At 45.8% G+C, this 144,179-nt stretch overlaps 2 protein-coding genes across 4 annotated transcripts; both read right to left on the reverse strand.

Moving 5' to 3' along the window:
• Positions 1-25,142: 25,142 nt before the first annotated feature.
• Positions 25,143-77,214, reverse strand: PGM2L1 (phosphoglucomutase 2 like 1). Of its 2 annotated transcripts, none has more exons than XM_062198250.1 (14): positions 76,829-77,214; positions 53,538-53,705; positions 50,213-50,319; positions 49,104-49,188; positions 47,167-47,250; positions 42,575-42,768; positions 38,435-38,624; positions 38,034-38,131; positions 37,196-37,376; positions 34,568-34,661; positions 34,203-34,332; positions 33,775-33,964; positions 28,864-28,997; positions 25,143-26,928 (listed from the first exon to the last, which is right to left on the reverse strand). In XM_062198250.1, the coding sequence occupies exons 1-14, from the start codon at positions 76,937-76,939 to the stop codon at positions 26,826-26,828; spliced, it is 1,869 nt and encodes a 622-aa protein (XP_062054234.1). In that variant the 5' UTR covers positions 76,940-77,214; the 3' UTR covers positions 25,143-26,825. The 2 variants fall into 2 exon arrangements, with proteins under 2 accessions (XP_062054234.1, XP_062054235.1); XM_062198251.1 differs by lacking the exon at positions 76,829-77,214 and adding an exon at positions 60,456-60,605.
• Positions 77,215-135,043: 57,829 nt separating this feature from the next.
• On the reverse strand, positions 135,044-144,081 carry KCNE3 (potassium voltage-gated channel subfamily E regulatory subunit 3). Of its 2 annotated transcripts, XM_062198252.1 has the most exons (3): positions 144,017-144,081; positions 138,999-139,148; positions 135,044-135,888 (listed from the first exon to the last, which is right to left on the reverse strand). In XM_062198252.1, the coding sequence occupies exon 3, from the start codon at positions 135,847-135,849 to the stop codon at positions 135,532-135,534; it is 318 nt and encodes a 105-aa protein (XP_062054236.1). In that variant the 5' UTR covers positions 135,850-135,888; positions 138,999-139,148; positions 144,017-144,081; the 3' UTR covers positions 135,044-135,531. The 2 variants fall into 2 exon arrangements, with proteins under 2 accessions (XP_062054236.1, XP_062054237.1); XM_062198253.1 differs by lacking the exon at positions 144,017-144,081 and having other exon boundaries at positions 138,999-139,158.
• Positions 144,082-144,179: the final 98 nt, after the last annotated feature.

The raw sequence follows: 144,179 nt of genomic DNA on the forward strand, positions 1-144,179 counted from the left end.
TGGTGTAAGGCTGTACGGAGCCCAGGCGGCGCGGCCCAGACTCTGTCCTTAATCACCATGGGGGTAGAGTGACCATGACGCTGGTGAAGCCTCGGCTTCGAGGCCCCTAATTCGCACCAACGCTTTCCAAGGCCCTTGGCGTTAGGGGAGAAGGGGCCTGGCGGTGTGGCCACAGCGTGTATGCATTTGAAAAATCTGCCCACGAGAGCTAGATTAACCACAGTGAGTTATATCACCCCTTCGCTCTAATTGGCGCCGGCCACACTTCCCCCCTCTCCCTTCCCCTTTCTGGTGGGAATCCCAGAGCGGCCGCGAGCCTGTGGTTTTAGGAGGTTTTCTGCCGGGACACGCCTAGGGGCTGTGGCAGGCAGCATAATGTCCCCCTGGGATGTCCAGGTCCGCAGTCTCCAAACCTGTTCATGGCAAAGGGACTTCCAGGTGTGATTAAGTGAAGGATCTCGACAGTGGGAGCTTGTGCTGGATTTCTTGGTGGCCTCAGTGCCACCAAGAGTCAAGGAGGGGCTGGCATTGTGGCCTAGTGGGCTGGGCCACTCTGCCTTCACCCTGGCATCCCATGTGGGCACCAGAGCCAGTTGAGTCCCGGCTGCTCCACTTCACATCCAGCTTCCTGCTGATGCTCCTGGGAAGGCAGCGGAAGATGGCCCAGGTCCTTGGGCCCCTGCACCCACGTGGGGCACCTGTATGGGGCTCCTGGCTCCTGGCTGAGGTCCTTTCACCTTGGGGAGCCTTGCCCTAATTCTACCTGCCTCAACGCCTACACTGAGTATGCCATCACCATCAACCAGGCCACGTCACCATGATGGCAACATCCCCATGTGCCCAGGTATCCACGGGACCCTTAAGGCCCCAGCTTGGAGAAGCTGAAGAAACTGTAAGTACCTCCATGGACAAGGAGGCCTCCTCCCCTGTGGCCCCAGTAAAAAGGTGGAAAAACAAAATTTTGAGGATTTCCTATCAATCTTCTTGGAGAGGCCTCCACTAGACAAAAGCCACATCTGTGTTTCTTTTCCAGGACAGGCCCTCCTCTAACTGGGGCTGAGGGTCAGGGTGCTGTGATAGAGCCTTAGAAGCACTGTCTCCAGGTTGAACTATGCGGTGCACCTCAAGACTCTTAGGGACCGTCTTGTCTGGCAGAGTCGAAGAGACTATGCTTGGCATGCCCTTACGTCTCTCCAGCCACCCTCCATGAGGTCATGTTTGGTAGCAATCTGGATTTGTTTGGGGAGTGAAACAGCAGGTGGAAGATCTCTCTCTCCTCCTCCTCTCTCTGTAACTCTGCCTTTCAAATAACTTTTTTAAAATATTTTTAAAAAAAGAATATGTGGTCCTTGTCACTCACCATGTTTCCTCATACTTCAGTGTGTATTTCCTGAAAACAAGGATGTCCTCCTAGAAAACCATGGTACAACCATCAAAATTGGGAAGCTAGCATTGATGAAATGCTAACTTCTAGTGTGCATGCCTTATTCCAATTCCATTGATTATACACTTACATACTTTATGAGTCTAGGATCATTGTTGCACTTGGTTGTACTCTGTATAACTCTCTCTCTGTATAGCTGACTTTCAGATAAATCTTTTTAATAAATGAAATAAATAAATAAAATAAATCCCTCAGTCTTCCCTTAGTCTCTGCTATTTTTACAGTTATTTTTTAGAATGTCTCTCAATTTGAGTTTGCCTCATCTTACCACATGAGTAGATGCAACTTTGGCAGAAATATTAGACAAGTAATTCTTTGTTTTTCTCAGTGCATCGTTTCAGGAGGTACACAACGTTGATTTATCCCATGACTGGCAGTGTTACTTGGTCAAGATGATGTGTGCCAGACTTCTTCACCAAAAAGTTAATGAATAAGTGTTTTATATTTATTCATTAATAGGTTATCACTATTTATTGGAATTCTATATAATATAGAGCTTTCTCTTCTGTTTATTTGTACCAGCACATATGAGTTCATCAATTCTGTTGATGGATTGTAATTCATTAGTTTAATTATTTTGATGCTCAAATTGTCCTAGAGTTGGTGAATGGCATCTCCTTCAGCACAGCTATGTGTCCTTTTTGATATGTCCCCCTCAAATCTATATGATCTATGGGAATTTTCTTATTCTGGGCATTTCATGGAAGTGTTTTTTTTTTTTTTTTTTTTTTTATTGCTGCTATCTTTAAATGGAATTGTTAAGTTTATTTTCAGGTTGTTTGTTGCAAGTGAATAATTATATCCTGCTTCCTTTTTTTTTTTTTTAAAAAAGATTTATTTATCTGAAAGTCAGTTACACAGGGAGAGGAAGAGACACACACACAGAGATATAATTATCTTCCATCTACTGGTTTACTCCCTTAAATGGCCACAATGGCCAGGGCTGGGCAAATGGAAAGCCAGGAGCAAGGAGCTTCTTCCAGGTCTCCCACACTTGGGCCACCTTCCACTGCTTTCCCAGGTACGTTAGCAGGGAGCCAGATTGAAGTGGAGCAGCCCAGACATGAACCAGCGCCCATATGGGGTGCTGGCATTGCAGGCAGCGGTTTTACCTTTCTGTTTTCTTGTTTATTAAACCTAACAGGGTTTTTTTTTATGTATTCCTTATGATTTTAAGTATCATAAACATAGCATCTGAAAATAGAGACAGATTACTTCTTCTATTCCAATCTAGACTCTTTTTATTGTTTATTTGGGTTAATTGACTTGCCTAGAATCTCTACTATATGATGAACTGAAGTGGCAAGAGAAAACATCAGGAAAGCTTTAAGATTTCTACCATGAAATATGATGTTAGCTGTAGGATTTAACCTTAACCTTAGTCAAGTTAAGGAAGATCCATTCAGTTCCCAGTTTGTTGAATGTTTTTAATCTAGTCAATCAATTTTCTGTCTCTTGAGAAGATCATGTAGTTTTTGTTCCTTTTTTTTTTTCTTTAGGATTTATTTATGTGTTGAAAGGCAGAAATAGGGAGAGAGAGAAAATCTTCCATTTGCTGGTTTACTCCCCAAATGGCTGCCATGGCTGGAGCTGGGCTGATCTGAAGCCAGGAGCCAGGAGTTTCTTCCAGGTCTCCCACATGGGTGCAGGGGCCCAAGGACTTGGGTCATTCTCTGCTGCTTTCCCAGCATCATCAGCAGGGGGCTGGATTGGAAGTGGAGCATTGGGGACTCCAACTGGTACCCAAATGGGATGCTGGCCTTGCATGCAGAGGCTTAACCTGGTACGCCACAGGGCCAGTCCCTGAACCTTTTTTCTTAATGTATTGTGTTTTTTGATTGATTCTGTATGTTGAACTAACTTTGCATTCTTAAAATAAATCCTACTTGGTCACGGTGTATTATCTTGTCCATATGTTGCTGGACTCAGTTTTCTAGGATTTTTTAAAAAGATTTTATTTATTTATTTGAGAGATAGAGTTACAGACAGTTAGAGGGAGGGACAGAGAAAAAGGTCTTTCTTCTGCTGGTTCATTCCTCAAATAGCCACAACAGCTGGAGCTGTGCTGATCCAGAGCCAGGAACTTCTTCTAGGTTCCCCACGTGGGTGCAGAGGCCCAAGCACTTGGGCCATCTTTTACTGCTTTCCCGGGCCACAGCAGAGAGCTGCATTGGAAGAGGAGCAGCTGGGACTAGAACTGGCGCCCATATGGGATGCAGGCACTGCAAGCTAGGGCTTTAACCTGCTATGCCACAGCACCAGCCCAATTTTCTAGGATTTTTATTAAGGATTTTTTACACCTGTATTCATAAGGGAAGTTGGTTTGCTTCTGGTATCAGGATAATACAAGTCTCATACAATGAGTTGGGCAGTGTACTCTTTTTAAATATTTTCCAAGAGTTTATAAAGGATTGGAGTTAATTCTTCTTTAATGGGGAAACGCACCATTGAAGTCAGTTAAGTTTGGGCTTTTGTTGTGGGAATGTTTTTGACTATTGATTCGATTCCTTTAGCAATTCTTGAGCAAGTCTGCTGGCAATGAATTCTTGTAATTTTCTTTCATCTGAGAACGTCTTTAGTTCGTCCTTTTTCCTGAAGTTTATTTTCACTGGATGTAGAATTCTAGGCTGACAGTTCTTGCCTTCCAGCACTTTAAAAATATTCTGGCTTCCGTGGTTTCTGATGAGAAATGCAGTTACTGGAATCACTGTTCTCCTATAAGTAATGCGTCATTTTTCTCTGGCTGGTCTTGAAACCTTTTCCTTTGTCTTTATTTTTTAGCTGTTTGGTTATGATGTGGACGGGCATGGATTTATTTGAGTCTATCCTGCTTAGGGCTCGCTGACCTTCTTGGTTCTGTAAGTTTGTCTGTGTTGGCAAAATTGGGGAATATTCATACATTATTTTTTCAAAAATTTTTTTCCTCTTCCGGAATTCTGAAGGCATGAATCTGATAGTGTCTCATGGGTCCCCTGAGATTCTGCTCATGTTTTAAAAATATATTTTTCTCTCATTCAGATTAGATCATTACTTTTTTTTTTTTTAAGATTTATTTATTTGAAAAGCAGATATGGAGAGAGAAGGAGAGAGATTAGATCATTCCTATGGATCTGTTTTCAGGTTCACTGGCTCCTCTTTCATCACTATTCTTTTTTTATCATAATTTTATTATTATTATTATTGTAATTAGCCCAATTTTAATATTTCCATTTGGTCTTTTTAAAAAAAATATTGATTTTTATTTATTTGAGCTGCAAAGAGATAGGGAAAAAGAGACAGAGCACGGCCATTTGTTGAGTGACTCCCCCAAATTTGGGAGCCAGAAACTCAGCCCTAGCCTCTCACGTGCCGGACAGGGAGCCACTGACTGGAGCCACCACCTGCTGCCCCTCAGGCTGCACATTAGCAGGAAGGTGGAGTCAGGAGCAGTCAAGACTTGAACCCAGGCACTGTCCTATGGGCTGGGGGTGTCTCAAACAGCAACTTAACCTCTGGGCCGAGCACCTCTCCTTGGTGCCTCTCTATCTTCTATTTCTCTGATATTTTCTACCTCCCATTCACTTCACCAGTGTTTGTATTTATGTGCTGTGGCCATTTACAACACCTTACAACAGCCTTCAACAATCTCAGCATTGGTGGTTTCTTATCATGAACATCTGCTATTTTCATGCTAATTGAGATTATCCCCCCCCACCCAGTTCTTTGAATGCTGGGTAATTTTGGATTCGATGCTAGCCATTTTGAATGTTACAACTGTCTAGATCTTTTTTAAAATTCTGTGGAGAATATTGATTTTTGTTTTGTTTTACTGTGCGTTCAGGGATATGGGTCCTGACCTGCCTTTGCCGATGTGGTCCAGATTCCAGGTCAGTTCCCAAGTCTTGCAGTGCTATTCCTACCTGCCCTGGTGGGCACATCCAGAGGCCAGTGCTGGGTCTGCACAGCGGTCTTTCCTGTACCTTAGTCCCCAAAGTTTATGCTGTGCGGTTTAGCCTCAGATTCGTGCCCACACAGCTCATGATTTTGAGCCTAGGAATTTTGAGGCTGTGCTCCTCAGCGTCCCTCTCTCTGTGATCTGTTTGATATTTTCCAGTTCCCCGAAGCTCTGGCCAGAAACCTAGGCCTTCCGTTATCCCACAGTCTATGCACTTTTCAGGACCGCGCACATCTGGAGCCAAGTGGCAAAAGGACAGAGTGCTCAGATGCCTGCCCCATGCACTCCGACAAGGTTTCCTAGCTGTGCTCCGTGAGCACACAGGGCAGAACATGTCTGTCTCAGCGGCCCCACAGCCAGAACTTCTGCACTGTAATTTTATTTCAACTCACATCAGAGAGCAATTCTTGAAGCCACTGTAAGTAAAAGTAGGATTCCAAATTTAACTCAAACCAAACCAAAATTTAACAAAATTATGCTACAAGTACAAATAATTCTGTTACTTTAGAGTAGGTATTTTCTTCCTTTCTTTTAAGATTTAGTTATTTGAAAGGCAGAGGCAAAGAGAGAGAGAGGTCTTCCATCCATTGGTTCACTCCCCAGTTGGTCACAACGGCCAAAGCTGTGCCGGTCCGAAGCCAGGAGCCAGGAGCTTCCTCTGGTTCTTCCCATGTGGGTACAGGGGCCCAAGGGCTTGGGCCATCTTCTACTGCTTTCCCAGGCCATAGCAAAGAGCTGAATTAGAAGAGGAGCAGCCAGGACTTGAACCAGTGCCCATGTGGGCTGCTGGCACTGCAGTGGCTGCATTACCCACTACACCACAGCACCAGCCCCCTAGCATAGGCATTTTCTAAGCAGAGCTAGGTTTGTGAGAACCCAGATTTGTTTTCTGTTCATTATTTAGCAAGATGGGATGCCATCTTTTTTATTTTTTTAACCTGTATTAATAAGACCATACCTATTTTTGAATGTTCAAAGCTGAATATTAGCTCTGAGGCAGTACGTGCAGTAACATTTACGCGAGGGAATTCTGAATCAGGAATCATGGATGAAAACCAGGCAAACGTGGGAAGGAAATTGAGGTAGAAAGGGAAGCATTGAGGAAGATCAAGATTCCCAAGTAAAGAAGCAGGCAGAAGAGAGAGTCTCCCCCAGAATGCGAGTTCTCGGTTCTCTCGCCCTGCTCCCTCCACTCAGGCGTGGGCTTTTGGTCTTTGCAGTTCATCCTGTCTCCTCCCTCGGAGACATTTTACTTGTCTGCCCACTGGGTTCAAGTGCCGCTACTGTTCAAAACACACCCCGCACTTTCCCTTGGATGCGTTCACTGCAGCCATTCTTTCTTATTTGTGTGGTCGCTGGCGGGCTGCACGCTGGCGGGCTGCACGGAGGCGGGACCGTGTCTGAGCGCCAGGCAACAGGGAGCAGGAAGGGAACAAAGGCAGGAAGGGAACAAAGGCGTAGACGGTGCACTCCCTCACACTGTCGCGTCACCCGGGCTCTTTATCAGGGTCCCTGTGTGCCAGTCCTCTGCTCCGTCTTTTATAACAGTATCCTCCTCCCCTGCCTTACCCCCCCTCACAATAAGGTACTATTCTGCATTTTACCTTCTGTCTACAGTTGAGAGAGCTGAGGCTCACCGAGATTAAGGATCTGTGATAGTGTGCTGCTGTGTTTTGTGGTTTCCACTCCTGGTACCTGACTCCCTAACTGCTTGCCCAAGAGGCCCTCTGCCAAAGCCGGCGGGAAGGAACGCCGCCAGGCCATCAGCCCCTTGCAGTGAAGTCGCCACAGAACCCGAAAAGACAAGGTTCTGAGAATTCCTGGGCAGCTGAACGTGCACAGGTTCCTGGAGGTGGCGCCCTGGGGAGGGCAGGGAAGCTCTCCTCATCTCCCCCCCCCCCCCCCCAGGACAAACCGGGACACAGCAGCGTTTCCCTGAGTTTTGTGAGCTGACAGGACAAATTAAGTGACCCTAAGGCAGGGGTTGTGGGTACCCTAATTTATAGCTGGTGAGTCAGAAGCACAGGACAACTAACCTGGGACTTGCGACAGGCATCTATCTTGGGGTGGGGGTGAGGTGGGAGGGGGTCACCTTGTGGGGTTGAGCCTCCAGGCTGTGGGATCTGATGCTGTCTCCAGGTGGTGGTGTCAGAACTGAACTAGAAGCTGCCCAGCCCGCGTCCACTGAACTGACCTGCTTGCTTGGTGAGTGGAGGAAGCCACACACGCCTGGTGTCGGAAGTGACCAGGGCTGGGAGTGCACAGCGGAGAAAGTTTGAGGGGCCAGCGCTGTGGTATAGCAGGTAAATATGCCGCCTGCAGTGCCGGCATCCCATATGGGCACCAGTTTGAGTTCTGGCTGCTCCACTTCTGATCCAGCTCTGTGCTATGGCCTGAGAAAGCAGTAGACGATGGCCCAAGTCCTTGGGCCCCTGTACCCATGTGGAGACCCAGGAGAAGCTCCTGGCCCAGTTCTGGCTGTTGCAGCCATCTGGGAAGTGAACCAGCGAATGGAAGACTCTCTCTGTAACTCTGCCTTTCAAATGAATAAAATAAATCTTAAAAAAAGAAAGGGTGGGGAGTGGCGCTGTGTCATAGCATGCGAGGCCACTGCCTGCAGTGCCCTGGCTGCTCCTCTTCTGGTCCAGCTCTCTGCTATAGCCTGGGAAAGCAGTAGAAGATGGCCCAAGTCCTTGGGCCCCTGCACCTGCATGGGAGACCCAGAAGAAGCTCCTGGCTCCTGGCTTTGGATTGGCACAGCTCTGGCCGTTGCAGCCATTTGGGGTGTGAATCAGTGGATAGAAGGCCTCTCTCTCTCTCTGCCTCTACACTGCCTCTCTGTAATTCTGCCTTTCAAATAAATAAATAATTTTTTTTTGACAGGCAGAGTGGACAGTGAGAGAGAGACAGAGAGAAAGGTCTTCCTTTTGCCGTTGGTTCACCCTCCAATGGCCGCCGCGGTAGACGCGCTGCGGCCGGCGCACAGCACTGATCCGATGGCAGGAGCCAGGTGCTTCTCCTGGTCTCCCATGGGGTGCAGGGCCCAAGGATTTGGGCCATCCTCCACTGCACTCCCTGGCCACAGCAGAGAGCTGGCCTGGAAGAGGGGCAACTGGGACAGGATCGGTGCCCTGACCGGGACTAGAACCTGGTGTGCCGGCGCCGCAAGGCGGAGGATTAGCCTAGTGAGCCGCGGCGCTGGCCTAAATAAATCTTTTTAAAAAGAGTTTGAGTAGAGTTGTGTTTCCCTTCCAGGGCTTCAGAGGGACACAACTGCGAGATGTGAAGGCTGAAGTTGAACCCAGGCTCTTGGGCTCTCCTCTGAGTGCCCTTTCTACTGCGTCGTTATCTCAGCTTGCCCGTGATTCGTCCTGGGCAGCCTCCCTCCCACCCCCAAGGACGGTTTTGGTGGACTCACTTCTGCTCAGCCCCCTTGGGCTTCTGCTGTGTGTTGGCAAAGGGATCCGTGTGTCCCAGGGTGACTGGCGGTCTGTTTGCGTCAGTACCAGCAGGCTCTTGGGGTTGATTCCTCTGTGTGTCTGACTTGGAACACTTCACTAGGTGACCTTCCGAGTTTCTTCCAGCTTTGACAGCTTTTGCTTCTAGCACTTTAGATTTGGAAGCTGTGTCTTTGCATCCCCATCATCTTTTACAAAGGTTGGACACCACACGACGACATTTGGACTGGGGAGACAGATTTGAGTCCCTTCTTGGCTATTTAGAAACAGTCATTCCTGGGGAAAGATGCTTTAATTTCCTTGACCCTTCGAGTTGTCATCTTGAAGGTGGAGCTGATTACAGTTCCCACCTGGCTCCCAGCAGGTGGCATGGAAGATAAATTAAAGCGTGCTTGTGACAGCTCTGGTGAGGATTCCTAGTTGGAGAGCTGCTGAAGCCCAGGGCGGACGCCAGCAGGCACAGGGGCCATTGTGTCCTTCAGACTAGCAGGTGCTCAGTAGGGAGCTTATTAAAGCACATCACAACAATAACAACACACACCTTTAAAATCCCGGTTCCATTCAAAGTAGGTTGAGCCATTCCAAGGAAACATGCGAGTTTATAGGAGAATCAGCGGCATTTCCATAGTGCCCCCTGGTGGAATGTAGAAGCCAGTGCAAATCCACCATCCAGGTCAGAAGGGTGCTGGTGGCTTAACAAAAAGATGAATTCATTAATGCAGCGTTGGCCGCTCGTATCTGTAGATCAGCCAACTGCAGATCAAAGATATGGAAATATCTGCACCATGCTGAACAGGTATAGACCTCTTGTCTTGTTATCATTCCCTAAACTACAGTACAGCAACTTTTACAGCATTTATACTGTATTAGTGAACTAGAGACGACTTAAAGCGCATGAGAGGAAGTGTGTAGGTTCTAGCATATACAAGAACTACAGCCGCTTTGTGTAAGAAATTTGAGAATTTGTGGACTTTGTTTACCTGCAGGGAATCCTCGAGTCAATTCCTCACGACACCAAGGAACCACTGTTCGTGTCTGTTCCCCACCTGGACTAAGAACTTTTTGTGGAGTTCCTCTTTGTCTCCAGAGCTTAGCATTCATTCATACATGCATTCATTCAACCACATGTGCCAGGAAGGAGGAAGTGCAAGGGACGATGGAGGCCACGATCTGTCTTGAGAGAAGGCCTGACGCAGGGCGGGAGGATGGGAAAAATGAGGCATGAAGTATAAACAAGGGCCTGATGGGGAGACTGGGTCGCATCCTAAGGTCAATGGCAGACGAGTGAACAGCTTGTTGCTGAAGAACAATTTAATTAGATTTTTGTGGTTTTTTAAAAATTTGTTTTTATTTGAGAGGTAGAGTTACAGATAGAGAGAGGGAAAGACAGAGAGAAGGGTCTTCCATCTGATGGTTCACTCCCCAAATGGCCACAACAGCTGGAGCTGGGCTAATCCTAAGCCAGGAGCTTCATCCAGGTCCCCCATGTGGGTACAGGAGCCCAAGCACTTGGGCCATCTTCCACTGCTTTCCCAGGCCATTAGCAGAAAGCTGGATTGGAAGAGGAGCAGCCGGGACTAAAACCGGTGCCCATATGAGATGCCAGTGCTGCAGGTGGAGGCTTAGCCTACTATGCCGTAGTGCCAGCCCTAGGTTTTTGTTTTTTAAAGATCACACTGGGTAATATGGGCAGAGCTGATTAGAGAAGGCAAGACTGGAGGCCAATCAGGAAGCTGCTGCCTGGCCCAGGTGAAAAGGAACGTTAGAGGGCAGACTTTGGGGTGCAGCACGTACAATGCTAGGATACCTGTACCCCATGTCAGATGGCCAATTAGCCCTGGCTACTCTGTGTCCAATCCAGCTTCCTGCTAATGCACCCTGGGTGGCAGCAGATGGTTCAAGTGTTTGGGTCCAGGAGACCTGGATGGAGTTCCTGGCGCCTGGCTTTGGCCTGGCCCAGTCCTAGCTATTGCAGGCATTTATGGAGTGAACCAGCAGTCAGCGCTTGCGCTCTCTCTTGCTCTCGCTCTCACTCTCTCTCTCTCTCTCTCTCCATCTTTGTTGCTCTGCCTTTCAAGTAGCCAAAAATAAACAAAAACCTTTTTTTTTTAAAGAAAAGGAACCCTAGGTCATGCATGTAGAACATAGTGGTAACATTCCACTTCTTTTCCTAGATTGTAGGGAATTTCTGATATGGAAATTGGTATCTGAAAGCAAAAATATTTTATTCCTTATACCTTATATTTATACTTTGCAAATTCCTTCTATAAAATAGTTCATTTGAAAACATGAGTCATAGAAAAATACTGTATATTTTTGATGTATACATGTCATATAAACACAAGAATGCCCGCCAACACCTCTGAGGAGGGAGACTATGAAAGCAGCCATGATCTGCCTTCTTCCCTGAGCCCACACCCTTTGCTGTGTGACTTTGTAGCTCTTCCCCCAGGAAGAGCTGGGATCCAGTCCCTCTTCCTTTGAACCTGTGAGCCCTTACTGCTTTCTTTGGCCAATAAATCACAACAGAAGGGACAAGGTTTTAGTTCCCCACTGAGGCCTCAAAAGGCTTTGCACCTTTGCCCGTTTTGGATCCCTGCCTGGGCACCCATGTGAACAAGCCTGGGCTGGCCAGTGGGCATATGGGAGCTACATGGGGCAGAGCTTGGCCAACCCTGGTGAGGCCATCCTCACCAACCAGCACCCGTCCACCATCAGACAAGCGAACTCAGCCAGCACCAGGAGAACCCCTCAGTCTACCCACCCGTCCATCAAAACTGCCAATCCGCACAACTGTGAGGCCCATAAGTAGTTGCTGTTGTAAGCTACCACGTTTTGGGATAGTTTGAAAAAAAACAAAACAAAAAGTAGACTGATATGGAAATTGGTACCCAAAAGTGAGATGATGCTACCTTGAACAAAACCCTAGAGTTCATGGTGTTGGCTGTGGGGTTGCAGGTGGGTGAAGTCTGGTGGATGGATCAGTGGAGGAGACCACCACTAGACATTGGCGAAATGGAAATGTGATCTACAGTGGCCAAGCAATGGGAGAAACTGTTGCCTCTGGTCACTTAGAAGATGCAGGAGGGCACTTTAAAACCGCTGGGGATGGCGGCCATCTTGCTTCCATCAGAGGAGCCTCCCGGTGCCCAGGAAGAAGGAAGAGGAAAGCAGCATGGGGGCCCAGACCCCTCCACTGCGTCCCTGGTGGCGGCCGTCCTGGGGTGCAGGGGACACATGCCATCCTCTCTCTGCCTTGTTTTGTAAAATGAGGAGAAAACACAAGCTGGTTGTTGGCACAGCCGTGAGAAGACGGTTGTGCCTAGCGAGCGTGTGTTAAGACCTTCCGGAAGCTTTGAAGCTTTGTGAGCCTGCTATTGAGTGACAGCTGACTGTGAGTTAGCACTGCTGGAGGGATATTCCAAGAAGCTTGTGTCACCTTACAAATGTGAAAGGCGACCCGATGATGACAGCTGGGGCTTTGTCCCTACCCTCCTAGCGGTTCACAACTAACCTCAACTTAAACCGGGACAAAAAAAATGGTCCCATGTGTTGAACAGCATCAAGATCAGTGCATGAATAAAGTCAGGTCTTTGTGTTTAAGGAACGCTTAGCACCGTGTCAGGTGCCTTTCAGTATGGTTTGCATCTAATTTAATTAAAAGCTATTTGTTGAATGCCCATGTTATTCCTGGGGCTGTCACCTTCTCATGAAAATAATGTGCAAATTATTTTATTTTCCTATCAAATCAGTAAGAAAACTCTGCAATGGTGATGGTGGGGAACCCTTTTGGTTTGGCTGAGGAGCTGTCTAGGCAGACTGTCGAAAGGGTCAGCTGACTGCTCAGAGAGGTATCTGAGTCACAGAAAGAACTGGCCCATTCAGAAAAAAATTCAAGGGTGGTGTTTGGGGCAGTACTTAAGATGCTGGCATCCCGTGGTTAAGAGTGCCTGGGTTCAAGTCCCTGTTCCACTTCTAATCCAGTTTCTTGCTAACATGTACCCTGGGAGGCAGCAGAGGATGGCTCAAGTGCTTAGGTATCTGTCAGCCACGTGGGAGACCCAGACTGAGTTCCCAGTTCATGGCCTTGGCCTGGCCCAGCTCTGACTATTGTGGACATCTGGGGAGTGAACTAGAGGATGCAAGCTGTCTCTCTTTCTCTCTTTGTCTCTCTGCCTTTCAAAACAATAAATAAATAAAAAGATTGTGAAGAGTAGAAAAGAACTGAGAGAGAGAAGAGAGGGTAGGACTAGGTTTAAAAATGAAACCCTTTTATCTTCAGGCTCTCTAGCCAGCAAAGGAACTTCACAGTCAAATACAGCCTGGAGACTTGGCTTCCAGGGAAAGTATGGCTAGAAAACACTGAACAAAGTCCTCTGAAAGAATCACACAGATGTCCAGGAGAGACCTGGACGAAAAGAACGTCATGGCGTCTTCAGAGCAGGATTCCACAGAAGCCCAGTTCCAAAAGGGCAGTGATAAAGTCGAGAGAACGAGTATGAGTGTGTCGTATGGAGGAAGAAATACACACGCCCAGCCGTGCCAGAGGCCCACAAGATTCTTAAATGATTCGTTCGTGTGAAAGCACCAGCACCCTGGATGAGAAGGGACTGAAATGATTCAAATTGCTACTCAGCTGCCAACACGGGCCACTTCTTCAGTAGTGGCCAAGGAGAGGGACGGACAAGGAAGGATGTTCCGGAGGGTGGACCAGGGAGCCATCCTGGGGAGTGGTGATATCCCCTCCCGCAGGATAAGGGGACCTGGAAGTCGCTCAGCTGAAGTCCAGCACTGCTGTGTGTAAGGACGCTCCGGTTGTTTGATGGACGTGTCTACAGTGGTGGCACTGCCGTGTTCTCATTTAGAGTAGATGTGCGGGCGGGATTATCTTGTATTTGATTTACAAGAACAATGTCCACCAAGTCACAAACCCGACGCAGCTCCAGGACCACTGACGGCCCTGCAAGAGCCTGTGGGGCTCTGGGCTGGTGGGAAGCGTTGTTTCCCACAGGAGGAAGATGAGGAATTACGGTCCGCTCATGCTTGTGGCCGCTGGCGTGAGGCCTGGGTCCCTCGCGGCGGGCCCTCTCCGCAGGCTGGTGTGAAAGGGCAGGCTGCATCCGAGCAGGGGTCTGAGGAAGAGCAGCCAAGGTGGAAGCCACACATTTGGTGACCCAATCTTGCAGGTGGCCGGCGTCACTTCCGCCAGACTGGAACCATGGTGGTGGTGGGGGGCCTTGAGAGCGCTCACACTGCTCCAGGTCGCAGAGCTGTCCATTGGTGGAGGTGGGGATTTGAACCTGTGCTCTTAACTCCTGCAGGGCAAAGGAGAACAAGCATGGCTTTTCTATCCGCTCTGCCATAAAACTCCAAGGTAACTGAACTCGCCTGGCCACGATGGCTGGACCTGGATGGCTGAGGCCGGCCATTAGAGGGGAAGGCAGGGGGAAGTGGCTCAGTGACAGACAACTCCAACTCCGGAAACTACAAAGTGGAGGTCGGGTTCCCAGTGTTCTCCCAGGCCATGCGGTGAGCCCCCACTGAATGGGCGTACCTAACCAAGTGAGTTCCAGAACCGTGAGCCTGCCTAGACTGCCAGCCAGCCTCAGAGGCAGCCATTGTTCCCAGGCGGTGCTGAGCCCAGCGGAGGCTGGACAGCTCAGGATGGCACCAACACACCCAAAAGTCAAGGCCAGCTCCACACCCTGGTTATCACAGGACTCCGGACTCCACTGTCTCACCTCCATCTTCTTGCATCCATAAAGGGGTTTTATATTAGGGAGCAAAACTGGCAGCACCAGGGGCCTCAGCCTGGTGTAGGGGGTGCAGGAGGAAGAGAAGAAAAACCCTGGAGGAAGTCTCGGAGCCACGTCCATGCAGCAGGAGCAAGCTCACGGCAGGTGTTTGGGGATGGGGGTGTCAGGAGGGACAGGGAGAAGCAGCTTCAGTCTGGCTGCTCAGCTTGGGGTTCCTGTGGTATGTCCAGGTAGGGGTGACTCGAAAGCTGCTGGATGCGTGTCCTGATGTCGCCAGCTTTGGAGGGCCTGCTGCGACCTGGGGCTCTTCACTCAGCTGGAAGGTGGGGCATCAGACACACCACTGGCCTGGATCCAAAACCCATGCTCAGTGTCCGCCAGCCCCTGGCTGCTTCCTGCTCTCTCCTGCGTCTGCTATAGCTTTCTTCTTTGCATGGCAAACACCTGCTCGCCCTTCAAGGTTCAACTTGGTCCTAGCTCTTTTTTTTTCTTTAAGATTTGTTTATTGGAAAGGCAGAGTTACAGACAGAGAGAAGGAGAGACAGAAAGGTCTTTCATCCGCTCGTTCACTCCCCAAACGGCCACAACAGCTAGGACTGAGCCAGGCTGAAGCCAGGAGCTTCCGCTGGGTCTCCCACACAGGTGCAGGGGCCCAAGCACTTGGGACATACTCCGCTGCCTTCGCAGGCTCATTAGCAGGGAGCTGAATGGGAAGTGGAACAGCCAGGACTGGAGCTGGCGCCCATAGGAGATGCCAGCCCCACAGGCGGCAGCTTTACCCGCTGTGCCACAGCACCCCCCCAACCCCTGCCAAGTTCTTCTTGAAGCCCTCCCAGCTCCAACATGCTTCCCGTCCTCTGTCGGCACCGTTTTACACTTACCTCTATTATCTCACTTCTGTTGCCTTGTGCTAGTGTCTTCTTAAAGGCGTGGATCACACTCACCAGCTTTTTAATCCACTCTCCTGCTCCCAGTAGCTTGGTAAGAAGAAGGGACGTGCTAGTCAGGAGATGGGAGGCTCAGCCCCAGCTTGGCCACTGGCTTGCTCTGTGACTGCGGGAAAATTGCTTCTCTTTTCTGAGCCTTGGTACTGTGTAGAAGCAGGGAGCGCCTCCATGTGGCTGGAGGACTAAGAAAATCGAGGATTGAATTCACCCAGCCATCCACAGGCTGTTGGAGAAGAAGATAGCTTGGGCTGGCTGGGCAAGTTCTGTCACCCAACTATAAAGAGAATTGTTGGGACCTATGTTGGCTTCCTTCCAGAGCACAGCTGTCTAGATCCTTACCCACCAGGGGCCAGCATGCACACATGGGAACAGTGACCGACTGGAAAAGGCTCCTCTTGCTCAGGGCTGTATTTTTCTTACTCCCTCCCCCACAAGGGAATCCATCCCTGTAGCCCTGCCTGACTCCAGATTTCCTTGCGTTGCCTTAGCCAAAGCCCAACCAGCTGGAATCCGTCCGGCAGTCTCGGGTATTCCCTTTGCATCCCACGGGCACCTCCCTGCTCCTTTTGTTTATTCCCAGCCTTTAAAAACTTAGCTCAAATTCTGCTTCAGTTCAACCTTTTCTTTTTCTCCTCTCCTTCCCTCCCTCTGTCCCTCCCTTCCCTATCTCACTTGTTGTTCTGCTGATTTGCTGAGGGTTCATCATATGCTTTTTGCTGTGTTCTGGGTGCCAGGGGTACCGCACCGAGCCAGGCAACTCCAGCCGTCAGGGAGCCCACAGTCAACTGGGGGAGTCCAGCACACAGATGGCATCACTCTGGTGCAGCAAGTGCTCCAGCGCAGGTGGCAGAGGAGATGTGGAGGCCAGGCCTTGCCCAGCACAGTTGGGGCAACAGGCAGGAAGGATTTTTTGGAAGGGGTGGTGCATGAGTTGAGAGTGAAAGGAGGAGTTGTGGGCAGAGAATTTAGCCCTGTGTTGCAGGCCAAGCCCCCTCTGCCCATGTCTGTAATGCTGCCTGCCATGTCAGGTGGAAATCCCACCTCTCTCCAGCCTGGGCTGCTCCCACCATTTCTAGGGTGTATTCATTTCCAGACCCAGCTTTTGAAAATGTACTTTCTATAGGAGGATCGGGAAGGTGAAGGGGCCCCAAAACTGGGCATCCAAGGAATGGGAGATGAACTGTGCACATTGGGACTGGGGGCCAAAGACTGAGTAGAAAGGAAATAGCTTGGGTGACACTGGGTGCCTGTGTGCAGCTGGAGCCTGGGAGCTGCAGGAGGCAGATTTCGGCAGAAAACAAGGAAAATCTCTGTACTGGCCATTCATTAATAGAAAAGAACCAGCTTGCCTTGGCCAGTTGTCCCTGGCACGGTTCAACCATCTGGCCCACCTGCCAGTCATATCACAGAAATCGGGGGCGGTTGGCTCGGATGACTTTGAAGATTCATTCTAGTGTGGATTCCATAGCCACCCCGCCCCGACCCCTCATTGTCACCCGTGCCTGAAGTTCAGCTGGACAGCATGCCGGTCCCCACGCACAACCAGGCTCCCCCTCCAAGAGCCACAGCCAGCCACTTGGTGGCCACACACTCATGCCGTGTTCTGTGCTGTTTCTTTTATTTATTTTTTTATTTGACAGAGTTAGACAGTGAGAGAGAGAGAGACAGAGAGAAAGGTCTTCCTTCCGTTGGTTCACCCCTCAAATGGCTGCTATGGCTGGCACTGCGCTGATCCGAAGCCAGGAGCCAGGTGCTTCCTCTTGGTCTCCCACGCAGGTGCAGAGCCCAAGCACTTGGGCCATCCTCCACTGCCCTCCCGGGCCACAGCAGAGAGCTGGACTGGAAGAGGAGCAACCGGGACTAGAACCCGGTGCCCATATGGGATGCCGGAGCCGCAGGCGGAGGATTAACCAAATGAACCACGGCGCCAGCCCCCTGTGTGTGTTTCTTCTCCAGCACTCTGTTCTGGCATCATTGTGGACTTGTGGTCTGCTCTGATGGGAAGTTGTGTTCCCTCTCTGCCGCACTCTGCCATGCAGAAGGAAGCTGAGGGGTAGCCAGGAGGCCAGCATGCAGCAAGATCCCAGCCTGCTGGCCTCTCTCAGAGCGTTCTGCATCCAGAGTCACATGGAACAAAGGTGATTTTCCGCGATGCGACGGCAGTAGCATGGGGACTGTGGTTTTTTCCCTCCTTTCTAGCTTCCTGGAGTGCCCCTCATACCTACCTATTTCCAGGTTAATAAATATTTATAAAACAAACGAGGGGCCGACACTGTGGCATAGAAGATAAAGCTGCAGTGCCAGCATCCCATATGGGCACTGGTTCAAGTCCTGGCTGCTCCACTTCCGATCTAGCTCTCTGCTATGGCCTGGGAAAACAGTGGAAGATGGCCCAAGTCCTTGAGCCCATGCACCCACGTGGGAGACCTGGAAGAAGCTCCCGGCTCCTGGCTTCAGATTGGATTGGCGCAGCTCTGGCCATTGCAGCCAATTGGGGAGTAAACCAGCGATGGAAGACCTCTCGCGCGTGCTGCCTCTGCTTCTCTGTAATTCTGCCTTTCAAATAAATAAATCCTTAACAACAAAAACAACAAATGAACAAAACAGAGGGATGAAGGCCTAATATTTAAAGCAAATTATGTGCATGTTGGACCATTTAATGATCAGAACCAGATGTAAAGAGAGGGAACTGGAGCATGGTCACATCAGTAGCAGAAATGAGGAAGTGCCGGTTTAGAGAGGACAGGAAGGAGGGATAACGAATTACAGACTTGTGTTATCCCCTTCTCCAAGAATTTCCACTGTGGAGGCACCAACTCTTCTCCTTTGGAGGTGAGGAGAATCCTATTGTTTTGGACTGGGTCAGCTTCTCCGTCTGTTTCTGTGGGTCTCAAGCCAGGGCTCCTGACCTTAGCTCCACAGTGTTGAAGAGCTGCTCAGGCAGCACAACCCAGTAGTAGGCGAAGTCAACGATGGTTTTGAGATTTCGAACCAGGAAGATGAGGCAGGCACCTGGTGCAGTGGCTAGGATGCCACTTTGGATACCCACATGCCATGTCAGGGTACCTGGTTCGAATCCTGGCTACTCTGCTTCTGATCCAGCTTCCCACTAATGTGTACGTGAAAGGATCAGATCATGGCTCAAGTACTTGAGTCCCTAGTGCCCAGGTGGGGTACCCAGATAGAGTTCTGGGCCTCTGCCTTTGGCCTGGCCCAGCCTTGGCTATTTCAGGTACTTTGGGAGTGAAGCAGTGGATCAAGGATCTCTCTTCTGTCTCCTTTTCACATAAAAATGAAAAACAAAAACCAAAACCAACCAGGAAGGCACAGGGCCACCCAGGAAAGATAAGAAAACACTGAGCTTGAAGAAAATGGCGGCAGCATATGTGCTGTAGACAGAGAAGACCCAGTGGCACGAAGAAGTCTACCGAATATTTTCATCATGTGCAGCCCTGTACATATGCATAGTCAAGAATTCAGTGTTTGGGGCAGCACTGGCCTGCTTAGGATACTGCTCAGGACACCCAGTTCCCACATCAGAGTACCTGCTTCCACACCTGCCTCCGGCTCCTGCTAATGCAGACCCTGGGAGGCAGCGGTGATGGCTCAGGTCACTGGGTCCTGCCACCCACATAAGACCTGAATTGAGTTCCTGGCTTCGGCCGTGTCATGGGCATCTGGGGAGTGAAGCAGTGGATGGGAACTCTCTGTCTCTCAAATAATTAAGATTAAAAAAAAATAAGAGTTTTTCTTCTGCAAGAAAACATGAGCTAGGTTCATGCATTAAATACTTATTGAGTACTATATGGCATACTACACTCATGATGACAGATAATACTAATTAAATTTGTACACTTGTTTATGTGCTATAAAGAAACTGGGTGGGGGGTAAGTTTGGTTCTCACAATACTCAATTTAGAAGGTGATGAAAAGACCCTGTCTTGGGGCCACCCCTGTGGCATAGCGGGAAAAGCCGCCACCTGTGCTGCCAGCATCCCACATGGGCACCAGTTTGTGTCCAAGCTGCTCCACTTCTGATCCAGCTCCCCACTAATGGCCTGGAAAAAGCAGCATAAGATGGACCAAGTGTTTGGGCCCCCACCACTTCAGCCTGGCTCAGCTTGGTCCATTGCAGCCACTTGGGGAGTGAACCAGTGGATGGAAGATCTAACTCTTTTAAATAAGTACGTAAATGTATCTTTTTCCTAAAAAAAAAAAAAAAAAAAAAAAGATGAGACACCCTGTTTTCTGTTTGAGCCTGATCAGAGGGACAGGCAGACACCCTGGACCAGGGCAACAGTCCTAACCACCACATCACAGATCAACAGCCATGACTTTGAGGGATTCTCGAACCTTTAATCCTTCCATCTAATCATGCCAGCTAGTGCTACCATGGGCAGACAAGTTAGGTCAACTGCAAGAGAGAAGTAAAGCAAGATGCAGGGCACCTAATACATTTGGGACTTCTGATGAACCAGTCAGGAATATTTACCAAGTGCTGGGCCAGGAGATGCATTTAGACTTAAAATTGATTCTTGAGTTTGTTGTGCATCTATCTTAAGAATATATTCGGTTTGGACAGTGAACTTCATGAACTACCCAGTATCTAAGATAATAAAAATCACACAGAAACTCATGTCTATGAAGAGACCTGTTTATTACTGATAACACTTCATTTGGCTAAAACCACAAAAAATCCACACACAAATACATAAAGTGCAAATTCTCACAGGCAGTACTTATAATACACCCTGGTAGAGGACGTTGACAGAAACTGTTAAAACAAGGGCACAATTCTGAGCTACTGCTACACACTTAGAAAAATAATTCACTCTTAACTGTATGTCTACCTGGCATATTAAATGATGTATACCACGGGTCCATGCCAGCCTGGACAAGAAGGTCTCACACATACAGATGCAGACGCTTGCTTGAAAGGCTGCTGAGTCGTAATACCAGACACAAACACACCAAATGATACCAGATCTGCTGCGACACACTTGGAAGCAAGGCGCAAACTGGCACCTACACGAGTGATGTTCAGTCTACACAGATATAACTTCTTAGCCTTCCCAGCCAACACCTTGCCTTGAGTGTAAAATACTAGGCGTTATATACAATTTCCATGTAGAAATAGTCTGCTCACTCCAAAGAAACTGAGTGTTAAAGGGTGTACGTGCTTGACACACATCACTTATCAGAAATTTCAGTACTGGGAATCATTTGAAAGCTGAATTAGAAAATCCTTTTTATTGTTTCTTCAACTATTTGCTTCTTTAAAATAAAACCTGCTTAACCCTGTTATCGAGCAACCTATGACAGGTACTGAATTAGGTGGCGTGAATTCGGAAACCAGTAAACCACGATTCCTGCCCCCAGGGAGCTGGCAGCCGGCTGCTCCTTCTCCATCAAGGAGTGGCAATGAGTTATGAAGAAACAGGCCCAGAATCTGAGGCTCAGTGCTAACAGGAGTGTTTTGGGTCAGTGCAAGTTGGCAGTAATACTTCAGAAGCTCAGCTTCTTCAGGGCAGGGAGTATCCTAGACATCTACTTTATATGCCTCACACCAGAGTCTGCGTGTGCCCCTGGGGCTAGGTGGCTGCTGGGTGTGGGGGCACTGGAGGAGAAACGGAGAGGCCACGTGATAAACCTGGTGTTCCATTCTGGCAGCACCAGAGCAAGTCAAGAATAAAGATATCGCTTTTATGTTAGAACACTTTTATCATTTTATGTGTTATGAATTCAAACTTCATTTGCAACCTAAGTGCGAACATAGAATCTTCCTTCCCCCTCCTTCATGCTCCTCTGCCGGTTGTGGGTTCAACCATCACTTGTAACACTCACATCCCACGTCAGAGTGGTTGTGGGTTCAACCATCACTTGTAACACTCACATCCCACGTCAAAGTGCCAACTCTAGTCCTGGCTGCTCTGCTTCCCATTCAGCTGGCTGCTAGCATGCCCGGGAGGGCAGCAGAGGACAGCCCAAGTATGAGGGCCCCGGCACCCACACAGGCTTCAGCCTGGCCCCGTTCTGGCTGTTCCAGCCATGTGGGGAGTGAACCAGCAGACGGAGGAGATACATTCATTCTCTCTCTCCCTCTCTCCCTCTGTCACTCTTTCAAAATAAATAAATCTCTTAAAATTTTGAGAACCAAACTAGGTATGTCATTCTGCCCCTGTCTTGGTCACTTGACTCATTCTGGTTGGTTCTCTTTTTTAGATACATAGTCTAATAAGAGGAAAGATGACACTGAATGCAACAGTATGGTGAATATTTTAAAGTAACCAATATTCGATACCATGTTTCCAACTGGAACGTTAGTCATGCTGTGTACAGTCAGCAAAGAGCCATTCTCTTTGTATTTAGACTTCTTATGATTATGGTGAGATGCTAAGATTTCCTCAAATTCTGTATTTTGGCTATCCAAGGTACAACAAAACCCCAAACTGCTAGATTAATGGACCATCATTTTGGTCAATATGATTCTTTCCTCATAAGTTTCTAGATCAATTTAAGAAATAAAAAAAAGATTTCAGAATTGTAAAAGGCCATAATAAATTAACATAGTAGTATCCAGACAGACCAAAACAAGTTATGAAAGAGACTTAAAATTACTTACCACAAGTCTTATTGTCCATAATAACAAAATAACAGAAAGTCTATAAACAAACACAGTCTACGCATAAGTTTAAAGCATTCTGGATGAACACAGTTAAGATTTGAGGTAATAGGGCCAGAGCTTTTCACAGTACAAAATATGGAAGGGCGCCTAGGAGAAGAGGGAGGTAGACAGAAAAAGGCATAACATTAAATTGATTCAAGAGGAATTTGGATTTTTCAAGCATCAGAAGCATCCATGGAAAACATCTCAAAAAAAAAAAACCAAACACAAACATCAATTAGCAGCAGTTCATAGAACAAGTTCTCCATTAAACTCCAGCTACCATCTCGGTTGCACCAATTCCAGAAGCGATCTCCTTAAGAAAGAGGAGGTCTATTCCTACATGAAGATATCCCCGAGTACCCAATCTCTCAGAACACCTCTCTGCTGAAGTTACTACACCTAAGTAACAATATTTTGTATTTAACACAATAGCCTCAAGTATCAATAATGCCATACATTCTTAAGGATGCACAAAATTGTGTTCAAGTCTCACTAAACTTACCAGGTTAAGTGAAAAATAATACCCAAGCAGGCCTTTAGGCATTATACTCATCCTTCTACTAAAAATATATAAAAATTATTTTGTGAGCTAAATTCTTCTAGATAGAGTGAAACTCAAATGTTACTTTTAGTGCTCTTAACATCATTTTTGTTTCAACTAAAGTTTAAAAAAAGAGTGTTGAAAGGAAGGAATCTTAAAAAGGCCAGTTGGGGTGGGGAGGGGCAGTGCTGTGGCACAGTAGATTAAGCGTCCACCTGCATAGCTGGCATCCCATATGGGCACTGGTTCATGTCCCGGCTGCTCCACTTCCAATCCAGCTCTCTGCTTATGGCCTGGAAAAGCCGCAGAAGATGGCCCAAGTGCTTGGACCCCTGCACCCATGTGGAAAACCAGGAAGAAGCTCCTAGCTCCTGGCTTCGGATTGGCCCAGCTCTGGCCATTGTGGCCATTTGGGGAGTGGATCAGCCGATGGAAGACCTTTCTCTGTCTCTCACTCTCTGTACTCTGCCTCTCAAGTAAATAAATAAATCTTAAAAAAAAAAAAAAAAAAAAAAAAAAAAAAGGCCAGCTAAGGGACAGGCACTTGGCCTAATGGTTGAGCTGCTCATATCCCATATTAGAGTGCCTGGCTTTGATTCCTGGCTCTGACGCCTGACTGCAGCTTCCTGATAATGCACACTTTGGGAGACAGCAGTAATGGCTCAAGTATTGGGTTCCCGCCATCCACAAGGAACCAGGGTTGCTTTCTAGCTCCCAGATGTGGGAGTCTGGGAGTTTGGGGAGTGAATCAGAAGATGGGAGCTCTCTGCCTCTCAAAAAAAAAAAAAAAAAAGTAGCAAAAAGCATTTAAAATTTCTATTCCCTTAGTAATGAAAAATATTTCATATAGAAGATTTAATGGTGATTCCCATCAAAGAAATTCTTCAATCTTAATCTAGACTTTTCATGCACATTTTTCCCCCCAAATCCAATACCCCACGCCTGCCTCGTCCTCACTACAAATGGAGAAGAGCATGGCACAGCATTCCTACTGTGAACCCTTCAATAAACATGTAATTAAGAACTTAAAAATTTAGTTAACTATTACAGCAGCTTTCTCTTCTCCAGAGCTAAATGATCTGAATTCATTGAACTTTTTCTCAGAGGTCTTACTTTCTAATTTCTATTTTATTCTTTTCTGAAATTTCAACTGTCCTTTTTTAAATGTCTACTCTGTCTCCTTCCAGGTTTTCACATATTCTGACACAACATCCTAGCAGGAATTGAACCTGTGGGAGGGGCACTTTTTCTCACCTCCTAGAACCTGGCTTCTTTTTGGTGATCACTACCAAAGGAAAACGGCAGGTTCACTACCTGCACGTAGCTGACTCCCCACCTTTACAGCGGCCGGGCTGCCCTTCATAAGGAACATGTCCTGTGCCATCTTATCAACCTTTCCAGTGTTTGTTCATTTCTACTGTTTATTTCCAATTTATGCTTTGATTTGGTTCCACTAATTCTTCCCTTTTCCCCTAAAGCTTCAGAAAATCCCAGTTTTGACTTGCACGCTCAATGAGAATGTGTTCATTTCCATGACATTGTTCAAAGAGAAAAAGATAAACAATGCAGTGCCCAGGGCTGAGACCCACTGGCCAGCACTGGCTGGCTTGGGCTTTCGCTGAATTTATCCTTTTAAAGGGTGCACCTACTATCAGGTTCTTTTTGTTGTTGTTGTTGTTGACAGGCAGAGTGGACAGTGAGAGTGAGAGAGAGAGAGAGACAGAGAGAAAGGTCTTCTTTTGCCATTGGTTCACCCTCCAATGGCCGCTACCGCCGGCGCACTGCAGCCGGCGCACCGCGCTGATCTGAAGGCAGGAGCCAGGTGCTTCTCCTGGTCTCCCATGCGGGTGCAGGGCCCAAGCACTTGGGCCATCCTCCTCTGCACTCCCGGGCCACAGCAGAGAGCTGGCCTAGAAGAGGGGCAACCGGGACAGAATCCGGTGCCCAGACCGGGACTAGGACCCGGTGTGCCAGCGCCGCAGGCGGAGGATTAGCCTATTGAGCCGCGGCGCCGGCCTCAGGTTCATTTTTAATATTATGCTCAAACTCAGAGCTTGGCTAGAATCAAACATCCCCTCAATCCATGTACTTCAGGAGGCTCTGTAGAACTTTATTAATTTTAACTTTGGACTTTTACATTTTTGAGACAAAAATCCAAACTTTGATAATGTCTCACCTTGATTAAGATGACTAAAATCTTGAACTATGTCAAAGTTATCTGGCTTTAGTGATTGCGGACAGGCTGCACTGGCACTCCAGTTTCATCAGTCACTGAGACACAGGTACTAAAACCAAATATGCTTTTCATACCTACAACATATACCACTTTATAGAATCTATGCCATTTCCTCAATTACAACCTACATTCCTAAAGTAAGTAAAACAAAAAAATATTTTACACTCTTTTAAAATAAAACAAAAAATTCTACTTTTTTCTACAGTGTGAAGCCTTTGAAGACAAACTCCAAGCAGTGGCACTCTACATTCAGCTACTGTGTATTACCTATAGTCATACAAGATCCAGCTAGAAGAAAGTAAGGAGAACAAATTAACAATAGTGGCAATACAATAATCTGAAAGTCATGTTTAGATTATGTAAGCTCAACTGAATGTTAGCTGACAGCTGCAACGTACCAAACCATGATTTACTGAATGTTCTAATCAGTTCAAACTTTGTTGTTATTATTTTTAGGAAAGAAATTCTCTAATACCAGTGCAATCTGCTAGAGGCAATCTGTTTATTAGGATCATACCCAAGATCTTGTCATTGCCACTTTTTAACTAAAGCACATACATGTTCTGCAAAGTATACAGGACAATATAAACCGTAAGGAGGTTCACTAGCCTTTCTCTGAATGTCTTCTCAAGGGACTAGAATCAGCCCGGAGTGATTTTCATGAAAAAAAAAAAAAAAAAGTTTCCCCACTGAAAAAATAAAAATATAAATAATCACCACGTGATCAGAGATTCTACAGAAGCCTGCAAGAGGTTATACTAAACTGGACTTTAGTTTTAAAAGTATAGTTTTAGTGTTTCAGAATACTTAAAATCTGGATGCCTTCTTAGTAAAATTAGCATGACTCCATCAAATAAAGAAATAATTGTACTCACAAAAATGTAATTCAAAAGTTATACTGTCAAATTCAGAGCTTATTTCTCAGTTCAGATTTTTTCTTTAAAGGTTGTAACTGACACAGTTCTAATGTGAAGATTCTTAACCACAGTTACCTTAAGCCCACTTTTAAATGACCTTTATTTACAATCCTAAGATTTTCAAATCAGCAAACCCACTGGATACAGAGGAAGCACCTATATAGTTTGGAAGATTTTCCTTAACTCCTGAAAATTAATTGATACCCAATGCAGAAACTGTTTCAGTTCACACCAGACCCTGAGAAGGCATAGGGACACTCTAAGAGAACAATGCCACTACTGTTCCTTGTTCAGTAAACATGTTAAATATCACAGGAAGTCCACACTGCACCACAGGCACCTGAACCAGCTGCTGAAACACACAACATCTGCTCTAAGCTAGAAATGCTACAGACCCTATTTTAAATACTCTAAGCTGTAAATTAATATCTGTGATATAACAATGATACTTTTCCATTATGATCTTGGAGCAGTTTCTTATTCCTGCCAATATTATGGATTCCCATAACTAACCATATAATTATATAACATTTATCAGATTTTTTTACCATGCTATACACAATTACAAGATATGGAACTAAGCTTAATCACACTTTAATAATAAAACTCACTTTTGTATTATCATGTTTCTATTCAGGAAGAACGACGTGTTACTGTAATACTTTTGATGTAATGACTTTTAAAATACCAAAAAAAAATTTGAATCACTTCTCTCCGGACTATTTCACTTGAAATTTATGCAGTGTGTTTTAGTCAGTTTACTGACTCAGTTTAGTCAGTTAACTAAAAAAAAAGACAGAAAATAAAAGGAAAACGATACTTGGCTGAATGAGCGAGAGAGAAAGCTAACACGAGGTTCAACACAGGGGAGTTCTCAGTTGCTCTGTTCCGTATGCCAGGCAAGGACAGGATGCACAGGTGTGCCCTAGACAGAGCGCCAGGTCAGTCCATTCTTACTGGGTTCAAGAAAATTCTCAATGAGGGCTTCGATGAGTTTCTTCAACTCTTCTTCCAGTAAGGCTGTGTCACTAAGGAGAAAGATTAAGTTTTGAAGTGCTTAATTTAAACAGATTTTAAGGCTATGAAAATAATCTTTGCTTTTTAAAGAGGGCATATACCTGAAGAATGATTAATTGTTAACAAAAGAGAAATTTACTCTGTTAAAACACACACAAACACACACACAATCACAAAGGAAACACCACTATCACAAACTGAAGGTAAACTGTAATAACAGGAGTTCCTTGGCAAATGATAAATGGATGAGTTACAGTAGATCTAAGGAATTCTCCTAGGGGCTGGCATTGTGGTAGCAGGCTGGGCTGCCACCTGCATTGCCAGTATTCCATATGGGTGCTGGTTCAAGTCCTGGCAGCTCCACTTCCAATCCAGCTCCCTGCTAATGCACCTGGGAAGGCAGCAGACCCAAGTGTTTGGATCTCTTCCACTCATGCGGGAGACCTGAATGAAGCTCTTGGCACCTGGCTTTTGCCTGGCCCAGCCCCGGCTGTTGTGGCCATTTGGAGCATGAACCAATAGAAGACTTCTCTCTCTCTGTCTCTCCTCCTCTCTCTGGAACTCTGCCATTCAAATAAATAAATAAATCTTTAAAACAAAACAAAAAAGAATTCTGCTAGATCTTTGAGCATTAATATCAGATGGTAAGATAAATGGTCTCCTGAAGTACTCTGAAGAATATTCATAAAGATTTTATAGGATAACATCTTTCAGGCAGCAGAAGGAGGTATGACTGAAAGAATTTGAGGCTTAAAAAACGCATAAATATGGAGCCAGCGTTGTGACGTGACCAGTAAAGCTGCTGCCTATGACCCTGGCATTCCATACGGGCACTGCTTTGTGTCCCAGCAGCTCTACTTCCAATCCAGCTCCCTACTTATGGCCTGGGAAAAGCAGTGGAAGACGGCCCAAGTGCTTGGGCCTCTGCCACCTACGTGGGAGTCCCTGATGGAGTTTCTGGCTCCTGGCTTTGGCCTGGTCCAGCGCTGGCCATTGCAGCCATTTGAGGAGTGACCCAGCAGAAGGAAGACATCTCTATTTCTGTCTGTACCTCTGACTTTCAAATAAATAAATAAATAAATCTTTTAAAAAACCTACATATATAATTGTAAGTAAACCCTTCAAAGTCATCCCTGAGGAGCTGCTGTTGTCTAAGATCTCTGGGAAAGACTTTTAAACTGCATTCGGGGGGCAGACATTTGGTTCCGTGGCTATGATGCCGCTTGGGACACCCACTTCCCACGCTGGAGTGCCTGGGTTGAATCACGGTTCTGGTTCCTGACTCCAGCTCCCAGCTGATGGAGCCCCTGGGAGGCAGTGGTGATGGCTTAGGTAGTTGGATTTTTGGCACCCACAGGCATCTGGGGAGTGTAGGGGATGATGGGAATGGTTGGTCTCCGTCTGTCTCCCTCTTTGCATCTCAAGTAAGTAAATAAAAATTAAAGAAAAAAATAACCATCTTTCATTTTAAACCAAATATAGCATTGCCCAATTTGGTTGACTTTAAACTCTGTTCTTAATGACTATAGGAGGTATTTAACTTTTCCCTACAGGAAATGAAATCTTAATGCAAAGACGTGGGGAATAAAAATAATGTACCTTTGTTGAAATCTGAAGGAAATACCAAAAAAACTCATCTTCTCCAAAATATAGTGATCAATGAAAACATTATAGGAAATGTTTCTTTTAATAAGTTTAAACAGCCTTGGATATAGTTATTAGAGTCAAATTAATTTACTCACAATTCATATGCTTAAAAAGAAATCAACTGGGATGATTACGTAAAATCATAGCAGATGTGGAAAATGAATATTTGGCAATAAACACAGACTCAGAAAGTCTTCTAACTCCACGGTGTGCGAATGTATATACATACATAGATACAATGTATATATATTATTTCTCAATCAAGATTTTGTGGATATATCTAAGAAAGCAATTCTCACCTTTGGTCAGGGGATGCACACATCTCTGCATAATACTTTATCTTTGGTTCTGTCCCGCTTGTCCGTAGAGTAGCAACGCAGCCATTCTGAAAGGTGAATGTAATCATCTGGCTGCTTTTACTCACAGGCAACACCTAGGCAAAGGGCAACAACAGCTGGATTATACATTCGCTCCTTTTCATTCTCAAGACTATAAAATACATTCCACTTCTATGGGTTATCTAAGGTAGGCAAATTCACAGCAAGCAGAATGGCGGCTGCCAGGGCTGGGGAGTTAATGGGCAGTGTTTCAGTTAGGCAAGATGAAAACGTTCTCGCGATCTATTGCACAACAATATGAATGTACTTAACACTTCTGAATTTACTCATAAAAATAGTTAAGACAGTCAATTTTATATTTTTTACAAGAATTAAACATTTTTTAATTTAAAAGAATTACAAAATACAAAAGAGTTGTGGCCAGTGCTGTGGTATAGCGGGTAAAGCGCTGTCTGCAGTGCTGGCATCCCATCTGGTTTGAGTCCCAGCTGCTCCACTTCTGATCCAGCTCTCTGCAATGGCCTGGAAAAGCAGCAGAAGATGGACCAAGTCCTTGGGCCCCTGAACCCATGCGGGAGACCCATAAGAAGCTCTAGGCTCCTGGCTTCAGATAGGCTCAGCTCCGGCTATTGTGGTCATTTGGAGAGTGAAGTAGCAGATGGAACCCCCCCCCCCCCCCCAAGCCTCTGCCTCTCTGTAACTCTCTGCCTTTCAAATAAATAAATACATCTTTAAAATAAATATAAAAGAAATAGTGTATAGTCCACAAACATTCCATTTCCTGGGCTCCTGTGCCGGTCCAGGCATCGGGTTATCTGTCTTACATAGATCATCTCCAGCTCTCAACACTAATCCTGCAAAGTAAGTACTGCTGCCATTTCATGGACAAGGCTCAGAGAGAGTAAATGACCTGCTTGAGACAATCAACTGAGTGGTAGAAGAAGGACTGGAACCAGGTCTCTCTGCTCCAAAGTCCAAACTGCCTCTGTGTTTGCCAAGTACTTCGCAGTCCATCAAAGGTCTCCAAAGAGAAATCCATGCCTTTCAGAGGATATGCAAAATAATACTCTGGGGTACACAAAAGCTACTTGTGTTTTTAAATGAAAAATTTTTTAAAAAGTGAAGCTTTACTGACACTGAATATATGAGTCAATACTGGGACTGTTCTTAGCCCCCATGTCAGGCTGTTGAGGCTGGGGGTCTTATTTTGGCGTTATTCTGGGGTTGACAGTGGTACACTTCCCCAAGTGTTCCCAGCCCTGGTCCTGTCCCTTGGGACCTCTCTCTTGGTCAGTGGTTCCACACACCACTTGCTTAAGACAGAGACCTTCTCCCTTCTTTTTTAAGATTTATTTTTTTATTTATTTGAAGAGCAGAGTTAGAAAGGTCTTCCATCCTCTGGTTCACTCCCCAAATGGCCAAAATCGCCAGAGCTGAGGTGATCTGAAGCCAGGAGCTTCCTCTGGGTCTGCCACATGGGTGCAGGGGCCCAAGCACTTGGGCCATCCTCTGCTGCATTCCCAGGTGAATTAGCAGGGAGCTAGCTGGATTGGAAGTGGAGCACCTGCGGCTCGAACTGGCACCCATATGGGATTCCAACACTGCAGGCCAGGGCTTTAACCCAGTGCGCCACAGTGCCGACCCCCCTTCTTTTTCACTCACAGACCATCAACAAGTCCTGTCTATTCTGCCCTCTATTTAACTCAACTTTGTCCAAGTCTCTTCATCACCACTGCTATCACACTGAATTCAGGCCTCCAGTGTCCCAGCTGGCCTTCCTGCCTGAAGTTCACCCTTCGTGACCCACTCCCACCCAGGCCTTTCCTCCTCTCACCCCATGCACCAGTTACAGACAACTGCCTGTGGTTCTCCGAAGAGCCTCTGAGGGGCCTCCTCTTCTCCAGACCTTGCACTTCATTTACTCCATTTACTGAAATGCTTTCACTTCCTCCTGTGTCTGGGTAACTTTTTTCTTTTAAAAGATTTATTTATTTCTTTGAAAGTCAGAGTTACACAGAGAGAAGGAGAGACAGAGAGAGGGAGAGGTCTTCCATCAGCTGGTTCACTCCCCAATTGGCTGCAATGGCTGGAGCTGTGCTGATCTGAAGCCAGGAGCCTGTAGCCTCCTCCTGGTCTCCCACGTGAGTGCAGGGGCCCAAGAGCTTTCCCAGGCCATAGCAGAGAGCTAGATCAGAAATTAAGCAGCTGGGACTTGAACCGGCGCCCTTATGGGATGCCAGCACAGCAGGCGGAAGCTTGACCCGCTATCCCACAGCACTGGCCTCCTGGGTAACTTCTAATCACACCTGAGAACTCACTGAGAAAAGCCTTCTGATCTTCCATAAGCTCCCCTCACCCCTGAAATCAGAGTGAGGGGTCCTTCCCTTGCTCTTCCTCAGCACCTGACACACCCCTGGTGCACTTATCATTGCATAAAGTAGTTGCTCTTTGCTTGTCTGCTTCTCTGCGAGCCTCTTGACTGCAGAACAGTGCCCCGAGCCTGCAGCACACAGGGTTCTCATACACAGACAGGACCGGTGTCCGGTGGAAGGCAGAGGGAACTCAGAGGAAGTCTTTGGTAGTTACCATGTAACCATGCAGATAGTAGCACACATGCAACCTGCCTCAGAAAACAGTTGTATCAGAGGAGAACAAACGAGGAAACATCTTGAATAACCAGCATCTTAAACTTTAAAGAGAATTAAGAGGAAAAAAGCATTACACCAAAGAAAGCATAGCAACATTAGAGAAATGAAGAGATTCTGTTCTTTTTAAGTAACTTACAAAGACAGAAACATAGACACAAATACAGTTATACACACATATATAGAATATCAACCGGGAACCCATTTTTGTCAATTGTATCAATACACAGAAGTGGAATATGGGTAGTATTCTATACAAGAAGCTGCAGATATCTCAAAATATAGCATGTCCCTAGAATCTTGAGACAATATAAGAATGCTACAAATGGAAATTTAGGCTAACAGACATCATCATAACAATAACAAAATGAGTACGATTAGTAATCTGTGCCATTTAAATATTCGTTCTTGCGCACCTGGAGTATAGGCAGGAGCTGTGAGAGGTACAAAAGTACATTAGAACTGGCCCAGTCACATACACTGTAACAGTAACATGAAATAGGAAGGAACAAGTGAGAGGAGGAAGTTATACAAGGTAATGGAGTCTCAGGAGAAAGCCATCTGATTATGGCGTCTGGAGGTTGTATGGCGGAGCTAACACTTCCCTTAACTCTTGATGGCTGAGATATGGACCTATTATAGCAGCAAGAAGCAAAGGTAAACTCAGGAAACAGCTTGATCAAAAACACCGAAAGTGAAACCACACACATGCATGTACGAAACTCGAAGTTGTGTTGTTCGGCTGAGGTATAAAGAAGAGGTTAGAAAGGGAAGTTAAAATCAGAAAGATACATGGCTTTGAAAGTGCAGGCTCCTGGACTGTATTTTCAGCATTAGTTAGCATCATCACTGAGTTTTTCTCTCTCCTCTACCTCTTCTCCCTCACCCTGGGGAAGTATAAATTATCTGGGGAATGAGGAGAATAAGATCAACGTCACAGAGACCAGTCAGTGGGCTTAAAGCTGCTCTGGAGAAAACCAATGGGCCTGAAGTTCCACTATTTCACTGCAGTGTGAATGACTACAAATTGTTCACAACTACAACAACAATTAAGAACACCAGGTACGGGGTAGGCACGGGTCAGAGGCCAGTTAAGACATCTGCATCCCAGGTCGGGTGCCTGTGCTTGACTCCTGACTCTTCAAACTGTGCACAACAAAAAAGCTCCCCGCCCCCTTGCTTAACAGCAAGCTTCCCTTAGCTGCCAAATTAGTAACAGCTTCTAACTGTCCTTTGCCTGTCTGTTGCATGGTAACTTGCCAACCCATAATAGTTGTCTTTGCTAAAAGTCTGCTGAACTGCCTTTTTAGGATCTCTGACGAAGGCAGATTTAATTGTTTACACCAAAACTCTAACTGGAGCCCTGTTCAGATCAACCCTGACCACCAGAGCGTCGGCGTAGAGTTCGCTATAATGTTAAATGACACCCTCGGTGACACTTCAGCAGCCATCTTTGAATGTGCAATGTCCGTGGGCAAGACTTGGTGCTGTGTACGCTCAGAGGACTTTCCTCATCCCCTTCCTCACCCCATTTACCCTAACTCTACGACTTCCCAAACCCTTTCTCAGCAGGGAGATGGGTCTGGATTTCGCTGCTTTTATTTATCCTGTCTCCCTTTGTGCCTGCAATAATAAACCTCCTCTTTCTCAGAAGACACATGTGGTGTTTTAGCAACATAGTGTGTGAGCAAGTGGGGAGCCTGTGGCTGGACAGCACCCTGGCTCCCGACTCCAGCGTCTCGCCAGCGCAGACCCTGTGCGGGAGCACGTGACGGCTCACGCTGCTGAGCCCCTGCCACCCAGATGGGAGACCCGGACTGAGTTCCTGGCTCCCCAGTTTTGGCCCAGCCCAGCCTGGCCATTGCAGGCATCAGGGGAGTAAACCAGAGGATTGGAGTTCTTTTTCTCTCTCTCAAACTAAAAAATAAAATAGACAGGAAAAAAAGATTAAAAATAGGTACTTACAGGAGCTCCCAGGTTGGTGAACCCATGCAGTTGTTGGGAAGGTGGTGGCCCTGAAGACGGCATGGAGCTCCAGGCCCCACCCCAGCTCCCAGTGCGGAGCCTTGTGCATCTTTTCCATCTGGCTGTTCCTTACATTGTAATCTTTGTGATATACCAATCAACATTTTGAGCTCCATATGAAATATTTTCTGCCTCTAGGCTTCTTGGTGTCATGAACCATTACTTTTTTCTCATCATTTGGAAAAGAAACATTGGTACTTACTGATTTCTTATTCGGCTGGCTGCTGTCGTATCCAGTGGTAATGTCCCGTACATGCAATATAGCAAATGTCCCACAAAATTTTGGATATTCTTTTGGAGAATCAAAATTGCGAAGCCTTTCAAATATACTTTTGATGGTAGGTGGATCATAACACAAGAAATATGAAGTTTTTGAAATATGATAACCATATCTGTACAAAGATTTAAAGTGCTAAAATCAGATTTCAGATAGTGCTTAGAGAACCATATATTAAATATAAGCATATTATAATATTCTGTGGAAAGTGGCAATTCTTAATTCCGACAGTTGTAACTTAAAAAAAAAAAAAAAAACTGGCGCTTCCACCACAACAAATTTAGAAAGCCAAGGGTAAGACATAAGAATGAAAGACAGAAAAACCCAGCATGTGAAATGACGGCAGAACTTACTTTTCATAAACATTAGTCAGCTGCTGTTTCAATGTGGTGTTCATGGTCTCCAGGTAAGACGCCATCTCAGCGACAACAACGGCGGCACTCACCCCATCTTTATCTAAAACCGAAGTTCCACACAGGAAACCTGGGGACGGCAAAGCGCCTTCAGAAAAGGGGCAGGTCGCATTCAGCAGCTCCCCATGTCCTCTGAAGGACCCTGGGGACAGACAAAACCCACCCAGGCCAAACTTCCTGGGGCTCCTTTCTTTTTCTTGTCAGCTACCCACTGACAAGTTCTCTGAAATTCCTCTTTATAGAATCATCAGATTTTAAAAATTCTCTCAATCAGGTCTCAAACATTTTAATATTTTACTACATACCAATAGACTCTTCAAATGCAAAAAGGACTTCTTTTCCATTGTCCAGGAGGTCTTTTATCCTACTTCCGATCCATTTAAAACCTGGTAATGTTTCCTGAAATGCAGAGGAGGCCACTCTAGTTAAGAGACTCTCGCAAACACAGATGAAAGAAAAACTTATCACTAAACGTACCAATACTCTCATGGTGACCTCCTGGTATAGTCTACACACCAGATTTACACAGTGACCATAAAGCACCACGAACGCCACTGCTGATGACCTATGTTACGGAATATCGCATCAGGTGACTTATACTGAATATAAGCTAGAGTCTGTAAGTGTGATGCATCCAGTCACAACGTAACATAAACATACATAATCATCACCTATCATACTCAGTACTCTAATACGTACTGCACAGCATCATTTTTTAAACGTTCACACTCCTTTGCCGGACAGAGGCTGAGCCGCTCAGCTGCTAAGTTTATTCGCCTGAGATCACGCTGCTTGTGAGAGGAAGGCAGCTTTCGCTCACACTGCCTCTGACTGTCCTCCATGAAGGAGGTTTAGTCTCCTCGGATTATCAAAGACCTTGAATTTTTTGAGTGGTGCCCTTTCAATATTATCACAATCTATGCTTGAACCAAGTGTACCTTTCCATAACACGGTAGCCTAAATAAGACCACCAAGGTAGTTACTAGATCTTTCTTTAGTAATGAGTTTCGGAGATTTTTCACTTGGTAGGTACAGCTCACTTAAAGATGTGCCCTGTTTCACAGTCAACAGAAAGGCTATGTGTAAAACACTCATTCTGGAGTTTAGCATTTGCAAATTTTTAGAATCATTTCTTTTTTCTCTTTTGTATTCATACATTTTTTTTCTTGCCAAAGATATAAAGAAGGAAAACATTAACATTACTGTAGTTCAACATCTTATGCTTGAATAAATACTATCTTCTATTTTAGAAAGTCTTAAGATTGAAAGCTCTATTTCATAAAGACATTTTCTAGGGGCCGGCGCTGTGGCGTAGTGGGTCAAGCCGTCGCCTGCAGTGCTGGCATCCCATATGGGCGCTGGTTTGAGTCCCAGATGCTTCTGATCCAGTTCCCTGCTGTGTGCCTGGGAAAAAAGCAGAAAATGGCCCATTTCTTGGGCCCCTGCACCCACTTGGGAGACCTGGGAGAAGCTCCTGGCTTCTAGCTTCAGATCAGCCCAGCTTTGACTGTTTCAGGTATTTGGGGAGTGAACCAGTGGATGGAAGATCTCTATGTCCCCCCCAACCCCCAACTCTGACTTTCAAATAAATAGTCTTTAAAAAAAAAAAAAAAAGACATTTCCTTCTACTCAGTTAATTGGTGTTAAGACCTGTGGCTTGATTTTTGACTTGAGAGAAAAGCCTAGAAGTGATATTCTCATTACTATTTAGCAAAGATGGTCTAGGAAAAGCAACATAACTGATGTTAGTCAAAGAAGCCTGAAACAAATGGTCAGTCTGACTGCCTGAGGGTCACAAAGGTTAATTATTTGGTGTGAAGGATAATCATTACTTGTTTTGTAGATGTATAATCTTAATTTGCAATTTAGTGGATAAGTCTTAAGACTGTGCCTGAACAAGGAGTTGATGACACCTTTCTAGAGTAGAGCCTGTGTTACTGATGAGGTCACCAGGAACCAGATTTTCCCAGTGGGAAAACCAGATATTACTCTGTGAACTAATAAGTGTTAATGTATTTTTAAAAGAGTGTCTCATCTTAGTCCCAGAAATTCCTAGGTGAAACACCAGATGAGTTTGGCTCAAGGTGTCTAAATTATAAAAAAGATTACACAAAGAGTTAGCAGAATTAGGAAAAAGTATGAGAATTATAAATGAAGTCAGTGAAAGTCAGTTTTGGTGGGGAGATGTCTTTCACATATATCAAGAGGTGTAGAAAAGTAGCACTCGGAGGCCGGCGCCGTGGCTCAACAGGCTAATCCTCCGCCTTGCGGCGCCGGCACACCGGGTTCTAGTCCCGGTCGGGGCACCGATCCTGTCCCGGTTGCCCCTCTTCCAGGCCAGCTCTCTGCTGTGGCCAGGGAGTGCAGTGGAGGATGGCCCAAGTCCTTGGGCCCTGCACCCCATGGGAGACCAGGAGAAGCACCTGGCTCCTGCCATCGGAACAGCGCGGTGTGCCGGCCGCAGCGCGCCTACCGCGGCGGCCATTGGAGGGTGAACCAACGGCAAAAGGAAGACCTTTCTCTCTGTCTCTCTCTCACTGTCCACTCTGCCTGTCAAAAATAAAAAAAAAAAAAAAAAAAAAAAAGAAAAGTAGCACTGGAGCCGGAGTTGTGGGGTAGAGGGTAAAGTTGCTGCCTGCAATGCCAGCATTGCATGTTCATGTCCAGGCTGCTCTACTTCCATCCAGCTCCCTGGTGATGGCCCAGAAAAAGCAGCAGAAGATGACGCAAGTACTTGGACCCCTGCCACCCACGTGGGAGACCTGAATGAAACTCCTGGCTATGTTGGCCATTGTGGCCAGCTGGGGAGTGAACCAGCAGATGGAAGATCTCTTTGTCTCTCCTCCTCTCCCTGTAACTCCTTCAAGTAAATAAATAAATAAAATAAACCATTGAAAAAAGGAAGAAAAGCACACAAATGTTATCCTTCTTACTTCAAAATGAAATCCTTCTTTAAGGGCAATTGCCTTCAAAATTTTAGATGAGACTGTGGTGGCTAACATGTACACATTCTTCACATCAGCATTTCTTGCTGTAGTTTTCTTCCAGCAATCGAACATCCACCACCCAAACAAAGCTGCCAGCTCATTCCCTGTGAAAACTTTCCAATGACCACTGCAGAGAGAGTAAAAATTCACAATCAAGACCTTTCTAACTTATGTAAACTTCTTAACTCTAAGACAGCCAAAGACCCAGAAAATATTATGTGGGGGTTTTTGAGAAAAACATTTACTACTAATTCTTTGCTAATGATTCAGGGATGGCCTTAGGGTGGGAATGGCTGGAATATCTTTTCGAAAATTATTACAATACTGCTTTTATACTTCTTCATGTGATGAAAATTATGATAAATGTTTTAGCTTTTCTATGTAGGAAAATTTGTCACATTATAAGGGCAAAAATACCTAGTAACCCAGAGGACCAAGACTAGAAAATCTAATCACTGATAAAGCAATCTATTGGGATATTTTCCTGTTTTTAAAATATTATTTTCAAACAATATATAAATGTTCACAGTAAAATTGAAATAAAAAATAATGAAGCTAAAACACTATATGTAATATGATCACAATTTCATCAAAACAGATATATCTTTAAATATTTGAGTAAAAAATACAGGAACAAAACGTCCAAATATCAACTTTCCTGGTTATCTTGGGATGGTGGACTTACAGAAGATTCATGCTCTTATATTTTCAATGAGTCTGTAAGACTTGAAATCAATTGCTTTTCAGAGTTCAAGCCTTTGACTAAGTGATAGACTGCACTTACTTCTCCTGGAGCTCTGCCACGGCGAGTCGGTCTGCATCAGGGTCCGTGGCGAGCACTATCCGGGCATTTTCTTTCTCTGCCAGTCTCAGGGAAAGTTCCTGAAACAGTGACCAAAAAGGCTGAAGAACCTAAATTTGAGGCTAATATCTCTAAATGTTGGCCCTATGGTAGGTGAATTTTAGAAGGTATATAGTTTGGCTAAATTTAAAATAAGGAGCCTACAAACAGGGATACGCACCATACGGATTGTAACCTAAACACAGTCTGTGGCTCCCATATAGTTTAAAAGATGCAAATTTCAGTGGTTTCTGCCTTTGTGAGTAATCTTCAAATCACCAATGAGTTCTATCTATTCTGATGGTTATTAATTAATGAGTAATATTTTAAATATTAAAAAATACCAGCACAGATTCTCCTTCCTCAGGATTCGGGCATTTCACAGTAGAAAAGTCTGGATCAGGATCTTTTTGTTCTGGTACTGGAATTGGAGGCTTGAAGCCAAACACTTGGAAAGCCGTCTGTACATAGTCATGTCCGACTCCATGGAAAGATGTGTGCACAAATTTCAAGGTGGTTTTTGAGTTTAATTCCCTGTAAAGTAAAATCACCATTCAATCAGTACCAAAAAGCTTGTCACCTATGACGTAATTTAAAAAAAATGATTACAGCCATCAGCAGAACCTTAAGATATTAAGCAGAAATGATTGAATACTAAAGATTAAAATATTTTAAACTGAACTGTATTGTTCTTTGTGGCTCGACTTCCTGATTTGCTCAGCTCCCCTCCAGGTGCTGTGCTGTTGCCCTAAACAAGCCGCCGTTCAATCTCGTCTGACCAGAACCGTCTTCTGAACCCAGCTTTCTCACCTTCTAGCAGACCTCTGCTTTCTTCACTCCATTCAAGTCCAGCTCAGGTTCCAAGGCACGGAATTTCATTCACTTTCCTATGCATCACTCTGCTTACCCTGACCTTCCAGTACTCCAACTCTAGCTGAATACAAAACGTACATTTTCCAGACATGGACCAAAATAGCTAAATACTGAGAGTGAATCTCATAAAAAGATTCAATAGCTTCATTTTTAATGGAGCCTCAACAGTGTAAAGCAATTCTGTTTTTTTTTTTTTTTTCCAAAAAGATTTATTTGAAAGGCAGAGCAAGCGACAGAGCAAAAGAGAGAGAGAGAGAAAAACAGATATTCTATCTGGTGGTCGACTCTCCAACTGCATACAACAGCCATGTCTGTTTCAGGCTGAAGCAAGGAGCCAGATACTCCACCCAGGGCTCCCATGTGAGTGGCAGGGACCCAAGCACTTGACCCATTATCTGCTGCCTTCCCAGCTGAAATAGTGGGAAACTGGATTGGAGAGTAGTAGGGACTCAAACTGGCACTCTGATAGGAGGCAGATGTCCCAAGGGGTGACCTCACCCACTGCACCAGGACACCTGCCCCAAGCAATCCCTACTTTGTTACCACAAAAGCTCACACTTTTTACTCTCCAAGATATCTTCCCCTGTGACCTTCTTTCTTTCTTCCTCCTTCACCTCAGACACAGAGAGAAGCCATCTGATGGAACTGCCTAACCCTTTCACACCAAATCCACAGCCTTGTAGCATCCACATGTAACTTGTCCTTCTCTCATTCAACAACAGCAAGGAAGTGCTCTCTCTATCCAAGGTCAAGCCCTCTGCTTCTGCCCTGGTTCCATCTCTTCTCACTCAAGAATTTCAGTACTTCAGGTACTACAGGTGTGCACCTGGGCCATCTTCCACTGCCTTCGCAGGTTCACTAGTGGGAAGCTAGATGGGATGGCAGGTAGAGTGGCAGGGACTTGAACCAACATTCTGATATGGGATGACAGTGTTCCAAGAGGCAGCTTAACCCACTGCACCACAACACTAGCCCCAATGCTAAATGTTTTAATTCTCTCTAGTGAATTTTTTTTTATATGCAACTGTCCAATTCTGGTTTCCCGGGAGCCCCCTTCAAATTGGCTCCTATATCCTTTTGCTGTATCACTGATAATTTCTTGTTTTATGGCTTAAGAAAAATGGAGATATTCCAGGCACAGTACATGTTCTGCTCCAGTCCAATAACCACAAATTTCTCTAAAGAATTCTGGTTCCTTTCAGTGGGAAGTGGTATTTAGAAATCACAACCTGGGATTTCTAGGACTCACAAGCCTTTTTAGTAACAGAAGTACTATTTTAGGAAAAAAGTAAACAAATCATTAGTTTATACTAATATCCTAAGTTCATATTTAAAATTATAATTTAGAAATTAATTTTCTTGATTTTTACCTGTACTTCTCTTAAAATCTTAGTTCCTGGTGACGTAACATAATATCCATTTGTTTAATAACAAACACATATGTGAATATGTGAGGGCACTTCAAAAAGTTCATGGAAAAATGGAATTAAATGATTTTAGTACAAAACGATTTTGAAAGCCATTTACAGTTTTTTTTTTCACAATACACATTTTCCATGAATTTTTGATGACCGCATAAGCATAAACTATAAAGCTATAACTATTACTAACAAACTATAACTACTAAGGTTTATTTATTTGAGAGGCAGAGTTGGCGAGAAAGAGAGGGAGGCAGAGGCAGAGAGAGAGAGAGAGAAATCCTCCATGGGCTGATTCACTCCCCAAATGGCCCCAACAGCCAGAGTTGAGCCAGCCAAAGCCAGGAGTCAGGAACTTCATCCAGCTCCCCTACATGGGTGCAGAGGCCCAGGCACTTGGGCCATCCTCCACTGCTTTCCCAGGATCATTAGCAGGGAACTGGATTAGAGGTAGAGCAGCCAGGACTCAAACTGGCACCCATATGGGATGCTGGCATCACAGGTGGTGGCTTTACCCATTATGCCACAGTGCCGGTCCCCCAAATACAATTTGAGATTTCTTTGTGTTTCTTTTGTCTTTGGATGTATTCTACTAGAAGTGTACAAATTACTGTATTGTAAAGTCAGGTGAAATCTCTGATTATAGTTTCAGCTTGAAATACAGTTAAGTTCATTTGTTAATTTATTTTGCTCATATAAATGAACAAAAACAAAAGGATCAAATTATTTATAAATTAACTATAGCAAGCAGCATTTAGCTAGAATTATTATCACTCACTTCTCATTTTGTAAAGAGAAGCAAACAATAATTAGGGCCAGTGTTGTGGCGTAGCAGGTTAAGCCATTGCCTATGCTGGCATCCCATGCTAGCTGCTCTACTTCCTATCCAGTTCCCTGCTAATGTGTCTGGGAAAGCAGTGGAAGATGACCCAAGGACTTGGGACTCTGCCACTCATGTGGAAGACTCAGATGGAGGTCCTAGCCCAGCCCTCAGTGTTGCAGTAATTTGGGGAATAAACCAGCAGATGGAGGCTCGCTCTCTCTCTCTCTCACTCTCTCTGTGTACATGGGTGTCTTCCCCTCTCTCTGTAACTCTGCCTTTAAAATAAATTAATTTTTTTTAAAAAGAGAAACAAACAATTAATAGTTTGATGGGCATACTTTTGAAAATAAAATATACCAGAGGAAAAACGAAATTCTATTTTGTAGGGCAAGGAAAATATGCTCAGCAATCAGAACTCTTTCTAGCAATGATTTTAGCTATTAATGGTAATGGAAAAGTTAAAGAAAAATAAAATCTTGGGGCTGGCGCTGTGGCGCAGTGGGTTAACCCCCTGGCCTGAAGTGCTGGCATCCCATATGGACGCCAGTTCAGGACCTGGCAGCTCCACTTCCGATTCAGCTCTCTGCCATGGCCTGGGAAAGTAGTAGAAGATAGGCCAAGTATTTGGGCCCCTGCACCCACGTGGGAGACCCGGAAGAAACTCCTGGCTCCTGGTTTCAGATTGGCACAGCTCCAGCAGTTGTGGCCAATTGGGGAGTGAACCATCGGATAGAAACCTTTCTCTTTCTCTCTCTGCCTCTCCTCTCTCTGTGTAACTCTTTCAAATAAATAAATAAATCTTTAAAAAAAGAAAAAGAAAATCTTAAAGAAAATTAACATACGGGAATACATATAGTTCAACAGCTTTATAGAAATAAAATTCACAAACCATACAATTCACCCATTTAAAGTGTGCGATTTAATGGTTTTTCTCTATATTCACAGAATTGTTAACCCATTACTATAATCAATTTTAGAACATTCTCATTATTCCCAGAAGAAACTTTGAACCCCAAAACCGACTCCCCCAGTCATCTGAATAGTTCACATAAACAGAACATGGTTCTCTGTGGACTGGCTTCTGTCACTTAGCATATTTTCAAGGTTTATCCATTTTGTAATATCTATCAGTACTTCATCTCTTTCTTCTGCTGAATAATATTCCCCTGTAGGGATATACCACATTTCATTTATATACTCATTGGTTGATGGACATTTGGGTTATTTCCACTTTTCTGGCTATTTTGAATAATAATTACTTAGCTATAATTTTAACATAATTAATAGTTTACTCATTTTTATTCATTTTTTCTTCCCTCACTTGTTAACATTATTCTAAGGTAACACTATCTTATATTCCCATTGGATACCTGTAAAAACAGATCTTTTTCAGATCTTCCATGTATCTCCTGCAAATCTCCTGCAGAGGATCTCTCTTCAGTGGGCTGGTATCCACTAAATTATCATTCCAGGAACCATTCCAGGGTTCCACACATTCTTCTATGCATTTCAGAATTTCTTTATCATGAGGAGATGTGATCTGAGCACCAGTTTCCCAATAAACCTAGATGACAGGGAAATATGTCTAATTATTACAAGTCTTCTCAGATCTTTCCTTACCTATAATAGAGATCCTTGGCTTTGTAAAAAATAAAAAAAAAAAAAATCAACATGGGACTAATTTAATAACAAAAAGTATTGACAGTAACAATTCCATAGGAGTTCTTCAATAAAGTGATCATATATTACTTTGTCTTTCTGAAGTATACTTTAATAACAATAAAAGGCATCATTGTGACAACATTATAACATGTATACAGTGTCCAATCATACTCTCAGCTCTATTAACTACATACTAAAAATAATCTAAGAAACCATGGAATAGTCCAGAAAACTTGATACTACTACACTGAACATTACAAAGGGGTTCTATTTTATAATATAGAAGAAATCATTTTTCCATTATAAGTTAAAGTTGAATTTATGTCACATCAGGAAAGACTGTTAACATGTTAATGACCCATATACACGTCAGAAAATTACCAAAAAGCAAAAAAATTTCACTCTAATAATTCACAAGATCTCCAAGTCTAGAAGGGGCTCTGCTTAGAGAAGGTCTGTGTTGACTTCTGCTATGTATCTGACACAGTTTTCCTCTACTGAGTATCCTGAATGAAGCAAATGAGAATTCTGAACAGGTATTATGTACTAAGCTCTGTGCCAAGCAATGTGGTAAACTGGAGGACCTAAAAATTCTTCTATATGATAAATAACTCAAAATGCTACATAAAATAGAAGAAACATGATCAGAATGTGTAGCTTAATTCACAAGAGGAGAGGGAAAACTCTGGGCAGTAGAAAAAAAAGAGAATTAAAAACTCGAGTGCTAAGTTGTTGGGACTGATCCAGTGGTTATCTGAGGTTTGAAAACTATTTGCCTGGTTTTTGGGTCATAATGCCCATGAGCTAGATAGGGACTTGGAACTGAAACCCCCTAATAACAATGACACCCCAGAAGTAATTCAGTCTCGGTACTTAAGTTCTGCCAATTATACAGATAGATGATGAGGGAACATGTCTTTCTTCTTGAGTTCTAGCTCATTTTTAAAAATTTCAAATATGGAGCCATGCTGTGGCACAGTGAGTAGAAGACCTGCCTGCAGCGCCAGTATCCCATGTGGGTGCCAGTTCAAGACCCAGCTGCTCCACTTCTGATCCAGCACCCTGCTGATGCATGTAAGAGAGTAGCAGAGGAAGGCCCAAGTCCTTGGGCCTCTGCACCCACATGGCAGACCCAGAAGAAGCTCCTGGCTCTTGGCTTTGGATCAGCTAAGCTCTGATCATTGTAGCCATTTGGGGAGTGAACCAGCAGAGGAAGACCTCTCTCTGAGTGTGTCTCAACCTCTCTAACTCCTTCAAATTAATTGAATAAATCTTTTTTTTTTTTATTTCAAATTTGATGTCTGCACTTCAACTATTATAGGATAAGAACTGATAAATTAACACCAAAATTGTTGCCAGTGAGACCCTTGAGGTTCTGGAAGAAATGTAACAAAACTGCTCTGGAGGGAGGCCTGCTCTTTAAGGAGGCAACATCTGAGCAGGCCCTGAAGGATGAAAAGAAGCCCATTGGCAAGATTGGGGGAAGAGCAGTCTAAGCAGAGAAAACAGAATTACCAAGGCTCCAAGGTGGAAAGAGGCCAGTACAGTGGAGGAGCTGGGGAAACAGAGAGGAGCAGCAGCGTGACTGAACACAGCGAGCAAGGAAAGGAAGGAAGAGGCACGCAGGAGATACACTGTGCAGACCGCTCTAACCTAGGGTAGCAAGCTTGGGCTTTAGCTGAAGAATGAGAAGCTACTGAAGAACTTTAAGCAGGGGAGTGATAGTGATAGGATTTGCTTATATTTTAAAAGATTATGTGTTTTCTTTTTGGAGAATGGATTCTAGAGGAGAACAATGCAGGCAGAGGAGAGATCAGCTAAGGATGCTGTGGTTCAAACAGAAAACAATGATGGTTTAGAGTGGTGACAAGGGGAGGTAGGGGCAAAGATAAACATATTTACTATATATTTTAAAGGTTGATTTATTTGCTTGAGAGGCAGAGGCAGGGGGAGACGGAAAGAGGGAGGGTGGGGGGAGAGAGAGAGAGAAAGAGAAAAAGAGAGAGAGAGAGAGAGGCCTTCCATCCACTGGTTCACTCTCCAAGTGGCTGCAATGGCTGGTGCTGCAAGCCAGGAGTCTCTTCTGGGTCTCCCACTCGAGTGCAGGAGCCCAAGGACTTGGGCCATCTTCTGCTTTCCCAGGCCACAGCAGACAGCAGGATTGGAAGTGGAGCAGTGGGGACTCAAATCGGCGCCCATATGGGATGCTGCCACTGCAAGCGGTGGCTTTACTTGCTAAGCCACAATGCCAGCCCCATTTACCATATATTTTAGATTTAGAATTTGTGAAACCTGATGATAGATTTAATGTTAGGGAAAAGAGAGCAATCAAGAATGATTTTTGGTCTCTGGGTGGGTGGGTGGTGGTAATTTATGGGGATGGGAACATGGAGGAGACCACATTTGAGTACACATGTGGCAGGTTGTAGGGGAATCATGACTTCTTTCTCTTAAGTAGGCAATTCGATATAGAAGCCTGGTGCTCAGAGAAGTGATCTGGGTTCCTGGCTCTCCTTGATAGCTGACCTGCAATTCCTTACAATTCTTATTCTTTGGTTTTAAGATCAATCTACTCTGGTCTTTCACATACCTACAGCTTCTCTTCTTCCTCTCTTCACTTACAGTTGATCTCTTTTCTTTTTGCTCTATACTATCTCTGGGTTGCTCATCCAAATAAAGGACTTTCAAACCCTCTTATATGCTCTAATGTGTGTGGCAATCCCAAAATCTCAATCTTTAGCCCAGATTTCTTTCAAGTTACAGAGCTAAATATCCTATTGCCCAACTGCTACCTGGTTGACCAATAAATGCCTCAAATCTAGTATAAGAGTACTTCAGGGGCTGGCGCCACGGCTCACTAGGCTAATCCTCCACCTGTGACGCCAGCACCCCGGGTTCTAGTCCCAGTTGGGGCGCCGGTTCTGTACCAGTTGCTCCTCTTCCAGTCCAGCTCTCTGCTGTGGTCCGGGAAGGCAGTGGAGGATGGCTCAAATGCTTGGGCACCTGCACCCGCATGGGAGACCAGGAGGAAGCACCTGGCTCCTGGCTTCGGATTGGTGCAGCACATTGGCCATAGCAGCCACTTGGGGGGTGAACCAAAGGAAGGAAGACCTTTCTCTCTGTCTCTCTCTAACTCTGCCTGTCAAAAACAAACAAACAAACAAACAAAAAGAGTACTTCAAAAAGCTCAAGGACAATGAAATTAAAAGATTATTTTGGTATAAAACTTTCTGAACCCCATGCATAGGTTTTTATAATGTGTATTTCCATGAATTTTTGAAGAGTCCACATGTGTTTGGGCATTTAGCACAGCAGTTAAGACACTGTGGGACACCACATCCCGTACCAGTATCTGGGTTTGAGTCCAGCTTCCTGCTAATGTACATCCTGCGAAGTAGCAAGTAATGGCTTAAGTACTTGTGTCCCTGTCACCCTTGTGGAAGATCTGGAATGAGTTCCAGGCTCCTGACTTTGGCCTGGCCTAGCTCTAATTGTTGTGGGTATTTGGAGAATAGATGAGTAGATGGAAGATATCTCTATCTGCTTCTGTTTCTCTTCCCTTCTGTCCCTCTGCCTTTCAAATAAATAAATAAATAAATAAAAATTAAAAAGAAAACGGAATCCATCATGGCTGTTCCTCATATCTGTGATTAGTAACTCATCTGGTCAGATCCTAAATCCTAGATTAGTACTAAATCTCCTCTTCTACAGTAAAACAGATCCCAGTATATCTGAAGTCCTCCCACATAAGAAAAACATATACAAGACATGGGCTCATCACCCAGAAGCCCCAAACACTGGTTCAGCCCCATGTTGTGTATCTTCTATTTGCTCCTCCAGAGCCATGGCTTACCCTTTCCCACTGGGCTTTCTGCCACAGAGACTGACATATCAAATGGATCCTGTGGCCAATGGGGAGCACTGGCAGAAGGTTGGGGGTGGGGAGGAGAGTAAGGTCAAAGTACTATTTGTCTGGCTTCCTTCGCACAAATTCCCTTTCATTTTTCATGCTCTAGTACAATACAACTTTATTTCTGAGATGGTAGAGCAGATGTATTTGGGATGGGATGCAGAAATCAATGGCAATTAGCAGTGAAAAGATCAATGAGGAAACTTGTAATTAAACACACTGAGAAGTAGGAAGGGCCATTAGGGATACAGTCTTTGAGGGACAGCCTCAATATTTTTATCATTTTTCTGTCCAATGCCAAGCCCTGTTCTTCAGTGTAGAAAATATACTTACTATAAACTATTTGAATAAATCAGAACTATATGCAGAGGCCAGGAGTTCAAGGTTTACCTTATATCCATTGTCTTCCTTACGGTTGTGAGACGCGGTAATCATCACACCTGCAACTGCTTTCAGTTCCTGGACTGCGTACGGCTGAAAAGACAGCATTGAATTCCACTGTGCACCCTAGCTACTCAAACAGTTTACATGAGAATAACTGTTTAAGTAATAGGAAAAGACATTGTGGTACAAATGGCCAAAAATTTTATCAAGTTTAGGTTCGGGTGAGGTTCATTGCTAAATGATGAAGCCCAGCAACCTTCCTACTTTGAGACTGGCTTTCCTCCTCTGATCTCCTTTAACTTAGTCCAGTAACATTCCTTTTTCTTTTTGTTATTTGACAACATTTAACAAACACCTGCTAAATGCCAGGTACTCAACCAGTCTGCAGTGATGAGTGACAGAGACAATCATAAAATGTTAGAACTGGAAGTAAATTTAGAAACTATCTAACTCATTATATTTTACACTGAGGCCTGTCCAATATTATGCATTCATTAGGTAGAAGATTCAAAGATATGGAACATAGGTCTACTGCCTTCCAATAGGTTGCTTTGTGGCAAAGGGAGCAATTCACTGTCTTCTCTTCCAAAGTTAACGACCACGTTGGATTTCCCCCTTTTCTCTGTAATACTTATTATTTGTCTTATTTATTCTACCTTCAAATCTAGCCCCTTTCTCTTTTTCTCTCTCTATATAGAGATGGCTCTTCCTTATAAATACACACACACACACACACACACAGAGAGAGAGGTAGAGAAATAAAGAGACAGAGAGAAAGATGAGTGAATAAGAGACAATGAGAGAGAACTGTAGGAATATACAGACAAAGAGAGACAGCAGCTAGGTAAATGACCTAATCTATTACCCTGACATGACTCAGAGACTGGCTCGTAACCCAAGTCTGACAAGATTCTGATCACTAGCAAAAGACTTCATATTCAAGGAATTCTAAGAGATATTTTACCACATTGAATGTAACATAGGATAAAATGTTGGAAGCTGATACAAACAGAGATGTGTATACAGTTTGCAGAAAAAAATGTATGCTCATATTGTAAGTTTTATGACAAGAAGAAAGCACCATTCTCTTAATTTTTTTTACAAAGAAATGAAACAATTTATTTTTAAATGTTTCTAATATCTTAAATTACTAAATAAATATTAGTTCTACCATTTTCCCCTTACAGAGAAAGGTCCCTCCACATTTTTAAACAGATTAAGGGTACTTTCAATATTTTGGCAAAAAAGTTTAAAAGTTACAGGATAACTGTAGTTGCTCCCATTGATCATTAAGATCACTTTGCATGGTTTTAGTTTGCACAGAAATTTTTACAGCTCTGTTTCCCATGCACAGCCAGCAGGGTAAAGCACATGTACCCCAGGGCTGCCAGCATTTTCTAATCTCAATTCTAACAACTCCCATAATTCATAAGATACTTAAAGTTTGAAAAATTCCAAACATGGAGCTTGTGAGCCTTTTTTCTTCCTAATTTTACTGCACTGGGGTCCAGGTATATGGCTTGATCAATGGTTCTTTGGCATTTGCCGAAATTTCCTTTGTGACTCTGCTCAACAGTAATGCATAGCCTACCATCACTGAATACAGGGTTCTCTCTCTCACCCCTCCCCCCATCAAGCCTATTAATAGTGTTTTCAAACCTACCCTTAATCACCTTTGTCTGCCTGATAAATCAATTTCTGAAAGAAAAGTGTCAAAATATCCCACTATGACTGGACTTGTCAACCTTTATAGGTCAGATTCTTAGGTAATTTAACAAATGCTTGTTGAATGAAAATAAATTCAAAGCAAAATTTGTTTTCTTCCTTTAGTACCTTATATCATTCAATATAGAACTATATTCATGAAAAAAACTTTAAAAGCTTTAAGTCAACTAGGTTTCAAAGAGCAGCAAATTGTATGATCACTAACACAACATACTTACCACAAAAGGTGTAGGAACATATCTGGAAAAAAGGTACACAGGAACATCTTTAGCCAGTAAGACTGCAGCAGTAAGTTTAGCAAGTCTAAAACAAGAGAGAAATTGCACTTAGTTCCTAGATTATCATACTTTTTAAAAACCAACCTCCCATCATAATAACTGTTCGTACCATAATTATTCTGAATATATAATAGCTTAATGCAATCAATTCTAAAGACTTAATTATTTAATCTTCATGCTCCAATTTTAAAACATTAAGTAAATATAGTTTTTTTTTGTAAGGGGATTAATAATTCACAGAACTGACATTTCAATTTCCTCATTCATCTTTTTCTAAAAAATAATTTTTATTTACTTGAAAGGCAGAGTTAGACAGAAAGAGGGAGAGATAGATAGAGATCTTCCATCTGCTGGTTAACTCCTAAAATGGCTGCAACAGCCAGAGCTGGGCTAGGCTGAAGGCAGCAGCTAGGAGCTTCTGCCAGATCTACCACATGAGTGCAGGGGCCAAAGCACTTGAGCCATTTTCCACTGGTTCCCAGGCACATTTGTAGGGAGCTGGATCAGAAGTGGAGCAGCTGAGAATCAAATGGTGTCACAGGTAGTGGCTTAACCCATTATGCCAGGACACCAGGGCCCACCACTGCCCCCCATTCATCTTTCAATGGCATTTACTAAGATATACAATCAGCAAAAGGCAAGGGTAAAGGAAAGTGAAAGCACTTTGATAAACCCAATATGCATGATTACTCCCTGAAAAAAAGATCATTACATAACGATCTATCAATGAAAACACCCTAAATCTAATCAATTAGGGCACTACTGCAGGAATACAAGGAACACCATTACCTTATGAGAATATTAAAATTATAGGCTATGGTGACATTCTTAATATAGACTCCAAACATTTTAAACTTCTCCTTTCTGTAAAATCTAAAGTTTATCTTTGAAATGTTCTTTCTTCTATTTCATCTTTAAAATATGCACTGGCATATGTTCACATTCCAACTTGATAGTCTCTTGTTTTAGAAATCCTATCACTGGCCCCAAAACTGTTTTACATGTTTTATTCCACACCAACTTAGTCTTTGAAACAATTGACACTGTACCTCTGGCTGCTGCAGCTGCTGGTTACTTGGCCCCGCGTGTCATACCCAACCACAAAGCCTCTCTGCTTGAAATCTGAGAAACACCTCTCAAGGTATGTGTACATCCCCTGAAGTAGATAAACACAAAGATGAGTCTCTGATGAATGCTGCCGTCGCAGATGACTTGAAATCTCTGACTCGGGTGCTTGCTGTGCAGCTCGCTGGCTCCCAGGGGACTGCCTTCTGCCTGCACCCCTATGTTTACTAGCGTGGGAGCAACTCCACTCAATCCACAAATGTGAAACAGCAAACATTTTCTGGATTTCTGGACACATTTAATACTACAGAGAGAGTGATTCAGTAACCATTAAATCCAATCCAATCCAATATTGAAAACATTAGGAACAAAAGAGGGTACATGAAATTTCGTTTAAAAAAATTGAACAAGAGCCAGAAGAAACTGTTTCTTGCTTCAAGGCTCTAGAGAGAAGAATTCTGACCATTTGAGGCCCTTGCTAAATCCTAAGATTGAAGCTAACCAAAGGATCTGACCTATTTATGACACAAACATTCTTAATCAGCGACACAGTTCTTCACTACGATGTTTCTTCAGATGGCTGATCCATCTGTAATTCCTTAGTTTTAAAAATCTCAGAAAAAGGGGCCAGTGCGGTGGTATAGTGGGTAAAGCTGCTGCCTGCAGCAGTTGGCATTCAAGTCCCTGCTGCTCCACTTCCGATCAAGATAACTGCTAATGCACCTGGGAAAGCAGCAGAACTGCTTGAGCCCCTGCCACCCATGTGGGAGACCCAGAAGAAGCTCTTGGTTCTTGGCTTCGGATGGCCCCCACTCTGGCCACTGCAGCCATCTGGGGAGTGAAAGAGCAGATGAAAGATCCGTCTCTATCTCCCCTCCCCCCTTCTCTCAGTAACTCTGCCTTTTGAATAAATTAAATCTTCAAAAAAACTCAGAAAAAAATATTCATAGACTAAATGTGCAGTCAAGAGAGACAAAAAAAACAAAAAATCACAATAACTAAAATCATTTTGGATCTTTTGAATGATTTGCTAATTTTAACTATTTGGTTTTCAAAAATAACACTTCATATTGTTATAGCCCTTTAAAATTATTTTTACAAAAAGATGAGGCATTTAATCTTTACAAACACCCTGAAAACAGAAATGCAAAAACCATTTCTGTTTTGTTCTGTTTCAATGTTTTCAAAAAAGGAGAGAAAGATAAAATAATATTGAAGCTCTTTTTAAAATAAAAAAGATTTATTTATTTGCCAGGCATAGTTGCAGAGAGAAGAGGAGAGACAAAGAGATCTTCCATCTGTTGGTTCTCTCCTCACATGGTACAACGGCCAGGACTGGGCCATCTTGAAGCCAAGAAACCGGAACCCCACCTGTGTCCCATGTGGATGGCAGGGGCCTAAGCACTAGGGCCAAGTTCTGCTGTCTTCCCAGGCATGTTAGCAGGGAGCTGGATCAGAAGCAGAATAGCGAGGATTCCAACCATTGCACATGTAGGATGTGGAAGTTGCATGTGGAGGTCCAATCTGCTGTCCTACAATGCCAGCCCATGAAGCTCCTTGTAATGATTTGCTCAGGGCCATTCATTCAATTAAAATTAAGTTATACTGATTTACGATTACTGAAGTCCTACTATATGGCAAGCACTGCTAAGTAAGTAAATGGAAGCACCAAACATGTCCTCGTGGCTTCCAATAATAGATCTTTCAAGTATACAATTGTTTTTCTCAACCTTTTCCCCCTGAGTGGGAGTGAGGGGGAAAATGTATCTCAAATTGGCTACTTTTACCAACTTATTTTGAATGATACTATCCTAAAACCTCATAGAATCTCACATTATTCTCTGTGGTGAGACTCTAGCTTATCCTCCTAGATCTAAAGTCTGAAAAGGACTAAGGCTTAAGAATTAGATTACATATGGCTCTTCTATTTTTGCACAAAATCCCAACTCTTAAGAAATTTGCATTTCTATAGAAATTGATTCTCAAACATCTCCTTCACCCCTTTTTGTAGAGTCAAGGGATTTTAATTTCAAATGAAAACTTAAGAAATTCAATATATATAAAAAAGACTAAACTCAAGCCTCCCTGGCTGAGGAGCAGCAAGGAGCTGGGGAGGGGTGAGTGGTGAAGGTAACAAGTGTCCTACCCTGTCACTCCTCCCTGTGCATTAGCCCCAGGCTTTAGAGAATTCTCTCAGAACAGTGATTCATTGTTAGGCACTATCGATTAGAATTAGGTCTCCTGAGCAATTTTCTAACCCAGAATTATTTTTAGATTATGCCAAATGCATTACTGACCTCAAACATTTAGTTCATTGAAGCAGTGAAGCCAATTCACTGGCAAGAGAAGCAATTTGTTTCTAGAATAAGTTGCATAAAAATGAAGAGAAACAAATTGTATCATCTACAACTATCTTAAGGAACTTTGATATAGATGAAGCAGATCATGTTTAAGGCAAACACTTTCAATTAAATTTTCCAAATACTCTGGTTAACTCTTACGAATGATCATAATCCAAAATGAATAATCATCTTTTCATCTAAACTTGCTTCTCTGTATTAACAGGATATGTCAATACCCATGCCCTGGTTTCAAATGCAAAGTTAACATTGTCAGGAAGTTGATGATAGCAATCAAAATAACAACTCTTAATTGGGAAATTAATCTGCAAACTTGAATATTCATAAGTAGCTTATAAGATAAATCTTAGGTAAGACCAAAGGTCAGAATTTAGTATACAGTTATTCAGTTATGAGGAGACTTCAAAAAGCTCATGGCAAAATAAAATTAAAAGTTTATTTTGGTAAAAAATTGTTGAAATTCACACATATAATATGTGTTTTTCATGAACATTTTGAAGAGTCCTTATTCACATGGATTTCAAAAATTTTGGTACCAAAACAAACTGATCTTTCTTCCCCATAAATGTAAAAGAAAAAAACATTAGTTGATAGGCAGGAGCCAGGAACTCAACCCAGGTCTCTCACAGCGGTGGCAGGAACCCAATTAGTTGAGCCATCAATGCTGCCTCACGTTATCTGCACTAGCAAGCAATTAGAGTAAGGAGCCAGATCTGGGAACTGAACTCAGGTACCCTGATGTGAGGCTTGGGCATCTTAATCACTAGGATAAATGCCCCTAAACTTCTCTTTTAATTCTGTTTCCCACAAACTTTTTTTAAGTTCCTTCATAATACTTACACGAGACAATCTTCATAAAATTCCATAAAGGTTTTCAAAGGATCTACTTAAATTTATAAAGAAAAAAAAAGTAAGAAAAAGCACACACATAGTACTTCATAATACTTACTTGTGTTGACTGTATTACTGTAAGGTCATTAATGTAGCAAAACCCCGCCCCCATGGCAGAACGAAGTCCTGCAGTCCCAAAAGTCATCCGGTAACAAAGACGATCTCGAAGTTCCTTGTTCATCCCATTCCGTAACAGATTTTCGATCTGCTCTTTTGTTTTGGGATTCTATTAAAAAAAGAAAAAAAGAAAAACAATGAAGTATTAAAATTTAGAAGGGTGAATATGCATACATCACAAGGTTCTACATTCACCATAAATTCTATGGTGTTATTTATTAATAAAAATACCTGACATTTACTAAGTCCCCCAAAAGGGCCCGGCCCTATTGAGAGTGACTCTCTGTTCAATTGTTAGGAATTAATAATTTATCCAAGATTGTACTTTATAAGAATTTGATAAATTAAAGGACTATGAATACAAAACAAACCTCTTAGTCGAAAAATTACAACAAAGCTAGTGAATAAATGCCAGTGAAACATTCTTACCAACTATACTTAACCTTTACAATTCAAATTGATTAAGATCAGTCTTACTACACTTTAAAGTTACAAAAAAACCATTCAATTTATTTACAGCACAAGTTGACATAATAAAACGTCACTGTCAAGTGTGAGCTTAGTTAAAAATGAGAACAAAATTCAATGCGGGGGAGGGGGAGAGGGCTGGCGCTGTGTCCTAGCAGGTAAAACTGCCGCCTGCAGTGCTGGCATCCCATATGGGCGCCGCTTCATGTCCTGGCAGCTCCACTTCCGATCCAGCTCTCTGCTATGGCCTGGGAAAGCAGTAGAAGATGGCCCAAGTCCTCGGGCCCTTGCACCGCGTGGAAGACTGAATAAAGCTTAAATAAATCTTTTTTAATCCAAACATGGCTTTGTGAGGTAAGGTGTACCAACATCTGCATTTTGGGGTTCTACTCATTAGCATGTACTATAACTTCTTGGAAATTTCAAAGCTATCTATGACTTAAAACAGGGCTTCACAAAAGAGTAGCAGGTTTCAAATAGAAATGCCACTGTACAAGAATAAAGTTTAAGTGGAATTTCCCAGTATTTCCTTTTTAGGAGAATCAAGTATTAAGAAAACAATGTGACTTGGGCCCTGCACCCACATGGGAGACCAGGAGGAAGCACCTGGCTCCTGGCTTTGGATTGGCGCAGTGCGCCGGCTGTGGCGGCCATTTTGGGGGTGAACCAACGGAAAAAGGAAGACCTTTCTCTCTGTCTCTCTCTAACTCTGCCTGTCAAAAAAAAAAAAAAAAAAAAAAAAAAAAGAAAGAAAGAAAGAAAAAGAAGAAAAAACAAAGGCCGGCGCCGTGGCTCAACAGGCTAATCCTCCACCTTGCGGTGCAGGCACACTGGGTTCTAGTCCCGGTCAGGGCACCGGATTCTGTCCCTCTTCCAGGCCATCTCTCTGCTGTGGCCAGGGAGTGCAGTGGAGGATGGGCCAAGTGGGCCCTGCACCCCATGGGAGACCAGGAGAAGCACCTGGCTCCCGCCTTGGGATCAGTGCGGTGTGCCGGCCGCAGAGCGCCAGCCGCGGCGGCCATTGGAGGGTGAACCAATGGCAAAGGAAGACCTTTCTCTCTGTCTCTCTCTCTCACTGTCCACTCTGCCTGTCAAAAAAAAAAAAAGAAAAGAAAAAAAAAAAGAAACCAATGCGAAACACATTTCTCTCTTCAAGGTCAGTATAGATTTGGTCTGGTTTTTTTTGTTGTTGTTGTTGTTGTTTTTTTTTTTTTGAAAGGCAGAGTGGATAGTGAGAGAGAGAGACAGAGAGAAAGGTCTTCCTTTGCCGTTGGTTTACCCTCCAATAGCCGCCGCGGCCGGCGCACCGCGCTGATCTGAAGCCAGGAGCCAGGTGCTTATCTTGGTCTCCTATGGGGTGCAGAGCCCAAGGACTTGGCCCATCCTCCACTGCACTCCCGGGCCATAGCAGAGAGCTGGCCTGGAAGAGGGGCAACTGGGACAAAATCCGGCGCCCCGACCAGGGCTAGAACCCAGTGTGCCAGTGCCACAGGCGGAGGATTAGCCTATTGAGCCGTGCACCGGCCTGTACTATTTATATCTTCTATATCTACAGTCTATACTATGATAATGAATTCAAAATGGTAAACTAAAGTGCCTCAAAGATGCTAAATATTATATCCATATTTTCAAAGACAAAACATATTAATATATCTTAAACAAAACAGCTTTCTTGAGTAGTGGAAATGAAAGAAACCAGAAGACTCAAACTAATGAGAAGCCATGGAAATTTTGATTCTTTGAAATTTCAACCTGTTTAAAATTGATGGATGCTAGCATATACATATATATAACTTATACTGAAGGAGTTTATGTTTTATAAATGGCACACACTAATAGATACACAGCCTACGTAAAAATACAAATAGCTACTAAGAAAAAAGTCTTAAAAACAACCATCTGGCTGCTATATTATTCCAGTGCCCAAGAAACCAACAGATTACAGAAAGTAGAGACCTGGAAAGGATTAACATTTAAAAACAGGCATAAAAATGACAGGATTGAATATATTTTTCTTCCATGTGTGGAAGATACTTGGTACTGTCATATGCTGTTAGCAGGATTCTAAATTAGGATGGTTTTTTTAAGAGGGATTTTGCAGCAAGTATCAAATTTTAAATTGGACATGTCTTTTGGCCCATAGGCTTGCTGTCCACAGCAATAGCTTCACATGAACAGAAAGGTTTATTCATACCGAATGTTCACTGCAATGTCCTTACCGAGAGTTTTATTACTTCTACTGTGCAGGCAAAGAAGCTAAGACTTACAGAAGGAGCCCAGCATCACTGAGCTAGTATGGCAGATTGGACAGGATCTGAACACAGGTTGGTCTGACTATACCTGCACCATTTCACTACAAATAAGAGAAATTGTTGTGTCGGTGGGCTAACCTGCTTCGAATAATAATCTAACTCTAGCTACAAAGCAAAACAATTTTCCTTTTTATTAGTTATATAAATAAATGAGTCACCAAATATAAATGCCATGTGGATACCGAGTATACTACTTAATGTTCAACTGCACAGCTGTTAGAGTAGGACCTATAAGTTCCCCAATACAAACACCACAACCTGAATTGGCTGAATTCCAGGCTCATAGAAAGCTTGTAAGGTAGAAAAAATGAGGAGAGAGACTCACAATGTGTTAGACAGATCAAGTAAATGTGTGTGGGAAAAAGAGCTAAATGATTATGATAAGCCTGTGAAATTTACCTTCAACTCAGATTTTTCCACTAGTTAATATTGAGACATTAATCAGATGTTAATGTCAAAAACTTTTAAAAGTATAACAACACTCTTCTATGTAGCCATGATTATTGCATATTTTCAGATGATAAAATTACATTTGTATTTTGTTGCTAAAATCTTTAAATCATTATGGTTTTTTTGGGCTGGCGCTGTGGCATGGTAGGGTAAGCCTCTGCCTGCGACACTGGCACCTCATAAGCACGCCGAAGCTAGGAGCTAGGAACTCCATCCTAGACTGCAACGTGTGGCAGGGGCCCAAGAACTTGGGCCATCTTCTGTTGCCTTCCCAGACCCATTGGCAGGAAATTAGTTCAGAAGCAAAGTAGCTGGAACTTTGAATAGGCACTCCAATACAAGATTCTGACATTGCAAACAGTGGCCCATTCTGCTATGCCAGAATACCAGCCCCTATCTTAGAATCCTAATAATTTTAGTATCTCCAAAATTTTACATAAAGTCCAAAGATATTTTAATGACTACTTCATTTCCTATTCTTTATCAGGAATAAAACTAATTGTTTAGTTTGAAATCAGTATGCTAAATAAAAGAATTAAAGCCATGAATTATTTTCAAATTTTACCTGCATACCAAAAATTTTTCTTTAGGTTCTAATCCTATGGATTCCTGTAACTTTACATGCCAAAATGAAGAAAACAAAGTGTCTTCTTACATGATACTCCTGGAGTTAGATTTTTCCCATATTGGAGAACCATAAGGCACAAATCAAAGAATACATTAAAAAATTGATTCAAAAAACATTTTATAGAAGTGCTTCTTTTAACAAACAACTTTTTAAAATGTTCATAGGAAGAAAACTGCACATTAGACCAAAATCTGCCTGCCATCAAGTGAAAGTATTAGCATTCACTTATTAAGGATCAGCTTAGATTGAGCCAAGCTCTTCTGAACCTATTCTGTTCATAATTAGTAAATACATCATTTATGTATATAGGGGTTTATGAAAATATGTAAAATTTGTAGCCAGGTTTCCCAATGAGGAAACCTATAAATGATTTACTTGTAAATCTTTTCTACTTGTTTGTTAAACCTAATATTTTTATAAGTCTTATACAATTTGTATCTATTCCATTATTTTAGTATTAAACCAAATAGCTTAAAAACAATCTAAAACATGAATTTCACTGCTCAGAATATTAGAACAGATCTAAAAGAACATAATGTATGAGTACATTAACAATTCCCAATCCAAATCCTGTTATACATATAAAGGAAAACAGTATTCAAAATTGACTTTAGTAACTCAGATACATCTAAAACTGCAAAACTATGAATGACATTTTTAAATGTTACTGATAGAAACTTGAGTCAAATGATAAACACCAGTTTTATGTAGCTACAGAGAACAAAATTCTCAAGTATATTTCTAAACAGAAGTTAAAATAGGAAACTGCAATCTGAAAACCTAAGGGAGAACACGGATGGCATTTACCTCTGGGGGGTCAGCCAGCTTCAAGATGCAAGGCCAGAGGCCTAGAGCAGGACAGTGTTTCCAAAGCAGAAACTTCCTTATTAAGTACAAATTAAATTTGTGCTAAAACAGTAATTTTTTCTTTATTTAAAGGATATTTGTGTAATTTTAAATGTAGAAATTGGAATAAAGTTGGACAGATTAAAAAAATGACTATACTTAGCATATAAAGTAAGATTTTCTTGAATAATTGCTTAATGAATCAAAAGTCATATCCAAAAATGAAGATGCTAACTATGCCAAAAATAGAAAATAAGCTTTGATATATCACATATTGTTCTTATTTAAGTACAATACTAGATATGGCAAGACTAGTACAAAAGATAAAGCTAAAAACATTATTTTATCTCAAAACTTAAGCCTAGTATTTAAATATATATATATATTTTTAAATATTTTATTTATTTATTTGAGAGGTAGAGTTACAGACAGTGAGAGGAAGAGACAGAAAGAAAGGTCCTCCCTCTGCTGGTTCACTCCCCAAATGGCCACAACGGCCGGAGCTGCGCTGATCCAAAGCCAGGAGCCAAGAGCTTCTCCCGGGTCTCCCATGTAGGTGAAAGGGCCCAAGGACCTGGGCTATCCTCCACTGCTACCCCAGGCCATAGCAGAGAGCTGGATTGGAAGAGGAGCAGCTAGGACCCAAACCAGCGCCCACATGGGATGTCGGCAGCACAGGCAGAGGATTAACCTATTGCTCCACAGTGCCGGCCCCCAAAAAACCTTTTTCTAACAACCATATACTAAGTTGAACTTAACTATTCAATATACTTTGACAAATCAATCATTTATCCAATAAAATCTATTTGTTTTCAAAAATTTTTAATAATCAAAAGCAACTGTCAAAATAGCTTCTATAAATATAGACCAAATCCAATCAACAGCAACATGAAAAGCAATATGAAAGCTGGTGCATTGGCTCAAAAGTGGAAGTCACATATTGAGAATGGCACAACCACTCCACCAGCCCTGGATTGCCACTGTCCTTTAAATGCTATGAGAGAAATTATCTTTCCTCTGCTATAAGTCACTTCATAGCACACTCTTTTCTTTAGGACTTTAGATTGTTCCTTAATGCATGTGCCTCATGTGAAATAAGGCCAAATCTGACAATCCTAATGTTTTTACTATACACTGTATTCTATCGTCTGTCAGTCTCTCCTGCCTGTCTCAAGCATTACTTTTTTTTTTTTTTTGACAGGCGGAGTGGACAGTGAGAGAGAGAGACAGAGAGAAAGGTCTTCCTTTGCTGTTGGTTCACCCTCCAATGGCCGCTGCGGCCGGCACATCGTGCTGATCTGAAGCCAGGAGCCAGGTGCTTCCTCCTGGTCTCCCATGCGGGTGCAGGGCCCAAGCACTTGGGCCATCCTCCACTGCACTCCCGGGCCACAGCAGAGAACTGGACTGGAAGAGGAGCAATCAGGACAGAACCGGCGCCCCGACCGGAACTAGAACCCAGTGTGCCGGCACCACAGGCGGAGGATTAGTCTATTGAGCCGTGGCACCGGCTGCATTACTTTTTTGTTAAGAGATTTATTTATTTGAAAGGTAGAGTTACAGAAAGGCAGAGGCAGAGAGAGAGGTCTTCCATCCGTTGGTTCACTCCCTAAATGGCTGCAACAGCCACAGATGCGCCTATCTGAAGCCAGGAGCTTCCTCCAGGTCTCCCATGCGGGTGCAGGGGCCCAAGGACTTGGGCCATCTTCTACTGCTTTCCCAGGCCACGGCAGAGAGCTGGATTGGAAGTGGTGCAGCCGGGACTTGAACTGGTGCCCACATGGGATGCAGACACTGAAGGTGGCAGATTTACCCGCTATGCCGCAGCATCGTCCCCCTCCCCCGCCAAGCATTATTCTTGTCATTCATATACTAAAAAAATTTCACCAAAGCCCTTATTTTGCAAATGTTTTGAGGGAGACCACTATATATTATTAGTATGCTATATTATTCTTAAATGTCACTCAACAATATAATATTCATTTTCCATGAACTTTTAAAAGATTTCTGTACTATGTACTAGGCATAGGAAACAAGAGGACACTGTCTCTACTGTTAACAATGCTCAGGATCTAATGAGGTATAAAAATAAGAAAAAGAAAACCACCACACAGAATATGAGAAATATTAAAAGAGAAAGTTTTAAGATAGCACTTACAGGCCGGCGCCTCGGCTCACTAGGTTAATCCTCTGCCTGCGGCACTGGCACCTCGGGTTCTAGTCTTGGTCGGGGTGCCAGATTCTGCCCCGGTTGCTCCTCTTCCAGTCCAGCTCTCTGCTGTGGCCCGGGAAGGCAGTGGAGGATGGCCCAAGTGCTTGGGCCCTGCACCTGCATGGGAGACCAGGAGGAAGCATTTGGCTCCTGGCTTCGGATCAGCACAGTGCGCCTGCTGCATCGCACTGGCCACAGTGGCCACTGGGGGGTGAACCAAAGGAAAAAAAGAAGACCTTTCTCTCTGTCTCTCTCTCTCTCACTGTCCACTCTGCCTGTCAAAAAAAAAAAAAAAAAAAGATAGCACTTACAGTGTACGTACTTAATCCAGAATGAATTGAACACTTGCTATGTTATTTTATTGTTACCTTGCATTTTGTTAAGGAATTACAGCTTCTAAAAATCTTAAAGCATAACATTTAGGGATAGTTTAATAGCACCTACACTTTAAAAATTATATAGTAACTACTTACATAAGAAATGCAATAAATACTTCATTTCTGATGTGTTTTGTAGCACTGAAATAATAAATCTTTTAAAAAATTATTTGAAAGTCGGAGTTACACAGAGAGAGGAGAGGCAGCGACAGAGAGGTCTTCCATCCGATGGTTCACTCCCCAGATGGCTGCAACGGCCAGATCTGTGCCGATCCGAAGCCAGGAGCCTCGAGCCTCTTCCCGGTCTCCCACATGGGTGCAGGGGCCCAAGGACTCGGGCCATCCTCTACTGCTATCCCAGGCCATAGCAGAGAGCTGGACAGGAAGTGGAGCAGCCAGTTCTCGAACCGGCGCCCATATGGGATGCCGGCGCTTCAGGCCAGGGCGTTAACCCACTGCGCCACAGCGCCATCCCCAGCACTGAAATAATTTTAAGAGATTTTTTAAAAAAGATTTATTTATTTATTTGAAAGGCAGAGTTACTTAGAGGCAGAGGCAGAGAGAGAGAGAGAGAGAGAGAGAGAGAGAGAGAGAGAGAGAGAGGTAGATCTTCCATCCGTTGGTTCACTACCTAGATGGCTGCAATGGTGGGAGCTATGCTGATCTGAAGCCAGGAGCCAAGAGTTTCTCCCAGTTCTCCCACGAGGGTGCGGGGGCCCAAGGACTTGGGCCATCTTGTACTGCTTTCCCAGGGCATTGCAGAGAGCTGGATCAGAAGTGGGGCAGCCAGGACCTGAACCGGTGCCCACTTGGGATGCTTGCACTGCGGGTGGAGGCTTTACCTGCTATGCCACAGCACCAGCCCTGATTTTTTTTTTCCCATAGGAATTGTTTAGAAGGGGATCCAAGATGGCTGAACAGAGGGGCCCCCATACTTACCTCTACATTGAGAAGAACCATAACAAAGGAGGGACCATGTTTCCTGGAGACTGACTGAGGGAAACTTCAGCAAAGTGAGGAGAACTCTAAATAAGAGAGCTCTGAAACCCGACAGAGAGAAAGGACCAAAGCACACAGCAGCTCCTACACAGGCTCTCCACTGAAGGACACCATCTTGCCAGGAAGAGGTAAGCAGACCCCACCCCACCACATACCTCTCATCACAGACCAGCAGCCCTAACTAGAGGAGACTCCCACAGGTCTCACTGCTTTAAATTCAGTATAGGAAGCCAACTGGGGTTTGAGCAACTACTCCCCCAAATCCTGGATCTGAGCTGCTGTGGTCTTAGGGGACAGCAAGCAGCCCCATTGTTTCCAGAAGCCCCCAGAGCCACAGCCAGGGTACTTCACAGGATAGAGAGCAGGCCCCTCCACATCCCACAATTGTGGGACTGCTGGGCTTAAGCTGTGGAGCCATGCCCACTCTGCCTGATACAGGGAAACTCTCCTCTGCTTCTTGGGGCTCAGCAAAAGCCGCAGCCAATGCACAAGCCTGGAGGACCAGAGCTGAGAAAGGCCCCTCTGCATCTCTTCACATAGGGTGCTTGGTGGCCAAGGCAGAAGCCCCAAGGTCATCCTTACATGCCCCGTGGTAACTGTAGGCAGTTCCTTCTGTGTCCTGTAGCTCTGGGACCGTAAATCATGCCACCAGTGGGACCTATCTGATTCCTCTGCTTTAGGCTGGTGGCTGCCAGTCCACAATCCCCAGTATAACCGGCACTTGACCTATGAGATCTAGGTAAGGATCATGGCATCCTGTAGTTCTGGGATCGTGACTGTTCAGTAAGTCCTAGGGACACCTGTGCTCCCGCCGTGGGGTATGAGGAGTGCCTTATCTGCCTTCGTCTGCTCCAAGGCTGTCCCTGCTAGTGCACAATTCCCTGCATAACCTGTGAGATGTGAGTAAGGTGGCCTTTGAGTCGTGCAGCTCTAGTCTGGGAGTGTTGGAGCTGCGTTCCAGAGTCACCTGAGTTCTTCCCCTGGAACCTGAGGAGGACCTTGTCTGCATTCCACTACCTCAGACTCATGTCTGCCAGGGCACAATCCCAAGCATAACCTATGCATGAAACGTGAGACCTGAGAAAGTTTCCACTGCGCCCTGCAGCTCTGGGACTGTAAATATTGACTCTCAGGAAGGCTTGTATTGTCCTGTGAGACGTGGGGAAGGCTCCATCTCCATTCCATTGCTGCAGGACCACAGCTGCTAGTGCACAATCAGCATAACCCATGTTTCTCTTATGGGACCAAGAGAAGGTTCCCTTCCGGCCCTGCATCTCTGGGACTGTGATTATCAGTACTGTATTCCTCAGAGACACCGGAACTACCTTGCAGCACTTAGGGAAGACTCTACCTGCATTCTGTGCACCATCTCCAGCATAATATGTATTTGTTCCATGGTACCAGGGCAAGGTCCCCCTCAAATCCCTCCATGCTAGGACAAAAGCTTTTGGTGTTAGAAGTCCAAGCATCACCCACACCCACCCAGAAGGACCCAGGAAGATCCCATCCACATTACACAGTTCCAGGGTCAGAGCTACTGGTGCCACAAACCCCAGCATTTCTCAGGCTTGCCTGGTGGGACAAGGGGCAGCCCTCCTCTGCATCCCACAGAACTGAAAATGTGGCTAGAGTCACCTAGAGTCATCACAAACCCTACTGTGATTTACACCCAACTCCCTGGGGCCTGAAGAAACCCCTTTGGAATCTCACATCCACTTCAAAATCTTTTTACTGCCTCCAAAAACTGCGGCAGACTAGACGACTGTGGCAGAGACACTGCTAACACTGAAGACAGCTCAAGAAATCATTCAGGAGTTATACTTCTGGGCTCACCTAGAACCAAAGCCAAAGCAACTACTCATCTGACAGCCCACATTCAACCTAAAACAAAAAGAAGGCTTCCAATGAAAGCCACTCCATAAACTGCTACAAATACAGATGTCAGCACAGGGACACAGGAAACATGAAGAAGCAAGGAACCATGACATCTTCAAAAGAATACAACAGTTCTCCAGAAATAGATCATGATTTTAAGGCATACATTAAAGGTCTGAGAAAGAATTAAAAAAAAAATGATCCTAAGGAAACTCAACGAGATGTAAGGGAATACAGATAGACAATCAAAGAAATGAGGAAAACAATGCATGAGATGAATGAGAAATTCAACAGATATAGAAAATCATTAAATCATTAAAAACAATTAGAAATTTTGGAACTGAAAACTCCAATGAAATAAAAAAATATAACTGAGAGCTGCAATAATAGACTAGATCAAGAAGAAAGGATTTCTGATCTTGAGGACAAGACTTTGAAATAACTCAGACAAAAATAGAGAAATGTAGCATTGTAGCATTATGGGTAATGCCACTGCCTATGATACAGGCATCTCATGTGGGTGCCAGTTCATGTCCCAACTGCTCCACTTTCAATCCAACTGCCTGCTAACCACCTAGGAAAAGCAGGAAGATGGCCCAAATACTTGGGCCCCTCCACCCACGTGGGAGACCCAAATGGAGCTCCTGGTTTTGGCCTGGCCCGGTCCCAACTGCTGTGGCCATTTGGAGGGTGAAGCAGTGAACGGGAGATTTTTTTGCTCTCTCTGACTCTCTCCCTCTGTCACTCTGCTTTTCAAATAAGTAAATTTTTATGTACTCTTCTCTGAAGGGAAGAGAGAACTTCCACTTTGCTTGTGGCCCTGTCTAAATACTGACAGTTTGTGGACTCAAAAGGCTTCCATATGCTTGGCAGCTCAGTCAAGAGCCTCAGTGATCACCGATGTCATAAATAAGAGTGTCAATTATTAAATCAACAACAGGAGTCACTGTGCACTTAGTTCCCATGTAGGACCTCTGTCCTTAATGAGTTGTACTATGAGAAGTAACTATAAAACTTGCTTTCAACAGTACTTTATACTTTGTGTGTCTGTGTGGGTACAAACTGTTGAAATCTTTACTTAGTATAGAATTGGTCTTCTGTATATAAAGTTAATTAAAAACGAATCTTAATGACAAGTGGGATGAGAGAGGGAGTAGGAGGCAGGATGGGAGTTGGGGTGGGAGGGTGGTATGGTGAGAAGAACCACTACATTCTTAAAGCTGTACCTATGAAATTTGTATCATTTGTGTCACAGCTGTTCCACTACTGATCCAGCTCCCTGCTAATGGCCTGGGAAAAGCAGTAGAAGATGACCCAAGTGTTAGGGCCCCTGCCACCCACATAGGAGACCTAGATGAAGCTCCTGGCCTTGGCCTGGCCCAGCCCTGGCTGTTGTGGCCATCTGGGGAGTGAACCACTGGATGGAAGACCTTTCTCCCTCTGTTTCTCCCTTTCTCTGTAATTCTGCCTTTCAAATACATATGTAAGTCTTTTTTTTAAAAAATGATATACATAGACTGAAAATAAAGGGTTAGAGAAAGATAAACCATACAAATGGAAACCAAAGATGAGCTGGAATAGCTATATTCATACCCGATAAAACATACTTTTAAATTTAAAAAATGTAAAAAGAGGCAAAGAAGGACATTATATATTGATAAAAGGATTGATTCAGAAATAAGATACACAAATCATAAATATTTCTGCACCCAAAACAAGAATACCCAAATATATAAAGCAAATATTAGCCAGGGACTCCAATACAATAATAGTGGGGGACTTCAACACCCCACTGTCCTCAGTGGAAAGATTATCCAGACAGAAAAATCAACACAGATCGGTTAGCCTTGAACCATACCATAGAGCAAATGAACTTAATAGACATTTATAGATCATTTCATCCAAAAGATATAATATACAAATTCTCATTAGCACATGGAATATTTTCTAGCATAGACCACATATTAGGGCAAAGATCAAGTCTCAGTAAATTTTTAAAAATTAAAATCATAACATGCATCTTCTCAGACCATAAAGGAATAAAGCTAGAAATCAACAAGAATTACAGAAAACTTAAAAATACATGGAAATTGAATAACATGCTCCTGAATGATCAATAGATCATGGAAGAAATCTAAAAAGAAATACAAAATATCTCTTGAAACAAATGAAAACACAACATATCAAAATCTGTGGGATACAGCACAGGGAAGTTTATGGTAATAGGGGCACACATTTAAAGATAGATTTCAAATAAATAACCTAATGATGCATCTGAAGGATGCAGAATGGCAAGAACAAACCACACCCAACATTCACAGGAGGCAAGAAATGAGGCTCATAGACAAAAATCTAAAAATAAATAAACCAAAAAGCCCACAAAAAATCCACAAAATGAAAAAAGTTTTTTTTTAAAAAAAAGATAAGCAAGCTATAACCTCAGCAAATCTAATATAGGTAAAGAGAAAAAATGGAAATAAATAAAATTAGAGATGAAAAAGGAGACATTTCAACTGATACCACAGAAATACAAAGGATAAGAAACTACCATGAACAACTATATGTAAACAAACTGGAAAACCTCAGAGATGGGTAAATTCCTGGATACATATAACCTACCACCATTAAATCAAGAAGAAATAGGAAACCTAAACACACCAGCACCAAGTAGTGCTATTGAAGCATAATTAAGATCTCCCATCAAAGAAATCCAGTACCAGATGGCTTTACAAATGAATTCTACAAAATATCTAAAGAGGAATCAACTCTAAAATTTATCAAACTATTCCAAAATATTGGAAAGGATACAAATCTGCAAAACTCTTTATGAGGCCAGCAATACTCTGATACCTAAACCAAACAAAAACACAAAAAGAAAACTACAGACCAATATCCTTGATGAACATAGATTCAAACACTCTCAACAAAACATGAAAGCATCTGGCACCATGTCTGGCACACAATGACTCAACAAACTCTAGTATTCCTTCCCTTATTCTTACCTACCATAGAACTACAGTACACATGCAATATACTTAAGTTAAAAAAGCAATCACCCACATGGGAGACCAGGAGAAGCACCTGGCTCCTGGCTTCGGATCAGTGTGGTGCGCCGGCAGGGTGAAACAATGGAGAAGGAAGACCTTTCTCTCTGTCTCTCTCTCACTGTCCACTCTGCCTGTCCCCCCAAAAAAAGCAATCTCTTTGAGCTTCCCGCGTATCTCCTGCTCTGTTTAATTTTGTACTCTATTTCCTTTTAAATTTCCTGCCTCCCTATCTGTTATCTATTCTTATCCTCATTAACCACCAGCTCAAAATCTGTAAGAACTGGGGCCAGTGTTCTGGCAAAGAGAGAAAAGCCACAGCCTTCAATGCCAGCATCCCATATGGGCTCTAGTTCAAGTCTCACCTGCTCCACTTCTGATCCAGCTCCCTGCTAATGGCCTGGGCAAAGCAGTGGAAGATGGTCCAAGTGTCTGGGCCCCTGCCACTCATGTGGGAGACCTGGATGAAGCTCCTGGCTCTTGCCTGGATATTGTAGCCACCTGGGGAGTTAACCAGAGGATAGAAGACCTCGATCTTTCTCCCTCTCTCCCTCCCTATAACTTTCAAAATAAATAAGTTTAAAAAAATATTCTACAAGAACCTCTGACATAAAGTCTTCCTGAGTTTGAACTCCAAACATGCTTAACAGCCTGAGTCACGGGTATGGTTGGGGTAATGGTTAAGATGCTGCTTAGGGGGGCACCGTTGTGCCACAGTGGGTTAAGCCATCACTTCAGACACTGTCATCTCATATCAGGGTGCCAGTTGGAATCCCAGCTGCTCTGTTGCCAACCCGGCTTCCTGCTAATGCACCTGGGGAAGCAATGATGCCTCAAGTGTTTGTGTAGCTGTCACCCACCTGGGAGACCCAAATGGACTGCCTGGCTCCTGGCTTCAGCCTGGCCCAGCCTTGGTTGTTGTGCCCATTTGAACCACAGACCAGTGGATGGAAGATCTCTCTCTCTTACTCTGTCATTCTTTCAAATAAATAAGGAAAAAAAAAAAAAAAAAAAAAAGGATGCTGCTTGGGACACCTGCATCCTGTATCAGAGAGCATGGGTTTCAGTTCCGGCTCCACTTTTGATTCCAGCTTTCTGCTAATGTGCGCTGTGGGATACAAGCGATGGCACAAGTACCTGAGTTCCTGCCACTTACATGGGAGACCCAGACTGTGTTCCCAGTTCCTAGTTTTGGCCTAGCCAAAGGTACTTGGAGAAGAGAGCCAGTGGGTAGAAATTCTCTTTCTCTCTTTGCCTTTCAAGTAAATAAAAAATATATTTTTAACAGAGGGTAGGCATTTGGTACAGTGGTTAAGACACCACTTGAAACGTCCTCATCCCATATTGAAGTGTCTGAGTTTGAGCCCAGACTTTGCCTCTAATTATAGCTTCCTGCTTGCATACTTTGTGAAGCGCAATAAGTGGCTCAAATACTTGGGTTCCTGCCACCCACGTGAGAGAGACCCAGATTTTGTGTTCTGGACTCCTGGCTTCAGTCTGGCTCACCCCTAGCTGTTGAGGGCATTTGGAAATGAATCAGTGGGTGGAATATCTCTTTGTTGTTGTCTCTCTGTCTCTCAAATAAAACGAATAAAATCAAAAGTCAGTGTTAATCATTTAAATGTCTTTGTATTTAAATTTTTTAGTTATGAATTACAAATTATATTAATATATTTTCCTTTTAAAAGTATAAAGCCGGGGCCAGTGCTGAGGCGCAGAGGGTTAACGCCCTGGCCTGAGGCACCAGCATCCCATATGGGTGCTGGTTCAAGACCCGGCTGCTCCACTTCCAATCCGGCTCTCTGCTGTGGCCTGGGAGGGCAATGGAAGGTGGCCCCAGGTCCCTGGGCCCCTGCACCCGTGTGGGAGACCCGGAAGAAGCTCCTAACTTCCGATCAGCGTGGCTCTGGCCATTTTAGCCAATTGGAAAGTGAACCACCAGATGGAAGACTCTCTCTTTCTCTCTCTGCCTCTCCTCTCTCTGTGTAACTCTGATTTTCAAATAAATACATCTTTTTAAAAAAAATAAATAAAAGTATAAAGCCACAGACATCTATTAGCCTCATTCCCAGGCCCCTCCCTTAGGTGAACCACTTACCGTTTGTAATACATCCTTCCAGACCTTCACCTACACATCTATATACTTTTTAAGTGCAGTTTTTCTTCATTTATCTTTTTCACATACAGCATCAACTTACACATGATGTTCTATAACTTGCTTATTTCACTTAGTATATCTTATACAGAGAGACAGATTCACGTAATTCTGCTTACATGAGATATTTAGTCAAACTGACAGAATCAAAGAACAGAGTGGTAGTTGCTGGAGCTGGGGGAGAGGGAGAGGTGGGGAGTTGCTAGCCATCAGGCATGACATTTCAGTTACACAAGACAAGTAAGTTCTAGAGATCTGTTGTACAACCATGCACCGACAGCTAGCAACAGTGCACTGTGCACTTCAACATTTAAGGCTAAGTCTCATGGTAAATGTTCTTACTGTAATAAAATAAAAATTTTACAGTCCACGTATAGACTTACATATGTGTGTATCTGTCTGTACCTTAGCAGTCAGACTTGTGCTATTCTTTTCACTGCAGTGCTCCATTTAATTTACCCACTCCCCTACTGCTGGGCACTCGGGGTTTTCTTTTCTTTTTCCCTATTTTTTACTTACATAAGTAACAAAATATTTCAGAGAGAAAATGACATGAGAAAATTTGAATCAGAACACTTACTTACATGAAAGAGGGTTTTTTTGTTTGTTTGTTTTTTTAAAAAAACAAGGTAGTTTCTGATTAGCTGAAAGCGAAAATGCCTTTGTACAGGACACAGTATTTCTCATTTGCAATGCTACAGTCTGGTCACTCTTTCTGGCATTACACATGGCCATTCCCATGTTGTCTGGCAGGACACAGAGCTCGTTCCATCACTTGGTGTAGAAGATCCCAGGCAGGACTGGCAGCGATGCTGCTCACTGTTACCCTGACTGTTCTTCACCAGCACAGTTCATTTTCTCCACTGACTCCCAACACCAGAGGGCAGCAGCCTCGGCACGAAGCGGCGGTAAGGCAGACAGCAATCCATTAGTGAAAAATACTCCTTTAGTAATAACTGCACTAATTTACTAATCAATCTTTTGGGGGGCGGAGGACATTTTTAAAAACCAGGGTAGAATGTAAATAAGGTGAAAATAAAGAAGTCATCCATGCTGTCTCTCCAAAAGCACAGACAAAAGAAACCTGACTTACATTCTCTACAGAGAGACGATGAAAATGTGAGCTAATGGAATTAAAACATTTACATTCCTTTGTTAGTTCACAGGTAAAATCTGGAAGAATCAGATGATGATAAACTCCTATTAGAGTCTCCACTTTCTGATTTTTAAATTAAGAGAAAAAGAAAAAATAATTTTAGGATGATGATATATGCAAACAGGATTTTTAATGGCCTTGAAACAAACTTATAGAAACTAAATCAAAATATTTCATGAAAGAAAAAAATAGGGCCAAGAAGGCCCCAAATCACAAGCAGAAGTAGCCAGTCAACCTATTTTGAAAACTGTCAGGTGGGAAAGGAAGCGTTCTGAAATATGAGCCCTGGGGCAGGTGTGTGTATGGCTGCTAAGACATGGCTTGAGACACTCACATTCTGTACCACGATGCCTGGGTTCAGGTGCCAGCTCTGTCCCCAGTTCTAGCCTCCTGCTAATGTGCAGCAGGTGACAGCACAAGTAGTTGGCTCTTTGTCACCCACATGAAAGGCCTGGATTGTTCCAGGTTCCTAGCTTTAGCCTGGCTCAGCCTTGGCCATTGTGGACATCTAGGGAGTAAACCAGTAGATAGGAGTGAGTTCTGTCAGTATGTTTCCTCTCCCCATTTGCCTCTCAAAATTTTTTTTTTTCAAAATAGTAAATTTAGGGGGAAAAAAGCACAACAAGCCAGAACTTGAAATATGTTGATAACATCTACATTTTGTCCTACAATCAAAATTAAAATCTTGTCTACAACATGGATGAACCAGGAGGACGTTTTGCTGAGAGAAATAAGTCACAAAAAGACAAATATTGTATCATTCTACTGACATGAAGTGGTCAAATTCATAGAGACAGAAAGTAGGATGATGCCAGAGACTGGCAGAGGAAGAAATCCAGAGATGTTTAATGGACAGAACTTCAGCTCAGCAAGATGGAAAAGTTCTGGAGATTCGTGGCACAATGAGAATGCACTTAAAAACACCTATGATCCCCACATTTAAAAATGGGCAAAATGCTAACTTTTATATTAGGTGCTTTTTACTACAATTAAAAAAAAATTCTACCTTGTGTTTTAGCTTTTGGTTAATCCTCAAAATAAAAAATAAAGTAAGTACTAGGTTAAGGTCATCTAAATATTGTTCACTGTAGACCTCAGTAGTGGGAAGATAAAATTTCCTTCTCTTTAGGCCTACTTTGTTTAACCTAGGGGTGTTGAAATCAAATGGATTTTTCTCCTTAAGCTCCATCAACTAATTGTTCAAAATCATGCACATTTTCGTTTGCTTCATTTTTGGACAACTCACTCAGTCCCCTTCCTCTCTCCCTCCCTTGTTTATTCAGCTCTCTTACTTGTTTACTTCCCTTTCCCCTTCCTTCCATGGGTATATGCTTTTTTTTTTTTTATGCTGTTACCAGAAATAACATACCATCATCACTAACAACTTCTAGCTTTTTATTATTAGTAACAAAGATCTTGAATTCTATTTCAAGATTTTTTTAAAGATTTATTTTATTTATTTAAAAAGCGACAGAAAGAGATTGACTATCTGCTGGTTCATGCCCTCAATTGATGCAATAGCAAAGCATGGGCCATGCTAAGGTTACCTTCCACTGCTTTCCCAAGCATGTTAGCTAGAAGCTGGATCAGAAGCAGAGCAGTCCAGACTCAAACTGGCACTATAATGTGGGATGTCAGTGTAGCAAGTGGTGGCTTAAACAGCTGTGCCACAGCACTGGCCCTTCAAGACATACTTCTTAAAGCCCAACTTGGATCTACTGTACTGTTGTGACCAAGGATATTTTTAAAAAGATTTATTTTATTTATTTGAAAGGCAGCATTACAGAGACAGGTAGAGACAGAGAGTGGTCTTCCATCTGCTGGCTCACTCCCGCATCAGCCAGAGCTGGGCCGATCTGAAGCCAGGAGCCAGGAGCTTCCTCTGGGTCTGCCACGTGGATGCAGGGGCCCAAGGACCTGGGCCATCTTCTACTGCTTTCCCAATCCACTAGCAGAGAGCTGGATGGGAAGTGCAGCACCCTGGACTCAAACTGACACCCATATGGGATGCCGACACTGCAGACCGGGGCCTTAACCCACTAAGCCACAGCACCGGCTTCACCAAGGAATTTTTTTATATTGAATTCTTAGTATAGTTATGACCTGTCAATTTCCCTCATATTTCCCATTTCCTTGTGCTATTTCTCAACTTTTTTATATTTTCAATTGCATTTGGCAGAGGCAAGATACACTTTTTAATATCCCAGAGCTCATTCTTGTTTTCTGTTCATAACATCTTTTTTCTTTAGGCATCTTTATTTATTTGATGGAATAACTGCATTTCTAAATTTAGTCTCAAATTTTTAAGTTTTTCATTCCAAATTTCTTTTTTTTTTATAAAGATTTATTTATTTGAAAGGCAGAGTTACAGAGAAGCAGAGGCAGAGAGAGGGAGAGAGAGAGAGATCTTCCATCTGCTGGTTCACTCCCTAAATGGCTGCAACGGCTGGAGCTGGGCTGATCCCAAGCCAGGAGCCAGGAGCTTCCTCCAGGTCTTCCACGAGGGAGCAGGGGCCCAAGGACTTGGGCTATCTTCTACAGATTTCCCAGGCCATAGCAGAGAACTGGATTGGAAGTGGAGCAGCCAGGTCTCAAACCAGTGCCCATATGGGATGCTGGCACCACAGGTGGTGGCTTTACCCACTACACCACAGCACCAGCCCCAAAATTTATCTTTTTCTGACTCTACTGCTTTATCTTATTCTTCATATTGACTGTGTTCTTCATATAGCCTGATTCTTAATTACTGCTATCCATACATTTTTCTGGGAAGCTAGTATGGATTTTCTCTGGTTTTGTGTATATAGAAAAAAATCCAAACAGTAAATTTTTTTGGACACAGGAAGAATATTGTTGCCAAGGAAACCAAAGCAACTGTTGAGTAGCAAATCCAGCTCTTTAAAAAAAAATCCATGGCATTTTATTCTGCAGAATAATATAACCTATTCCAGCTTTTCAAAAGCCAATAAAATGGCTTTAATGAGTTCTGGGAAGCTTGGTTTATGGTGCCACTAGTATTTATTAAAAGCTTGGTTTATAGATCTTTTACAGCGTTGAGATGGGACTAAAAGTCAGACAACCTAAGGTCTAGTCCCAGTTCACCATTTGAAAGCTGAACATCACCGAGCGAGTCATTTCCTTTTCTGAGCCTAAGTTTCTTTATTCACAGAGTTGCTAGAAATGTAAAATAAAACTGAAAACATCTTACAAAGGCTAAAACACTACACAAATAAATTCAAGTAATAAGTGTTAACATGTTCCAAAATTAGTAAAATCATATGTACTCTGTATTCTTCATTGCTTAAGTATGAAATTAAGTGAAGTATTAGAAAAATGTGAACAAAATATTATATAGACTAGTATAAAATTGGGTGAAAAGGTGGCATATTGGAGAGCCAGTTCAAGTTCTGGCTGCTCCACTTCTGGAGCAATGCCTCTTCTTGGCAATGCCTCTGGGAAAGCAGTGGAAGCCCAGGTACCTGGGCTCCTGCTACCCACCTTGGAGACCTGGATGGATTTTCTGGCTCCTGGCTGTTGTGGTCATTTAGGACATAAACAAGTCTCTCTGTCTTTTAACTATATAGATGTTTGAAAATCTTTGGCTTAAACTGAAGTCTTTTATTCCCACTATCAGGCTTTTCACTTTACATTCCACTCTTTCTCAACTCAGACCTCCATTCTGAGACCAAAGTACTCTACATGCTATTTCTTAACATGCAGTGGCCAATACTTGCCTCTACATTGTTGTCAAAACATAGGAAGTTCAACACTGTTGCTGCTTCAGCTGGCTCAGCAGCTCTGCCCCTTGTTCCAGCCCCACTCTTCACTTACCCACCCAGACTGTCAGTGTTTAATATCCTGGGTATAATGTTTTGTTTCAACCAGTTAAAATCTAGTGGATCAGAAATACAGCATAGTTGTCATGTTAACTTTGACATAACACATGAATGCACTGAAAGAAGAACTAGGAAGTGAGAGCCTTAGCCCTAGTGCACAAAAGGCAGGGGCACTGTAGCAGCCGTCTGTACACTGCCCGGAGCAGGGACACCCTGATCCATGGACTTGCTCCCAAGAGCACTTTAAACATAAATCAAGAATTTCTCTTGGGGTCAGCGCTGCAGCGTAGTGGGTAAAGCCACTACCTGTGGCACTGGCATCCCATGTGGGCACCAGTTTGATTCCAGGCTGCTCCACTTCTGATCCAGCTGCCTGCTAATCTGTCTGGGAAATCAGCAGATGATAGCCCAGGTCTTTGGGCCTCTGCACCCACACAGGAGACTCAGGTGAAGCTCCTGGCTTCAGCTCGACCCAGCCCTGGCCACTGCGGCCACTTGGGGACTGAGCCAGCAGATGGAGGATCTTTGTCTCTCCCTCTTTCTGTAATTCTGCCTTTCAAATAAAAAAAAAAGAAGAATTTCTCTTCCATTTTCTTTTTTTTTTCTTTATTTTTGACAGACAAAGTGGACAGTGAGAGAGAGAGAGAGAGAGAGAGAGAGAAAGGTCTTCCTTTGCCATTGGTCGCTGCGGCCGACGCGCTGTGGCCGGCACACCACGCTGATCCAAAGCCAGGAGCCAGGTGCTTCTCCTGGTCTCCCATGGGGTGCAGGGCCCAAGGACTTGGGCCATCCTCCACTGCCTTCCCGGGCCATAGCAGAGAGCTGGCCTGGAAGAGGGGCAACCAGGACAGAATCCGGCACCCCGACCGGGACTAGAACCTGGTGTGCCGACGCCACTAGGCGGAGGATTAGCCTGTTGAGCCTCAGCGCCGGCTCTCTTCCACTTTCAATAACAGCTCTCATTCTTTTTATTTGTATCCTATCTTCTCATAAAGTCTTCCGTGACCACCCCCACCCACAGGTCACTCTTACTTTTGAGCTCCTATAAGAACTGACTTCCTAAAAACCATTTAACTGCCATGAAAACTATTCTATTGCTATCTTTGTATGAGGTGCATTTTATAGTTAAAAAAATAATTATCCCAACCTCAGCATAGCACAATTAGTAAATATTAACTCAAGGGTGGGCATTTAATGTTGTGGTTGAGACAGCTTGGGACACCCTCATCCCATTACTGGAGTGCTTGGGTTCAAGTCCCTGTTCTGCTTCTAATTCCAGCTTCCTGCTAATGTGCACCCCGGGAGGCAGCAGGTGCTGGCTCAAGTTCTTGGGTCCCTGTGACCCACATGGAAGACCCAGATTGAGTTCTAGGCGCCTGGCTTTGGCCTGAACCAGCCTCAGCTGTTGTAGGCATCTGGGGAGTAAACCAGCAGGTGGAAGATCTGTCTCTCTGCCTTTCAAATGGAATGAAAATAAATATTAACTCATTCAGCCAGGAGACTCAGTAGGAAAAGTACAGCCCACACTGAGGCCTAAGAAGAGTCTTGTAACTCCAAGTGTGCACCACCGACCAGCAGCATTGATATCACCTGGAAGCTCATCCTCAGGTAGAATCTCTGCCCCCCCCCCCCGCCCCCTTAGTCTCCTGAGCCAGAATCTCCATTTTAAGATCCCCAGTGATCTGCAAGCGTTTGAAGGTTTAAGCACTAGTTTAGACTCCAGAGAAAGAATTCGAATATCCAAGATGCATAGGACATATTTAACAGCATTAAATACCTCGGGGCTTGCTGAGGGGAGGAACCCTTTCTATCTTCTTCCCAAGCCTAGCAGCGCCTAAAACATTACTCCGGGCTCAGTATTTTTGGCTGAATCAATGAATGGACAAAGTGAAATTAAAACTTTTCCAAAAAGCTAATGCTTAGGGAAATGTTTTTGTATATTTTCATACTATGGCATGAACTCCCTAATTCAGTATTACTAACACAATCTCAAATGTGCCATCTTCTCTATTTTAGCAAATATAGTTTATGTAGCTGACAACAGAAAAGCTTGGATTATCTTCCTCCGTTGGAGCCACCAGGGGCCTCCCTCCCAAGTGAGATTGCTGTATTTTAATTCTGGCTTTCATCAATCCATCCCATATGCTTGGACAAGGCTTAATCACCACAACTTGAGGAGGTGGGAAACCAGAGGAGGAATGGGCAAGGCAGAAACAATTCTGGATCAGGAGTATCATAGCAAACGTGGAAAACACCATTCTGTGTTTTTGAACGGGATGCTTCCAGAAAAAAGCTGGGAGGATGGAGAAAGCAGAGGTAAAGAGAACCCGCCTCTCTCAAGAGCAAAAGATGGGATCAGAGAAAACCAGGGAGTGGTACAAGAGACTACCTAGCGACAGAAGGTGGAAACACAGGCGACCCGAGCCGCGGCGGATAGCGGTCAGAGGCGCCCTAAGACAGGTGCCAGACACCACTTTCAGGCTTGCAGAGAAGGAAGTCAAGGCAGAAAGGGGAAAGGAAACAGCTCCGTGAAGGTAGAACTTGCAATAGTGAAGATTAAAAAAAAAAAAATTTTTTTTTTTTTGAGAAAGAGCGATAATGCACTTGGAGAGGGTGACGGGCGAGGGAGGGAGCTTGCAACTGAGTGCCCTGCGAGAGGAAGCGACAGCAGAGAGGTTCCTGCCCAGCCCTGACGACCAGAGGGAGGAGGCCCCCGCATAGGTGGGTGGCAACGCCCGGCTCCGCTGGCCCCAGCCGGGGGGCCCGAGCCGTCCGCTCGCGAGCCTGCGGAGCGCTGGGTGGGCAGCAGAAGGCGCGGACTGGGCGCCGGAGGCCACGCGGGAGGAGGGGGCGGATGCCGCGCGGACAGGTACCCACCTTGTCCCAACGGAGCCACTGCCCGATGGCCGTGTCTAGCTGGGGGTCCCCGGTGTGGTAGGGGGCGTGGAGCAGGTTGGAGTTCAGGTCCCCCTCGGCGTTTTCAGCCATGGCAACCAGACTGGGGTGCGCGGGCCTGAGGGGTCGGAGAAGCCAGCGAGTTGGGGGGCGCCTGGGTGCTGCTCACCAGGGTCTGGCCGCCCCCTCCTCACCGAAGGGCATCGGAGACCAGCAGCAGGGCGTCGGCGCCGGCTCCTGCCGCAGCTTTCGGGAACCGGGAAGGACACAGCCCCCCGCTCGCCAGGGAACCAGGTCCGGGTCTCCCGGCGAACTGACCGTGGCGGTCGCGCGGCGAGAGAACAACAACAGTCCCAGATGTCTGGGTCCTGGCGGCCGCCGCCGCCCTCGCCGCCCTCGGCCCCGCCCCCCGGCCCCGCCGGCCCCGCCCCTGCCCGCCCCTGCCGATTTAAGCTCTCGAGGGCTGAGGCGCGAGCCCGAGAGCGCGCTCCCGACACGCCCGCCGGGGTGGTGAGGGAAGGGTGCACGGCTCTTTATTTTTCAATTTGCTTTTCGCCAGGTTACTTCTCTTTGCTGCCATCCGTACCCACTCCCAGGCGTCTCATTGCCTCAATCTGCCTTCACGGCCCCCACCACAACCCCCGTTAGCGCTACCCTCGGCAGCTTCCCTGGGGCGCGCGCACCCTCCGGCCCCAGTTTCGTCTCCGGGCACGCGCCAGGCGCGCGGCGGGAGCAGAGGCCCGCGGGCTGCCCGCGCACTGCCCCATGGGAGTGGTAGTTCTTTCCTTTCTCCAAGTTCTGCAGAGACGGCGGCCAAGACTACGACTCCCAGCAGCCCCACGCAATTCTTTTCCTCAAAGAAAAAAAGCGCTACCTCGAGGCTGTTCCCTGCGGACACGCCCTGTTCTGGTTAATTGTGCTGGGCTTTGTGGCCCTGGGATTAAATTAAAGGAATGACGAGAGTAAGAGAGCAGCTGGCATCCATTTAGTGCTTTATAGTTTCCGAGTCTCATTCTATGGCTTCAACCATCCTGTGAGGAAGATGGGAATGAGCCGTTCCCATTTTGCACACATGGAGGGAAATGGACTTGTTTCTGAGAGGCGTGTTCCTGAGTGATGGAATTAGGGTTCCCACCTGGTCAGATCTCTGCTGGTGGTTCTCTTTGCTCTGCTGCTACAGTTGGTTAGGAAGTAGGAGAACAAGAAGGCTGTGAGGTTGTTTGAAATATGAAGAAAAATGTATAAGCGTTCTAAGATACAAACACCAACGGCCCTAAGACTGTGGACGAAGAAATTGGGTCTCCCAAATGGAAACAATCTTCCGTTTCTTAGCCTCTTCTGTCTCTTTACCTTTCAAGTTCCCAAGGAGGTCTGAACAGGTGCTACCCACCTGTTCGCGAATTACTTGGTTTGGTCTGGTCTGATGGCTGATTTCGACCAATTATCTTGTAACTCTTTCTCTAGCCAGAGTTACGTAAAGATTCTTGCAAGGAAGGCATAATAACAATTACAGAAGCTTAATGAACGCCTTTAGGGTGCTTTGAGGTTGATAAAAAACAAAATCAGAGAATTGCCATCTTAAAGTGCCATTTATCATAATGAAATCTAAACTACCCAGGTACAAAAGGATGGTGGTGCCAATACCTGAAAAATAAGGGGCCATAGTTGGGAGTTGTAGTTTTCCCTAAGTAATTGTTTTTTATGAACTCAGTAGGTTCTCTAAATCAAATGGCCTGGGGAACAACCGTGTGTCCTGGAGAGAAATTCATCTTCCAGCATCATCACCATTACTGTCCATAACAAGTGGTAAACATTTACTCCATGCCAAGCATTATTCTGTAGCTGACGTTACAAGACTGTATATAGTTGTTTGTTTCAAGAAATAAAAGTCGGTCCGAAGAGAAAGGGTATGTGCAGGAAGAAACAGTCTGTGATAAATATTAAATGCTTGCTTCCAACAACTGTTAATGAATTTAAGTCTGAGATGGTCAATACAAGCATCAATCAGGAGGAAGCTGCACTAGGCTTTGAGGAAAAACAGTGAAGAAGCTGGGAAAAAAAAGAGGACATTCTAAATGCATGTAGATTGGCATTTCTCAAATATCTTTAGGACTTTGTGAAATGTATAATCCTGGACACTTCTCCCAAGAGATTCTGAGTCAGTACATTGAGAGAGGGTACTTACACATTTAAAATATTGATTGAGACATAAATGGCCATAATATTGCAACTCAAAGAGCTATCAGAAGACTGACGTGTTGACATCATCTGGAGGCTTATTAAGACATACTACATGTTAGAACCCACCCCGCTTCTCCTGGATCAGAATCTACATTTTAATAATATCCAATGACTGATATTAAATTTGATAAGCAGTGGTTTTTATAAGACAATTCCTATTCTGTTCAATCCTGAGAAATACTATCAAATCAATAGACCTTGCAAGAGATAGAATCATATAGGGCAAGTATAGAAGATAGGAGAAACATAAGCATTAGTTCAATGCCAGAGTCACCAGCCCTCACTTTTATCAGCAAGATCATAGCAGACATTTATTGGTTACCAGAAATGTTGCCCAAAAGATAAGGCTTATTGCTTTGGCATTGAAGGATACCCAAACAGACTCAGAACTTGTCAAGTACAAGAACAATGTCTAAGTACATTCAGAAGAGAGAGGAATTAGTTTCCTTAGGGGAAGCTCAGAAGCTTTCAATTCTGTTGGGATTTGCTCAGGACATCCTGTAATTTTTTTTTTTTTTTTTTTGACAGGCAGGGTGGATAGTGAGAGAGAGAGACACAGAGAGACAGAGAGAAAGGTCTTCCTTTTTGCCATTGGTTCACCCTCCAATGGCCGCTGCGGCTGGCGCATCTCGCTGATCCGAAGCCAGGAGCGAGGTGCTTCTCCTGGTCTCCCATGCGGGTGCAGGGCCCAAGGACTTGGGTCATCCTCCACTGCCTTCCCGGGCCATAGCAGAGAGCTGGCCTGGAAGAGGGGCAACCGGGATAGAATCTGGCACCCCAACCGGGACTAGAACCCGGTGTGCTGGCACCGCAAGGCGGAGGATTAGCCTGTTAAGCCACAGTGCCGGCCGACATCCTGTAATTTTATTGGCTACATCTAGCAAGTTTAACTATGGTTATGAAAAAGAATATCATTCTTGATCTGTGTGTTTGGGTGTGTGTACTTCAAAAAGTAAACAGAAAAATGAAATTAAAAGAAAGAAATATTTTATTTCTTAACATACACTCTATCCATTTCAAGACACTTTTGTAAGCAAAGATACCAGCCATGTAGTCCATTCCTAAAGGACTGAGAGTCCTAGGAATTTAACTATTTCAGTGCACTCTTTTTTACATTATTAACGGAAGGAAAACAGATCTTTAAAGAGTTTTTTAAAGATAAGGAAACAAAAGAATATACAGAGTCAAGTCAGGATGATGAGACAGATGCCTAATGATTTCCCATCAAAATTCTTGGAAAATTCTCCTTGTTGGATGAGAGGAATGAGCGGGAGCATTGTTATGGTGGAGAAGGATTCTTTGGTGAACTTTCTCTTAGTATTTTTCTGCCAAGCCTTCAGTTAACTTTCTCAAAATACTCTCATAATAAGCAGATTTTATTGTTCTTTGGTCCTCCAAAAAAAAAAAATCAACAAAATCACCCCCCTCCAAACAAAGCCAAAAAAATTGAAACAAAACCCAACAACCTGTTTCGATGATCTTTGCTCTTGATCTTTGTACTTTTGCTTTGACTGGACCACTTTCTCCTCTTGGTAGCCGTTATTTTGTTTGAGCTTGTCTTCAGTGTTATACTGGTAAAGCTACATTTCATCTTCTGTGACATTTCTTTAAAGAAATGCTTCAGGATCATGGTCCCACTTGTTTGAAATTTCCAGTGAAAGCTCTGCTCTTATCTACACTGCTCTGGGCACAACAATTCTGGCACCCATCAAGCAGAAAATTTGCTCCACTTAAATTTTTCACTCAGAATTGTATAAGCTGAACCAATTGGTTTGTCTGTGGTGTTTGTTATTCTTTCTACTGGTATTTGTTTTTTCAACTTGGCATGAACAAGATTTAAATTTTTCTTCTCCAATTAATGCGGGTTGTCTGTCATTGCAAGCCCCATCTTCAACATTGTCTCACCTCTCTCTCTCTCTCTCTCTCTCTCTCTATTTAGTTAGTTGAAAGTAAGAGTTATAAAGAGGGAGAGTTAGGGAGGGAGAGAGAGAGAGAAGGAGGGAGAGAGAGAGAAAGAGAGAGAGTGAGTGAGCGAGCTCGAGGGATCTTCCACCCACTGATTCATTCCCCCAGATAGCTGCAATGGTTGGGGCTGGGCAGTCCAAAGCCAGGAACCAGGAACTCCAAGAGCCTAAGCACCTGGGCTATCTTCTAATGTTTTCCCATGTGCGTTAGCAGGGAGCTTGATCAGAGCAGAACAGCCAGGACTCAAACCAGCACCCATATGAGATGCCAATGCTGCAGGCAGTGGCTTTACCTGCTATGCCATAGCATCAGCCTCATCTCCTATCTTCTTTAAATTTGTAAAATCCAACTTTTTTGGGACATTGTCCCCATAAACTATTTATAAAGCATCAGTGATTTTACTATTCCTCCAGCCATTCTTCACCACAAATTTGATGTTTGCTCTTGCCTCAATCTTAGCAGAATTCATGTTGTTCTAATAGAGCTCTTTTCAAATGATGTCTTCGTCTTCTTAGTGGCTCAAACAAGATCCTGTTTAAACATGTTACAACAAGTTAGTATGAGTTTATTTTGGCAAGAAAATTTAGAAATCCATGCATAGTTTTTTCATAATATGCACTTTCCATGAACTTTTTGGAGACTTCTCATATATGCATGCATGAAATATATTCTATACAATATTGTATCTCATAGAATTATAACATGTGAAATAATAAGAGCATGTATTGTTATTAAATATAGTATTTAATATATAGTATATAATATAGTAAATATAGTATAGTCATACATGGCCTACGACAGGATATATTCTGAGAAATGCATTCTGATATTATGGTTTGGATAATAGATTGGATGTCTGTCCCCCAAAGGCCCATTTGTTGAGGGCTTATGTTGATAGCTTATGGATTAATATTAATGAATTAATGATAGAGGTTTGGTCTAATTATTGTATCTAGGAGGTAAGCTCAATGAGAGGTCTTTAGGTCATTACTACTTGGAAGGTAGTTCACATGAGAGAGTTGCTAATTGAAACGGGCCCCACTGTCTCCTTCTGCTACCTGGCTCCCATGCGAATATTTCTCTACCATCCTCCAGCCTCAGCAACTTCCTGAACCAATTGGAGCGGCCTTATCTTGGACTATGAACCTCCAAATGATAAGGCTAAATAAATCTTCTTTCTTCCTAAAAAGCTCCTTTCAGACACTGTAGTCAAAGCAATGAAAAGGTGAGTAATACAGCCATTATACAAACATCTTAGAGAGGGCTTAGCTTAGCTGAAAGGGCTCCATCACTAGGCAATATAATATTTCCAAAAGTTTAAGAGAAAACCTTCAAGTATATAAGAAATATCCATTTCTTTATTTTTTAAGAAAATCTAATTAAAAGACTCAAGAAATTAAATTTATATCAATACCAGAGGTTTCCCTCTCCAGCTAAGCTTTATGGGATACAGTGGAAAACAGAATCTGTAACTCCATCCATCTAGGTTTCTGTTCACATCTACATTGTTCAGACACATAGTGGTCACAAACACTGGAAGTCTGACAACTCTTTTCCTGCATGCCACTCATAAGCAATCACCAGGAAACAAGGATGAAGTTATGTATGAAGCCCAAGCCTCTGTGTAGGTTTACATTGCCTCCAAAGTCTTGCTGGTTCTTTGACATGCCTCTACCAAGCAGAGCTCAGGGCCTCTCTCTTTCAACACTTCCCTATTTTAAGACTATGATGTTGGAGCCAGCATTGTGGCATAGCAGGTAAAGCAGCCACCTGCAATGCTGGCATCTCATATGGACTCCAGTTCAAGTGCAGGCTGCTCCACTTCTGATCCAGCTCTCCGCCAATGGCCTGGGAAATCAGTGGATGGCACAAGTACTTTGGCCCCTGCCACCCACATTGGGAGATTCGGAAGAAGCTCCTGGCTCCTGGCTTTGGCCTGGCCCAGCCCCAGCCTTTGTGGCCATCTGGGGGGTGTACCAGCAGATAAATGATCTTTCTCTTTCTGTCTCTCCCTCTGTAATCTTGAGAAAATAGATCAGTCTGCTGCATGACTGCTATGGAAAGAGAAATATTTTCTTTTTGCTCACAAAGATACTTGTCAAACTCTTCTGAGCTCTGTGTTAAGAGAGAGAGAGTGAAGAAAGTATTTTGCAAGCAATTTTCTACTTTTAGCCCTATTACATAAAACCTCCTCTGAGACAACGGTATACAACAACAAATAAAGAAGTGGTTATCGTTTTGCTAGGGAGGATGGATGTAACACACACCCTGGGTCCAGGTGCACATTTGCAGCAGTGGTGAAGACACTGCTTGGGATGCCCACAGCCCATATTGAAGTGCCTAGGTTTGAGTCCTGTCTCCCCTTCCAGTTCAAGCTTCCTGCTATTGCACACTCTGGGAGGCAGCAGGTGGTGGCTCAAGTACTTGGATCCCTGCCACCCATGAGATTGAGTTCCAAGCTTCTGGTTTTGGTCTGACCTTGCCTAGGCTGCTGTAGGCATTTGGCAAATGAAGATCTTTCTTCCTCTGTCTATCTGTCTTTCTCAGCCTTTCAGATTAAATAAATAAGGAAATTTGAAAAGAACACACCCAAGATTACAGTCAAGTAAGGCAAAGAACCCAGAATGAACAATGGAAGGAGGTCCTTATTTTTATGTCTGTGGAAGTATTGTGTTGGTTTCTAAGAATGAGTGCTTTATTACATTTTTAACACTTTTAATAAGATATAATTCAAATGCCATACAATTCACTCCCTTAAATTATGCAGCTCAACGGTTTTCTTAAGTTACATGCACAATTTTGCTCAAACATCATCACATCCTTTTTAGAACATTTTCATCACCTCATAAAGAAATAGTGTGTACTTAGCTATCAGCCTATCTCCCCACCCCCAGGCCTAAGCAACGAGAATCTACTTTCTAGCTCTGTTGATTGCCATGTTCTTAACATTTCATCCAAATGTTTTTGTGACTGGCTTCTTACAAAGATATTCACAAAGTTTGTGCAAAATGAATATCATGAAAAAACTATGCAGGGATTTCAAACTTTTTGCACCAAAATAAACTTATCTTTTACTTCTGTTTTCCATAATCTTTTTGAAGTGCCAGCATATTTTTTTTAAAAAAAGTTTATTCATCTATTTGAAAGGCAGAGTTACAGAGAGGCAGAGGCAGAGAGAGAGAGAGAGAGAGAGAGAGAGAGAGAGAGGTCTTCTATCCGCTGGTTCACTCCTCAGATGGCTGCAATGGCCAGGAACTTCTTCTGGGTCTCCCACACAGGTGCAGGGGCCCAAGGACTTGGGTTATTTTGCACTGCTTTCCCAGGCCATAGCATAGAGCTGAACAGGGAGTGGAGCAGCTGGGCCTCGAATCGGTGCCCATATGGGATGCTGGCACTGCAGGTAGCAGCTTTACCTGCTACGCCACAGTGCCAGCCCCTCCTCATAATGTTTTTGCATTTCATCTGTGTTGTAGTGTATATCAGTACTTCATCCCTTGTTCACAGCTGAATAATGTTCCAGCGTGTTGGCATTGCACTTCAGAGTAGTCACCAACACAGAAGCATCATGTCCAGGTTTTTACTTTTGGTTATTATGTTTTCTGTTTCTAGAATTCTTACATTGTTTCAAAAATTTGTTTTAGAACTCTTCCTGGTTCCTATTCTCTGCTAAAATCTTCAAACTTGTCTTTTTAAACAATGTGTAGTCAGCATAGTTGTTCCATATCTAAAATCTTTGTGTCTGTTTGTCTTGTTTATTGTTTTTGCCAGATCCTGCTCATGGACTAGATTCATGGGGAGCCTTGTATGCATGTATTTGGAGGTTATATTTGAAAAGCCATCTGTGGGAATAAATTTAGATTTGCAATGAAAGTTCTTTTCCCTAGAGAGGAGTTTTCAAGTGCCAAGGAGTTCAACTACTTTCCCTGGTGCTCTGGTGACCCTGAGTAAGCTGTGACTTCATGTGAGATTTTTTCCTCCCAGTTTATCCTCACTCTGAATGTGTAGCTCTTTGAGGGATACCAACATATTGTGAGAAAAGTCTCCTGCTAGACTTAGCCTTGTGTAGACCTTTTTTTTTTTTTTTTTTTTTTTTATTTTTATTTTTTGACAGGCAGAGTGGACAGTGAGAGAGAGACAGAGAGAAAGGTCTTCCTTTTGCCGTTGGTTCACCCTCCAATGGCCGCCGCGGTAGGCGCGCTGCGGCCGGCGCACCGCGCTGTTCCGATGGCAGGAGCCAGGTGCTTCTCCTGGTCTCCCATGGGGTGCAGGGCCCAAGGACTTGGGCCATCCTCCACTGCACTCCCTGGCCACAGCAGAGAGCTGGCCTGGAAGAGGGGCAACCGGGACAGGATCGGTGCCCCGACCGGGACTAGAACCCGGTGTGCCGGCGCCGCAAGGCGGAGGATTAGCCTAGTGAGCCGCGGCGCCGGCTTGTGTAGACCTTTTACGTGGTTTTCTGTCTGTTTTATCCATAAGAGTTTTTCAGGATTGGCAAATCCTCTCAAAGCAAAAGCCAGTTTTTGCACAGTTACCTCCCTGAGGTAACATTTTCCCTTCACTTTGGATCCAACGATTTCTTACTGGTTTATCATGTCTCCTCTATTGTTTAACAAAAGGTTAAAAAAATTGTTGAGCCTTCTTGTTTAGTTTTAGCAGGAAATTTAGTACAACTAAACAAGTATTCCATTTGGGCAAAGTACATTCTATTTATTTATTTTTTTAAAAGATTTTATTTATTTATTTGAGAGGTAGAGTTACAGACAGTGAGAGGGAGAGACAGAGAGAAAGGTCTTCCATCTGCTGGTTCACTCCCCAACTGGCCGCAACAGCTGGAGCTGCGCCAATCTGAAGCCAGGAGCCAGAAGCTTCTTCTGGGTCTCCCACTTGGGTGCAGGGGCCCAAGGACTTGGGCCATCTTCTACTGCTTTCCCAGGCCATAGCAGAGAGCTGGATGGGAAGAGGAGCAGCCAGGACTAGAACTGGAGCCCATATGGGATGCTGGCGCTGTATCCTACTGAGCCACAGCACTGCCTCCTGGGCAAAGTATATTTTAAATAATCATCTTTTAACTGTAAAATTGGTCCACTATGGTGTGTGTGTGTTTTGTTTTGTTTTTGACAGGCAGAGTGGACAGTGAGAGAGAGAGACAGAGAGAAAGGGCTTCCTTTGCCGTTGGTGCACCCTCCAATGGCCACCGCGGCCGGCGCGCTGCAGTTGGCGCACAACGCTGATCCAAAGCCAGGAGCCAGGTGCTTCTCCTGGTCTCCCATGCGGGTGCAGGGCCCAAGCACTTGGGCCGTCCTCCACTGCACTCCCAGGCCACAACAGAGAACTGGCCTGGAAGAGGGACAACCAGGACAGAATCCAGCTCCCCAACCGGGACTAGAACCCAGTGTGCCGGCGCCACAAGGCGGAGGATTAGCCTGTTGAGCCATGGCGCCAGCCCACTACGGTGTTTTTATGATGATTCTCATTATGTAGGACTCTTAGCTTATCTTCATTTACCCCTATAATAAGTAGCAATAATAATGAATGCTTTTATGCATGAAGCTGTTTTTGCTTTTTGCCTTATTCTGGTGCACCCAGATTCTTCAGAGTACAATTACTGGGCAATACACTATAAATGTTCAATGTATTTGATTTACAAGGGGAGAACTAATTTCTCATTAATCAAATTGCAAGATTTTAATCTTAGTTCAATCTTTTAAAACCAAGACCAGGGGGTTGGCACTGTGGCACAGTTAGTTAAGCCTCTGCCTATGGTGCCAGCATCCCATGTGAGCACCGGTTCAAGTCCTAGCTGTTCCATTTCCCATCCAGCTCCCTGGTAATGGCCTGGGAAAGCAGTAGATGATGGCCCAAATGCTTGGGCCCCTGCACCCATGTGGGAGACCCAGAAAAAGCTCTGGGCTCCTGACTTCAGGACAACTCTGGCTGTTGCAGCCATCTGGGGAGTGAAACAGTGGATGGAAGACCTCTCTCTCTCTCTCTCTCTCTCTGCCTCTGCCTCTGCCTCTCTGTAACTCTGCCTTTCAAATAAATATATAAATTCTTAAAAAAAAAAAAAAGAAATTATGTTGGAGCTGACACTGTGGTGCAGTGGATTAAGCCATCTCCTGCAGTGTTGGTTGGCATCCTATATGGGCACCAGTTTGAGACCCTGTTGCTCTATTTCTGATCCAGCTCCCTGCTAATGCACATGGAAAAACAGTGGAAAGATGGCCTAAGTCCTTGAGCCCTGATGTGAGAGACCTGGAAGAGTCCCTGGCTCCTGCCTTCAGCCTGGCACAGCCCTGGCTGTTGTGGCCATTTGGGGAGTGAACCAGCAAATGGAAGAATCAATCTCTCTCTCTCTCTGTGTCTCTCTCTCTGTAACTCTGCCTTTCACATAAATCTTTATTTAAAAGTGTTTAAAAGGATTTATTTTAAAAATTATATTAAATCTGTAGATCAGTTAGGAATAACTGACATCTTAAAACTAGTGAGTTTTTCGGCCAGCGCTGCAGCTCACTAGGCTAATCCTCCGCCTGTGGCGCTGGTACCCCGGGGTTCTAGTCCCGGTTGGGGTGCTGGATTCTGTCCCGGTTTCTCCTCTTGCAGTCCAGTTCTCTGCTGTGGCCCGGGAAGGCAGTGGAGGATGGCCCAAGTGCTTGGGCCCTGCACCCGCATGGGAGACCAGGAGGAAGCACCTGGCTCTTGGCTTTGGATTGGCGCAGCACCGGCCATGGTGGCCATTTGGGGAGTGAACCAATGGAAGGAAGACCTTTCTCTCTGTCTCTCTCTCTCACTGTCTAACTGCCTGTCAAAAAACAAAAACAAAAACAAAAACAAAACAAAAAAACTAGTGAGTTTTTCAATCAATGAAAATGGTATATCTATTTATTTTTAAAAGATTTCTCTTAATTTCTCTCAGCAATGTTATGTAGTTTTCAGTGATGAAATTTGCTAAATTTTAAGTATATTCTTAAGTAGTTTGTCTTTTATGCAAATGTAGATGGTTTTATTTTTTAAAGCTTAACTTGTAACTGAACAACACACAGGAGTTATGAAGAAAGGATATGGGATTCTATGCAAAGGAAACAAAATTAAAAGGACATTTGGATGCTAATAGCTCAAAATGACAAATGTCTATTTCTGTTCTCTTCCTTGCTGACATGGAAGAAATATTGCTGAGGTGATTAATAGGAGCAATGAAGAGAATCTGTTCTCTCTGTGAATTCCAGAGTGTACAACTATCCACCTAAGAGGTCTATGTAATAACATTTATTGGACAGTATTAGCATAATAATAGTTCCCTAATAGATGTAGATATTACCACCCAATAATAGAACAATAATATCTTAATAAGTTGTTGCATTAGTTAGAGCTCTTTTGGAGAAGAATAGATTTGGAGAAATTATGCTCCCTGACCTTAAGTCCTCTTATAAAATTGCAGGGATCAAGAGTTTTATGTATTGGGCCGGCACCCTGGCTCACTTGGTTAATCCTCCGTCTGCGGCGCTGGAATCCCATATGGGCGCCGGGTTCTAGTTCTGGTTGCTCCTCTCCCAGTTCAACTCTCTGCTGTGGCCCGGGAGGGCAGTGGAGGATGGCCCAAGTGTTTGGGTCCCTGCACCCACGTGGGAGACCAGAAAGAAGCACCTGGCTCCTGGCTTCGGATCGGCACAGCACCGGCCGTAGCGGCCATTTGGGGAGTGAACCAATGGAAGGAAGACCTTTCTCTCTGTCTCTCTCTCACTGTCTATAACTCTACATGTCAAAAAAAAAAAAAAAAGAGTATTATGTATTACCAGCATGAGGCTAGATGAATGGATCAATGGAATAGACCAAAGAGCTCAGAAGTGGACCTATAACCATTTGATTTTCAACAAAAGCACCCATGCAAGCCACTGAGAAGTGGAAAAATCTCTTCAGCACATGATGTTGGAACAACTGAATACCCATAACAGAAAAAAAAAAATCAGCCTCAATCCCTACCTCATGTCCAAAATTGATAAATTAATCTTAGACATATTGTACACCGAAGGAAAAAGCTACAGCTGTAAAGCTTCTAGAGGAAAACAAAGTAGGGTATCTTTGCAACATGGGAACAGGTAAAGGCTTCTTAGGATAGAGAAAGCATTAATCACAAAAATAAAACTAATAAGTTAGTTGTCAGCAAAATTTAAAACTTCTGCTCATCAAAAGAAAGCCTAAGCTAATGATTCTGAAAAGAAGTGGAGTGTGATATTCCTTATCATTGCTGGTTTTGCCTTCTCCTTGGTGTTCCCAAAAACGTCTGACTCAAGTTTCAATAGCAGCAAGAAGTTCACCTTTCATAAATGAACGGACAATCCCAAACTTTCCCAAAACCTAGTTGTAAAATGTCAGAGTATCTCTTATGACTGCTTTGACTCCATTTAATAAAATGACCCAGGACACTTTGCAGAACTGGTGCTGAAAATTTAATTTGAGTACCAATGGCCAGAAAATGGAGGTTTATCAGAAAAGCCCGAGGTGTGTGTACCCTGAACCAAAGCATGACATCCTAGCAGCACAGAAGGCCGACCTGCAGCCATGTTTGAAGAAATGCAAGTTGGTTATTGAAGAGAATGAAGTTGCGATGTGAGTGAGAGAGAGGAAGAGACTGATTTAGTTGAAGTGACAGCTTCCGCTCAGGAAGCCAGGTTGGCATCTTTGACAAGAATTGCTACAAGAGCTGTTTAGCCCAAGGCTCTGAATTCACGGTCCAGTTCTACTTCCGTTGACGTCTTTTTGCTGCAGGCCTCTGCTGTTGGAGGGTGTCTGGTCTCTGGCAGACTTCTCTCCACAAATGTTTCCACGTGACTCACGGCAGGGCACCTGCCATTCCCAAGAGGATGATTTCTCTAATCCTGTTACCAGGCTGTACTTCCCCTTTCCCATGACTAGAAGATAATATATTATGCCTTGAATATGTAAGAGGAATAAGAAGACTGGGAACAGAGTAATTATAAGGGAGAAGAAGCAACACACTGCAGGAGACCAGAATACACTACCCTAAAATATGCCATTGTAAACAACATTAAAGTATTATTTTGTTCTGAAGGCAATTAAGAAGAAACAGATACAAGAAAAACTCCCTGACTTCTCACTATTTGCCAAAGAACAGGACTTAAATTTACAAAATCAGCTCTTCCCCTCTTTACCAAATGGTGGTGAGGGATAGCTGTGCATTGTCTTAACTGGCCTTCAGTATCTTCCAATGCTTGGAGCACAGACTTCAGTCTTTCGCTATTTACAATACAACTTCACTTTGTTGTAATGAATAGACTTTCATTTTCTGAGCCCTTTCAGGTTTACAGAAAAACCAAGCAGAAAGTACAGTTCCCAAATACTACCTCTCTTGAGTTCCCAGATTCTCCATCTCACATTAGTATGCTACATTTGTTTCGACTGATGAATCAATACGGATACATTATTGTCAACTACAGTCCGTAGTTTATTAAGGTTTATTCTTTGTGTTGGATACTCTGTGGGTTTTCACAAATGTCTAATGACACATCTGCCACATGATATCATGCAGGATACTGTCACTGCCCTAAAATCCCCTGTGTGCCACCTGCTCACCCTCCGTCCTCCCATTCCCTGAAGACCATGGATCTTCTGTCTCCATAGCGTTGGTGTTTCCAGAATGTCCTCTACTTGGAATCATAAAGCATGTAGCCATTTTAAGATTGGATTTCACATAACAAAATGCATTTAGGATTGTTTCCATGTCTTTTCGTGGCTTGATTGGTTATTTCTTTTTAAAGATTTATTTATTTATTTGAAAGGTGGAGTTACAGAGAGTCAGAGGCAGAGAGAGAGACAGACAGAAAGAGAAAGAGAGAGAGGTCTTCCATCCATTGGTTCACTCCCCAGAAGGCCTCAACAGCTGGAGCTGCGCCAATCTGAAGCCAGGAGCCAGGAGCCTCCTCTGGATCTCCCACATGGGCACAGGAGCCTAAGCACTTGGGCCATCGTCTACTGCTTTCCCAGGCCGTAGCAGAGAGCTGGATCAGAAGTAGAGCAGCCGAGACTTGAACCAGCATCCATACGGGATGCCGGCACTGCTTTACCCGCTGTGCCACAGTGCCAGCCCCTGGTTATTTCTTTTCTAAAGTGCTGCAAAATATTCCCTTGACAGGATGTGTTATCATTTAGTCATTCACCTGCTGAAGGATACCTGGGTTGCTTCTAAGTTTTGGAAATTATGAATACAGCTTCTATAAGCAAAAAGAAAGGAAAGAAATGATTCAGTAAGCTACAGATTAAGAGAAAATGTTCTCAGAATTGGTATTCAGAATATATACAGAATTCCTACAACACAATAATAAAACACAAAACCAAACCAAACAGGGGAAATGAGAAGGAAACAACACACACACACACACACACACACGAATTAATGAAAGACATCTAAACTCTCACCATGCCTTTTGATTGCAAGTGACGTAAACTTAATCTAGCTGAAGTATACAACTGAACTTTTGTACAACACTGAGAAAATGCTGAATGTCCTTGAGCTATACGCCTAAAAAATGGTTAAACTGTAAATCTTATATGTGTTTTCAAATATCTATTTTCATATCTAATGCAGATTTTTAAAAATTAAATGTCTTGGTGTACCTGAGAAAAGTGGGAGAGGAGCTAGTTGCAGGCCCCCGAATCCTGGTGGGAAGTCTTTCTCTGTCTTTCAGCTCCACTTCCTCTCACTTAATTTTCACAACAAGACAGTCATGACAGCAGATAGCTCCAAGCAACCCTAACAGGAAGGAGATGATTTCTCTCTCTGCTTCAGTAGATAACAAATTTCAAGGAAAGCCTGGTCCAGCTTGGGTCACGTGTCCACACCCTATGGCCACGGAGGGAGGGTGCTTTGGGGAGTCACTGCCCAAGAATCACAAGTCGATGGTGCAGCAGGAGCAGGCCTCCCAAGGCAAAGCAGAGTGCTGGGTCTGCAAGAAGGAGAGAGGGGTGCTAAACAGACCAGCAAACAAGGTGCCTGAGTTTCTCTGCCTTGACTTTAAATGCATTTTTTACCGTCTGTCAGTCATCTTTCTTGGTTCTTACTGAAACACCCTAATTCTCATTTACTTATTCAACAGCTTTATAATGTGCACCTACTGTGGTGCTACACGTTCTTATAGGCATCAGGGCAGAGTGTAAACAAACCAAAGTAAGGGTTTCTCTCCTTATAAAAAGTGTTTGCCAACTCTGCATTGTACATTTGCAAGCACCACCAGTAAAGAAAAATGTGGAAAAGTCGGCTACATTTGAAACAGGTTAAAAATGGCCTTATACTAGGCCGGCGCCGTGGCTTGACAGGCTAATCCTCCGCCTTGCAGCACCGGCACACCAGGTTCTAGTCCTGGTCGGGGTGCCGGATTCTATCCCGGTTGCCCCTCTTCCAGGCCAGCTCTCTGCTATGGCCCAGGAAGGTAGTGGAGGATGGCCCAAGTGCTTGGGCCCTGCACCTGCATGAGAGACCAGGAGAAGCACCTGGCTCCTGGCTTCAGATCAGCGAGATGCGCCGGCCGCTGCGGCCATTGGAGGGTGAACCAACGGCAAAAAGGAAGACCTTTCTCTCTCTCTCTCTCACTATCCACTCTGCCTGTCAAAAAAAAAAAAAAAAAAAGGCCTTATACTTTAAGTGATATACTAGCGTTCTTTACCTAGAGGCCTTAATATATGTGTCATATTACACTTTGAAAAACATAAAGTGGAGCTGGCGCTGTAGTGTAGCTGGTAAAGCCACCACCCGGGATGCCGGCATCTCATATGGGCACTGGTTTATGTCCCAGCTGCTCCACTTCCAATCTGGCTCCCTGGTAATGGCCTGAAAAGTAGCAGAAGATGGCCCAAGTGTTTGGGCCTCTGCCGCCTAGTTGGGAGATCCAGATGAAGCTTCTGGCTCCTGGCTTCAGCCTGGCCCAGTCCTGGCTGTTGCTGCCACTTGAGGGAGTGAGCCAGCAGACGGAAGATGTCTTTCTTTGTGTCTCTCCCTCTCTCTCTGTAACTCTGACATTCAGATAAACACACACACACACACCACACACACACACACGAAGAAACATATTAATTTCAGTTCTAAACCTTGATTTCCCTAGTTCGTGTTTATAATCTTTTCTGGCTGCTTGATAACTCATTTTGAGAATATGTTGCTTTCTATATGAAAATGTATTGTAGATGTTAAAGTGTTATACCATTCCACCCCATCCCATCCCGTGCCATATCATACTATACTACACTCCTGAGAGGTGCCTTGTTTTCTTGTAGAGAGAGGGAGTGAGGGAGGGAGGGAAAGAGAGAGTTAATTCTGTTTATTCAGGGAAAGAACTGGTAGCCTGTAGTCAATTTGCTAGCCCTAACTTGCTAGCCCTAACAAGATTTCATTTCCTGGATAAATCCAAATCCCCCTCCTATTGTAATATACAGACAGAGCAGTGTAATGTAGACAATGGAAAACTGAATTTGTTGGAGCCAGTTCTTAATGAGAAGCTCTGATTTTATGACAATGTTATGCCTTCAGTCTGATGTATCTTGGAAAGTTTCTAAGATTAGAAGAAAATTACTTAATATAGACTCGAACCAGCAGGGGAAAACTCCACATTATCTGATAAAGTGAAGTCTGAAATGTACAACTTTCCATGTACTTTATTGTTTCAAGAATTCTATGACTTTCTATGGATTTTATTGTTTAAAGAATTCAACAGGGGCTGGTACTGTGGGGTAGTGGGTTAAGCCTCTGTCTGAGGTGCCTGAATCCCAAATGGGGCACCAATTCAAGTCCTGGGTGCTCCTCTTCCTATCCAGCACTCTGCTATGGCCTGGGAAAGCAGTAGAATATGGCTCAAGTCCTTGGGCCCCTGCACCCATGTGGGAGACCTGGAAGAAGCTCCTGGCTTCAGATCAGCTCAGCTCCAGGTGTGTGACCATTTGGGGAGTGAACCAGCAGATGGAAGATCTCTCTCTCTACCTCTCCTTCTCTCTCTGTGTAACTCTACCTCTCAAATAAATAAATGAATCTTTAAAAAAATAAAAAATAAATCATAACTCATAAATTGGAACAAGTTATTACATATGTATATATGTGATTTTAAATTATATTTCTATATTATAATAGGGATATATACATATTTAAATATACATATTGGGCTGGAAAAGACCTGGATTTATTTATTTTTATTTTCACTTTATTTATTTGAAAGGCATAGAGACAGAGAGAGAGATCTCTCATCCACTGATTCACTCCCCAAGTGCCCACCATAGCCAGAGCTGGGTCAGGCCAAGGCTGAGAGCCAGGAACTCCATCCAGGTCTCCCACATAAGTAGCAGGGTCCCAGGTACTTGAGCCATCACTGCTTCCTCCCAGGGTGTGCATTAATAGGAAATTGAAATTGGAAACAGAGCTGGGACTTGAATCCAGTACTGCATCCCAAGCAGCACCTTAACCACTGCACCAAACACCCATCCCGTCTTTGTCTTCTGACCTCGCAGCCCCGTCAGATAGTCCCACTTGGATATTTCATAGGCAAGTGTGGATATTCTGACTCCATTTTGTAAACATTTAATTCATTAATTTTATTTATTTGAAATGGAGGGAGAAAGAGAGTGAGACAGAGATAGATAGATGCTGGCTCACTCCCTATATGCCCACAGCAGCCAAGACTGAGAAAGGCCAAAACCAAGAAGGAGCCTGGGACCCTATCTGGGTTTCCCATTAAGTACCAGGGACCCAAGTACTTGAGCCATCATCTGCTGCCTCCCATGGTGCTCGATAGCAGGAAGCTGGATTGGAAGAGGAGCTGGGACTCAAACCCAATACGGGATGCAGGCATCCCAAGTGGCATCATTTGGCTATGCCAAATGCCTGATCCATTATTTTAATTCTACCATTTTAATGTCTCTATTTCAACTCCGAGGGCATGTTGAGTATTAATAATAATTTCATCAGAATTAGATCAATATTGATGAGCTTTCATAAAGAAAATATTTTATGGAATAAATTCTGTGAAATTGATTAAAGCCATAAAAAATTTTGTATTTCTAGTAATTTTCTCCCATTCTTCCCTCTCATTTCAATTTTTTTTCTAAAAATTTTTTTAAAGATTTTATTTATTTATTTAAGAGGCAGAGCTACAGACAGAGAGGGAGGTCTCCCATCTGCTGGTTCATTCCCCACATGACTGCAATGGTTGGAACGGGGTTGATCTGAAGCCAGGAGCCGTGAGCTTCCTCCGGGTCCCCCATGTGGGTGCAGGGGCCCAGGGACTTGGGCCACCTTCCACTGCTTTCTCAGGCCATAGCAGAGAGCTGGATGGGAAGTGGAGCAGCTGGGACTTGGAATTGGCATCCATATGGGATGCCTGGTGCTGCAGGCTGGGGGTTTAACCCGCTGAGCCACAAGCTGGCCCCTAGAATTATTTTTGAAACAAGTTTCTCTCTTTTAAACGTTTGATTCATTGATCAGTTTTTGCTCACATCATATGGACTGAAATTTCCATAACTTCTACCATTATGTATTATTCCCACAAAAATCCATTTTGCCCCTGGGGTAGATTTTTTAAGTCTATTTTTAAAGATTGATTGATTGATTTGAAAGGCAGAACGACAGAGAGAGAGAGAGAACACGCGTGGGCAAGCAATCTTCCATCTGCTTGTTGATTCCCCAAGTGGCCACGACAGCCACAGCTGGGCCAGGCTGAAGCCAGGAGACAGGAACTCCATCCTGGTCTCCAACAGGGGCAGCAGGAACTGAAGTAACTGAGGCTTCATCTGCTGCTTCCCAGGCACATTATCAGGGAGCCGGATCCGAAGCTGAATAGCCAGGTCTCAAACCAGCTCTCCAATGTGGGGTGTGGGTGTTCCAAGCCGCAGTTTGGCTGCACCATAATGCCTGCAGCAGTTTAATCTTTTTTTTTTTTTAATTGCAAGGAAAAAAAGTAGGAAGGGAGAAAACTGTGAATTAAAAGAAACTTAGGAAACATGTCAACTAAATGCCATTGGTGGATCTTGATTTCTATTTGTTCAAAATAGAATCAAACAAGATTATGAGACAACATGGGAAATTTGAACACTGATGGGAGATTTAATGATATTAATTAGTTACTATTCGTTTTTAGGTTTGATAATGATATCTTGTTACATATTTTTAAAGATTTTTAAAAATTTCTTTTGAGGTGCCAGCACTGTGCTGTAGCAGGTGGAGGAGCTGCTTGCAGTGCCGGCATCCCATATGGGCGCCGATTCAGGTCCCAGCTGATCCACTTTCTATCCAGCTCTCTACTATGGCCTGGGAAAGCAGTAGAATATGGCTCAAGTCCTTGGACCCCTGTACCCATGTGGGAGACCCAGAAGCATTCCTGCCTCCTGGCTTCAGATCAGCTCAGCTCCAGGTGTTGTGGCCATTTGGGGAGTGAACCAGCAGATGGAAGACTTTTCTCTCTGCCTCTCCTTCTCTCTCTGTGTAACTCTGCCTTTCAAATAAATAATCTTTAAAAAAAATTTTCTTCTTTGAAAGGGAGAGACAGAGAGATAAAGGCAACTTCCATCTTCTGGTTCACTTCCCAGATGGCCACAACAATCAGGGCTGGACCAGGCTGAAGCCAGAGCCTGGAATTCCACTGGGGTCTCCCACGTGGGTGGCAGGGGTTCAAGTACTGGGGGCATCTACTGTTGTGTTAGCAGAGTTGGATCAGAAATGGGGCACTCAGGACCTGAACTGGCGCTCTGATATGGGATGCCAGTACTGCCAGCAATGGCTTAATCTGCTGCACCACAACTGTTATTTTTAAGGGCCCTTATCTTTTAGAGAGCCTTGCCGAGGAATTTCCTAGTGAAATAACATGAGGTCTTGGATTTGCTTCAAAATAATCCAGACACAGGAAAAATGAGTGGGAGCATAGATGAAACAAAGGTGGCCCCGAGTTGATATTTGTTGAACCATGTGACAGGAAAATGGGATTTCATTACACTAGTTTCTGTGCTGTTGCTGTCTTGAATTTTTCCACAGTAGAAGTGATATAGATAAGTAAATTTCATGAAGATTTAATTTTCTAAAAACAACACAATTTTATTTACCATGGGCAATTTTAGCCATTGGTCAGTTTTATTCTGATAGTAATTACTTCTATCAGTAATATTTGTTACAAATTGGCTAGAAAATGGATTATTTTAATTTATTTCTTAGCTATATATATATATATATAAAAATTGCGTTGGTGCCGATGCTGTGGCTCAGCAGGTTAAAACCCTGGCCTGAAGCACCAGCATCCCATATGGGCGCTGGTTCAAGTCTCGGCTGCTCCACTTCCGATCTCTGCTATGGTCTGGGAAAGCAGTAGAAGATGGCCCAAGTCCTTGGGCCCCTGCACCCACGTGGGAGACTGGGAAGAAGCTCCTGGCTCCTGGCTTTGGATTGCGCAACTCTGGCCACTGTGGCCATCTGGGGAGTAAACCAGTGGATGGAAGACCTCTCTCTTTGTCTCTACCTCTCTCTGTAACACTGTCTTTCAAAAAAATAAAATAAATCTTAAAAAAAATAAAGTAAAAAGAAATTTGTGAAAAATTTTATTAGGATGTTTCAGTTGCAAGTCACAATATGCCTTAACGCAGTTGGTTACAACTATTAGGGAATTCACTGTTTTCCGTAACAAGTTCTGCACTGGGGCCCTTCAGGCACTGATTCATTCAATGGCTCAGATGGCTCAGGACTCTGCTGCCACCCTCAGCACATCACCCTTGTCCTCATGGCCGCAAGAGGGCTACTTCATCCTCAGCTATCACGTCTGCATCTAATGATGCCCAGGCATTGTGAGAATTATTATTATTAGAATCTAATAATGCCCTCCTCTCCCTCTCCTTCTCCCTCTCTCCCCTCTCTCTCTTCTCTCTTGCCCTCCTCTCCCTCTCTCAACACAGAATCCGTTTGCAGAGGTCCTTAGCAGCTCTCTACGCACATCTAATTGCCCACATCAGACACATGCTTAATTAATCCCTGGCAAAATGAACGAGACCACGAGGGCCTTAAAATAGTCACCATTCCCTCCTGGAGGGCTGAAGCTGGAGAGCCTGGCGCAGGAAGGTGGATCCTACTTGAAAGCCGGGCTCTGCTAGCATGTCATAAGGAAGACGTGTCACAGGGAGCAGCTTCAAGAATTTCTGCTGGACAGGGAGTGACAAGAAAACAGACAAAGGCAGAGAGGAATAGAGCAAAGAGAGAGGCATCTTACGTTCAGTCCTGAGTGCATCTGTGGCATCAGGATGTCCTGGGGAGGGCATGAAAACATCAGCTTCCGCCCACAGGAACCGGGCAGGGGGCGGGGCCGGGGCTGGGAGGCGGAATTAATGAAGCAGTCAGTCAGTTCCTTCTCAGGTCTTACTTTTGAGTGCATGGATGGTTGCAGTAGAGGAAACAATGATTGGGTGTAAATCCCGCTTCTCTCTATTTGCTCATACTCAGAGAAATTGTCTTTGTTTTTTGACAGGCAGAGTGGACAGTGAGAGAGGTAGAGACAGAGAGAAAGGTCTTCCTTTTCCGTTGGTTCACCCTCCAATGGCCACCACACTGATCCGAAGGCAGAAGCCAGGTGTTTATCCTGGTCTCCCATGGGGTGCAGGGCCCAAGCACTTGGGCCATCCTCCACGGCACTCCCTGGCCACAGCAGAGAGCTGGCCTGGAAGAGGGGCAACCGGGACAGAATCCGGCGCCCCAACTGGGACTAGAACCCAGGGGTGCCAGCGCCACAGGCGGAGGATTAGCCTATTGAGCCGCGGCGCCAGCCGAGAAATTGTCTTTATGTTTTATCTCAATCAGGGTAAAGAACAGAACTCTGTGCCTGTTTTTATTTTACAGCATTCTTTATTATCAAGAAATAGAATATTATTTGTCTGAAGGGAGCACATTTCATGAAATCCCTTTGTGAGTCAGTTTGAAGTTTTTTCTCGAAGACTTTTGAAAAGTCTGAGGCAATGAAATCAAGCAAGTAGCCTTAAAGGTTGGCAACAAGCTTCTCTCAAACAGGTTGAGCCAGTTCCTGTTTTTAAACTGAGCGTGCTAAGCCGTTAAACTAACCACAGAGCCTGTAGTTCATTTATTACATGCATTCAAGATCAAAGAAGCGAAGTGCACTCAGCAAGTCACCTGGGGATAGCTCACATTTTCTCTCTAGCCTTGCTGTATAGCTTTTCTCCTTTGTAGCTGGCTTTTGGTTGCCATGACAACTGGAGGGCTCAGGGAGAGAAAACGATTGTTTTGATTGCAGGACTGAGAACGACAGGAAGATTTGGGACAGGTGTGGAAACATGGGGAGGCTGAGCTGATTCTCCCACAGAAACAATGAGGGCTGTGTGGCTGTCTATACTGTGTGTGTCTATACTGAGCTTTTCTTTTTTGAAGATTTACTTATTCGAAAGGCAGAGTTAGAGAGAGGCGGGGGGTGAGAGTGAGAGATCTTCCATCACTATCATTCCCCACATGGCCAAAATGGCTGGGGCTGGACCAGGCTGAAGCCAGGAGCCAAGTGGCAGGGACCCAAGGACTTGGGCCATCTTCTGCTGCCTTCCCATGTGCCTTAGCTGGGAGCTGGACTAGAAGTGGAGTAGTTGGGGCTTGAACTGGCACTCTGCTACCAAATGCCAGGATAGCAAGTGGAGACTTTACCTATAGTGTCACAATGTGGGCCCCTGTGCTGAGCATTTTGGGGTGGGGTGTTTTGTAGAGAAGACAGCCATGCTGGCTTTGACAGGTCCTCTCTGAGAAAGCAGTAGAATTCTCAACTCATGGAACAAGGTGGGTGTTAGGACACATTATCCCCTACTTGAGGGGAGATACTGACAACTGGCAGGCACAGACACCTTGGAAGAGAGCTGTTGAGGCCTAGGTGGGAATTGGCCTTACTTGGTACACACTGTGGACACTGGCCCTCACGTGGGAAGCCTCTCTGAATGGGTCCTTGTGCCCAGTTCTGCCCCCATCAAAGTCACCCTTTGGAACCCAGCTGCTGCAGATAGTTTTAGGATTGATTCTTGTTTCTGTCCATGACAGATGCAGAACCTTCCCTCATTATGTATTCCTTAGTTTTAGAAAGTTTAGGGGCTGGTGTTGTGGCACAGCAGGTAAAGCCACTGCCTATGATCCCAGCATCCCATATGGGCACCCATTTGAGTCCCAGCTGCCCCACTTCCAGTCCAGCTCCCTGCTAAGGCCTGCAAAAGCAACAAAGATGGCCCAAGCACTTGCTTCCCTGCACCCATGTGGGAAACCTGGATGAAGCTCCTGGATTCTGGCTTCCATCTGGCCCAGTCTTGGTCATTGCAGCCATTTGGGGAGTGAACCAGCAGGTGGAAGATCAATGGAGGATCTCTCTCTCTCTCTCTCTCTGCCTTTCAAGTAAATAAATCATCAAAAAAGTTTAGTGATTACATATTAATGATTAATGATGAATTACTTCATTTTCATTTTTACTTGAAAAGGAAAAAGGTCTTTAATCACTGATTTACTCTCCAAATGCTGACAGCAGCTGGGGCTGGGCCAGGCTGAGGTCCAGAGCTGGAACTCCACCCACGTCTCCTATGTGGGTGGAGCCATCATTTGCTGCCTTTCCAGGGTACACATTAGCAGGAAGCTGGGATCGGAAGTGGAGCCAGGACCCCAAGCAGGCACTCCCATATGAGATGCAGGCATCTCAAGTGGCGTATTAACTGCTGCACCAAATGCATGCCCCAAATTTTAATCCTTAAAAAAAACCATTTCTTCCTTTTCATTGTGATGGTACTGATTTCAAGTAAAGATAGAGCAAGGTATTTGATCCCCAAACTATAAACTGGAAAATTGGCTTAAAATCAGTGATGACTCATTTAACCCTCAGGAACTATTTTCTAGTGAATCACTGACTTGAATTATGTCATTCATTTATTCTAAGTCTGTTCTTTTGTGTTATTTCCTCTGCTTCCTTGACCTCATGTTGGTGAAAAGGGAGTTTGTTGATGGGTAAGCCTTGAAAAGTGCATTGATTATACAGTTCTTAGCACCATTTGTAACTGGAGTGTTCTAAGGCTGCCTTTTTGTTATATTGCTTGTTTTCAGCTTTTATATTTTATTCCTGAGCGTTCTGCAATCTCTATTTACTACGCATTTGAATCACAAGTATACACAAAAGAGGTGGCTTTTATGACATGCTAAGACAAGGATGTGTGTTCCAGCTTAATAATAGCCTTGGAGGAAAATATTTTGTCTCAAAAGATTGAATAGGTTCTACTTCAAAGGAGTTTCAGTTAATAAATTTAGGGTGATAAAAAGTCTAAAGAGCAATTCTTTGACCCTATAGTATTTTTTATTTAACTATTAATTAGATGCAGTTTCATTGTGTTTGTGGCCCTGCCTATTAAAGCTTATTTTCACAGTCAAACAAAACAGGATGTACGTGTTCAACTGCCTTTATTGTGGCACATTATTTCTTTTGGCTGCATTATGGCTTATTTAAAATGATTTTATGGGTGACTGTTTAGCCTAGTAGTTAAGACACTGGAAGGGATGCCCATGTTTCATATTGGAGTGCGTGGCTCCAGGTCCAGCCGCTCCATTTCTGAGCTAGCTTTCTGATGTGCATCCTGGGGAGCAGCGGTGCTGGCTCTCAACCACTCTGTGGTTGAGTTCTAGGTTGAGTTTCAGGTTCCTGGCTTCAGCCTGAACCAGCTCTGGCTGTTGTGACCATTTGGGGAGTGAATAGTTGAACAGAAGATATCTCTCTGCTTTTCAGATGAAATGAAATTTTTGAAAAATTATGAGATTGCATATCAAATTATATATTTTGCAGCCACTTTAAAAGTCTAGGCTGCAGGGGGGCGGGGGGACCCTGTGGTACAGAGGGTTAAAGCCATGGCCTGCAGTGGCTGCATCCCATATGAATCCTGGTTCAATTCCTTGTTGCTCACTTCCAATCCAGCTTCCTGCCAAAGCAGGTGTACACTTTGAGCATGTATGCAAGAATTACCTTAGGACAATTGTTCTTAACCTTGGCAGTATATTGGAGACTTTAAAAATACTTGATGCAAGGAGGGCGTTTGGCCTACTAGTTAAAATGCCTGTTAACATTCCCACATTCCATTTTTGGAGTGCTTGGGATTGAAACCCAGGGCTGCAGACTCCAGCTTCCTGCTAATGCAGATCATGCAAGGCAGCAGTGATGGCTCACGTGATTGGATTCCCTCTACCCATGAGAGAGACCTGGAATGAGTTGCCAACTTCTGGCTTTTGCTATGGTCTAGCCCTTGCTGTTGTGGGCATTTGGGGTATAAGCCAGCAGATGGGAATTCTCTGTGCATGTATGTGTGTATCTGTCTCTTGAATTAAAAGAGAAAAAAAAAAATACCTGATTCACCTCCCCAAGAAATTCTAGTTTGGTTGGTCTGAAGTGGGCTCTGGATATCTATGTTAAAAACAAACAACAACAAAAATCAACTCTTTCAGGCTCTTGAGAGCCATTCAGTTGGGTATTTACATAGATGTGGGATTGCCAGGTTATAGGATAGACCTATCTTCTAGCTTTGCTAGCACTGATCAATTGTCTTCTCAAGTAGTTTGTGCAAAATATACCCCAAGAGCAATAGAGCCCAGTCTCCATTTCTCCACATTCTCATCTATACTTCGTGTTTTTACTCTTCGCTGGTTCAGATAAGTGCACAATTATACACCATTTAATTTCTATTTCCCTGATTTTTAATGAAGTTGAGCATCCTTTCATTTATTATTATTTTTATTATTATATTTATTGAAATTTGGGATGTCCTTGGCTATTTTTTACCTCTTGTCCATTTTTAAATAGTCATGTATCTTTTTCTTACTGGTATGAGGGAATTCTGGATACTAAAGCTACAGCCTTGCTGGTTGCAAATATCTTTTTCTCCAATTTATGCCTACTTTGCAGTTTGCAGGCGCCCTTTTTATCTTGCTTTTTTTTTTTAAAGGAATTTATTAATACTTTAGATTCTTAGGGTCATAGAAAATGCATGATAATTACTACAACACAATTCTCATGTTAACGTGATAGTAATACAAACAGAACAGATTCGGTGTAGTGCATAGACACAATTCTAAGCTCTTTTAAAGATTTACATTATTTATTTCAAAGACACAGTGACAGAGAGAGGGAGAGACAGAGAGAGAAGGATATTTTCCATTTGCTGGGCTGGGCCAGGCTGAAGCACAGAGCCAGGAGTTCCATCCTGCTCTCCCACGAGGATGGCAGGGCCCCCAAGCACGTCCACTGCCTTCCCAGGTGCCTTAGCAGGGAGCTGGATTGGAGACAGAGCAACCAGCCCTTGAACCCACACTCCGATACAGGATGCCAGCGACACAACCAGCAGCTCAAGCCTCTGTGCCACAGCGCCAGCCCCAGTCTCTAAGTGCTTTTATCGTACCAAGGCTCTCGCTTGCATGTAACCAGATGCAGCAACATTTCCTTAATGATTTGTGCCCTATGTTTTGTTTAATAACTCCTCCTTTTGAAGTCACAAAGACATTCTCGTATTTTCGTGATAGATTATTACAGTAATGACTGTGATGACTCATACCTTCCCGTATCCACTTAGGTCCTCCCCACGTTGACTCTGGACATTGGGGAGTGGATCCTGTGACTTGCTTTGCCAAATGGACATCAGCAAATGTGATGTTAGGAGAGGCTTCAAAAGTGCTTGTGCTTTGGGACTTGCCTCTCAGAACAGCCGCCTTCCAGGCTCACCTGCTACATATCTAGCAGCTGCTGGTCCAGAGAGTGAAGCCGTCTCAGAGCACCTGGCCCAGCCAAGCCTTCCAGGGACTGCAGCCTCATGAATGACTACAGGTGAGACCACCACACTCACCACCCAGGGAAATGCACTCAAATCACTGACCACAGGACTGCAAGCAAATGAAATGACTAATGTACTACATGAGTTAGTTTATTATATATATTATATATATAATAAATTATACATATGTATACACACACCATATATTTATATAATATGTATCAAATATATACCATAATTTATATATACCATATATATGGCTTATTTATTTGAAAGGTAGGATGAATTTGAAAATGACTTACAATTCAGATTCAAGCATGCACCATAAAGCGTTGTTGAAAGATGTTCATGTTTATTTACCTATTGTCTACAGCTGTTTTCAGGCTACAAAGGCAGAGTCGAGTAGTTGTGATCGAGGCCACATGATCCACAAAGACTAACATTTTACCGTCTGGTTCTTTATAGAAGACCTCTGCCTGGGGCCAGCGCTGTGGTGCAGCGGGTTAGGTTAAGCCGCTGCCTTTGGTGTCAGCATCCCATATGGACTTTGGTTTGAGTCCCAGCTGCTCCACTTCTGATCCAGCACCCTGCTAACGTGCCTGGGAAAGCAGTGGAAGATGGCCCAAGTGCTTGGGCCCTTGCACCCAGGTGGGAGACCCAGAAGAAGCTCCTGGCTCCCGGCTTTGGCCTGGCCTAGCCCTGGCTGTTGCGGCCATATGGGCAACCAGCAGATGGAAAATCTCCCTCTCTTTAACTCTGCTTTTCAAATAAATCTTTAAAAGACAAAACAAAAAAAGCCAACTTTGCCAACCTCTGATCTATGCTAAGCTTAGATGCAGTTAGATGATAATAAACACAGAATTCTTTCAGAGAACACATCCAAGGATTGCCAGATAGGCTAGCCAGGGAATTTAGCCCGATAGAATTTTATATGTGCCTTGAACCATTGGCTACTGGATATTCTCCATTCTTCCTTTCTTCAAATTGGGACTTTTGTTGCAATTGTCCTGCTTCTCCTCTACCACAGTATTCTGGGAGTGTTGGGAGCAGACAACATTTAGCCTTAAGCTGAAGGACCACAAACAGCCACATCCTGACCTAGTCAAGAGGATCACACAACATGCAGAGATCTTTCGCTTCAAGCTAGCTTCTTTCCACGTAAAGTGGACGTGGAAGCAGACATTTGGCCTCGCAGTGGGGCTGCCAGGTGGGGTGCTCAAATCTCATATCAGAATGTCCTGCCCCACGTGTACTGTGGGAGGCAGAAAGTGATGCTCAAGTAGTTTTTGTGGAAGATTATTATAGTAATGGCTCCAGTAAATCATACCTTCCTGTATTCTCCCTCTTATAGGGATCCCTGCCACGTGGCTCCGGATGTGGGTGAATGAGAACCCCACCCAAGTCACATGGGAGACACAGACTGTGTTCCTCTTTCCCGGCTTGGCTTGGCCCAGCCCCAATCATTGCTGGCATTTGGGAAATGAACCAGCAGATGGAAGTGAAGCGCTTTCTCTCTCTCTCTCTTTCTCTCTGTCTTCCTCTTAAACACACACATACACACACACATTTAAGTATACATGGGCAAAGAAGAGTGTGTTTTGCCAATTGATAGCCAGAAAAGTATATTGGCAGAGACTGTTAGTTGCTACACAATATTGATTTTTTTTATATCAGAACTCAATGTTCTGGGCAATAGTTCCTAGTATGAATAATAAATAGTCTAAGCCACCCATGAAATCTTCATCTCTCTTATCTAGCATCTTCTCTGCTAGGGAAGGCTTACGATCTCATCGTGGGCAATAGATCTAAGAAGTCTCTGTGTGTGAATTTAAAAAATGTAAAGATATAAAGAGATGAAGAGATGTAGTGCATTTCATAGGTACAAGTCTAAGAAGATAATCATATTTCCCTTTCTCACCCTCCCTCAATCCCTCCTCCTTCTTTTCTTTTCATTTCCTTTATTTTTTGCAATAACAGACTTCCAACTTAGTTTATAATCACAGGCTTAATGCACCACTAACTGTAATGTTCAACAAGTTAATAGTAGAAAAACCACTGTTCCACAGAAGTATAAACAAGGATTATAAACAGTAATCTAATCGCAAGATGTCAGTCTCATTATTGTACATTTTTGCTGTATGGTATTCTATATTAGCTGCCACATATCAGAGGAAGCATAGGGTATATTCTTTTGGGGACTGGCTTATGTCACTAAGCATAAAGGCATCCAGTTGCATCAATTTTGTTGTAAAAGACAGGGTTTCATTCTTTCTATGGCTAAGTGGTAGCCCATCATTTATATACACCACATTTTCTGTATCCAGCCATCAGTTGATGGACATCTGAGTTGATTCCATATCTTGGCTATTACGAGTTGAGCTGCTATAAATATGGGGTATGGATATTTCATATGCAGATTTCATTTCCTTTGAGTAAATTTCCTGGAGTGCAATGACTGAGACAACATGGTAGATTCATTTTCATATCTCTGAGGAATCTCCATACTGTCTTCCACAATGGCTCTGCTAGTTTACATTCCGGCCAGCACCGCAGCTCAATAGGCTAATCCACCACCTGTGGCGCCAGCACCCCGGGTTCTAGTCCTGGTCGGGGCGCCGGATTCTGTCCCGGTTACCCCTCTTCCAGTCCAGCTCTCTGCTATGGCCCAGGAATGCAGTGGAGGATGGCCCAAGTGCTTGGGCCCTGCACCCCATGGGAGACCAGGAGAAGCACCTGGCTCCTGCCTTCGGATCAGCGAGATACACCGGCCGCAGCGCGCCTACCATGGCGGCCATTGGAGGGTGACCAACGGCAAAAGGAAGACCTTTCTCTCTGTCTCTCTTTCTCTCTCTCCCTGTCCACCCTGCCTGTCAAAAAACAAAAAACAAAACAAAAAAACTAGTTTACATTCCCACAAACAGTGGATTAGAGTACATTTTCCCCACACCCTCGCCAACATTTATTGTTTGTTGATTTCTGTGTGAGAGTCATTCTAACTGGGGTGAGGCAAAACCTCATTGTGGTTTTTATTTGCATTTTCATGATGGCTAGTGATCCTGAGCATGTTTTCATGTGTCTGTTGGTCATTTGAATGTCTTCTTTTGTAAAATGCCTGTTCAAGTCCTTTGCCCATTTCTTAACCCATTTCTTGTTTGTTTCGTGGCTGTTGAGTTTCTTGAGCTCTTTATATATCCTGGATTTGAATCTTTTATGAATTATGTAGTATGCAAATATTTTTTCTCATTCTGTTGGTTGCCTCTTCATCTTTTTCTTTTTAAAATAATTTCTTTTTTCTTTTTAATTTTTTCCCTTTAAAATGTTTATTTTTAAATTTTAATTAGTTTTTCACAGATTCAATGTGCTATATAGATTCAATTCTAAGAATGTAATAATATTCCCTTCCTCTCTGCCTTCCCCTCTTTCCCTCCCACCCTCCTTCCTAAGGAGAAGCCTTTTGAGAAGAAATAATTTGTTTCTTGGTAAAAGGAGATGGATGCTACCAGTGTTACCTCTTAATTTTTCCTCCTTCTTCCAACTGGAGCACAGATGTGATGCCTGGAGCTACAACAGCCAATTTGTGACATTGCAGTGCCAAAAGAACTGCATAAAATAGTGGCTCTGGCCGGCACCGCGGCTCAATAGGCTAATCCTCTGCCTCTGGCGCTGGCAACCGGCTTCTAGTCCCGGTTGGGGCGCCGGATTCTGTCCTGGTTGCTCCTCTTCCATTCCAGCTCTCTGCTGTGGCCTGGGAGTGCAGTGGAGGATGGCCCAGGTCCTTGGGCCCTGCACCCATGTGGGAGACCAGGGGGAAGCACCTGGCTCCTGGCTTTGGATTGGCGCAGTGCTCTGGCTGCAACGCGTCGGCTGTAGCAGCCACTTGGCAGGTAAACCAACGGAAAAAGGAAGACCTTTCTGTCTCTCTCTCTCACTGTCTAGCTCTGCCTGTCAAAAACAAAAACAAAAGCAAAACACACAAAAAACAACAGTGGCTCTGACATTATTGAAGCCACTGAACTAAATCAGGAACCTTCTATTTTGTTGTGTGATGAAAAATACATTCTCAATTTGAGACACTATTTGAAATTTGTTACTTCCATCCACATGTGTTCCTGTTTTAGGACCCAAGGTCAGCTTTCTAAAAATCAACTTGCCTCGTGATCAGTTTGCCAAATGACCAATCACTGAATTGATAAAGCTCACTCATTTACCTCCAAGTTATCTCTTTTGACTTTCAAGGTAAGAAGATGCATGGAAACTGGGGTACAGCATTTCTGTCTGACACGTGGACACAGCTGCAAACCATGGTCTTTATTTTTTGTGGCAATTGTACCTGGCTAAAAGTCAAGAATTCACTGACCATAGAATCAGAGTCAGCAAATTTATTTCATAAAGGAACTGATAGCAAATATTTTCGGCTTTGAGACCTGTATTGTTTCTCCAGAACGATTCCACTCGGCTGTGCTAGTGCAGAAGCCTCAGAGAGTATGTTGGTCAACAGAGGCAGCTGTGTTCCAACAATATTTTATTTACAAAAGCAGGTGGCAGGCCTGATTTGGCCCACGGAGTGTAGTTTGCTAGTCTCCTCCATGGAAGAAAGAAGAAAAAAGTGGATAATGAGGACATATAATGGTCTCTGATGTGGTATCTAATGTGAATTGCTGTAAACTTTATAGTTTAAAGAAAAATTTTTGCTACATTTAGCCAGTTGTGCGAATTGCTCTTTCAGTGAAAGGCCAGTATATAAGTCAGTTGTGATATTGTGAATGATTTACTCTAAAAGTATGTTTTTAAATTGGTTGCCTTTTCTATGTAGAAGAGCTATTGGCTTTTTTTTTTTTTTTTTTTGACAGGCAGAGTGGACAGTGAGAGAGAGAGACAGAGAGAAAGGTCTTCCTTTTTTCTGTTGGTTCACCCCCCAATGGCCGCTGTGGCCGGCGCACCGCGCTGATCCAAAGGCAGGAGCCAGGTGCTTCTCCTGGTCTCCCATGGGGTGCAGGGCCCAAGCACTTGTGCCATCCTCCACTGCACTCCTGGGCCACAGCAGAGAGCTGGACTGGAAGAGGGCAACCGGGACAGAATCCAGTGCCCCATCCGGGACTAGAACCCAGGGTGCTGGCGCCACAGGCGGAGGATTAGCCTATTGAGCCGTGGCGCCAGCGAGCTATTGGCTTTTAAAATTATTTATTTATCTATTTTCATTTTATTTGAAAGGCAGAGAAGCAAAGAGAGAAATCTTCCATCCACTGGTTCTCTTCCCACAAGCCTGCAACAGCTGAAGCCAGGAGCCTGGAACTGCATCCAGGTCTCTCACATGGGTGGAGAGGGACCTGAGTATGGCAGCTGCCTCCCAGAGTGTGCACAGCAGGAAGCTGGATCAGAAGCGGAGAAGCGGGGCCTTGAACCAGACACTCTGACGCAGGCTGCAGGCATCCCACAAGGTGTCTTACCCGCTGCACAAACGCCTGCCCCCTGATTTTTATGTAGCGTTCTGTCCACCAACCTTGCTAAACTCTCCTATTGACCCTAACAGTTTATCTGTAGAATCTTCTGGAGTTCCTACATAAACTTCTATACTATCTGGGATAATATATTTTGTGTCTTCATTCCAAATTCTTGTATCTTATGTTGATTTTTCTTACTCCATTGGCTGAGGCCTATACTATGAACTTAAATTGGAAGTCTCGTCTTTAAGTATTACTTTATAAAAAGATTAGAGCATACATAATGGTCAATACATTTGTTTCATGGAAGGATTCTCACAAATGCATTCCTTTAAATCAATCATGATTTAATCTTCATTTAATTTTAATCTTCATTTGATCCTCCCAGCACATCCTGTGATCACATAAGCATTTTCATTCCTGTTGAACAAAATAGGAAACTGAGACCCAGAGAAACAATGAGATATTCCTAAAGTGACAGTTGTGCCAGAGACTGTTCTCTAAATTCAGATTTGACTTAACATATGCTTTCTCACCTCTAGAGAGTCAGCGCCACCTTGGGACCTTGAATGAAGGGGAGGTGAGAAGACACATCTGGGGTCCTGCACTGTGGCGTAGCAGGTTAAGCCTCAGCCTGCAGCACCAGCATCCCGTATGGATGCCAGTTTGTGTCCTGGCTGCTCTGCTTCTGATCCAGCTCCCTGCTGGAAAGCAGCAGATGACCCAAGTGCTTGGGCCCCTGCCCCCAAATGGGAGACCCAGAAGAAGCTCCTGGATTCTGGCTTCTGGCTTCCACCTGGCCCAGCTCTGGCTGCTGCAGCCATCTGGGGAGTGAACCAGTGGATGGGAGATCTCTCTCTATCTCTCTCTGTAACTATGCCTTTCAAGTAAATATAAAAATAAGTCTTAAAAAAAAACAACAAAGACAGGTCTGGTTGAGTAGGTGTACTTTGTACAAGTAATGCTCCCCCCATGTGCGGGTCTAAAGCTGGTCTTTGGGGAAGGTCCAACTCGTGAGCTCTAGCCCCGTTTGCCAGAAGTCACTACTGTGGTCTAACTTCCATCTGCCTTCCATATCCTTTTCTAAATTATTTTAGCATTCAGAGGAGCAGAAGTAAAAATGGGGGCATGCAAATCTAATCTCAAGGATTTTTGAAGACTGAGCTAAGACTTGAACCCAATTATCTTGACTCAAAGGGAAGTGTGTTTCTGTTATACATGCACCTCCCATTCTTCTCCTGCAATGCTAGATACCATTTTTGACTGTGCTAATTATTTTATATGCATATCTTATTTAGCCTTCACAACTTCTTAAGATCCTAATTATTACCCTTATTATGTAGTTGAAGTTTAGAGAAGATATGTGACTCACTCAGTGTCATAGATCCAATAAATGGAAAAGTTGGGATTTGAACATAGATTATTCTCATTGCAAAAGTCCTGCTGCTGACCATTAGGTTAGACTTAGGAATAGTTGTAGTGATAATGATGTTTTTTTAAATATTTTTTAATATTTTTTTTTCATTTATTAAACTTTTATTTAATGAATATAAATTTCCAAAGTACAGCTTATGGGTTACAATGAGTTCCCCCCTCCCATAACTTCCCTCCCACCCGCATCCCTCCCCTTTCCCACTCCCTCTCCCCTTCCATTCACATCAAGATTCATTTTCAATTCTCTTTATATACAGAAGATTAGTTTAGTATATATTAGGTAAAGATTTCAACAGTTTGCCCCCATATAGCAACACAAAGTGAAAAAAATACTGTTGGAGTACTAGTTATAGCATTAAATAACAGTGTACAGCACATTAAAGACAGAGATCCTACATAATATTTTTTTTAAAAATTAATTAATTTTCTATGCCATTTCCAATTTAACACCAGGTTTTTTTTTTCATTTCCAATTATCTTTATATACAGAAGATCGATTCAGTATATAATTAGCAAAGATCTCATCAGTTTGTACCCACACAGAAACACAAAGTGTAAAAATACTGTTTCAGTACTAGTTATAGTATCACTGCACATTAGACAACACATTAAGGACAGATCCCACATGGGATGTAAGTACACAGTGACTCCTGTTGCTGGCTTAACAATTTGACACTCTTGTTCATGGTGTCAGTAATCTCCCTAGGCTCTAGTCATGAGTTGCCAGGGCTATGGAAGCCTTTAGAGTTCGCTGACTTTGATCTTATTCCGATAGGGTCATAGTCAAAGTGGAAGTTCTCTCCTCCCTTCAGAGAAAGGTACCTCCTTCTTTGATGGCCCCGTTCTTTCCACTGGGATCTCACTCGCAGAGATCTTTCATTTAGGTCTTCTTCTTTTTTTTCTTTTCCACGGTATCTTGGCTTTCCATGCCTACAATACTCTCATGGGCTCTTCAGCCAGATCCGAATGCCTTAAGGGCTGATTCTGAGGCCAGAGTGTTGTTTAGGACATCTGCCATTCTATGAGTCTGCTGTGTATCCTGTTTCCCATGTTGGATCCTTCTCTCCCTTTTTGATTCTATCAGTTAGTATTAGCAGACACTTGTCTTGTTTGTGTGATCCCTTTGACTCTTAGACCTATCAGAGCCATCAACTGTGAACTTAAATTGATCACTTGGACTAGTGAGATGGCATTGGTACATGCCACCTTGAAGGGATTGTATTGGAATGCCCTGGTACATTTCTAACTCCACCATTTGGGGCAAGTCCGATTGAGCATGTCCCGAATTGTACATCTCCTCCCTCTCTTTTTCCATTCTTTTAATATTTATTTTAAGGAATACAAATTTTATAAGTAAACTTTAGGAATATAGTTATTCCTCCCACCACACCCACACCCTCACCCCATCTCCTCCTCCCTCTCCCCTTGCCAGTCCCATTCTCCATTAAGATTTGATAATGATGTTTTAACAGTAATAAAATAATCTATAATCTAATGATAATTACAACAATAGTAAAAATGTAGTTGCCCATTATGATGCCACTACATTGGCCTGAGATACTTTATGATAGCCCCAGGCTTGTATTTATCTTTGTAAGTGAAGAGTCAGTGGAAAACCAGACAAGACCTCTCAATAGCTTGCCCATTCATAGTGATAATCGTGTTCTATAATGAACCCCTCCCTGGAAAACTCGTTGAGGATCAACTCTATAGAGTGTTTGTTGAGGGAAAGGAATCACTTGTGCGTTTATACAGTTGACTGAAGAAGCGAGTCACTGTCACAAGCAGGGCTGGTTCCTTTTCTGGTCTGGATGCGCAGACGCTGGGAAAAAGCTGCTCTTGTTCTGCAGCGGTTGCTGGCTTAGTGTGCTGGGTGTCTCCCACTTTCCCCATCACATCTCCTCTCCACCCTGCTACAGCCCACTCTGGGCCTCGGGCTTCCTTCCACCCTGGCCTCCAGCAGGGTTGGGCTCTGGGGAACACTGGCAGGTGAATGGCAGGAAGAGGAGATGGAGGGTGGAAGGTGATCTGATTCATCTGCTGACATCACTCATGTCAAAGGGCCCTCTCCCCACAGCCCTGCTTAACGGTGGGTTCCAGTCGCTGCTACCTCCCCTCACCCGATCAGCCTTAGAAGTGGTACCTTCACCCCACCAGGCTGTGGGTACCCTGGGCGATTACACAACTCTACATAGTGTTTGAACTCACATCTTTGCTGATAGTGTCTATTAGCCTCTCCCCGGCTGAGCTGTTCTGAAAGGCCTCTCTTTCCTAGCAGACAAGCTGAGGTGGCAGGTGGTCATGTCCCTGCCCCATTGCTGGAAAGGCAAGTGTGTAGTAGAAGAGAAGGAGAAGGCTGGCTCCACGGCTCATTAGGCTAATCCTCCATCTGCGGCGCCGGCACACCGGGTACTAGTCCCGGTCAGGGCGCCAGATTCTGTCCCAGTTGCTCCTCTTCCAGTCCAGCTCTCTGCTGTGGCCCGGGAGGGCAATGGAGGATGGCCCAAGTGCTTGGGCCCTGCACCCGCATGGGAGACCAGGAGAAGCACCTGGCTCCTGGCTTCGGATTGGCGCAGTGCCAGTCATGGCGGCCATTTGGGGGGTGAACCAACAGAAGGAAGACCTTTCTCTCTGTCTCTCTCACTAACTCTGCCTGTCCAAAAAAAGAGAGAGAGAGAAGGAGAGTGTGCGATGGAGCTGAGGGAGTCCTGATGCCAGGGAGGCCCACACTTCGTCCCTGAAGCCCTGGTTTCTGCAGCTCTTCCTTCTATTCTGTGAGCTGCCCCATGGAGTCATTATTCAATGAAAGCATGTGTTTGTTACCGTTGACTGTGTACTCAATGGCGTGCAGGCCAGCGACAGGAGGCCCATTATGTTTGAGGTGGGTTTTCTGTTACTGGTCTTGAAGTGTACTAGGGGAGCTCACGGCTTGTGACACTGTGAAGTCAGATAGAGGTGGCTCTCCCGGCTTGACAGTGCTGTCAGAGGCCCAATTTGTCATCCAGTGCCAGCTGCTTCCTCCTGATGCTGTCTCTCTACAGAGTGGTAAAAAGAAAAAAAAGAAAAAAAAAAAAAAAAAAAAAAAAAGCCTGTTGCGTCTACCCCCAACCTTGCATGTGGCGGGAGACAACTGACTACTTCCAGACACTGTGTCAGAAACGTCAGGCGGTTCTTTCTCAGAAACCCTCAGCAAACCTCTTCTTGCTTCTCATCGGCCCAGAAAAGGTCACAGCCCCACCCTTGAGCCAATGTCTGTGGCCAGGAGGTGCAAGGAGGCTGTCTGGGTAAGCCTGGGCCTCAGCACTGCCCCTGGAGTCAGGGGTGAGGTCGGCTTCTCCAAACACTCCTGGGCTCCACAGCAGGGAGGCAGAGGGGAGGACGGTGGTGCAGGGAGGCAGAGGGGAGAACGGTGGTGCACCATTGGAGAAGGGAGGATGGATTGGGGAAGACACCCACAGGATCGGCTCTACTTGCGTGAGTACAGAAGCCAGCAGTGTACCTCCTGCTTACACTGCTTTAAGTTTCCTTCTTGTCTTGAGTAACCCCTGATTAATGAACGGAGACGACCTTGGCAGCAGCCATCCCTTGCCAGCTGCTAGCCGTGTGACTCTGGCCACGTCCCACAAGCGGTCCAAGCCTTTGCTTCTACTTCCATAAAATGGAGACGAACGCTGTCTGCCTGTCTGATAGGATTTCTGGGAGACTCAAGGCAGATGACAGACCTGAAAACACCTTGTCGCCTTTAAGAGGTTAGGCAAGCGGGAGGGTTCTTCTTCTTCTTCTTCTTCTTCTCTATTTTTACTTCTACTTCATGAGAGCGACTGTGTGAACATCTTTTCCGTGTACAGTAGAGAACTGTTATCTGTAGGCACAGCAGCATTGTTCTTGCCTTACGCTGGAGATCGCGTGGCTCTCTTGAGTGAGCTAATGAAATACTCCCACCTGGCCCGGGAATGCTGGCTCTCTGGCAACCTCCCTGAGCTTGGATCCTCAGAGACTTTCCTCTGAGCCACTGGGAGCCAGAGTTGGATTGGCAAGGAACCAAAATGCCCAGGTCACTGCGGTCATCCCCTCTAGAGGGACTTACTAGGCACGGTCTGCACACAAGTACACACAAGTACAGCCACAAGAAAACAGCGTGAACTATCACAGGGACCAGCTGCCGGGCAGCTGGAGATTAGGCAGGCTGCTATCTTCCAGCCATTGTGCAAGCGCCTATCAAGGTAAGGCCTTTTATGGGCTGACAGTGATAAGGAGGGAAGCCCTGAAGGAAAAGGTCATGCCAGGTTAGGAAGTTAGACAGGGTGAGTAGAGAGGACACCTGGGAATCTCTGAGTTTCCCTTCCCAGCCCCCTGGAGACGAATATTCTGCTTTGAGAAAATGGGAAGTGGGGTCAATTTAATTAAAAAAAAAAAATTTAAAAAAAAAAACCAGCTTTTGGGAATCAGGAAAGAGGGAGATGCAGACCCAGGCGCTTACTCCCTGTGACTACGCCAAGCGTGCTCCAGGGACTCGGCGCCGTCTCAGAGTCTGAAGCTGGGCTGGCGCTCGCAGGGAGAAGCTTCTGCGAAAGCCCCTCCTTCTCTCCCGAGCGCCGGCCCATCCTAGAAGTCACGGAGTGAAGGAGGGGCAGATCTGTCCCATGTATTTTGGTAAAAACTCCCCCGCCTTTGACAGCCGGTGCCTAAGGAGGCATTTTTGAGTCCTCAAGGGCTCTCGCTCTCTGCAGCCAGTGCCCTCTGCTCCAGGGACAGGCAACTGCTTGGTTCCCAAGCCCAGAGCCAGCACACAGGCTTGGGTCCTGTGAGCCTGAATCCAGTTTCCTTTCCCACTGCTGCTTCATGCGCATTGTCAGGGAGTGTTTGGGAAACACGCATTGCCTCCCTTCATGTTTAGGGCACCGTGACAGATAAAGTAAGTGTAATTGTGCCCATGTTTATACATCAGTGAGCAAATATCACAGTCCCCGTGCTCGCTGGGATACTGCACGTGCTAACATTGGAACGATCCACAGAATATTAGCATAGCCCTATTAAAGTCATTAAGCATTCAGTATTAAAAAAAAAAAAAAGATCAAGGTTCTTCTTGCTTTTAGTTTGGTCAGGAACAGAGGACACATTCTCAAAAGGATTTTAAAAAATGAAGGAGCATGTGCTTAGCGCCAATTGAGTGACTGATTAATTAATTGTCTCCTTACATTATTTATTTACTTTCCTGTCCTTTGAAAGGCAGAGAGACAGAGACACACAAAAACAGAGATGTCTCAGCCACTGTTTCACTCCTCAAAAGCCTGCGACAGCCAGGGTAGGCCAAAGCCAAGAGCCCAGAACTCAACCTCAGCCCCCTATGTAGGTGGCAAGGACCAAGTGCTTGAGCCACTGCCTGCTGTCTTCCAGGGCGAGCATCAACAGGAAGATAGGATTGGCGGTGGAGACAGGCTCTCTGATATGAGCATCTTAAACTGTACAAATACCTGCTTCCAAATGAGGGCTCGAAACCAGTGAAGCACGCAAGTAACTTGTTGCTAATAATAGAAGCAGGGGCCAGTGCTGTGGTGCAGTGGGTTACATCTCTGGTCTGAAGCGCCGGCATCCCATATGGGCACTGATTCTATTTCTGGCTGCTCCTCTTCTTATCCAGCTCTCTGCTATAGCCTGGGATAGCAGAAGATGGCCCAAGTCCTTGGGCCCCTGCACCCATGTGGGAGACCCGGAAGAAGCTCCTGGATCTTGGCTTCGGATGCTCAGGCCATTGTGGCCATCTGGGGAGTGAACCATCATATGGAAGACCTCTCTCTCTGTCTCTACCTCTCTCTGTAACTCTTTCTTTCAAATAAAATAAATCTTAAAAAAAAAAAAAGTCCTGTTACAAAAACAAAGGAAAACAAACAAAAAAAGTCCTCTTTAAAAAAAATAACAAAAAGGCCGGCGCCGCAGCTCACTAGGCTAATCCTCTGCCTGTGGCACTGGCACCCCGGGTTCTAGTCCCGGTTGGGGTGCCGGATTCTGTCCCGGTTGCCTCTTTTCAGTCCAGCTCTCTGCCATGGTCCGGGAGGGCAGTGGAGGATGGCCCAAGTGCTTGGGCCTCTGCACCCATGTGGGAGACCAGGAGGAAGCACTTGGCTCCTGGCTTCGGATCGATGCAGCACTCCAGCCGTAGCGGCCATTTGAGGGGTGAACCAACAGAAGGAAGACCTTTCTGTCTGTCTCTCTCTGTCTTTCCCACTGTCTAACTCTGCCTGTCAAAAAAATAATAATAATAAAGAAGCAAATTTTGCAAATGGTTTACCTTTAGAGCAGATTATAAGAACAATAAAGCCAGGGCCTGGTGCTGTGGCATAGCAGGTAAAAATGCCACCTGCAGTGCCAGCATCCCTTACAGGTTCTGGTTCAAGTCCCAGCTGCTCCACTTCTTCTTTTTTTTTTTTTTTTTCTTAGTTTTTTGGTTTTGTTTTTTATAAAGATTTTTATTTATTTATTTGACAGGTAGAGTTACAGACAGTGAGAGAGAGAGACAGAGAGAAAGGTCTTCCTTTTTTCGGTTGGTTCAACCCCCAATGGCCGCTGCGGCCGGCGCACCGCGCTGATCTGAAGCCAGGAGCCAGGTGCCTCCCCCGATCTCCCATGTGGGTGCAGGGACCCATGCACTTGGGCCATCCTCCACTGCCTTCCCAGGCCACAACAGAGTTGGACCGGAAGAAGAGCAACCGGGACTAGAACTGGTGCCCATATGGGATTCCAGTGCTGCAGGCAGAAGATTAACCACGTGAGCCATGGTGCCAGCCCCTGCTCCACTTCTGATTCAGCTCTCTGCTATGGCCTGGGGAAGCAGTGGAGGATGGCCCAAGTCCTTGGGCCCCTGCACCCGCATGGGAGACCCAGAAGAAGCTCCTGACTCCTGGCTTCGGATCAGTACAGCTCTGGCCATTGCAGCCATTTGGGAGTGAACAAGAGGATGGAAGACCTCTCTCTCTCTCTCTTTCTCTCTCTCTCCCTGCTTCAGCCTCTCTATAACTCTGCCTTTCAAATAAAAATAAATAAATCTTAAAAATAAAATGAAAGAACTGCTGAAAACATTTTAAATCATTGCAAAGATACATCCAGATCCAAGAAATCCAAAGGACCCTAATAAATTTGACCAAAAAAGGTTCTGAGACATATTCATTTAAAAAAAAAAAAAAGAATAATAAAGTCTTCTTCACTTGCATTTCAGTATGCCTTCTTGAGTTGGGGAGAAAAGAGCAAAATTATGACACCACCTAGCCAGATCTTATAAATTGTGCCTAATAATAAATGATCTCTTCTTCTTCTTTTGAGAGGCAAGAGTTACAGAGAGAGGGAGAGACAGAGAGAAAGGTCTTCCATCGCTGGTTCACTTCCCCTATGGCCGCAATGGTGAGTTGAGCCGATCCGAAGCCAGGAGCTTCCTCTGGGTCTCCCATGTGGTGCAGGGACCCAAGCACTTGGGCCATCTTCTTCTGCTTTCCCAGGCCACAGCAGAGAGCTGGATGGGAAGTGGAGCAACCAAAATATGAACCAGCACTTGTATGGGATGCTGGCACTGCAGGCAGAGACTTAGCCCACTACGCCACAGTGCCAGCCCCTACAATAAATAATTTCATATAAAGCTAATCTATTAAACTTTTCTCTGTGTGTGGGTATGAGGAAAAGGCTGAGAACAGTTTGTTTATACCCAGAACTTTGGAATATCTTAGTGTAGACACTTATTGAAAGCTGATGGCTTTGGGAATTTTTATAGAGGACATTGCCCCTTGAAGAATAGGATTTAAGCAGACTGAGAGAGATTACGGGGGGTAGGAGGAAGGTTTCACTTCCGGCCCTAGATATGACAAATAACCATGTAACTTAGAATAAGAGAAACTAACGTTGCAAAAACGGTTGCTATATGGCAGGAAGTTTGCTATGTACTTGACATACGTTATCCCATTTAATACTCAGGAGATAAAAAGTAACTTATAAGGAAATTGATGTCAAGACAGAAAACAGTAAATTGCCTGCTATGAGTGGGCATCAATAGGAAGCTGGAATTGGAAGCAGAGACAGAACTTGAACCCCAGGCACTCTGATCTTTGACGTGGGCACCCCAAGCAATGTCTTAACCTCTGTGCCAAACACCCGCCCCCCAAACCAGTGAAGCATGGCAAGTAATTCCCAAATTTGTGTATAAGAAACGTAATCCCGGGGCCAGCGCCGTGGCTCACTTGGTTAATCCTCCACCTGAGGCATTGGCATCCCATATGGGCGCCGGTTCTAGTCCCAGCTGCCCCTCTTCCAGGCCAGCTCTCTGCTGTGGCCCGGGGAAGGCAGTGGAGGATGGCCCAAGTGCTTGGGCCCCTGCACCCGCATGGGAGACCAGGAGGAAGCTCCTAGCTCCTGGCTTCACTCCGGCACAGCGCCGGCCGTGGCAGCCATTTGAGGGGTGAGCCAATGGAAGGAAGACCTTTCTCTCTGTCTCTCTCACTGTCTATAACTCTACCTGTCAAATAAAAGTTTAAAAAAAAAGAAATGTAATCCCAAAATTCTTTTATTAGTGCTACTTGGAGCTGGGTCATTTGGGCAGTGATTGGGTCACAGGGTGCTGCCCCCATGAATAGATTAATCCATTTCTGGATCAATAGGTGTTGTTGAGGTAAGCTGGCTTGCTCTACTCTGCCTCACCACACGACGCCCTCCCTCACGCTATAATGCGACAAGAAGGCCCAGCAGGTGCTCATGCTGTGCTCTTGGACTTCCAGGCTCCAGAACCATGACCTCAGTAAACCCCTGTTCTTTATGAGTTTCCAACTTGTAGGATTCAGATAGAACAACAGGAAATGCACTAGAACATTGCCCAAGGTCAACAGCTAGGAAGGCAGTTAGAGTCAATGTAGCCACAAGTTCTTTTCAGCAACTCTCTGCAAGACCAGCCTCTAAGGAAGCTGGCCCAGCTTCTGCAGGATGAGAACCCGCAGGGAGGGGCCCCCTTCAAGGCAGACACGCGTGTGAGACACCGGTGAGCCTTCTAGCGTAGCTGGCCGTCTAGGTGAGCGCAGCTGCATTCATGAGCTCAGGTGAAACCAGCAGAGGAAGCGCCCAGCCAGGCCACACAATGGTGAGAAATGTGCAATCGCTGCCGTTCTCAGGCACTGTGTGAGGAGAAAGGTGGAGCAATAAACAACCGCAACAGTCCGGCTGTGATGTCCATGTTCCAAAGCTGGTGCTCGTTCCATTACACCTGTTAGCACTTCATCATCCATACCACAGGAGAACTTGACAATGTGTTAGTCTCCTTTGAATTCTTAATAAAATTAGATTCCAGATGCACAGAATTACAAAAGCCCAAGGTGTGTTTGGAAAACAGGAGGCCAGTCTCAGATGGAAGGGCTGCAGAAGAAATGGTACAAAGAAGGGTCTATGGCAGAAGGATTCAGAGTAAAGGCTGGTTTCTTTTTTTTTTTTCCTTTTTAAGAGAGAGAGATCTTCCACCTGCTGGTTCACTCCCCAGATGGCCGCAATGGCCGGTCTGGAGCCAGAAGCTTCTTTTGGGTCTCACACGTGAGTGCAGGGACCCAAGCACTTCTCCCACTGCTTTCTCAGGTACATGAGCAAGGACCTGGATTGAATGTAGAGCAGCTGGGACTTGAACCAGCGCCCATATGGGATGCCAGCACCGCAGGTGGCGTCTTCCCCCACTACACCACAGCGCTGGCCCCAAAAGCGGGTTTTAATCATAGATCCACCATTCGATAGCTCTGTGACTTTGAGCAAGTCCCATAACCTCCCTGTGCCTTGATGCTACCATCTGTTCAAAAGGCACACAAGTAGAACCTACCTCAAAGGCTCCTTGTGAGTGAGGTAACAGGAGTAGAAGCCTGGATCGGGTGCGGACTCAGATGAGCAGCGAATTCCAGACCCCAGCCTGCTGTGGAGGTGCAGGGAGCGTCACAGAAACAGGGTTCACACTGGTGATGATGTCTGCCTGTGACGGAGGGGCTACCAAGCTTTTGTGCACTCCTGTGCCAGCAGCAGCAAAGGCTGATTTTATGGTGGTGGCTGGAGTGGCGAACCCTTTTGGGACAGCAGGTCCTTCCTATTGACGTAATGGGTTCAGCTCTAAAGTGTTTCACATCTTGGTGTCTTTCAGCCACTGCTGTGCGCGCACGCCATCAGGAAGCATTAAGTCTGGGTTCTGGTTACCCACTCGGCTTGCACTGATGCTGCACTGGCCACATGCTCCACTCCACTGGGCCCTGGGAGACGCAGGACTGGTCTCTGTTGCCACAGACGTTACAGCAGATGGGGGAGGCGGGCTGAGGAGGCAGGCAATTGCTGCCGCACAGGATGAGAAGCATGTTGTTGGGGGAGAGTATGCCTGACCCAGTCTGGAAGACAGGCCAAACGGGATGGATCTCAGCTCCTGAGACAGTGCTCCCAGCAGATATCCCAGGGAGAAGTAGGAAATGCTCAGAGCTGTGAGCCAGAGCCGGAGCGCTACACAGTCGTGGCCTTCCCGGGTGGAGGAAGCCAGTCTGCAGGGGGTAGTGGACTTCCAGAGGAGACAGGAAGCTGGGATGGGTGGGGGCCGGGTGGGAAAGAGCACCATCCTCCAGGTGGCCAGCTTGGTCCTTCCTTAGCCGAAGCAATCAACGTGTGCTTTGACTTTCGGTGGGGGGGTGGGGGTGGGGGGTTGTACCTGGCATCCAAAAATGTATGGCCCAGAAATCCTTAGTTTTCCACTGGAGCTGACTACTTCCTGTGTTCAGATATGAACAAAGCTCCCCCTGGCTCAGGGGCACCCCGAGGTGTGGCTCCCCTGGAGCAGCCACTTTCTTCTGCCATGTTCAGGCTTTTCCCAGTTTACCCAGGAGTCCTTCTGAATGCTCCTCACTGTGAGCCTTTGCTGTGCACAGGGCAGGGTTATCCATATTAGGCATCAAGACTATCAGGGTTGGGGCCGGCATTGTTGGCACAGCCAGTTAAGTTGCCGTTTGCAGTGCTGGCTTCCCATATTGAAGCATCAGTTCAAGTCCTGGTTGCTCTGTTTCTGAGCCAGTTCCCTAATAATGCACCTGGGAAAGCAGCAGAAGGTGGCTCAAGTGCTTGGGCCCCTGCGCCCAGGCAGGAGAGCCAAATGCAGTTTCTGGCTCCTGGTTTCAGTCTGGCCCTGCCCCAGCTGTTGAGGCCATTTAGGGAGTGAACCAGCAGGTGCAAGATCTCTTACTCTGTTTCTCCTTTTCAAATAAACCAATATCAAAAACAAAAAAACAAAACAAAACAAAAACAAAAACCAAAGCAGATGACCAGGGTAGAGTGCCTTGCTCAGAGTCACACGGCAAATTAGAGAGCAAAGTCGTGCAGCCGGGATGTGGCTAGTACTCTGTCCACTCGGCCAAGCCCTCTGCTCACCTGGGCCAGAGCACTGCAGTGCCTCAGAACACGCGACTCGTCTGCTCAACGAGTACCACAAGCACCGTTCGAGGGCTCAGGGTGCAGCTGAACAAGACCAAGTCTGTGCCCTCACTCACAAAGCTGATGCTGCAGCCTGTGTCCAGGGCAGTAAGCAACAGGAATAAGGTACGGCAAAGACGACGCAGCCAGGAGGGCGCGAAGCCTGTTCCAAAAAGTGTTGGGCTAGGGTTCTCAGCAGGGCCACTGCCAGTCAGGATGGCACCTTTCTGTGACTCTTGAACAAGCAGGTGCTCTTTCGTCCAAACACTTGACTGCCAGGGGCCAGAAAAGTATCAGGAAGAGATAGCAATGCGGAATATCTATGCCGGGCTCAGCACAGCCTGGATGTGTCAGCGTGTGGCCACACTTCCTGGGGTGGGGAAATAAAGGCAGGCTGCCTTCCCCTGGGTCCCTGGCCTATCCGAGAATCGGATCCCACCACCCAACCTACCTTGATTTATTTAGGCAGCACAGCCCTCAGGCTCCTGGGGCCTCACTGACACCACAACCCCATTTTCCTGCTTCTGCCTGGTTCTCCCTTGGAGCCCGGAGCCCTCTCTCCCTGTGGGTCATTCAATCTCCTTGGGCCTGTTTGGTCTCCTGGGAACCAGGTTAAGTTCTAGTGTTTCTGGGCTGTAGCCCTCAGCTGTGCTTAATTAAAAAAGAGCAACACCTGATCCTGTCTGGGAGGGCCACGCCTGCAAGGGGAAAGTATCTGAAGGCCTGGGCATTTGCAGCCTTTTCGTGATTGGCTGCCAATTATGTCATTCCCTTGTCTGCAGGTGTGTGTGTGTGTTTCTTTTTCTGTGTGTGGGAGACATAAAGCAGAAGGGAGCATGCCACTCAGTTGTTGCTAGAATCCTAAAAGATTAGGACTTGGAAGAAATGCACGGTGAAAATAAACAGCAGACGCAGATTTAGAGGGGAACAGGAGCGGGAGCTGTTGCAAGGGAACACTGGAGGAGGGTCCAGGAAAGAACGAGAACCATTGCATCTTCTTGCTCTACTCACAACAGGGGTCATGCGCAGAGGGGATATATGGGACTCTCAGGTCTTTTCAAAACAGCTGACAGGTGGAGCTGTTTCCCTCCCTCCCCATCACCCGTACCTCTGTATAAAGATAGAACAGAGTCGGATTTCCGTGCCCTGGATGTCTTGATCTTGAAATTAGCTCCACTGAGCGATGTCACTGGCCCCCATCCCCACACCCCATTCTACTGCCCGTCACTGTGCTTGCACGGTTGCTCAGGTTGTGACATTATGCCACGTATATGACTGCTTATTATAGTATGTTGTTTACAGTATTGCTTATTGATTCCTGCTGAGTTCAAGGACATTCTCTACATCTAACTCCCTCTTTCTTGCATGCCTCTCTGCAGGCTCTTCCGAGATAGTTTAAAGAAGCTGTTGACATCCTGTGAGCGTTCAAGGGCAAGGACTTTACAGAGTGCCTGCCTTAGCTTTGCAGATCGCAGCCACGGAGCACAGGCCCAGAGAGGCATTGGGTGACAAAGGTCAGCCAGGGAGTGAGAGGCAGAGCTTGGGTGTCACCGCCAGGGTTCTTTCTGCCCCTGCCACTTTCTTTTCAGCCGAGGCATAGATTGGCCTGAATTTTGGCAGCGTTCTAGAGAGCCTTCAGGCTGCAAGTCCCTCTTTTCCAGTTCCTACCTCTCCCCTCCTTCCTCTTTCTCGAATTTTGAATCTCATCCAGGAGCCACAACAGGTGTTGGGCTTGCTTCTCAGCCATTCCTGAACGCTGGCCGGCAGGATCCGGTGGGTGGGGGGTGGGGCGCGCCCTTGCTCTACCCAGCAGGCTGCCAGACCAGTTTCAATGCTACCAAAAGGCTCCTCCCTCCTTGGAGCGTCCAGTGACGGCGTGGTAAGCCTTTAAAAGTCTGCTCTGAGCTCCCCAGAGGACATAGATGTATGTTTTTTGCAAATTGCCCTGAGCTCCCTAAGGAGATTGACATCGTGTTAAGACATGACGGAGGCTATTAAGACCTGCCAGTTGTTGGCAATAATGGTGATAAAATCCTACCTGGAGCCCTTTGCAGCATCCGCCATGTCTCTGGAGAGGGCAGGGCTGCTGCAGCATCCAGTGCGAGCCCTCTGGCTTGCAGGTACTCCACAGATATTTGTAATAGACGTGCATGGTAGGCCTCGGTGTGAGCGCAGGTTGGGGCTGCATAGTGAATCCACACGGGGTAGGCGCGTGCCCACAGCTGCCACGCCTGCTGGGGGGACTTTAATTAGCTGCTGGCCTTCAGCTACAGCACTTCCAGAATTTCGGAAGCGTTTACCCTCGCCGGCCCTGTCCACCCTCCCCAGCCAGGTCATTCTGTGTCCTCCGCTAGGTGGCCTCTGCCCCCATCTGCCTGGCAGAGACTCTCAGAGCGGCACTCATGTCTGGAGCTCCTGCTGCTGGTCCCCCTGCACCCCTCTGCTTTCCCAGGTGTCAGCCCCGCGTCGCAGGATGGGGCTCGGTCGCTCTCCTCACCCCTGTATTGTTCTCTGGTCTTCCCCCATCTCATTGCCCACACTCCTTACTCCATCTTGGTGTCTGCTTCCTAGAGGACCCAGATGGGGACATCGTGGGTCCAGTTCACCAAATGTGCTTTTTTCATGAGGGCTTTGGGTCGCTCCTGGGAGGGAATCCATCCTCGGGCCAGTGAGGAGTAGGCAGTGTGGGACCCGGGAACAGACTCTTTATTTAAAGTCCAAGCGCAGTGAGTCCCAGTTCCACAGGACGTCATGCAGATTCGCTCCTGGGCTTCAGCGCAGCCCTACCTGAATGCCAGCACTGGCTCACGCTCAGCAGTTTGTGGAGGGGAAATAGGGAGGCGTCGATGAGGCACTGACAAACTGCTTTATTGCAGACTCTGAGTTGACGGGCGTAATACTGACCAGAGCCCATGTAACAAAGCAGAGCAGGATGGTGGGCGAGAGAGGGTATTTTCTCCCTTCCCGACATCGCAGGCGGCGGATTCCATGGACCGGCAACTCCAGGCAGGTCTGGGCCAGCCGGCATCTCCTCGGGACAGCCTGTCGGTCCCCCTCCGGGTCTCCCGGGAATTAAGAGGAGCTAAGTTCTCAGGGAGCCAACGTCCTTCCTTAACAGGTGCAGATGAGTGGTTGCAAAACTCTGTAAATTTGAATCACAGTCTGTCGGCGTTGCGAGGGATTGTAGAGATCACCCAGTCTGCTGGTTTGCACACTGTGTTGCGCAGAGATCCTCAAGGGCCTGGGGAAGAAGCGCTGTGGATGATATCTAACAGGTGGCAGTCACAGAAGGGGGAGATGAATTCATTTGATGCCAGCTGGTATTTGTTGAAAGTAAGGGAATGATCAATGAATCCGTCTAGGTCCAGTGGCCAACAAACGGAGGAGCTGAGACGAGAATCCCGATTTCTCAACTTCTTGTGATGCGGTGACTGTGAGCATATTACCCAGAGCGGAAGGAATTCGGGGGCCATGCTTATGTTTTGTCTCCGTATTCCTCCTCCTGGGACCCAGCCATGTTGGATCTGCCTGTTGGATGCAATGCGGGTGACTTAGTCTGCTTTTCCTGGAATCTGGTTTTCATTATTTTTGGATCCTCGGGCCCACTAGTCAGCCGGGATGGGGATGTTGATGGGAGGAGTGTGTTTGCTTCTAATTTAGAAAAGAGCAACCACGCCCCACAGATCAAAACCCATGAGCATTTCGGTGGCCCTGGGGCAGTGTGTGCAGCACCATTCTGCAGGCGTTCTAAGAGGTATTTAATCCGCTCCTAGAAAGGACTCCATAGCAAACGCTCTGGGGAAATGTTCCATATCGTGTCCCTGTCTTGGGGATCCATGTTGCATTTAGAAACAGCCCTGCAAAAGACGTCTAAACCCTGGCCCAGTGTTTTACAGAGATGTTGATGGAAACGGTTATTTATGGAATGTCTGTCGTTATTGCACACAGCATACTTGGGAGAGGCTGGGAGCAAAGGCAGCCTGGGTGGTGGCCTTGGCTGTGCCACGAACTTGCATTTTTTTTTTCCTCTTTGAACTTTGGTTTCCTCACCTGCAAAAGGAGAGCATCAATGACCCAGACAGAAGAAAGGACGTTAGTCCACTGCACACCTACTGTGTGCTGGGCACTGGACATGCCATCCGGCCTCATGGGCTGAAAAGCTTTATGCTTGGTTCCGCACTCCGATGCAGGGCCGGGTTCATGGGCGCAGCAGCTCAAGCCCCTGCTTGTGACATCTGCATCCCGTGTCAGTGCTGGTTCGAGTCTTGGCTGCTCTGCTTCCCATTCAGCTCCCTGCTAACGTGCCTAGGAGGCAGCAGAGGATGGCCCAAGAGCTTGGGGGCCCCTGCCACCCATGGGGAAACCAAGATGGAGTTCCTAGCTTCCAGCTTCAGCCTGGCACAGTCCTGGCTGTTGTGGCCTTCTGGGAAGTGAACCAGCAGATGGAAGATCTCTCCCTCTCGCTGTAGCTCTGCCTTTCAAATAAATAAATAAACTAACAAATAAATCTTTTTTAAAAATACTCTGTTGTCACCATCTTGAAATTCTTAATGATGCTTGAATGAGTGGTTCCACAACTTCACTTTGTGCTGGCTCTGAAAATTACATAGCTGGCCCCGTGCCCAGTTATCTCCAACCTCTTATCAGTCTACTGAGAGTGTGTGTCTACTATTATTGTGATCCGCTGGGTTAGACAGCATCCTTCAGAGGGACAGAGCAATGGGATAGATACAGATGGAGACAGATACACAAGAAGGGGATGCGTTAGGAGACTAGCTAGGGGATTGGCACTGTGGTGTAGTGGGTAAAGCCACCACCTGCAACACTAGCGTCCCATATGGGTGCTGGTTCAAGTCCTGGCTCCTCCACTTCTGATCTAGCTCCCTGCTAATGCACTTGAGAAAGTAGTGGAGGATGACCCAAGTATGTGGGCCCCTGAACCCACATGGGGAAGTCTGAAGAAGCTCCTGGCTCCTGGATTCAGATGGGCCCAGCTTTAGCCATTGCGGCCATTTGGGGAGTGAACCAGCAGATGGAAGACCTCTCTCTCTCTCTCTCTCTCTCTCTCTCTCTCTCTCTCTGCCTCTGCTTCTCTGTAACTCTGACTTTCAAATAAATGAATAAGTCTTTAATAATAAAGAAATTAGCTGCCATGGTTATGGCAGCTGAGAAGTCCCGTGACAGGTGAACCTCAGGCTGAAGATGCCCGGATGCCCAGAGCAGGGGGCAGTCCAGGGGCAGTCCAGGTCCAAGGGCCTCTGTACCTGCGAAGCTAATGGTAGAACCCTCAGCTACCTGAGAACATGGGGAGGGCGTGGCTGCTGTAATTCCCGAAGTCCCAAAGCTTGGAGTTCTGATGGCCAGGGCAGGAGATGACGTCCAGCTCTTGGGGAAGAATCCAACTTGCCTTCTGCACCTTTTCTCTATAGGCCCCTCGCCAGTCGGATGGTGCCTGCCCTCAGAGATGGTCCCTACCTCATCCATGCTGGCTCACAGGCCAACCTGCTCTGGAAACGCTCCCACAACACACCCCAGATAATGCTTTTCCAGCTTTCCAGGCATTCCTTAACGCAGCCACATTGAACCCTAAGATTCACTGCTACAAATACACAAGTGGACGCCGACATTCAGAGAGGTTAAATAGCTTAAGGTTACGGGGGGGGGGGGGGGGGGGAGGGATAGCAGATCCAGAATTGCCACGTGCCCATCTGGCTCTGAAGCTTTTGTCCTCCCTACTAGACCAGCAGCTGGGACAGTCTACGATTCTAAGATCGTTTTGTTCTTTATTTTTGCTGACAGAGAGAGAGAAAAATTTTAATCCACTGGATCACTGCCCCCAAATGCCCTCAAGAGTGTCTCAGCGTTAGGCCAACACCAACCCATTTCGTTCTTCAAACCAGTGCTTGATCTGCTGCACTGCCGAAATGGCAGACTGTACCAATCCCATTCCCTCTGAACACGTGCCCGGCTAAACGCACCCCAGCAGAGGGCTGGGGAAAGCACAGGACTGGACAGGTTATGCTGCTGCTTCTCTCCATTCCTATGTACGCTCCACTGTTTGGAATTCATGTATCAGAGCTTCAGAACTCCTGAGGAGCAGAGAGAGCAATGGGTGGAACAAACAGGTTTTGGAAAAGCCTTGATTGACGGGAGTAAGTTTAGGATAGGTAATGGCACAGGGGCCCTGGTGCTAGGATATTGGAACAACCTAGGATGCTGGTGTCCTTGGAACAGTAAAAGAGAAGGAAGCAGACATTTCCCCCTCCTAGTGTAGAGTAAGTACTATGCTAGGTGCTCGCCAGCTCAAAGACAAAAGGCTGTAGTGGCTGCAGAGCGGTAGAGCTGTAGTGTGGCGCCATCTAGTGGCTAGTTCTTACTTAAGGACTAAAAACCATCAGCACCACAGTCTTGCTGAAACCACTAACTTCCTCCATCTATGGTCTGTCTTCCCATCCCTCTGCCATGGCCAGGCTCAGCGCTGGGACACAGTTCTCTAGGGAGAGATGGATTCCTGGGAAGCAGGCTGAGCTGGAGAGTTGCCTGCAGAAGGATTTTGGGGGCATGTGCCCGGGAAATACATGAGCAAGAAAGCGAGGGTAGGAGTTGGGCAAAGGAAGGATCTAACCATGAGGTTCAACCAGAGCCTCTGCGATGCTGTGTGGAGTTGAACCACGCTTTGTGTCCCTGCTGCAGACCGGCGGGGTGGGGTGACGCCTCCAGGATACTGCCCAGCACAAGGTTCGAACTCTCATTTTCATTCCCTTTTTCTTACCTGCTCACCAGTTCCTGACTGCCTTGCTCCCAGGAGCCCACGCTCCATCACCGTCCAAACACAACCACACGTGGGCTCTCTGGTTTCATCCAGGCAGATCCTAGTTTCTTAGTTGCACATGAAAAAGGACTATTTTTTTTTTCTACAAAAAGGTTGGCTGAAAACCATGCTTGTGTATGTCTCCTGCTCCTTACCCAGTATCTTGATATTGCCTGGAGAGGCCCGGCCAGACTCCAGGGTGCCAGGAAAAAAAAAAAAGAGCACAAGGCACACTCCCAAGACAGACTTAGCTACACTCAGCAGGCTCCCAGCCCCCACCCCTGAAAACAAGAGCCAGTCAGGGCAGCAGCCCTGTGTGGGGGCAGTGGGGAGAGCCGAGCAAGGGTGACAGCTGTCTATCAGAACGCATTCTCTCCCTCCCTACTGACAGGCGTTTGATGGGAACCGGGCTGTCCAAACGGGCACCTCGTTTGCCAGCTCCCCAGGCACCCAGCGTGGCCATGTTGTCCAAGCCCTCCTCAACGGAGCTGAGCAGGAGAAATAGTGCAGCTTTGGAACGCATCGGTGGCCCTGGGCGCTGGTTCCTTCTCTCTCCTCACTAGTCAGAAGTGCTTCAACCAGAATGACCTGGGAAGCTACAGGTTGAAGGTGACAGTTGCTGTCCTGTTTCCTTGAGTGGCCCAGAGCCACCTTTGCACCACCTAAGCAAATCCTACCACTGCTTCATATCCTGCCTAGGGGTAGGAGCACCCTCCGAAGATTGCCCATGAACACTGCCCATCCTGCTTCTGCTCTTCCAGAGTAGTGTCTGCCCCCTCCCCGCTCCCCTCACTTTCAGGTACTCAACTCATGGGCTCCTGCTTGGTTCTATTTGGTATCTTATTTTAAAAAAAATTTTTTTTTATTTATTAATTTGAAAGGCAGAGTCCCAAAGGTCTTCAATCTGCTGGTTCACTCCCCAAACGGCTGCAATGGCAGGGCCTGGGCCAGACTTAAGCCAGGAGCTTCTTCCAGGTCTCCCTTGTGGGTTCAGGGGCTCAAGCACTTGGGCAATCTTCTACTGCTTTCCCAGGCCATAGTGGAGAACTGTATCGGAAGTAAAGCAGCCAGGACACAAACCGGTGCCTGTATAGGTGGCCATAGGCCAGCCAGCCCCTTATCTCTGGTCTTTATTTGGTAGGTGTTTCTTGTCACTGAAACCAGGAGACCTCCCAAGTCCTGGCACTCTGCTTCCACTTCTAATTCCCCAACAGCTGCTGTGGGTGCTGATGAAGCCCCACACGGTCCCCCTTCAGCAGATGCCCCGAGCGAGCATTAGCTGCCTCCGGCTCAGCGCTGCCTGGCTCCCCAGGTGTTTGGCCTCAGCTGACTGCGAGCTCACCTGGGACGTTACAGGCCCCGGGAGCAGCCAGCAGCCCCATGGGGAAGGAAAGTTAGTGGCAAAAGGTGGGACCAATTCCCGTGGTGACAACTGAGCTTCAGAGCCTCGCTGGGGACCAGGCTGCTGCCGACCCCCCACCCCCACCCCCAGTGTCTCCCTGCTGAGCCTTCTCCCACTGCAATAGCTCACAGCTGCCACCTCCTACACACACCTACCCCAGGCCACCTCCTGCCAATCCCGCTGGGGCTGGGGGTGGAGGGGAGGCCCACAGCCTCCTGCTGATGGATTTGGGGGCACAAAAGGCCAATCCCTTGCCCCAAGGGGGCGGTACTTTTGCCATGCAGTCTATGCCCCAGCCATAAATAACAGCTCCTTGTGGATCCAGCCAAGGACTGGGCGTGACCTGAGGGAGACACATTTTGGCTCCTGTCCTTTCCTCTCCACCTCACTCTTCCCAGGGCAGGCATTTCCCGACGCGTGCTCCATCAACAAACGCCTGCCTCGGCTTCCGCTCTCAGGGAACCCAACAATGGGTTCCTGGTATCCACGTTTTCTCATTTTCCCAAATCACTGCCCCATTCCTTTCCAAGGACTGCTCAGATCCATGGTGCCTGTCGATGCCACAGGCCCTCAAGTGGGCTGAGGGCACGTGATGGTGCTCAATGAAGAACAAGTTGGGGCTGGTGCTGTGGCGTACTGAGTAAAGCCGCCACCTGCAGTGCTGACATCCCATATGGGCGCTGGTTCAAGTCCTGGCTGCTCCTCTTCCAATCCAGCTCTCTGCTATGGCCTGGGAAATCAGTGGAAGATGATTCAAGTCCTTGGGCTCCTGCACCCACTTGGGAAACCCAGGAAAAGCTCCTGGCTCCTGGCTTCAGATCGACGCAATTCCGGCCGTTGAGGCCATCTGGGAAGTGAACCAGTGGATGGAAGACCTCTCTCTTTCTGCCTCTGCCTCTCTGTAACTCTGCCTTTCAAATAAAATCTTTAAATTTTAAAAAAGACCAAATGAGCCCTTTTATAAGCCATTGTCAGGAATTCCTACAGCATGGGGTCACTGTGAGGGCTTTAAAAGCTGGCTGTCACAGTGTCTAAACCATTAGACCAGCATCTGATGCAAAGGGAAGCTCTTTCATACTGCTGGGTGTTCTTGGTCTGCTTATTTATTCAAGTGTTCTTAGCACCTAGTAGGCGCTCAATAAATAACTTCTATCTGTTGAAGTTTTGCCTTGAGGGCTCAGGGCGATGTGCTGGGATTTGGCCAGCAGAGGGCAGAATTGTACAAAGAGCCTAGGGTCTGCGTGCGATACTGGGCTAGTGGGATTCTGGGGTAGTGGATAGAGCTTCCAGACAGTTGGAGGGGGCAGAGCTGGGGGACGGGCCTGAGAGGAGTGACCACATCATGGAATATTCGGGTGTTTACATTATACTCCCTTAAAATCTTACGACGTTTTGAGTTGAACTCTCAGTACTGAGATATGCTGAGCTTGTTTGGGAATCCAGACCAGAATGAGGGGGTACTTCAAGAGGCTGTGCATCTAGATCTTAAAAGATAAGCTTATTTGGGTGCCCCAAAACCTGAGACCTATGCATAGTTTTTTCATAATATACATTTTCCATGAGCTTTTAAGAAGACCACTCGCTATATATAATTTCTAGTTTTTTCTTCAAAACTAAATGTATCTTCCTATTCTATCTCTGCACAGTCTTGAAGCCCCGTCGTGGTTACAGATCCCAGGGCCTGCAGTGCCTCTGTTGAGCTTGTGTGCGCACTCCTGTCCTAAACCCCTTTTCCTGCTTATGCTCATCCACAAAGGGCTTCTGTAGTTTGCAAGCAAAATGTGTTGTTATTATTATTAAGCTCTGTGAGCGTGAGTTCTGGGTGGAGAGGAGCCCCCTCCATAGCTCGGGCCCCTGGAGCCACGGAGCAGCCTTCCCTGTCCCACACCTGCTTCCTGCCCCACCTCTCCAGCCAACCTACCCCCTCCGGGGGGAGCCCTGACATTTCTGCCCCCAACTTTCTATTCACCCAGTCCATGCGGGTCCATCCTCTGAGAGCTCCGCCAAAGTGCCCCCTCTCTCTGACTCCCCTAAATCCAAGTCCATCTCGCTTCTGAAAGCCCTCGTTGCAGTCGCTGGTGGGCTCAGCCTCATCCCGTGTTCTACTAGACAGTTAGGGCTGGGTGGTCTCTGCGGCCCTCCTCAGTCTGCCGTCTTCCCATAGCTCACGTCGCCGTAGGGAGGCCCCCTCCTTCTCCCTTAGGAAGAGATGGGGAAGGGCCCGAGCACAGATCTGAGGGAGCCAACAGAACAGCTCACGGGCATTTATTTTTTGCACAAGTGGAGTCAGCGTCACCCCCATCCACATATCACACAAGTCACATTAGTCCATCAGTCTATGATGTGGAAAGGGAAAGTCACCCATGAGCCTATTCCTCAGAGACAATAGCTTTCCTGATGTTCTCTGAGTTTTGCTGCACGCTAACATGTATATCTCAATGGGCTGGCGGGGATCACCTGGAGATTCTCACCCCCAACCCATTGCAATCAGACAGGCAGACCCGTGGGCGGTTCCAGCCTGGGATCTGGGGCCAATAACTCATGAAGCACCCACCAGCCACACTGCATGCATCAGCTTGAACCACGTGGAACTGCTTGTGCCCAGCCCAGCGAGCGCAGGGAATGCACACAGTCCAGCCTAATGCACAGGAAACCTGCAACATCAGAACCGACAGAGCCCTAGGAGAGACCCCCAGCCTATTCCGCCGTGCCAAAGAGGGACGGGCAGGGAGAGCAGCGCCCAGCCTGAGCTCACACCACGTTGGCGGTGCAGTGAGGGCCGGTTCTCGTTCTGTGGAGCCTGCCTGTCACTCTGCTTTTATTGTGATAGTCTTATGGGCGTGATTATCATCTGCTAGAAGCAGATTTCAACTTGGATCAGAGAATGGCCGCAGAACTCGACTTAAATAGAAGCAGCTACGTTAGAGGTGGTGAAGCCTCTGTGACTGGAGACGTGGCTGGGAGGGGCCCCGTGATGTGGCTAAGAGGCAGTGACCCTCGGTGCTGATGAGCACACATTCTGGGCCCCTGGGCAGGCCGTCAGCCTAGCAGGCAAGGTCGTAGTGAAGACACCAGCATCCTGCACCAAAGCACCAGGGTGCGGTCCCAGCTCTGGCTGCTGACTGCAGCTTCCTGCTAATGCAGACCCTGGGAGGCACTGATGATCACTCAAGTCATTGGGTTCCAGGGACTGGCGCTGTGGTACACTGGGTTGAAGCCCTGGCCTGAAGCGCCAGCATCCCATATGGGTGCCGGTTCTAGTCCCGGCTGCTCCACTTCCCATCCAGCTCTCTACTATGGCCTGGAAAAGCAGTAGAAGATGGCCCAAGTCTTTGGGCCCCTGCACCCACGTGGGAGACCCAGAGGAGGCTCCTAGCTCCTGGCTTCGGATCGGCGCAGCTCTGGCCATTGCAGCCATCTGGGAAGTGAACCAGCGGATGGAAGACTTCTCTCTCTCTGTCTCTACCCCTCTCTGTAACTCTGTCTTTCAAATAAATAAAATAAATCTTAAAAAAAAAAAAAAGTCATTGGGTTCCTGCCACTCCCATAGGAGAGCGGGATTGAGTTTCTGGCTCCTGGCTTTGCCCAGGTCAATGCAGGCATTTGGTGAGTGAACCTGCAGATGGAAATTTGTGTGCGTGTGTGTGTGTTTGCCTTTCAAACACATTTTTTCCCTTTTTTTTTTTTTTTTATTTGACAGGTAGAGATATAGACAGTGAGAGAGAGAGAGAGAGAGAGAGAGAGAGAGAGAAAGGTCTTCCTTCTGGTGGTTCACTCCCCAAATGGCCGCTATGGCCGGGGCTATGCTGATCCGAAGCCAGGAGCCGGGTGCTTCCTCCCAGTCTGCCATGCGGGTGCAGGGACCCAAGAACTTGGGCCACCCTCCACTGCCTTCCTGGGCCACAGCAGAGAGCTGGACTGGAAGAGAAGCAACTGGGACTAGAACTCGGCGCCCTCATAGGATGCCGACACCGCAGGAGGAGGATTAACCAAGTGAGCCACGGCGCCGGCCCCTCAAGTACATTTTTTTTTAAAAGGATTTATTTATTTGAGAGGCAGAGTTACAGACAGAGAGAGGGATCTTCCAACTGCTGGTTCACTCCCCAAAAGGCCACAATGGGCTGGCCTGAAGCTAGGAGCTTCTTCTGGATCTCCAACACGGGTGCAGGAGTCCAAGCACTTGGGCCATCTTGCACTGCTCTCCCAGGCCATGGCAGAGAGCGGGATCAAAGTGGAGCAGCCAGGACTCAAACTGGCACCCATATGGGATGCCAGCGCTGTGGGTGGAGGCTTAGCCTACTATGCCACAGTGCCATCCCCCCACTCAAATACATGTTTACAAAACAAAAATATTCAGGGTCCTGCACTTGTGCGGGCTCCTTCTTAACCTAGGAAGGGCTCTAGCAACACATTAACATGGTGGTGAAATTTTTGTGATATTTAAGGCAAAGTAATTTAGAACTTTTTCATAGAGAGGGTCTTCAGGGTTGTGTAAGCTTCTGGCCTGGACCCCCTCGTGAGTGGCACACCTTTAAAATTCACCAGGCAGGAAGACCAGAGCCCCTAGGCCGTGACTGTGGCATCACTGCAATTCTGCCCCTTTTCTTTGCCCTGCTTTCTTCATGGGGGGTGGGGAGAATCACAAAGGTTCAGCAGGTTGAAAACATAAAATGGAGACTCAGTGTCGATAACACTATTCTGCTTTCCTACCTGGGATAATCATCACGTTTCTCATAGTTGTTGAAGACCACACACATGCACACACACACACACGCATGCGCCCACATGTGTCCCTGGCACATTTTCCTGTTTCCTTGGCTACAGCCCTCCCCGTCTGTCCTCCAACCTTAGGCTCCCATTGCTCCAGCCATTGGACCCCTTGTTGGTCCTCATCTTTTGGTAGCTCTTTGTGTTTGTTCCTGGGTTTCCACTGTTTATAAAGTCTTCCTGGCCTGGAAAAAAACACCTGCCCACAAAGCCCAGATATGCCGGTCCCCCGGCTCCCACCCCAGTGGTGGCTTCCTGTAGTTCTGTGTCCTGTTGGCCATACAGAGAGGGACACTCAGGGCTGCCGCGGTCCACAGCTGGGTTCGGGGGGGCCCTGAAAGACAAGTCAGCCGGTGTCTCGATCGTCTGCTGTCCCTCCCCGACATCAGATCATAGACACCCGATTCTTGATGTACACATGGTAAGGGTCACTCCGCTTGTCCACTTTGCGGGAGCGGGTGTATCCTAGGATGAGGCTGCCCACGGTGACAGCAAACAGGAACATGACGAAGAGGATGTACATGTAGGAGTTGTCGTCCCGGCCAGGCAGCCTGGCCTGCCGCTGCTCAGTCTGGTTGTCTGGCCCTGGTGCTGGCCCTGGTCCCGGCCGGCAGAGCAGGTTGCTGTGCAGAGTGGCGTTCAGAGCCTTGAGCACAGAGTGCAGACTCTCGTACCAGGCCTGAGTCCCGTTGGTGGCCTCCATAGCAGCAGAAGTTGAGGGGGGCCGAGGAATCCTAGGAGGCTGTAGAGCGAGAGCAGAGAGAGACGACAAGCTTCTGTTAGCGGCAGCGCTCAGAGCCCAGCTGCAATCCCAGCCCCAGAGTTTGGTCATTTATTTGTCTGTCTGTCTTCTCTCTGGTCCACGTGCTCAACGGGCGGGGACTGTGCCTGCGTCACTCACTGCTGCATAAAAGCACTGATTGGGTGATCCATCAACACTTGTGGAATAAGGGCCACCCCCACCAAGGGAGCCCCTAGGACTCTATTTTCTAGGATTCGGATTCTTAGGCTAGAGGCACTTCGTCTAACTCCTTCCATTTTATTCATGGGGAAACTGAGGCCAGAGCCTATCAGTGGCTTGCCCGTGACCACAGAGAATATTAGTGGTCAAGCAAAGACAGGGGGCCTTCTTCAGAGGCCAGCTTAGAGCCCCTTCCATGCCCACGCCAACTCTTGGCAGAGTACTTTGAACGCAGAACTTGGGGTATCAGCCAGGACTGGTCCACACTCTCATGCAAGACTTTGGGGCCTTCTGCCATCCGGGACTTGGGCCATCTTGTCTGGATAGGGGAGGGGAAAAGAGCAAGGGCTCACGGAGTTAAGACCCACGAGGCACAGGTTCTCATCTGCAACCGTACTTGTAAGAAATGTGTGCCTTGGGGCAGGCATTGTGGCACAGTGGGTAAAGCTACCACGTGCAATGCCGACATCACTATGTGCTGGTTCAAGTCCCGGCTGCTCCGCTTGCAATCCAGCTACCTGCTACTGCACCTGGGAAGGCAGCAGGAGATGGCCCAAGTGTTTGGGCTCCTGCCACTCACGTGGAAGACCAGGACGGAATTGCTGGCTTCTGGCTTCAGCCTGGCCCAGCCCCGAGTGTTGTGGTCATTGGAGGAGTGAACCAGTAGGTGGAAGATCTCCCCTCCCCCTTGGCTTTTCCTCCCTCTCTTTGACACTGTCCCTTTCAAATAACTTGATTAGTTAATTAATTATTTTTTTAAAGTGTGGTTTCTTCTTCCCTCTCATGGTCCAATGGTAAGTAGCAGCAGCACAATGAAATGAATGCCTCAGCGAAGCAGTCACCAGCCACCGTGCACCACGGGTCCCAGCCGAGTTCCATGCTGGGCTCTCAGGGAGGCCCAGACCGAGGCCCTGCACGCAGGCTCAACACCAGCTCCACTGTGATGCCAGGTACAAACCAGGAGCTCCTGCAGCATAAAAGAAGCGGCGAATTCTAACCAGGGCTCAGAGCGCTTACGGCAATGGAGGCCTTTGAGTCGGAGCTCTCAGGAGGCAGGAAGGCCCAGGAAGGAAACAGAGGAACGAGCAAAGGCAAGAACGCACACAAAATTAGAAGGGTGGAGAGTAGCATGAGGAAGCTGGCGTGTACAGTGAATGGGGAGCTAAGGCAGGAGAGGCCAGCGGGGACCACAGGGTGGGGCCCTTGGGGGCCACGCCCAGGGGCTGGCACTTGATCCTGACGTTGCAGAAGAGCCACGGAGTGGTGGTAGAAGTGGGCGCCCGGAACGATCAGCTCTGTGCTGGAAAGATCACTGTGGCTGATGGAGGGGACGCACGTGGAGGCAGGGGGCGGGGTTACAAGGATCTTGAAAGTGTTGATGTTCCAGAAGCAGAGCAGGGCTGAGGGGATGATGAATGTGAGGTGTGTCTTGGGGAGGGAATAGCTAATGGGAGGACCAGAGGGCGAAGGGGCCTCCAGTAATTCTGCGAGTAGATGACGGAGAGAAGCTGAGTGTCCAGAGGAGCCTGCTTTAAGGGAAATAATTCACTTGCCCTACTTGGGATTCAGTTTTCTCACCCGTCCACCAAAAAAAAAAAAAAAAAATCACCAGGAGTTGTTACAAAATGGATTGGGTATAGGGTTTCCATTTCACAGGATGAAAAGGTTTGGAATCAAGTAAGATGGCAGTTCAGACACCTGCTTTCCACATCAGAGTGCCTGGGTTCAATTCCCACCTCCAGCTCCTGATGCTGGCTTCCTGCTAATGTGGACCCTGGGAGACAAGTGATGGGGTTCCTGCCGCCGCCACCCATGAGGGAGACCTGGGCTGAGTGCATTGCAGGCATCTGGGAGGGAGCCAGTGGATGGGAACACTCAAGTGCTCTCTCTCTCTCTCTCATTAAAAGTTCTAACTTGAGATCTGCTGCACAATGTGAACACAGCATAACTGAGTTGTATTCTTTTTTTTTTTTTTTTTTTAGATTTTTATTTATTTATTTGACAGGTAGAATTACAGACAGTGAGAGAGAGAGACAGAGAGAAAGGTCTTCTTTCCGTTGGTTCACTCCCCAAATGGCCGCAACGGATGGAGCTGTGCCGATCCAAAGCCAGGAGCCAGGAGCTTCTTCCTGGTCTCCCATGCATGTGCAGGGCCCAAGCACTTGGGCCATCCTCCACTGCCTTCCCGGGCCACAGCAGAGAGCTGGACTGGAAGAGGAGCAACTGGGACAGAACCGGTGCCCATATGGGATTCCAGCGCCACAGGTAGAGGATTAGCCTAGTGCACCACGACGCTGGCCCCAAGCTGTATTCTTAAACTGTTAAGATGGTATAGTTTATCCTATTGCTTTTTGCCACAATTAAAACTTTTTTTAAAAGATAATCATCTTTTTAAAAGATGCAGTGGGTACTCCACTTCCAATCCAGCTCCCTACTAATGTGCCTGGGATAGGAGTGGGAGATGGCCCAAGTCCTTAGACTCTGCACCCATGTGGGAGACCCAGAAGAAGCACCTGGCTCCTGGCTTTGGTCTGGCCCAGCCCTGGACATTGCAATCATTTGGGGAATGAATCAGTAGATGGAAGATAGCTCACTTTCTCTCTCTCTCTGTCTTTCAAATAAATCGTTAAAAAATAAAATAAAAGGATCATCCCTGCTCAGCCTTACTCCAGGCCTGCTATGAGCATATACTTTTATTATGTTGAAGGAAATTTTAATTTTTTGTTTTGAGAAGCTAATCTACATAGAAAACACAATGGAAGCAGCACCCACAATGCAGCTGGAGCCCCCCTTCCCAGGGCAGTCGCCAGCACCAGTTTCCTTAACTATCCTTGGCGAGAGGTTTCAACTGACAGGATAGAGTGAGGGCGATCTCCATCTGGAAAACTCACCGGGCAGCAGGCAAACTCGCTGGCTCGGAGCGGGCCTCAGGAACTTCCTGGTGGGTGCTCCAACGCTCCTCAGCCCCTTAACCTCTACAGGATCTCCGTGCGCACCTCTGGGGTCTCAGTATTGGCATCTGGAGCTGGGAAGGCCCAGAGCTGGCAACCAGGGAAGGAGGCAGAAGAGGAAGGATCCCGTCACACAGAATGAACTTCAGTTCCGGGGTAGATCACCCAGGCGTTGTGCAACAGTCTTGCCACAGGCTCCGCTGACCCCTCCCAATTCGCCTGCTCTTCCTGCTGCAGCTGGGTCACAGCAGCCCAGGGTTGCAGTCATAGGAACTGTGCCGTGGCCCTGGGGCCTCCGACTGCTGGCCCCACTTCCAGGCTGACAATGTTTTAACTGGGGGGACTTTATGAGAGACCTCGATGTACCGTGTGGACTCCTGCTCAGCTACAAGTTAACATCTGCAGCCTGGAACAGTCCTTGTTTTCAAAGTGCTGGTACCTTAGCAAGAGCCTTTTAGAAACCTAAGGGGGTGATGGGCGTGATCGAATGACAGTCCACAGCTCAGGGAAATGCACCTGTGACAAAACTAGATTTTGAATTTTTTTGCCTCAAAGTAAATGTATCTCTTAATTCCATTTTCCTTGAACTTCTTGAAGTGCCCCCCAGAGGTGCAGCATGGGTTTGTCATGGAGATTCAAAGCTCCTGCAGAGGCTGGAAGGGGCTCTGTGCCCACTGAGTCCAACGCCCGCCCTCACTGTACAGCGAATGGAAACGCAGGGAGCTGTCAGCTCAGCGGCCACCTGTGTGACTGTGGGTGTGACTTCCCCTTTCTGGGCCTGTGGTTCTGTCCGCATCTACAAAACAAAGGGGTTGCAGGCAGCTGTAGCAGCCTGGATGGTGGCCGTCACAAAACCAAGCTGCCAGGGGAGGGGAGGTAGAGGCTGGGTGATCCCATTGGCAGTGGGAGGGGCTCTAGAAAGAGCCCCTCAAACCCCCAGACAGAGAGGGCTGAAGATTTCTTCCCTGTGGGTTAAGACACTCTTGCACCTGGGCCTGGCTGACCCCTAACATCCCAGCCTCCATAAACTGAGCCCTGGATGGGTTGACGTGTTGGGTTTCCTCTTTACAACTCACCTGCCCCAGGGGTCTGGCCTGGGGAGGAGAGAGGTTTTGAGCAGAAAGTGGGGGCAGGGGGTAACGCAGAGGACAAGACCAAAGAGGAGGGGTTCAGGGAAGGGAACAGAAGTTCCCAAGCCCTTTCATCCCTCAGGTCCTCCCGCAGAGCCACTCCAGACTGACCCGGATGTTTGCGGTTCTGATGGGAGGAGGAAAGAGGCCGCGGAGCTGAGTTTGGGTGGGGGCAGGGCCGGGAGGTGCAAGGGCATCCTGTTTGGGTCGGGAGGGGACAGGCTGGTTCTTTATGAACTGCCCCGGCTGCCAGGTCAGGGGTGGCAGAGCCCCTCTGGACTCCCTGGCTTCCCTTTCTAGGCGATGCACTGAGTGAGACGCCCCTGGGAGGGGGCGCACACAGCTCCTGCCCCAGAGAGACCTCACCTTGAGACAGGGGATACAAATCAGAAAGGAAGGTCAACAGTTGCTGAGCAAGTTGAAAGGAACTTATTTATTTTATTTTGTATTTGAACGAGAGAGAGAGAGAGAGAGAGAGAGAGAGAAAGGTCTCCCTTCTGCTGGTTCACTCTCCAAAGCCCGGGCTAGGCTAGGCTAGGCTAGGCTAGGCTAAAGCAGGAGTTGGGAACTTAGCCCAGGCCTTGCACGTGAGCGGTAGGGACCCAACTATTTGAGGCAGGGTCTGCATTCGCAGGAAGTGGGAATCAGAAGCCGCGCCAGGACCGAATCCAGGCACTCCCATATGGGAGGCCAGCATCGCAAGCAGAGTCTTAACCACGAGGTGAAATGCCTACCCATGAAAGGGGCTTCACAAACGATCCAGAACGAAGGTCACAGAGGGGAAGTGCACAGTCCAAAATGACGCAGCAGGTGAGTAGCGGAGCGTGCATGAGCACCCAGGTCCCCGGGGGCCACTTGGTGCACCGTTCCCTCTCATCTGAGCTCATGTCACCCCAAGCACAGCCTCCCTGAATCAGGGGGCACCACTTCCTCTAATGCCACCCCTGCCTGCAGACTCTGGACGATCTTGGCCCGGGGCCCAGGGCAAAAGGAAATGGGTCAGCTCTGGAGGACGCGTTCTCTTTCCTTCACGTCTCTCCTCCAGGGCCCCTTCTGCTCCAGACCTGCCCCGGGGCCCTGCAGGAGTGAGGCTCATTCTCCTGGACCATGAGCATGCGTGGGATGCACGAGGCCGTCTCACCACCACTGCGGGCTGGCGGACTGCTGCGGTGGGAGAGGGGCCGAAGGAGCAGGCCAGGACATCTGCGGGGAGGGAGACACGGGAACAGACCCTGAGCTGGAAGGGAACTTGGTGATCATGTGGTTGGTGCAGCCCCTTCTTTTGAGTAGTGGAAAGCAGAGACCACTTCCACCCAGAGCAATCACTTGCTCAAGGGCTCACAGCTGCAGCCTGGGACCAGAAACCAGGTGTCCCCTTCTACTGTCAGCTCCCTGCTGCCTGCAGAATGAGGTCTAAACTCCTCTCATTGTCATCCAGACTCCTTTAGCCGTGCCCTGGCCACTGGCCCTGGCTCTATTCAGCTCTCCCCAGGACTCAGAGCTACAGGCCACTCTCCAGCCATGCTTCACACTCACACACCTCCTGCCTTTGCTCATGCAAAGGCGATCATTCCCTTCCACTCTTTATCTGCCCAGCCATCTCCTGCTCCTTCAGAGATCCAGTTCCAGCGTCACTTCCACACACCTCCACCTTGAGCCACTCTCCTCCATACTCCCTGCCAAGCTGGTCTCTCCCCCTTGCCTATCCCAAAGTGCTTTGCACAAAATCCTATCAGAACAGTGTGCTGTATTGACATTGTGCATGTATATGTCTGTGTGCGCATGAGCGTGGGTATGCATACGCCTGTTAAACTAACCGTGTGTCCGAGGCCTCAGAACAACGACCTGTGCTTCACACATTTCTTTATTCTCCAGGCCTGAGCACATATAAAGCACCCAAGAATGAATGGATCAGTGCCGCCTCTGTAATGGTACGCCTCCTGCAGTGCTTGCACAGAGTCATGAGAACAGCCCACAACACTATTTTTTTTTTTTTTTTTTTTTTGAAAGCAACCTCAGGGCAGATTCCATTTGGTCTGGGAAAGGGAGGCTCAAAGAAAAGCAGCCGGCTTGCTCAGGTGAGGAGGGTTAGGCGAGGAGGAAGTCTACGCCGCCTTGGGGAGCCCAGACGCTCCCTGCACCTGCACCCCATTTAATCCAAAGGGCAAACATTCTTGGCCCCAAAACTCCAGCAATGGCTTTGCAACCCTCTACCCTATGTTCCTGCCCAGGGTGTGGCTTGCCGCACACACTCGGTCCAATTCCCTTAGCCTTTCAGCGGTGCCGTTCACAACTCCAGTCTTGGCTGCACGCTTGGTGCGTGGCCTTGAGCCCTGCATTCATTCCCTCTGAACCTCACCCTGAGACGGGGATAATTACCCCTGTGCTGCTTATCGTAGGCAAGAACTGGAAGAAACCACAGGTGGGGACGTGCTATGTAAGAGAATGATTGGGCAGGCTGCCCCCACTACTGCCCTCTGTCTCATTCTCCCCACCCCCACATTACTGAGAACATTCCTAAGTGCCCCCTCCCCACCCAGGCTCTCCTTATCCTCAGAAAAAGGCAGGGTCGGGGTGGAGGGCTGAGGGTCTTGGCATTTTTCTCAATTTTTGGAAACACTTACCTTCTTCAGCACCTGCCTGTGGCCCACCCTCTCTGTCCATCCCTGAGGTTTCTCACCATGTAGGGGCACCCTCTGTGGTCCCAAGGCCTGCAGAATACAGAGTGTTGGAGCTGCCTCTCCACCCTGTTTGGCCAGGGCATCCAGGGTGTGTCCTGGTTAAGCCGCTTCTGCACCCTGAGCCTCGTTCTTCCTCATCGGTAACATGGGGTTTAGCTTGTGCCCTCTTAGGCATTTTGAGCTCCCACATGTGAGGCTTCTGGATAGAAACATGGTTGGAAATGCATGGAGAGAGGTAGGGATGGAGAGCCTGGTTGGTTGTCCTCTCCAGGAGCCAAGAAGGAAGCCTGCAGCAGTTTCCATGCCTCCAGCAGGGGTCTCCTGCAGTGGGCTGGGGCTGCACACCAGGAAGGGGCTAGCCGCTTGGACATTTACAGCACCCATGAAGAGGTGAGAGTCCCGGGCTACAAGTAAGAACCTGGGCTCTAATTCTGTCTGCCCCTGGTGCTCCCGGGGCCTCAGTGGCCCCCTATGGAAATTGATGGAATAGCGAGGGGGATTAGGAGCAGCTACTCACCGAAGGGCTGAACTCATGTATTCTCCAACAAGGGACTCCCGGGCCCCATGGGGCTATGTCGGGGAGCAGGACGCCCATTTCGCAGGAAAGGGAAGCCCAAGGCGAGGACAGGCGGGCGGCTGGCTCAGGTTTGCAGCCTGTAAACCTGAACTCTTCCTCCGGACCCCCAGCCAGGCCTGTGTTGCCAAGAGCAAGGGATGCCTTTGGGAGTCCTCCGGTTTTCCTGGGACTGGGTCGGACCTGGTGCCGTCGGCTCTGCGCAGCAAGAAGCCGGCGCGGGGGCCCCCAAGGGTCATTTCCGCGTGCGCACAGGGACCTGCAGGGCAGGTGTTCGCTTGCGTGCCAATGGGCGTGCAGGCACTTATGTGTGGTTATGCCAGAGCCCGCGAGCAACCGGCTCAAGCTCCGATGATTTCCCGGCTGGGCGTGCAAGGGGCCCAGCCTCCCCGCCCCTCCACTGCCTGTGCCGCCCTGGGTCCCGGCGCTCGCCCGGGGAGCGTGGGCTCCGTAGTTGAGCCGCCCCCAGCTCCGGTCGCAGGTTCCAGGAGAAGGCGCCTTGGCCCTCGGAAGGAAGATGGGAAGACCCCGCATTCGCCAGCCTTCCCACCCCTGAGGGTGCGCCTTACCTACCTCTCTGCAAGGCTGCGAGGCGGGCGCCCCGCCTGCTGGGTGGACACTGCGCCCCCTGCTCGGGGTTGCCCGGGGAACTGCACGCCTCTGCGCCTTGCCGGCCCCGGAGCGCTGCCCCGGGCGCCCAGCACCGCCCCGTGCCCTCGGGGCTCTGCGCTCCCTT

This window comes from Lepus europaeus, chromosome 7 (assembly GCF_033115175.1).
Source record: "Lepus europaeus isolate LE1 chromosome 7, mLepTim1.pri, whole genome shotgun sequence".
Classification (NCBI taxonomy): Eukaryota; Metazoa; Chordata; class Mammalia; order Lagomorpha; family Leporidae; genus Lepus; species Lepus europaeus.

Excerpts from the sequence above, each read along its gene's own strand:
- PGM2L1 (XM_062198250.1), bottom strand. The coding sequence starts at position 76,939 with ATGGCTGAAAACGCCGAGGGGGACCTGAACTCCAACCTGCTCCACGCC. Across the intron at positions 34,662-37,195 it reads AAGAAGGATTTCATTTTGAA|GAAACATTACCAGGTTTTAA; the intron begins GTAAGAAGGATA and ends TCTGCATTTCAG. Across the intron at positions 34,333-34,567 it reads TGCATTTGAAGAGTCTATTG|GTTTCCTGTGTGGAACTTCG; the intron begins GTATGTAGTAAA and ends TGCCGTCCCCAG.
- KCNE3 (XM_062198252.1), bottom strand. The coding sequence starts at position 135,849 with ATGGAGGCCACCAACGGGACTCAGGCCTGGTACGAGAGTCTGCACTCT.